Here is a 144,179-nt window from a genome sequence, read left to right on the forward strand (position 1 = left end):
TCCTTCCCTCTGGAGACAGATGTGGTCACAATAGTCATCATTCCCAAAACCCAACCACCCTCATCACCCCGCACTGACTGCCGCCCCATATCCTTAATTAATACGCGCGCCGGAGCACAGTAGATCTCCGCTCCTCAGAAGCATTTTAAAGCTTGTTTGGCAAAAATTGTCTTTTTACCGCATTTTTAAATCACAAGCCTGACAGCACCTACCTGCACTCTTGCACCCTTTGACGCTCGGCTACCAGCACCTCCCCGGTCCACCATGGGATTCTTCCCGATTGTTGTGGAGGGAGGCGTGGAACAGTAATTGATCTCCGGGTTAGAGGGGAGGAGGGCGCAGCGCTATTGGCTGACCCCACGGGCACCGCCACTAAATCCAGAGGCTCCTCACTCGCGCAGCTGACGCGCGCCGGAGCACAGCAGTTCTCCGCTCCTCAGAAGCATTTTAAATCTTGTTTGATAAAAATTGTATTTCGTCGCATTTTTAAATCACAAGCCTGACAGCACCTACCTGCACTCCTGCACCCTTTGACGCTCGGCTACCCGCACCTCCCCGGTCCACCACGGGATTCTTCTAGATTGTTGTGGAGGGAGGCGCGGAACGGTAATTGATCTCCGGGTTAGAGGGGAGGAGGGTGCAGCGCTATTGGCTGACCCCACGGGCACCGCCCCCTGCACCACCTACAAATGACACATGTCTCTCTCCGTGTGGAGCAGACGCACGCAGCGGGCGCACCGGCGGCCGCCAAAGGCAAGCCTGTCTGCGCCCGTCCGCGACCGGCCGGGGCCAGGGGCCGCAACCCCTGCCCGCCCGCGCACCATCACGAGGAGATATAGCCCCAGGCATTTACACCAACTGAGAAGTAGCTCCCTCGCCTCATGCCATTGCTCCTGGGACCTAGCAGCCCAAGACCCCATCAGTTGCCCCAAATGCGGCTTCTGCCCCCGCCCTACAGTCCCACCTAAGGCGATACAATACAACATGTATCTGCTGAACTGTAGGTCCCTCCCTATACATTCTATAGAAATCTCAATGTTGCTGGAAGAACTTAAGCCCGACATTCTATTTTTAACAGAGACATGGCTGCATGGTCAGTCGGAACCTGACGTTCTCCAAACACTTCCCCAGGGCTTCCAAATTCTCCGTAGTGACCGCAAAGGGGAAAGGGGAGGGGGACTAGCAGTCATCTATAAAAATGGGATTAAATGCCGGGGGTCCCCTCTCTCAATCCCGGATTGCGAGAGCCTTGCTTTCACCATAGAGCTTTCACACACCAGCACTTTCTAGGGGATTCTCATCTACCGCCCACCAGGTCCACTAGGATAGTTCCCCTAGTGCCCTTCCACCAATTATTGCAAATCAGGCCTTCAGCCCATCAGAAACACCCCTCCCTTTACGATGGACAGACCACTTTCTCATCCCAATATCCTGGTGCACTCCCGAACCACACCCCCTCACTCCTCCAGAAGCTCGCAGACGGCGCAACTGGTCAAAACTCCCCTTAGCGGATTGGAGGATAGGCCTTGAATCCACTAGACCTTCCAGCGTCTCCGACGCCCTGCTGGCCAATGAGAGATTTAATAATTGGATCTCGGCATCACTCGACTCTGTGCTCCCTATCGAACCCATCATACATAAACGTAGCAGTAGGACAGCGTCCTGGTACTCCCCTGAACTCAGAGACCAGAAACGCATCTGTAAAAAATTAGAAAGGAAATGGCGCCTCGATTATTCCCCCTCCAGAAAAAACGAATATAGAGCAGCAATTAAAATTTACAAAGCCAGTATTAAACGCACACAGGCAACCTTCTTTGAGGGCAAAATCGCTGATGCCGTGTGCAAGCCAAAAGAAATATACTGCATCGCAAAAACCTTACTACATCTATCAGAAAAACAGGACCCCCCAAATGCCCAAACCCACTGTGACAACCTGGCTGACTATTTCGATCAAAAAATAGGAAAAATCTATACATCCTTTCACCAGCCTCCGAACGACACCAAAACCCAGCCACAAACCGAGCCCCAACCCCTTACCACACTTGACCACTCCCCCCCCTGGATGCGAATACTCTAGAACTTATTATGCACCAGGTGAAATCTGGCTCCCCCAACGATCCAGCGCCTCCTCGTGTCCTACTCTCAGCTGATACCCACATCATTCCCACCATCTTGGAATTATTGAATAATTCCCTGTCCTCAGGCATTGTCCCACTTCCATGGAAGCAAGCCATGGTAAAGGCCCTCTTAAAAAAAACTAATTTGGACCAAGACATCCCAGCAAACTATCGTCCAATCTCCCTGCTGCCATGGATAAGCAAAATCCTTGAAAAACATATAAACACTGTGGTAACAAATTACCTGGAGACTAACAACATTCTGAACTTAACTCAGACCGGCTTCCGTCCCTTGCATGGGACCGAAACTGCCCTGGTCGCCGTAACAGAGGAGGCTAGGAAGATCTTAGATAATGGAGGCTCTGCCACCACTATCCTCCTGGACTTAAGTGCCGCCTTCGACACAGTGAACCATAACATCTTATTGCACAAACTCAGCAGCAGAGGAATAACGGGCCTGGCATTAACCTGGCTCAAATCCTTCCTGTCCAATCGATCTTTCCGGGTTTTTGAGGGCAATAACACTTCACCCAGCAAAACCCTTGGATGTGGCGTACCGCAGGGCTCCTCCTTGAGCCCTACATTGTTTAATATTTACATGAGCCCCCTAGCTGAGATCGTCCGCCCTTTTGGCGTGAAAATCATCACCTACGCAGATGATACTCAGCTAGTGGTGGCTCTCAATCCCTCCCAGGGCGTACAGAATAAACTCAAGGAATGTCTGGAAGCAGTCCAAAGCTGGATGACCTCCTCCTGCCTTAAATTGAACGGTGAAAAAAAACAGAGCTGATGCTCCTGGGTACCCACACGAATAACACCATCGACTCACTATGGCCCCCATGCCTAGGAGCTGCCCCCATACCGAAGGATAAAATGAAAAGCCTAGGAATTTGGCTTGACAAGCCCCTAAATTTTAACTGTCAGGTGGCCAACCTGTTTCGGCCTATTAAGGCTCCTGCGTAAAACCCTCCCCCTCCTACCTTATGACTCAAGACGGACTATGGTCCAGGGCCTAATTCTGTCCCGCCTTAATTTTGGAAACGCCCTGTACCTAGGTGCACCCCAGTCTACCCCATAACAAATTATAAATAATTCAAAACTGTGCCGCAAGAACCCTCCTTCAAATTCCCCGTCGCTCCTCTGTCAAAACCAGACTCAGGGACCTACACTGGCTCCCAGTCAGGGAAAGGATCCAGTTCAAAGCAACGTGTATTGCGCATCGATCCTTTTGGGGGACAGGTGCCACTATCAATCAACCCCTGATAACCACCTACCACCCAACAAGACAGCTCAGATCAAGCACGGCCTTTCTGGCCCTAATACCAAAGATAAAGAGGTCCAGATGCGGAGGTCGCTCCTTTTCTTACAATGCGGCCGGGCTCTGGAACTCCCTTCCCCTCCAACTCAGATTGGAACCCAAATTACTCGTTTTCTGCAAACTTTTGAAACCCTGGCTGTTCAATAAATCTGACTAGCTCTGACCGCTGTTAACCAGGTGTGACGTCTCAGCGCTAGCGCGAGGGTAGCTACCGCGCTATATAAATGTTCTTTTCATTTCATTTCATTCAATACAGAGGTCGAAATTGATGTCACCGTCCTGGCACAACGTCTCAGACCATACCTCAACAAACTCATCCACCCCGACCAGTTCGGCTTCATGCCGACACAGAGTATCAGACACTGTCTTAGGCGCCTCCATCTGGCCTTGGCCAACCGACAGTCGCTAACCACTTATCTGGCTCTTCTCCTAGTCGTCTTTGAGAAAGCTTTTGACTCAGTCAACTGGAGATATATGGACGATGGTTCAGGTCCTGTACTCCAAACCGACCGCAAGAATGCTTGTCAATGGAGCACTCTTGGATGCATTCACAATCAGGAGGGGGATGAGGCAGGGATGTCCTCTCTCGTCCCTCCTTTTCACCCTGCCAATGGAACCCCTGGCCAGGCTTATTCGTGCTGATGACCGGGTCCAGGGCTGGTGGCTCTCATGAGGACAAAAATCGCATTATACACAGACGACGTCTGCCTCTTCCATGCAGAGCCGGCCCAACCCGGCCCCAGATGCCAGCAGATACTCCGTATCTTCGAACGAGTCTCTGGCTTACGCTTGAACTCTGCAAAATCAACCCTGGTGCCCCTACATCTATCTAGAGAATGCTTTGATTGGCAGTCTATATGTGAACTAAAATTACCCAGGCATACACAGCAATAACTAGCGTTTCTCACATGCAAGACATAGTGTCTACAAAATCATTATGCAAATATTTCTGAGTAAAAAATAGGTTTTAATATCTCAAAAGGTTTTCCAAGGGATATACTTTGGTAAAACAGTTTGTTTAATATGGGCGGTTAATACAACCTTCATACATGATTTAACAATTAAAAAAGCTTTGGTTTTTAAACAATATAAAAATATGAAATAGGATGGTTTCCTGTTGACGCGTTTCGACACGTGGACTGTGTCTTCATCAGGACTGTACCATCAAATGCTGTTAAGATATGGCGAGAATTGTGGCCACAGTGATGATGTTCCTTTTAAAATGTATGGAGGTACACCATACACAGAACGAAGGATTATTCGCTGCCTTACTTCTCGGTCTTTAAAGGGCGCTGGTATTGTCGTACTACGTCTGCATGGTTAAATGCCAAATAAGTAGTGCTAGTCGGACGTTTATGGTCGATGGTTGTTGTGGAGCTTGAAATTTAAATGGACCTGCCGGTAGGTTGACAACAAGTGCTGCCCACGGAGATTGTAATGGGCTTTGCCGACAGTTGGGTTCAGTACGGTATATAAATTATCAAGTCAGAGACCAGATGAGTACTTCTGGGTGGTAACCGGAGCTATACGATGTCGGTAGCAGCGTTCGTGCCCGTGTGGCCTGGATATGGCGTCCTCATCTGTTTGTTAGAGATTTCATGAGGACAAAATCGCATTATACACAGACGACGTCTGCCTCTTCCATGCAGAGCCGGCCCAACCCGGCCCCAGATGCCAGCAGATACTCCGTATCTTCGAACAAGTCTCTGGCTTACGCTTGAACTCTGCAAAATCAACCCTGGTGCCCCTACATCTATCTAGAGAATGCTTTGATTGGCAGTCTACCATCCCCATCAGACGGCAATCATTGAAATACTTAAGAATCTGGGTCACTCTGCTCCCTGAACTGGCTTGGGCACTTAACATCACTCCACTGGTCAAAAAAGACCGCCAGAAGTGGCAAGCCCTATCGCTTAATCCACTAGGCAGGGTGGCACTTTTTAAAATTACCCCGATTCCTCTACATCATTCATAACACCCCATTCCATATTTCCCGGGCCTGGTTCAGGGGTTTAGACAGCTTGACCGTGCGGTTCCTCTGGAATGGTTCTCGTCCACGCATGGCCCTCTCTCGCTTCCAAATTCCACTCTTCTATGGAGGCATGGGTACGACAAACTTGTACCTATATTACCTAGCAACCCGCCTCCTAATATTGCACGACTGGTGTAATGGTGGCTGGTCCGACCCTGCCTGCAGGACCGAGTTGAAAGACCTCGGACTCTTTCTAATCCAGACTATAATGTACGGGGGACCCATTCCCAGGACCTTACCCACAGTATCCCGTGCAGGTTTGCTGGCCTGGTGTGACTCCCTACGCCATCCCAGCTGGGGGAATAGGCTGACCCAGCAAACACCCCTCTGGCAAGGCACATGGCTTTGAGAAGTGGGGAACCCAGAGGGTTTCCAGGGCTGGGATCTTATTGGTATTTTGCAACTCGGTGACGTTTGGATCGGTTACCATGTACGTTCCTTCTGGGACCCTCAAGTCAGACACTCACTCCACCGTCACAGTTTATTAGGTACTTACAACTCGGCCACGCCCTCAGCGTGCACATAGTAACAGGCACGTCGCTGCTAGAACACAGCCCCTTAGTAGCACAAATCACAGTGGGGGACTTTGGGAGGGGGTGGGGGTATCACACATTTATAGTTCCTTAACTAACAATGGCCCCACCTCCCTCGACCCGCTGAGGACTAGTTGGGAGTCCTGGCTAGGTGCTCTGGAGGACGTCGACTGGAGAGACACCTTGATGGCTCGCAAGACCATCACTGTCTCAGCCTGGCTCTGCCTGGTACAGCTATACTACCTTCATACCTCCTATCTTACCCCTGATCGCCTACATAGGGCAGGCCTAATGCAACACCCATCCTGTGCACGCTGTGGGGCAGAACCGAAGGTTTTTTCCATATGGTATGGTCTTGCCCCCTCATAGCTTTCTATTGGGAGTCACTGGTAGCGGAACTTACGGAGGTGCTGGGATGGGAGGGCCCTCACAACCCCTTGAACATACTACTGGGAGTGACAGATGGACTGGACGGCTCTAGAGCAGACAAATTATTCATAAGCACTGCCCTAGTGGTGGCCAAACAAGACATTGCAATGGCATGGAAGAATCCCGTCCCGCCAAACATAGTCAAATGGCGCAAAGGAGTAGACTGGTGCGCCACACAAGAACAACCACGGCATGAGGGCAGGGAATGCCCGGCCAAACATCGCAAAATTTGTGGCAAATGATGATGTGTTTCTGTGTCTTTATTGTCATACAGCATATTACTCTAATGTATTACAAATGGTAAAGCCGTCACCCTCAGGTCTGGGTGAGCTCAGACTGTGGTTGGGTGTTTATGATGGGCACGATTGAGAGCCCGGAGACTGAAGGCTCGACAGGTTTCTCACAGTGCTGCCAATGCATGGTGGAACTTGTGAGATAAACAAGGGGCACACTCTTGTATTCCCACATGTTAAACTGGAGCGGTGCACCTAGCTCTCGTTAGTACTGGAAACAAATATGAGAACTGCCCTGTAAACGCAAGGGGTAACAAAGATGGGAGATCTTTTTCATACAGTAAAGGTTGGGAATTGGAGGAATATCCCTGAGCAAGGCTCCCGCCATCAGCCCTGACTCGATATCACCGCCGTAGAGTCCGGTATGAATTGAGAGAACTATTAGGACAAGTCTTGCAAGAGCCACCAGACATGTCACGTTCTGCCGTGATACAGAAGAAGCCCCTGACAAGTTAGTAAGAGTGCTCTATGCTGATGTGCAGGAAGCCCGCAGACCCAGTGCGATTGAAGCAAGATCGGACTCGCAGAGAGACTTGGGTAGGGCCATAGAAGATAAGGTATGGCTGTAAATTGGAGACACCAGTTGATACACTTTAAGTACATAAACCGTGTGTATTACACGCTGGAAAGTTTGTACCGATATGCCCTACAGCAGTGGTTCCCAAACATGTGACTCCTGAGGACCCCCATTGAGTCACCCCTGGAAGCCGAGAACCCCCAAGCAATTTGTATGATTCAAATTTAATGAAAACAGTAACTTGAGAAAAATAAACACATGTGCACACTAAACAAATACTGGAATTACTAAGGATTTTAGTATTTTATATTGAAAGAATTGCAAACAGTGATATGTTTTAATAGGAAGGTTGGTGCTGCGTCTCCCCGACTGACTTTTAAATGGTTGGTTTTATTTCACAGTAAGAGGCTCCTGCCAGGGGCGGACTGGAAACCCAAAGCAGCCCTGGCAAATGTTTTCAGAGCAGTCCACATACGGCGCACAGCAGGTGCAGTGAGTGAGCCTGGCCACAACAAAGGGGACTTTGGGAGGCTCCACCCCCAAAAAATGTAGGGAACAATAGGGCATTCTAAAACACATTCATCATTATATATTGAATTGTATTAGCTTTTAAAGAATCGTAAATGATGGCCTTACTGTGCACCAGGATACGACAATCTTTATTGGGGTTCTTCAATGATCCCCTCACTATCACCCTCCAACAGCGCCTCTCATCTCTCCTTAGCCCCTCTCTCACATGTATTTCATTTGTTTTATAGCACCTCTTATACCAGTGTGGGATGTCAGAGCACTTTACATGTCACACATATAGAGACAATGAATCCTATGTGTAAATCAATGTTTAGAAAATGTTACATAAGGCAAAGGAGACTACAAGGTGTAGGATTCACACGCCATCCATATTGGTAGGCATTTTGAAAGAGTGCTTGTTCTTGAGAACCAAAACCCTAGGATGCAGAACATAAATTGGTTAGCATGGACTTTAATAAAATAAAAAAATATTTCTACACGAATAAACCTTTTTAGCAGCATGAGGATAATGAAAGACTGGGAAAAACATAAGTTACTACCTTGTACCATGCAGTTTCCAAGCAGCTCTTTAACAGTTTACAGATCACTGTGTTAGATTACGATAGTAACTTATGAACTGTGCAGTAACAAAAGAATATCAGTGAGAAAAGCAGTAACTCACTGAGCTATGCAAATAAAATAGTGTTTTAAACTGCATGGTAGACGTTCTTTGCAGTAGGCATATTAACCCTCTGTGCTACCTTAGATAACTCAAAGCTGCTACTGGACAAAACTCTAATCTCTCTCCAGCAGGTACATTAATCACTGGCGTTCTCTTGACACTTTTATTGTTGCCCAAAAACTGCTAATTATACAAGGAACTTTGCAGAGCTTCTAAAACTGCAGACTGTGGGCCCCCTGGGAATGTGTCACAGACCCCTGGGGGTCAGTGGACCCCAGTTTGGGAAACACTGGCCTACGGGAATCTACAAACTGCCTGCGATGCAATGAGCAGGAAGCAGGGGTTATACATGCTGCTTGGTACTGTCCAGCGATACTTCAATTCTAGGAGGGAGTTTCCCAGGTATTGACGGCTATAACAGCCTCGCTATACAGATGGAACCAATGCTCTCATCTTATTTCCTCCAATTTCTTCCTTTTTATCTTTGGTTAATTTCCCTGTATAATTTTCTATACTATACGCTCTATTCTTTTACAATTTTCTGCATGGATACCTTTGCTTTATTATTATTCATTTTCTCTCTACTCACATTTGCTTAAAAATTACTTTTTATCTCACCATAAGTCATTAGAGTTTTTCAATCAAATAGCTTATTGTTTTATTCACAACTCAATTCTTTTATCCTCCTTTCATCTTAATATTGTATTACATGTATTAAAATAAGATAGTCTTCATCCTCATGAATTCATATATATTTACCTTAATGTGGAGTGGTGTGGCTCACTGGTTAGAGGCGGCAGACCTGAAAGCAGAAGTCGGCCCCGGACCAGGGTTCGATTCCCGACGTGGCAGGGTCGTGGACCAGGGTCAGCGGACTCGACAATTCTTGCCTCGGTGCCTACTCTAACCAGGGGTCCCACTCGGCAACTCTGGGCATTAGCTTGCCTAATCTCCACAACGGCCCCATCAACGCCGGGGATGCCTGGCTCCACCTTGGGGATTCCCAGCAGGGACCATCCCACAGGGAAAGCCAGGACGGGTTCCCCAGCGGTATACAGCGCCAGGACGCCGGCTGGCAACAGTGCGCTTTACAAGTATACACATTACACATTACATTACATTAATGCATTACTTCAAATGTAATTTATGTTATCATACTGCACATTTCTGTATTTTATTGCTTTTATTGTATTATATTTATTAAATGCTAATAAACCATTTCAACACAAAAAAAAAGAAAGCTACTCGCTATTGGACTACTATTAGCTAAGCGCAGAATAGCAATGCGCTGGGCAAGGGGCCCTACCCCAAAATTGGGGGATTGGCACTCGGACATGGCACACTGTAATGAGTAGTTAGACACTTTTAACGAGCTTCCGTCTGTGCAGAACTGCCCTAGGGACTACTGGTCCCTTTATAAGGCATACTTAGTGGATAAAAGCGAAAATGCCGATGAGGAAGGGCATGCAGAGGGGTGATGCTGAACACAGGATACTAAAAGAGGATTGCAGGCTGCAGCGTGGGGGGCTATGGAATGGGGCTGCGGTAACACCAGACCCCTGCAAAGGACGAACGAATGTATGCAGTTGAAGAATGTACAGACGGCAGGTCCTGTGGGGCAGATGTGTGGGGAGGGGTCTATCGAATGATTGTCAGCAGCAGAAAGGTATACCGAAGAGCGCCACTTACCACTGAATGCTTTGTGCTACTTTCTGTATCATACAAGAACTATGTTGTAAAGTGGAACTAAGAGGTGGTCAAATAAGCATGTGTGATCTTTAAAATGTTAATAAAAAAGAATTAAAAAAAAAACTGCAGCAAGGGAGTTGGGCAAGAAAAGAAAGGAAGCCCCAGAGAGTGTGAAAGATGTTTCTGGACTATACAGCTGTTTCTGATATTTCAGGAATTGCCTTAAATAAATGAAAGCTCCAAACTACGTGCGCGTGGAACGGTGGAGGATGAGTGGAGCCTGCAACTGGCAACCAATTCTCAATTGCATTTTGTTTTCGGTGGACTGGTAATGGTTAGCCGAAGCACAGTGAACATGAAATGAAAAGTCCTAAAGAAAGAAAGTGCTTGTAACTACTAAACAAACAGGTTTAGGCGATCCTCTAAACCAAAAAGTTTGTTGATCCTCAGTTACAATTTACACACATATACCGTTGTTCCTGTGTCGTAGTAAGCATGTAATGTAGCGCAGATGGTTAACGCATCCACTGCGGACATCTGCAGCACGCAGAGCACAGGCTTGAAGCCTTTTAAGATGCAACACATCCTTGACCCTTCTTTTGTGAAGGCGTCCCCTCCCTATGATGGGGAATGCTATACAACACGTGAATTGGAGTATAATGGACATAAGGTGTGGATATTCTTAAAAGTGTTGATGCGTATGTGGGTCTGTTTTGTATTTCCAAAACGCTTGCAGGTATAATCCTATGTGATGTTCATCCCACTAAAATCTAACTTTGCAGTTGCATTTAGGAAGCAAACTGTGTTGTTAAATGAAACATACGGGAAACTTATTTTAGGTAGAATGAAGTCCCGCATGAACCAAGAAGAGGTAGACGAAGGGTTCCTGCTGCTCAGGCGTCGGCACTGCAGTCACTCGTAATAATGATCATTTTATCTGAGCATGGTCCTGAGAGATCTACTCTCCTTCCAAAATGTACAGCCCCCCTCTCCATCAGTGCTATCAGTGACGCCCAGCTTGGGTTTATGCATATTTGTGGAAAGACCAGGATGCCATGAACATTTTGGAAAGGCTAAATAATTTACATTTCTCACTCTATGGCAGTGCTAATATATTAAAAAGTTAAAATCTTCAAATAACATTTTGGAAAGGCTAAATAATTTACATTTCTCACTCTATGGCCGTGCTAATATATTAAAAATGTTAATTTTTCCAAAATGTTTGTATTTATTTCGAACAACACCTCTTTTGTTTTCGACTTTTTATTTTATTAAAATTGATAGAATGGCATCCAGGTTCCTTTGGGGTTATCATCGAACCAGACGGGCCCTGAAATGGTGCTCTCTTCCGAGAATGAAGGGTGGCTGGGGGATCTCCAATTTCAGGCTATATTATTGGCTTATCTCATTAAGATAAATGGGGATATTAATCTTTCCAGACGTTATCACGGAAGAACCGATCCACCCTTCAATTTATGAAATGCTATTAGGTGTGGAAGTCTCTCAATGTTTAGTAAGAATTGTAGAGCCCAGCTACTATAAAAAGACTAAGTTCAAAACTTTAATAGCAGCCTCGGTAATCTGGAGGCAGATAAAAAAGAAAATTATTCGGTGTGGTGATCTAAACTATTTCTCTCCAGTTTTGAATAATCGTATGTTACCTGAGATTTTTAATGAGCAAATTATGAAAAGATGGCATCTAGCTGGGATTCGTTTATTGGGGGACTTCTATCAAGGCACTCAAATTCTCTACAACTAGAATATAAACTGTCTAGAAATTATTTTTTCAAATACCTCCAGGTACGGAGCTTTCTGGAATCTAAGGGTCTTCTTGACCATAAATGTATGAGTAAAAATAATATTCTAGAAATCAGTAGAAAAGTAAAGAAAATAGGTTTTGTTTATCAGATTATTTATTTATTTATTTATTTATTTATTAATTAATCTTATAGAGCGCGACAGCTACCCATAAGGGTTTCCCGGCGCTGATTGACAGTAAGCACATAGTTGATCCTGAGGAGAAGAATTATTAGGCAAATAGCCAGGTCTTTAAGGCTCTTCGAAAACGGAGATGGCACTGCTCCATTCGTAAGTCCATAGGAAGAGAGTTCCACAATTTGGGTCCCAGTACAGCAAAGGAATGGCCTCCCATTCTAGAAAGTCTGAATCTAGGTACACAGAACAAATGTTGGGAAGAAGAACGGAGTGAGCGGATGGGTAAATAAGGCTTGACGAGTGCTCGAAGATAAGTAGGAGCAACATCAGTTTTAATCTTATGCATAAAGCATAGTGCCTTAAATTTTACACGATTTTCGATATTAAGCCAATGAAGTTGCTTAATTCGTTTCGTGATAGGATCATATTTCCGACATCCACACAGGAGTCGGGCAGCAACATTCTGGACCAATTGGAGACGACGCAAGACCGCCTTGGTAACCCCCAGATAGAGCACATTACTGTAGTCCAATCTAGAGGTCACCAAGGCCGTCACAACAGATCTCCGGGTGTCAGATGGCAGAATCCAGAATATCTTTCTCAGCCATCTAAGAATAGTAAAGCAGGTGGCTGAGACTTTATTAACTTGGTCTTTCATCGACAGATCTCTGTCAATAAGAACCCCGAGGTTCCTAGCACGTTCAGAAGGAGTAGGTAGAACGCCCATGGTTGATGGCCAGTGTCGCGGACTCCAAAGGTCAGGCTTGTTACCGAAGACAAGCACCTCCGTCTTTTCACTGTTAAGTTTTAAAAAATTACGGCTCATCCAGCGGGAAATGTCGCTGAGACCGGATTGCAGAGAAGAGGGTGAAGAAGGATCAGCTTGAGATAAAGAAAAAACAATCTGAGAATCATCAGCATAAGTGAAAAGATTGAGAACAGAAAGCTGTGCAACATGGGCTAACGGAACAACATACAAATTAAAGAGGAGAGGGCTAAGAATAGAACCCTGGGGGACACCGTGAGGGGAATAGTGGATGTTCGAAGTGGAAGTATTTGAAAAGATTTGAAAAGTCCTATCGGAAAGAAAGGACGAAAACCAGAGTAAGGCTTTGTCGCAAATGCCAAAGGAGGCAAGGCTATCGAGGAGGATATTGTGGGAGACAGTATCGAAAGCTGCACTGAGATCAAGCAGAATCAGTGCAGCTGTTTGACCCTGATCCAATAATTGGCGAATGTTCTCAGTAACGCCTAATAGGGTGGTTTCTGTAGAGAATCCTTGACGAAAGCCAGATTGGGATGAGTGAAGAAGATTGTTAGAAGTGACAAAACGTGAGAGATGTAGATGAATGTGTTTTTCCAAAATTTTTGAAAAAGCTGGCAACAATGAAATAGGCCGGAAGTTGGCAGCGACATTAGGATCTGCAGTAGGTTTCTTGAGGAGCGGAGTAACCATTGCATGCTTCCAGCAATGGGGGACCGTGGCAGAAGCAAGGGAAGCATTAAGCAAAGAGCAGATCACTTCAAGTTGGGGAGATTCAAGCTGGCGTAGAACCGAAATAGGTACAGGATCCATGGGTGAGCCAGATTTGATGTTGTTTAGAATTTCTAAGAGAGTGGCAGGTACGAGATCAGGCCAGGTCTGCAGAGAGGCCAGGGGGGGAACCGTGCTAACAGGGGATGGCCCAGGGTAGTCAATAGATTCCTCAAGAGATTTAATATCTCTATAGATTATGTCAATTTTAGATGTAAAATACTGAGCAAGTTCGTCGCATTTCTTACTCGAAAGAGGAGGGGGTATAGCGACTGTCTGAGAGCCAGCAAGGTCTTTTACCACTTTAAACAAAACATTCGATTTGTTCATGGCTCTGTAATCAAATTTGTGGCATAGGTGGCTCTGGTGTGAGCACAGGCCTTGTGGTATAATTTCAATTCGGCTTTATACGTAAGCCCAGCAGCAATAGAGTAATCCTTCCTCCAAGCCCGTTCTAGTCTCTTACATTGGGCTTTGTGAAGGCGAAGAATTTCATTAAACCATGGGGCAGGAGAATTATGGACAACATTTTTCTTGTCTGTGAGAGGAAGACAAATATTTATAGCATCTGAGAGCCAAGAATTCACTGAATTAGCAGCTAGGTTCATGTTATCTAAGTTGAGTTGATATTTAGGCAAAAGATCAAGCAATTTTACGTTGAGCGCTGTAATATCCAAATTCTTCCAGATTCTCCTTTTAAGATTAAAAGAGGAATTGGATGTGGCCTGAGTCTTATTGGAAACTACCGTGAATTTAACTAGATAATGATCTGACCAAGGGACAGGTAAGGCAGGAAAACTTGTTATAAAAGAGGAGTTTGAAAAGACAGGATCTAAAAGATGACCATCCCTGTGGGTGGGGCCCATGTTATGTAGAGTCAAATTCATAGCAGCAAGATCAGTAATGCAGCTATCAGCAGCCTTATCATTGGGGTTGTCCAAATGCAAGTTTAAATCCCCAATGACAAAAAAGTTACTGGACGATACGAGCACAGAAGCCATATAATCCAGGAATTGAGTGTACCAGGAATTAGTAGTGCCAGGGGGACAATACATTAAAAGTCCAGTAATAGTAAAATTGGGGTTTAAAGTGAGCTTGAAGTGGAGAGCCTCACATTTGCTCAAAGTAATGGGATCAGCATGGCATTGGTATTTTTTATTAAAAATTATTGCCACACCGCCACCTGTCCTTACAGGTCGGTCACAGCGGACAATAGCATAGCCACAGGGCAATGCTTCGGCGATATCAGGGCCAGAGTTATCGTTGAGCCAAGACTCAGTAATGAATAGTGCATCAGGCGCCTCATCAGTAAGCAAATCAAAGAGATTGCGTTTGTGTTTGGGTAGAGAGCGACAGTTGTGGCTGATGAGGGTAAAACCAGGAGGAGAAGGATTGGTAACTAAATGTTGCTGACTTTTGCATAAGTCAGGAGTATTCAATAGGAAAGGACAATCAGGGCAGTGCAGAGGAAAATTACCGAGCAAATCAAAGGAGTGCGTTATATGCGTATTGACAGATCTTAAGTCAAGTAATTGTTTTCTGGAGTATGGGCGCAAAACCGATGGAAAGGGACCAGGGGTTATGGCCCCGGGGCCCGGTTGGGCGCGGACGGGCGCAGACGGGCACGCCTTTGGCGCGCCTTTGGCGCGCCATCGGCGCGCCCGCTGCGCCCGCCCGCTGCGCGGACGGGAAATGATGCACATTTATACAGTAGGAGGGTGGGAGGGTCTGAAAGCCTAGACCGCGATCCCTGCACCTCCCTAAGATGGCGGCTGACCCCGGTTCGAGCCGCCACAGCGTTCAATCTGCTGTGCGGTCCAAGGAGGGAGCAGAAAAACAGTGTGAACAGTGTCACAATTGAGTAAGTGCAAATAGGCAAATTTTACAAAGTTTAAAAGCAGAGAACAGTTAAAAAATAAAGTCACACTATTACACGCTATTTCGATGTGCAATTAATGGTGCTTCCCGGCTTTTCGCCTCAGGAAGAATAACACGCTGGTATCAATCACCAGTCAGTGCAAGTAGATCATTTAAATACCCCGGGAGGGCGGGAGGGTCTGAAAGCCTAGACCGCGATCCCTGCACCTCCCTAAGATGGCGGCTGACCCCGGTTCGAGCCGCCACAGCGTTCAATCTGCTGTGCGGTCCAAGGAGGGAGCAGAAAAACAGTGTGAACAGTGTCACAATTGAGTAAGTGCAAATAGGCAAATTTTACAAAGTTTAAAAGCAGAGAACAGTTAAAAAATAAAGTCACACTATTACACGCTATTTCGATGTGCAATTAATGGTGCTTCCCGGCTTTTCGCCTCAGGAAGAATAACACGCTGGTATCAGATGACTGTAAATCAATTGGATGACGACTTGAGTTTGATTGAGAGTAAATGGCAGAGGAAACTTGAAATTGAAAAAGTTGATATACGTAGATCTATTGAACTATCGATTAGGATGTTATTTAATGGCTCACTTCAAAGCCAGCATTTCATGTCAATTTATGATTTATATTACTCTCCGGCTAAATTGGCTAAATGGAAAGTCAGTAATGGGGATCAATGTAAACGATGTGATGCAGTAGCTGCTGATTCTATACATGTTTTTTAACTACCCGAAACTTTCTCAATTTATCTTAGATGTCGAATTTTTCTTAAATAATAGTTTGGGGATTACTATAAGATTAACTGCCGAAATGATTATTTTTGGTCTCCAAACGGATCATATAAGAATAAGATCAGCCGCTGAAGAAGGCTTTTTATTTATCTGTATGTCAGTTTTTCGTTTTTGTATTACTTCTCGCTGGTTAGATCCTGAGCCTCCAGCTTTTAATCATTGGCAATTAAAATTGTTATCGATATATCAACTAGAAATGGCGATTTATAGATCTAAAGGTTTAAAAAGGAAGACATTTGGTCAAAAAGTTTGGGCTCCTATTTCAAAATGGATATGATTGGATTTGATCATGTTACGTTATGCCAAGTGCTCTCTGCAAATATATTGTTATTATTTGTGTATTGACTGTATAAACCATTATGCTATGTACCATGCTCAATTCACAACTGATTGCTGAATGAAATTAATAAAAAATCTTTTTAAAAAAAGACCAGGATGTCATAAGCTCAGGTGCAATCAAAAGAAATCACCAATTTGACTGTTGTTGGGCTGCTAATATACAGTAATTTACAGGGTAAACAGGCCCCTCACAGTCTTGGGCCCCGTGCCACTGCACCTGCTGCACCGTTAGTAAAGTGCACAGAAGCATATAGAGTCAGCAAGCACCAGCAGGAGTGTGTGATGAATGGACCAAGAACAGCAGGAGCATCTGCCATCCACTGGGAAAACACTAACATGGACTTCAAACAAAATATCTCCAAGCCTAAGGCTGCAAGAGATATCTTCAATCATGAGGAGCACAAATAAATGAATGCTTGCAGTGATTCATTTGTTTAAAAAAAAAAATGTGCCAGTACTCATGCCACCGCTGTTGCTGCACACATGCAAAGCTGGCGCTGCACCATTAGTTTAGTGCCCTATTGGCTAGTTCTCCTGCTGGGGGAGTAAATCATTAGGGGCCACTTGTACAAAGCATTTTTGCAGTCGGAAACATCCAACCACAAAAATGCTTTTACAAATGTACCAAATACAAATTGTGATTCGGTAACATGCTACCTACTTGCAATTAGTGTGTGTGATTTAGTATTTAAAAGGGGCGTGTTTACGGCATTTCTTCCACTTACTGAATCTGCAGGGGCTGTATGAATGTTTTGCGACTGAATCAAGGTCAAATTTTACTGACTCCCTGAAGTAGGTGGTAACCCATTTGCAAATAGGTAGGGGTCCTTTGAAGAATGGATAACAAATATTTTTAAGAGCAGGCAGCTGTCCTACGGAACCCACTGTCTACTCTTAAAAAATTAAACGAAAAAGCTCATTTTTTTTCTTTTTAAATGAATCACATTATCCTTTAAGGAAAATGGGCTGCATAAAAAAAAAACAGACTGCTTATTTTTTTATCATTTTAAATGCATCCCATTATCCTTTAAGTAAAATAGGCTGCATTAAAAAAAAACAGACTGCTTTTTTAAAAACCAAATCATAGACATGGTGGTCTGCTGACCTCAGTAGGCTCCATCTCTGTGATGGTTTTGATTCCAAATGGGTCTCAAATTGCGACCTACCTCACTAATATGCATGAGGCAGGTCTATTTGGCACTCGCTAGCAATCGCTAACGAAACTCAAAAGAGTTTCATACATTACGAATCCCGATTTCCAAATTGCGACTCAGAGTATCGCAAATAAGAAATCGGTATTCCTGATGCTAGTTCATCCTGCCCTAAGACTTGGTGTATTTTGCATTCTTCTATTGAGGAAAGCAAAAAAGGGCTGGGCTGAAAAACAGAAACTAAAAAATCAGTCTGGACACAGTACTTACTCCTTACAGGAGGTAAATCAAGTTATACCTGGCGGCACTCATAGATACAGGGCTGCTCAGTGGGTTAGCTGCTTTCCATTTGGTTGTGGCCGCACTCTTCACTACCGAAGCCTGAGTGCTGTAGAGCTTACAGAGCGACACAAAAATAAATGTGCGCCCTATAGGAGGGGATCTTAAATGCACAGAATGCGGACTCGAACCCATTGAAATGCAAGATACAGCAGGATTTATTTAGGAAAATAGGTCTACATACATCTGCAATAACCACAGTTCAACTACTAACTCTTAAACATATGTGGTAAAAGGTATGAAGGGAAGGGAAAAGAGCCCCTGTTTCTTTCTGCAGCTCCAACGGTAATCAAGCACCAAAAAGAGTGAGCAGCACCTGGGCTGAAGACGGAAGCAAGTCTGTTCCGCGAGGCGAGTACCTCTGTGCGCTGCAGAGGGGCATCGGGCTTCGATTTGTTAGCACATTGGCATCTGCAAATAGGGGGCTGTGCTGAGAGCCCTAGCTGTGAGCTCAAAGTTGTTGTGACGTGTAAGTAGTAGTTTAGTGTGTGATTTGTAAGATGGCGAGAGAGTGTTGCGGCTGTGCCCTCATGTAACGGCGTGAGTAGTAAATGAATCCTATATTTGGTTGGTGCAATAGACTCAACTAGCAGTGAGAAACGATCTGGACATTTATAAAGAAATAACACAAGGGTGTGATTGGTTACCGATCATATCTCCTTACATTCTTGTATGGCTGCTCGCAATCACGCTTCACAGGTGACCAGAGCTGCAATTACGGAGCTGGGAAAATGACTCATCTGAATGATGCTGCCTCACTGCGGGCACATATGACTAAGCATGCTTGCGGCCGGGTCAGAAATTAGTTCTCTAAATACGTTTAGCACAGGCATACCATTATGCACTGAGTGCTTGCTTTTTGAACACTTTTAGCTGGGACTTAAACATCAGTATGCCGCACATCATGCCCTTAAATACCGAACAATGCTAATTAGTGCATGGCCTTTTAAAATAAATGAATCTGAAAGGGACGGATCACCCCCGGAGAGCCACAGCTGCCTGTAAAGTCCTGCAGCCTCTCTCAGAAACTAGTGCAGCAAACGGCATGCGAAGAAGAAAGATGCTGCACAACTTGTGAACCTCGGCAACCCGATTCCTGCCGTTTAAGAGACACGCTGCAACGTTCTCCCCTCTTCCGCTGTGGTATGTTGCTAGGCCCAAGATCTGCTCTCTGTGCTCCTTCACGCAAGAGATCTTTTTTTCCACGCTGCTCGCTTTTGAAAAGCAAAAGCTGCAAATTGTGCCTCAGTGATGTGTGAAGTGTATGCGCTTCGCAACGGAGTTTGCGCACTCGTGGTTATTACACTATATGCACACTCCCTACAGGGAACACTGGCCATTAGGCATTTTTGACTATAAGCCCTCGCTAAATTACAACATTCCAGTAAAACTTACTTTGGGGTAAGCAGGACATAAGATTGTTACAGTGAAAATGGATCTATCTTGTTTGTATTAACTGGTGCTGTAGAAACTTTCGTTTTGAGTGAAGTTCCTGGCATAAACTATGCAGTGATAGGGTTCAGTTTAGTGTGTATTATTTGATGCCGTAGCATATGTGCCTTTCGAGTAAAGCTCTTCTCACACCCAGTGCAGCGATGAGGCCTCTCACTGGAGTGTAAACTTCGGAGCCGTAGAAGATGTGCCTTACCAGTAAAGCTCTTCTCACACACAGTGCAGTGATAAGGCCTCTTTCCTGTATGTGCACTTTGATGCCATACATCGCCTTTCTTTCTGAGAAAAGCGCTTGGAAGACACTTTGCAGTGATAAGGTTTCTCTCCTGTGTGTTTGGTGTTACGAGACTTGACTTTTGATTTTAGCTCTTCTCGCACACAGTGCAGTAAAAAGGCTTCTCTCATGTGTGTACGCTTTGATGCCGTACAAGGCTTCCGTTCTGGGAAAAGCGCTTTGAACACACAGAGCAATGATAAGGTCTCTCTCCAGTGTGTATTAGTTGGTGCGTTTGTAGATTTGCCTTTTGATTGAAGCTCTTCTCGCACACAGTGCAGCGAAAAGGCTTTTCTCCTGTGTGTGTTTTTTGATGATGTACAAGGCCTCCCTTATAAGCAAAGCGCTTGGAACACTCAGTGCAGTGATAAAGCTTCTTTCCTGTGTGTACGATTTGATGCAGTACAAGGGTTGCCTTCTCAGAAAAGGTTTTGGAACACATGAGGTCTCTCTGCTGTGTGTACACTTAGATGCCGTACGAGGTCTCCCTTTTGAGAAAAGCGCTTTGAACACACAGTGCAGTGATGAGGTCGCTCTCCGGTGTGTGTTCTTTGATGCAGTACAAGGGTCGACTTACGAGAAAAGCGCTTCTCACACACAGTGCAATGATGAAGTCTCTCTCCTGTGTGTACACTTTGATGCCGTACGAGGTCTCCCTTTTGAGAAAAGCGCTTTGAACACACAGTGCAGTGATGAGGTCGCGCTCCGGTGTGTATAAGTTGGTGCTTTAGTAGAGTTGCCTTTTGATTGAAGCTCTTCTCACACATGGTGCAGTGAAAAGGCTTTTCTCCTGTGTGTATGTGTTGATGCTGTACAAGGCCTTTCTTATAAGCAAAGCGCTTGGAACACACTGTGCAGTGATGCGGCTTCTCTCCAGTGTGTGTTCTTTGATGCTGTAAAAAAGTTGCCTTTTGAGTGAAACACTTTTTACACGTTTCGCATGGATATGGCCTGAGGCTGGTGTGTCCTTTTTTGTGCCTCACAAGAAGTGTCTCATTGATAAATCCTTTGTCACACACATTACAAGCAAAGCGTCTCTCGCTCATGTGCATTCTGCGCCGTTTTTTTAAGTAGATATTTTTAGTAAAATTCATCTTTCCTCCGGAACCTTTATGACTTTCTTTCACATTCATACTTTCTAGATGTGATTGTTGTTCTGCAAAATAGAAAAAACATTGAAAATTACACATGGAAAATATTTATTGAAAAAGCTGCATTGTTATAATATGGAGAAGTGAACAGTTACAATTCAGGGAAAAAAAATTATGTTCTAAGAAAAAGAGTCACAGTTCCCTTTGAGACACAAATGGTGGCTAGTCCTCCTACATAAAGTGCATTGACCTAGTCCTGCAGCAGGAGCATGCTGGGAAATCAAGTGATTCACAAGAACCACTGTTAGACATGGGGTTTCTGGTTGGCTAGGGTAGGCACCTAAGCCAGGCAGAATCCACCACTCTAGTCAGGGTGAGCCAGATACACACCTGAGATAACCTGCGCTCACCCTCTGGTAGCTTGGCGCAGAGCAGTCAGGCTAGTTTAAAGAGGCAATGTGCAAAGCATTTGTGCAACACACTAGTGCAGCAACACAGTGAGTAAATCACAAAAGGGAATCCACGCAGGATTAAGTAAAAATACATTCTATATTGTACATCCAACAAGACCAACATGACTTAAATCACACCGTTAGTGCAAATAATGCAGGTTTGATAGAGAAAAACACATAAATTACTATGAAAACATAGGTAACAGCGCACCTGCGCTCCTATTACACTTCATATGGTAACTGTAGTGAACGTGGTTGAAGTGATTGCATTTAGAAACCAAACGTACAGCGCAGGAGCACCTACTAAACACCAAACAGTAATTGAGATTGAGTCTTCCAGCAGTTCTCCTGTATGGACGGTCCTGCGCCATTCTTGAGGTCATCTCCAGAGCAGAGACAATGCTGAACAAGAAATGCCCCTCGCGCTCTTGCGAATTTGGAGCCCACCGGAGCCACTTGAATCGGGTCTCTTTGCCCAAGGGAAACCAAGCCACCCGTGAAGGAGAGCAGGGCGGCTTTACCACTCTGCTCGACGCAACCCGCCTCACAGTACCTTTGTGGGTGCAGGGTCACTGTCATCAGGGCATCTGTAACTTGCTAACAATGTTGTCATGTCTCGGGAGTGGGACCCGATGTTGAGAGCTTCGTGCAGTATACACGTTAAAACCAGAGGACAAGGCTGGCTGGAATGAGCCTCAGAATGCTGACCGCCGCATGTTACGGAACAACGTGTAATCGAAAGGCCTGCCTTGAAGGCTGTGTGCAGCTCCTGTAGCTCTGCAGCCTTGGACGCAGCACTGTATCACCTCAGAGAAAGTCTTCAGGGGGCTGTTCCTCGAGTCTCATGACCAGAGGGGACACACTAGTTTGTTCTTGGTGGCATCTGACAGTGGTGATATCTTGCCAGACTCCGGGGCGAGGTTCACAATACAATTCAGCTGCAGTGAGCACGCTGGCTCAAGGACGTGTTTGTTTCTATGGTAATGCCTCCAGGAGAAAAACGCTCACCACATGCTGGTTTGTAAAACATGGAGCACTTCCCTAGAAGGCAAAAAGGCACTCCCCTGGTCAGAGCGCTGCACTGCAGGCCCATGATGGTCAGAGGGCTGCACTGCAGGCCCATGGTGCACTCTCCTGTAATGCACAAAGTTTTACCTTGGTGCAGAAGGGTGCACTGGCGACATGCTAGCCCTTGTATAATGGGCTCACCCAGCAGAAGTCTTGGAGAAAAGAGGCAACACGTTCTTTGATGGCCCTGAGATCTCAAGAGAACAGGGGGCAGTCAAACAAACCCTTGGAGAGCACTTCAGTCAGGGCACAAAAGGAGGTGGCAGGCAGCAGACAGCACATACAGTTAGGTTGCAGATTGGCAGTCCCTCCTGCAGCCCAGCAGCAGCAGGTCAACACAACAAGGCAGTTAGTCGAAATGGTGGTTGCTCCTGGCAGCACAGTAGTTCTCATGGCAATGAGCAGTTTGTAGAGCCAACAGTGTTTGGCTTCAAGTCCCAAGCAGCGTCTAAAAACATGGGATTAGAGCTCCAGTACATATACTCAAAAATGTATTTGATGAACGGGTGACTTCAAATGAACCCTCAGAAGTGTGCAACAGTCCCTTGCAGCCCATTCCTGGCTCCAGACGATCAGTAGGGGGTAAATCAGCCCTTTGAGTGAGGGCAGAACACAACTTACTCAAATGAAAGTGTGAATCACCTCTCTCCCAGCCCAAGAAGACTATCAGCATGCAGATGAATGCAGATGAATTCCCTGTCACACCCAGCCCCTCCCATTGGAAAAGCTTTGTTGTCATGGCTCTTCCAAACAGGATAGTTGCAGGAGTTTCCTCTGTGGTTGAGTGAGGGGGTCAAACGGTAACCTCAAAGAATAGTGTTCAAAACACCTTCGAGGTCGAGCTTCCCCAATGCAGAATGCTGAACAGATTTCTTTAGAGTACTCATGAGGCGTTCTACCAGACCATTGGCCTGGGGTCAAAGGGGAGTGCTTTTTTTGATGCTTTATATTGAGATGATTTAGAAAGTTTTTGAATTCTCGACTATTAAAAGGTGGGTCGTTATCAGATTTTAAGATTGCAGGTACAAGTCATGTCGCAAAGATGCCATCTAGGTTTTGAATAACCCTGCTCATATGTAGTGGATGAAATGTCTTCTACCAATGGAAAATGGGAGTATTGATCAACAATAACTAGAAGATAATGTCCATTATCCAGAGGGCCATAAAAAAATCAATAGCAATTCTCTCCCAAGCATGATGGGGCAATTCTGACACAATCAAAGGTTGATGAAAGACAGTTTCATATGTGACAAGTCTTCAATTATTTTTTGACCATTTGGTCAAAATACGGAAACCAAACTCGATCACGGAGAGCTCTCTTAGTGGCAACTATTCCTCGATCTCCTTCTTGGGCAAATTCGACTACTTGTTGTCAGAGATTTTGATGAATAACAATCCATGTACCTCGCAGAATGAGGCCTTCCTGCATTACTGAAAGTTCATCTCTTACATTTCTGAACTTCATATACTCGCTGTCATTAGTGAGAGGTCTAGAATACTGGTTCCACAACTTTTAATCTTGACATGCCACTACCTTATCTCGTGGCAGTGAATATTTGCTCTAAAGCCAAGGCAGTTGGTGTACTCCATTTCACAATAAATTTGATGTAATCCTCCACTGTCTTAGATGGGGTACCAGGGCATAATCAGCCAGTTTCTGATCTTTCACTGGACGATGAAGAATCGTGTAGTTGTATTCTTGTGACCTCAAACCCCAACGCTCAATTCGAGGAGGCATTTTTGCTGTGGGATTGCCAAATACCATCAACAATGATTGGTGATCAGCCACTAATGTGAAGAGCTTTCCATACACAAACACGTGGAAATTATTCACAAGCCCAAACCAGTGCCAAAATTTCTTTCTCAGGGTGCCAGTATGCATGTTCAGTTTGTTGCAGGCTCTTATTGGCATGTACCACAATATGTCTCGGGAATTTGACGGTCCCTTGTGCTGTGCAAGGATTGCACCTAACCCTACAGGGCTAGAATCAACTGCAACCTCTGTATGGAGTTTGGGATCAAAGTCGGGTATTTCAATGGCATTCTCAAAGGCTTGCTTGATTTTTTGGACGCTCTGTTGGCCTTCCGCAAGCTCCGGAAAACCCATCTCTTCAAGGGATCGCTCTAACATTGCTGTTCCTCTGCCGCTCGGTCCATAAGCGCTAGGAGGCCTCAGGGGAGCTACGCGCTATATAAACTTAAATTCATTCATTCATTCTTCTCACACTCATCTGACCAATGAAAAGATACATACTTTTTGGTTAGTTCTGGTGCAATGAGCATAGCAAAGTCTTGCATGGATCTAGAACAGTAATTGACCGTTCCAAGAAATAATCGTAAGACAGAAATGCTTTGTGGGGGATTGGCAGTAGACAATGCTTGTACTCTAGATGGATCAGGTTTCATACCTCCATCACAAAAGACATGGCTGAAGAATGTCAAGCTTTTCTTGTGGAATTCACATTTGTCAGCATTCAGAGTTAAGGGCTGCATCATTCAGCAAACGACATACTTGCATGAGAGTTGTGCAATGCTCTTTCTGTGCAGCCCCACAATAACAATATATCACTATAGTTAAATACATTGACTACAGGCTATATGATATGTCAAATGACGTCTTGGAAAAGTTCTGCAGCAGAGGAAATACCAAAACTCAATCGCTTTTAGCAAAACAAACCAATATGCCTAGAAAAGGTTGCAATGTATCTGGATTTTTCTTCAAGGTCCAATTGGTAAGATCCTTTATTTAGGTTGAGTCGAGAGAAGAACTCTGCGCTATTCAATTGAGGTATTATATCAGCAATGTGCGGATTGTGAGTTTTTTCTCGCTCAGTTGCCTTATTGGCCTGACGCATGTCAACACTTATGCGTACAGGTCCTTCACTGTCTCTTTTAGGCACTGTTACAATGGGAGAAAGCCATGGTGTCGGACCAATGGAGCGTTCAATGATGCCATATATAAGTAAAAAATGAAGTTCCTTTTCAACAGCTTCTTGCAAGTGAAACACAACTCGTCTCTGTCTTTGATGAAAATTCTCATTTATGTGTAATCTTACTTTCATTGTTTGACTTTTCCCGACCAATAAAATAATGAAAGAAATCGACTTACAACTTGATGATGAGCATTCATAGTGTAGTTCACTGATATCAGTCCCATATCAGCAGCACTATGGAAATTTAGCAAACACTTGAAGCTGTTCCTTGAAGTACATGAATAGGCACATTCACCACAGTTTTCTTCTGTTTCATCGTGGCTACAAAATTTTTATTTGACTTTTGAAGGGCGTTGAGGCAGCCCATGAGTATACTTTAGTCTTTGAGTTCGTAAGTTGTGGTACCGGAGATAATTTGCGATACATCTCCAGCGGCATAATATTTATCGACGCACAGCTGTCTTCATGTTGAATTGTCTTCACTTTGGATTTTTCTCACATTCGACTAGCCCCATATGTACATGCCTTTTTGAAGTAAACATCAATATTGCACAATTATCATTGTCCCTTTCATTGTAAACAGACACAGAGGAATTCTTTCTCGATGATTTAGATGATTATCAACTTCATCTTGTGTCGATTTGCCTCAATTGGTGTGACCGTCTAGCCTTGTGGGAATACATCGAATGTCACTGATGTAGCGTTTGGTCGGACATTTTGTCTTCACGATGCAACACACTTACTTTTATCTTCACGTTGCAAGTCATCACAAAATGATTCGCTTTACCACAGTCTATGCATATCTGTCCAATTGCGAGACATTTACCTTCATTTGGAAATGACAGTCCATGTCTGTAACACGTTTGGTCGGACATTTTGTCTTCTCGCTGCAACACACTTACTTTTATCTTCACGTTGCAAGTCATCACGAAATTATTTGCTTTACCACAGTCTATGCCAGTCAGTCAGTCAATTCCTTTATTTTCGATAAATTAATATCATATAAAGACAAGAAAACAGTCATAGAAAATATACAATCAATTACAATAGATATAAAATGGATTACAAAATTTCTAAAAATAGAACAATGTTTTTCCTAAAATTCATTCCATATGATATAAAAATGTACATTTTAAATTTGTATCACATTTTTTATTTAAAAATATTCCTAAAAACCACATTTATGTACGAGTATCATGGTGTCGGCCTGCCCTTAATGGTATTTTTTCTAAACATGGGGTCTACTATTCACAAATGTTTAAGAGCGGTGGAGATGTGGCATTCTTTTTCCTGATTCGGTTGGCCGCAATTAAAAAACTAGCAACATGAAACATTATTTTAGGTGTGCTAAGTTGTTTTAAATACACGAGTGCCGGCCTGACTTGTACAAATCCTGCTTCTCTGAGAATTGGTAATAAATATTTCCTCCTACACTCGTTAAAATAATCACAAAACATAAAAAAAATGTACGGTGTTTTGAGCGGAGAAATCGTCACATGAGCAAGGATCTGCCTGTTCTGGGCTACACCATTTGTCATAAGCACCCAGAGTAAAGTGAATTAGATTTAACCGAAATCTGGTCAAGAGGAACCGATGGTAGGGATTGTTTACTATGACCAAGTATGGTTCCGGTCCTATGCAGGTGACCAATGCATAGTTTTCCCTTACCCTGGGTTTTCCCATCTCTGTTTCCTCTCGCTCTAGGGAAAAAAGGCCCAAGAGGGCTTTTTTTGTTAAAGCAATATCTTTATTGGTTATTGTTTCCGGGGAAGTAAATAAACCAATACGCCCTATTCTCTGGAACCCAGCTCTTATGTATGCCAGCCAGGAAATGTTATTTACTTTGTCCAATCTCTGGCAATCCCTAATTATTGAATGGTTTAAGGTGATCTCACCATTCAACCATATTCTTAACCAATAAATCAAAGGTGCGATTTTGATCCGATCAGATATATACCTAAGTCCCAACTCTGTGTGAGTTGAGAAAGTAGGGGTTGATTGAGGAACTGAGAGTACACTTCTTAAGAACTTGTTCTCTACTAGTTGTCAATCAATCAGTGACACTTATAAAGCGCGCTACCTACCCGAAGGGTCTCAAGGCGCTGGGGGGGGGGGGGTGCCGCTACTGCTCGAACAGCCAGGTCTTCAGCTTCTTCCTGAAGGAGAGGTGGTCTTGGGTCAGGCGCAGGTCGGTCGGGAGGGAGTTCCAGGTCTTGGCGGCCAGGTAGGAGAAGGACCTTCCTCCTGATGTCGCTCTTCGGATGCGGGGGACGGCGGCGAGGGCGTGGTTGGCTGATCGGAGGTGGCGTTTGGGAGCGTAGAAGTTGACTCGGCTGTTGAGGTAGCTCGGGCCTTGGTCGTGTAGGGCTTTGTGTGCGTGGGTGAGGAGGCGGAACGTGATTCTTTTGTTGACGGGGAGCCAGTGAAGGTCTCTCAGATGTCCGGAGATGTGGCTGGTTCGTGGGAGGTCGAGGACGAGTCTGGCTGAGGCGTTCTGGATCCGCTGGAGTCTCTTCTGGAGCTTGGCGGTGGTCCCGGCGTAGAGGGCGTTGCCGTAGTCCAGCCGGCTGGTGACGAGGGCCTGGGTGACGGTCTTCCTGGTCTCGGTGGGGATCCACCAGAAGATCTTCCGTAGCATGCGTAGGATGTTGAAGCACGCCGAGGAGACGTTGTTGACTTGCCTGGTCATGGAGAGGGAGGAGTCCAGGATGAAGCCCAGGTTGCGTGCGTGGTCCGTCGGTTTGGGTGCGGTGCCCAGGGCGGGGGGCCACCAGGAGTCGTCCCAGGCGGAGGGCGAGGAGCCCAGGATGAGGACCTCCGTCTTGTCCGAGTTCAGTTTCAGGCGGCTGGTCGTCATCCACTCGGCTACCTCTTTCATCCCTTCGTGCAGGTTGGCTCTGGCGGCGGCGGGGTTGTTGGTCAGGGAGAGGATCAGCTGGGTGTCGTCGGCGTAGGAGATTATGCTGAGGTTGTGTTTGCGTACGATGGCCGCGAGGGGGCTCATGTAGACGTTGAAGAGGGTGGGGCTCAGAGAGGATCCTTGGGGGACGCCGCAGATGACTTCGGTGGCCTCTGACTTGTACGGTGGTAGGCGGACTCTCTGTGTTCTTCCGTCGAGGAAGGAGATGATCCATTCCAGTGCCTTCCCCTGGATTCCGGCGTTGTCGAGGCGAGGCGCTGCGCTGCGAGTTGTAGTTTCTCTTCGCTTGTGTAACCCCATATTTCACACCCGTAAGTTGCAACTGACAGACACTTGGATTCATATACTTTTAAGATTGCATTGGTTGGTTTAGCTCCCAGTTTTTTACTAAACCCCATAAGCCCTGAAACTGTCCTCATAAATGCCAGCGAGCGGCTATGATTTTGTGCCCGCCAAGTGCCCTTCTGATCGAAGACCACCCCCAAATAGGGAAATGTAGGGACCCTACAAACCAATTCACCATTACAGAAGAAGGTTTTTACTTTGTTATTTGAGATACTTCTTCCTGTAATGAGAACCTGGGATTTCTTGGCATTTACTTTCAGGTCCAGGTTTTGCATGAAGGAACCAAAAACATTCAGCAGTCTTTGTAAGCCTACCCCGGTTTGCGATAAGAGAACGGCGTCATCCGCGTATAGGAGAACTGGTATAACCATTTCCCCCACACGCGGACTGTCTGCGGGGACCTCCCCCAGGGTTTGTTCTAGGGCGTTTGTATAGAGTGTAAACAGCAAGGGTGCCAAAATGCACCCCTGCCTAACGCCCCTATCCGACCTGAACTGCTTAGTACACCTTCCGTCTGTATTCACTCTGATTTTGGCCGTAAGGTTTGAGTGCAGATCTGCTATGAAGTGCACTAAGGGTGCGTCTACCCCCATTTCGAGCAGGATGTTCCAAAGTTTGAATCTATTTACAAAGTCAAATGCCGAGGAGAGGTCCATGAACCCCATGTACATGGACCCCTCCCTGGCCACAGTGTACTTGTTAATTAAAAGGTGTAAATTCAAACATTGATCTATAGTACTATGTTTTGATTTAAAACCATACTGAGCTATCGACAGGACACCTCTATCAGCCAAGCGATCGTTTAGTCTATGCAACAGAACCCGACCCAGGATTTTTACAGATGAGTCGATCAGCGAAATGGGTCTATAACAAGTGGGGTCCTGTCTAGAACCCTTCTTAAAGATTGGCACGATTATTGATGTGGCCCATGTAGAGGGGATGCTATCATGCCCTATTGAGTTAAAAACATTTGTTAGGACTTTTGCCCACAGCTTGGGTGCGGCTCTGAACAGGTCCGCAGGGACCCCACCCGGGCCGGGGGCCTTATTTTTAGTCATTTCCCCTATCAACCTTTCAATTTCTGCAGTCTCAAACCTTAACGAATGTGCGACATGATTCACTGCTTGGTTCATGATATTATCTCCACTTTGAGGAAAGCTGTATATCTGCTCAAAGTGGGCGATCCAGGCCTCATCAGTGATGTTACAATCTAACACAGTATTAACATTGTTTGCAAACAGTGGCTGATTTATTATTTCCCAAAATCTAGAGCTGTTTTTCAAAACTTCTGGTGACAGTAGATCAGTCCATGCCTCATCTCGTAATTCCCGTTTTCTAACGCATACGGCTTGTTTATAGGCTACTCTATTTTGGGCTACCAACCCCCTATCCCTTGGGATGGTCTTGAGGGATTTAAGGAGTGCTGCGTGAGCAGATGAGCACTTTTTATCGAACCATCTATTCTCCAAATTGGATTTGCGTTTATTCTTGACTGTCAACTTTTGATTTACATGTGCACAAATAATGTTAAATGCATTTATTACATTTGGACCTTGTCCCGTTTCATCTAGGCAAGTGTTTATCTCAGCCCCTGAATTCAGTAAGATTTCTGATATAAAAGTCTCAGGGACCACTTTTCCTCATTTTAGTTTCCTTCCTTGGTCCGTTGGTATAACCTCTCTTGCCTTCCTTTTGGGATCAGATCTTAAAGACAGTGCTCCCACTGCTGATAGTTCAATTATCACGGGATTGTGATCACTAAAGGTTGAGACCTCTGTAAAATACCTAAGGACTAAACCTAACAAAAAAGAAGTTAAAAAATATAATCAATGACTGTGCCCGTGTCTCTATCCCTCCCTTTAAATGTGGGGATCCCACGTTCCTCCTCAACACACCCCGATTCATAGAGATTCCGGTTAGCTAAAAAAAGTTCCAGGTACTCCCCCTGTTTGGTGTGCTCAAAGTGAGAATGTGCTGAAAACTGTGGACCTTCATACATCTTACTCCCACACTTATTTTCGCACGGATGAATATTTAGGTCCCCCATTCGGATTACTTCAAAGGAAATTGACCTGCTACTGTATAATGATAATAACTCCTCTAACATGTCAAAATTTTTATCTGTGTCTTGAGAGTTATAAAAATTTAAAAATAATATATTGTCTGAATCTGTGGGAATACATCGAATGTCCCTGATGTAGCGTTTGGTCGGACATTTTGTCTTCACGCTGCAACACACTTACTTTTATCTTCACGTTGCAAGTCATCACAAAATGATTCACTTTACCACAGTCTATGCATATCTGTCCAGTTGCAGGATATTTACCTTCGTGTGGAAATGACAGTCCATGTCTGTAACACGTTTTCTTTTTCTGTGGAGACAGGACATTGTGCCCCTCGGCCTTGAACCTTGTCTTACTTTTCGTGCTCATGACCGACGCACTTTGGGCGCCTACGGCCTCCATGTCAGTCACTTGGCAATAAGCACTCTTGTCAGCGCAAGCAGCCTTGAGGACTTGATACAAGCTCAGTTTCCATCAGCATTCGTCGTTGAAATGCATACGACAGACATCCATGGATTACTCCGAGGAGGGTTGCCTCCTCATCATAAATTAATTTAATTTACAGTGCTTTACCAAACATCCAGTCTTTGAACAAACTCATCAATGGTCGTACCTGGTCCTTGGCATTCTTGGCTGAATATGTATCTTTTATAATTCACATTTGTCACTGGCTTAAACTTGACACTAAAGGCCTTTTCCATTTGATCATATGTCTTTTCACCTTCTTGCAAATTCTTGTTCATGGCTTCTTTCACTCCTTCACCGGTCATGTTTCTCAAGATACTTTATACTCTTTTTCATCTATTGCATCTAAGAACTCTTCAAAAGTCTCTATCCATCCATCGATCGCCAATATTCTCTTTTTTTGCAATATCACACGCAGTTGGCAGTTTTAAGAATGCACCAGCCGTGTATACATTGGAGGACAGTAGTGCTCTCTCAGGCACTTCCCGTGGAACTTGATCAGACAGAGCTTTTCTAGCACCTCGTGATGTGCTGGCTTCGGGGTCAGCCTTAATGGCTTTTGGAGCTTGGATCTCGTCCTGGCTCTCCATCGGAGCTCCGTATGTTATGGCTGTCTAAGGAGTTGTTCTGAGCCCCTTAGGCCGCAGCTTTGGTGGTAGGCCGACCTATTAGTCCCCCTGGCCAACTGGCCTTCTCAGGGGCTCTAATGCCCTATGTCCCAAATGTCAGGGCTGCTGCCAATGCAGCGGAATTCGCAGTGCGCAATTGTGCTGGGCAAAGGAGTGCATCTCACTCCTACCTCATTCAGAGAAGCCCCCAAAGGAATGCTGGCCTAAACATGGCAGCTGCTCACTACGTGCTGGGCAGCTGTGCAATCTAAAAAGATGGGCACGGGGGCGTGGCCAAGATGGCGGGGTGAGCGGACGCTTCTTCCCGTAGCTCCCCCGGCCCGGCTCAGCCCGAGCCCTGTTCGCCGCGCTTCTCTCCCCCCGCGGCTGCACTGCGGGCGAGAGGACTGTGCCGGAATTCCTGGGGCACACTTTGATGCCACTTTGACTTTCGTGGCCCCGGGGGAAGTCCCCGAAAAGTTTATCCGAAGATCGCTCCGAGGAGCGGAGCCTGGGTCGTCCCGAGGAGAAGAGCCTGGAGGCGGGGCATACGACGGCGCTGTCCGCTTGCCTCGGCTGGGCCGAGTGTTGAACAGCTGCATGCCGGAGCTCCCGAGGGAGCGGGATAGACGGACTTAGCGGAGTGCCGGAGCTCCCTCGTGGTGCCCTAGTGGCGGACACCGTTGACGGGCGACGGACCTTAACCCTGCGCCGGCGGCCCTCCCCCCGCCTTGGTCTTCGAGGGGTGACGCCTTGCGAGCTCCGCGCCCGGAGTCGTTGGGTGGCGGAGTTCGAGCTGTGCCTGTGCCGGGCGAATTCACCAGTGGCGAGGGGAGCTGCCGGTTTTGCCCCTCCCGGACCCGTTGCTGTTTGTGGGACGCCCATAGACTTGCTGGCCCGGGCTGCCTCCTTGGGTCCCGCCCTCCCGCCATCTTGTCTTTGTGTGGCTGTGCCCAGTGGTCCTCGCCTGCGCCCTTCTTCTGCGAGAGCCTCGATTTGCCCTGGCACCGACTCATCTACTGCCCTCTCTGGGAACACGAGGCTGGAGGCCTCCACTTTGGACGCTGCTGCCTGCCCTGCTGGCCCGGGGGTCGTCTTGCCCAGGACCGGGCCGCCATTTTGTCGCCTGTGCCGCGCTGCCCTTGTCCCCTCCGAGGGCCTCCCATTTGGTGCTCGCGAGCGGCGGCGCTCGTCTACAGCGACTGACCCTGGGCTTCAACGGGGGCCAGGATGGCTGGGAAACGTGGCGCGGTGCGAGGAGATCGCACTTTGCCGGAAATGCTCGGCAGGTCCCAGCAGCTGCGCGACAGGACACAGCCGTCCCCGGGGACCTCCCGGACGTCAACGGACGCGGCCGTGGGCGAGCCACCAGTCACGAGGTCCTTCATGGAGGACTTATTCAGCTCCCTCAAGGAGGAATTTCAGACTCTTAAGACCGAGGTGGCTGGAGAGGTCCGGGAGGTGCGCAGGGAGGTCGAGGGCCTGGGCGAGAGGGTCGATGCTGTGGAGACGACAGCCCAGCGTTGCGATGAAGAGATAACTCATCTCCAGCAGGACGTCCTCCGCCTCCGGGAGCAATGTGTTGAGCTCCAGGCCCATTCGGAAGACCTCGAGAACAGGTCCAGGCGGAACAACATTCGGGTGCGCGGTGTTCCGTCCGCGGATGAAGGGGGGGACCTGGTGGCCTATCTGCAGGACTTGTTCCGCGACATCTTGGTGGAAGGAGCGGACTTCCCAATCCGCATTGACAGAGCGCATAGGGTGGGCCGCCAGCGCCAGTCATCGGCTCCCCCGCCTGATATCCTAGCTTTCCTGCCGGATTTCCCCCTGAAAGAGCGCATCATGACGGAGGCCCGCAGGAAGCAGCCGCTGACCTTTCGTGACAGGCCTGTGGCGCTCTACCAGGACCTGTCCGCCATCACACTGCAGAAGCGCAGGTCTTTCCGCATCGCGACGGACTTTCTGCGAGAGCATGAGACACCCTATTCCTGGGGCCACCCCTTCCGTCTTATCTTTCGATGGAATGGGGTGCTGCATCAGCTGCGCTCTTTGCAGGATGTCTGTGGAGTTTTGGGCCTTACTGCTACAGAGGAAGAGGGGGCTACACCTGCATGGCGGCGCCCCGAGCGGCGGGGCCGACGGAGATCGAGGAGGCGCCCGTCGTCAGCGCCGGCGAGTCGTCCGGACTCGCCCACCATCCGGGCGGAAATGGCGGAGGCCCTGAGGAGTGCGGCCAGGGACTTGCCTGGAGCTACTGGTGTGGCCCTAACGGCCTAACTTTTTTCCGGGGGGAGAGATTCTTAGCCTACCGGTTCTGAGCTGGGGCTGGGGGGGAGGGGGGGGGGGGTGTGTGGCTGGACGTCCACTTGACTTTTTTTCTACAGACTCGCCCATTTGGGCCAGACTGAGACTATGGGGTGTTGTTCTTTGTTCTTTCTTACTTTGGTTGGTTGCCATGGGTTGGTTCTGGGGGGGTTTTACTGTTGGTTTGGTGTGGGGGGGGTCCCGTCCGAAGTGGTCCGAACATGTGCGATGTTGCCTCTGGCCTTCCCTGCGCCCCTGCCCCGCGCGCCCCCTCCGCTGATCCCTTGGCCACTGCATGGCGCGTTGTTTCCCTGGAGGCGATGCCGCCCCTGAAGGTGGTGACCCTTAATGTTAAGGGTCTGAATAACCCCGTGAAGCGTAGGGCGATCCTTTCCCTGTTGGAGGGGTCGCAGGCGGATATCTGCCTCCTGCAGGAGACCCACTTGCTTTCCAAAGATTGCCATAGGTTGCGCTCTGCCAAGTTCCCTACGCAGCTCTTTTCCTCTGCTGCGACTAAGACTGCTGGGGTGGCCATTCTGTTAGCCAGCTCTTTCAGGGGGGAGGTGCTGCATAAACATGCTGAGCAGAAGGGGAGGCTTCTGGTGTATCGCATGCGTTTGGGAGGTGTTACCTTTACGGTTGGTTCAGTGTACAGCCCGAATGACCACCAGGATCGCTTCCTGGAATCGGTGTTAGTGGACGTTACTGCCTCGCCCGACCGCCATATCATCTTGGGGGGAGACCTGAATATGGTGTTCAACTCCGCCCTGGATAGGTCTGCCCAACGCTTTCCGCAGACGGGGGAGCTTTCTGGGGCGGTGCAGGACCAGCTTGCGGAAATGGATCTGCATGACCTCTGGCGCGTCCTGCACCCCACCGATAGGGACTACTCCTATTTCTCCCACGCGCACCGCACGTATTCACGGTTGGACTACCTCTTGGTGAGTGGACCGCTTCGCTCGGCCGCCACGGCAGCGGACATCGGGGTTTTGTCCTTGTCCGACCACGCACCGGTCTCCGGAGTCTTTGCTTGGCCGGCGGCCCCCCCCTCTAGGGGGATGTGGCGGCTCCGGGACACGCTTCTCCATAAGAAATCGGTCGTAAAGCGAGTGGAGGAGGTCATTCGGGACTACCTGACCCACAATAACAACTCTGCCACGTCCCTGGCGACGCAGTGGGCGGCTTTGAAAGCGGTTGTCAGAGGGGAGTTTATCTCCATTTCCTCGGCGGAAAACAGGGAACGTCATCGCAAGAGGGAAGAACTGACAGCGCAGGTTCGGGAGCTCGAGCAGGTTCACCGCCGGACGGGGGCTCCTCGTGTCTGGAGGCAGCTGAAGGCGGCTCGGAAACTCCTCTCCGCGTTGGATCTAGATCGGGCGGAGTATGCAGCGCTGCGCCTGAGGCATGCCTTTTACACCGGCGGAGACCGGTGCGGTAAACTCCTGGCCCATAGGCTCAGGGCTGCGCAGCAGCGCAATGTGGTGAAGGAGCTGGTGGGAATGAGCGGGGTCCCGGTTTCCGGTGACGCGGAGGTGGCAGATACCTTTCGTTCCTTTTACGAAGCACTTTACGCGGCTGAGCCTTCCCCACCGGGAGAGGCTGAGGCCTATTTGGAGTCCGTGACCCTCCCGGCCCTGGACTCCTCCCAAGCGGACCACCTGGAGAGGGACATTCACGTGGAGGAGGTCATCTCCGCGATTGCACGACTAAAGCATGGCAAAGCCCCGGGTCCGGATGGTTATACGGCCTTGTTTTACAAAACCTTCTGTCCCACTGTCGCGCCTCTACTGGCTCGCTTGTTCAACTCCTTCTCCGAGCCGGGAGCTATCCCGCCGGACCTTCTCTCAGCGACGGTGTCGGTTATCCCCAAGCCAGGGAAGGACCGGACCCTGTGCGGCTCATACCGGCCCATCTCGCTACTAAATGTGGACCTCAAGCTTTACACCGGGATCTTGGCGGCCAGATTGGGTTTACATTTACCAGGTCTGGTGGAAGCAGACCAGGCCGGTTTTGTACCCGGTAGGCAAACGGTCGACAACACAAAGAGGGTGACGCACGTGCTGGAAAAGGCCTCACGCGTTCCGGGGGAGCGGATGCTGCTATCGATAGACGCGGAGAAGGCCTTTGATAGGGTTCATTGGCCATATCTCGAGCTGGTCCTTGGGAAACTGGGGATCGGCGAGAAGTTCCGCACTATGGTCTTTAACTGTTACAGGAGACCATCAGCGTCAGTGCGTGTCAATGGACACAGCTCCAATTGCTTCGCCATTGAGCGCGGCACGAGACAGGGTTGCCCCCTCTCGCCGCTCCTCTTTGCCCTCTACATGGAGCCGTTTGCGCAGAGGATTCGTGATAATCCGGACGCTGTGGGGGTGAGGATGGGGCAATACACGCACACTGTCAGCCTGTACGCGGACGATGTCTTGTTGACCCTGGACGACCCCAGGCGGTCGCTCCCTGCCTGCGTCCGGGAGCTGGACGCCTTCGGCCGTGTGTCGGGTTTTAAGATGAACATGACTAAGTCGGCTGCACTGGACGTGTCGCTCTCTGCTTCCACCAGGCGAGACCTTCAGAATCTCTTTCCTCTGCAGTGGTCCTCCTCCACGGTGCCTTACTTAGGCGTTTTGCTTGCCCCCTCCCTGCCTGCCATGGTTACAGCTAACTACTCCTCTCTGGGCAAAAAGATCAAAGAGGAACTCGGTCGATGGAACAAGGGCCTACTCTCGTGGTTGGGCCGTATCGCGGCAGTGAAGATGACGATACTGCCTCAGATCCTGTACCTCTTCCGCGCTCTGCCCCTCCAGCCCCCTGTGGGTTGGATTCGGCAGGCGCAGGCGGACATATCCCGCTTTGTGTGGCAGGGCCGTAAGCCTCGGATGAGGCGGGTCCTCTCCATGCTGGCCCCCGAGGCGGGGGGTCTCGGAGTCCCGGACCTCCGGAGATACTTTCAGGCGGCACAGCTTCGGTATCTGGTGGAGTGGAGCCGGTGGGACTCGGATAAACACTGGCTCTTCCAGGACCAGGCAGTCGCAGGCCGTACCCTCCAGGAAGTCCCGTTCCTGCGGCGCGCTCACCGCCCGCCTAATCTCTACGCCTCTTTTATCACCCGAGTCCCGCTGAGAGTGTGGGACGCGGTGTGTGAGCAGCGTGAGCTCACGACCTTTCCGTCGCCATTCACTCCCATCGCTGGCAATCCGGACTTTACCCCGGGCTTGGAGCCGGGAGCTTTTTCCCACTGGGTGAGCGCGGGCTGCAGGGCGCTTTTTCAGATCTACGGGCCGGAGGGCGTGCTCCCCTTCCAGCAGCTCCGCCAGGAGTTTGGCCTGACGGAGGGGGACAGGCTGCGTTACATGCAGGTCCGCCACTGGGCTCTTCAACCCCCAGTGCGCGACGTCGCTGCCCGGTCGGTTACACCCTACGAGCGATGGTTGGTAACCCGGACCTCGGACGCCAAGCTCATCACTGATTTGTATAAATTTCTCCAACCCCCACCGTTTCACTACCATAACCCAGGGAGGGAGCGCTGGCACAGGGAACTGGGCAGGACCCTGAGTCACAGGGAGTGGGACAGGATTGCGTATCGGGCGAGGCACTCTGCGTACCATACTGGGCTGACGGAAACCTTCACTAAAGTGTCCACCTATTGGTATTACACCCCGGAGCGGCTCTATGAGATGCGCAGAATGGGCGATAAAGATTGCTGGCGCGGCTGCGGACAGGTGGGCACCCTCACGCACATCCTCTGGGAGTGCCCGGTGCTGTCGGCCTACTGGAAGGAAGTCTTAGATGAGGTGGATAGACATTTTGAGATCGAGCTTCCGCGCTTCCCCGCGTATGTCTTGCTAGGCCTTCCCAATGATTTGATGTACCCGCTGAAATCCCGCAGGGGCAGGCAGATTGCGATTGCGCTAGGTTCCGCCGTTCAGAACATACTGGTACTCTGGCGCACCCCTACTGCCCCACCTATCACTGGTTGGCTGCATAGACTCTGGCAGGTGCTGGGCATGGAGAGGATGTCGCTAACGGTGGCTGGGAATGTCGACCAGTTTGAGGAGCTCTGGCACCCCTTTTTGGCATTATTGTCCACGGAATTCCACGAGCTCACGTGTCCACGGTATCTGCGCCTCCTTAGGCTGACGCCGCCGGCGGCTGCGGCGGAGTGAATGTGCGGATTGGGGTCCGGGGTTGGGGGCGGGAAGAAGGGTTATATGCTTCTATTGCTGCCTTTCGGACGGGGATGTTGGGGTATTGTTTTCTTTCTTTTCTTCCTTAACTCTCCTTTCTTCTTCCTTTCTGGGGTTGGGGGGTTGGCGGTGCGGTATGTTTCTCCTTTACTGTGTTGCGGGGTGCTCTACCGGGTTGGCCCTGCTTGGGGAGTGGGGGGTCAACAGGGGGGTTGTTCACAATGCCTTATTGCCTTTTGTATTTGCTTAGTTACCCTCTGGGGCTTCCTGCCTCCCTACTTTTCTTCTGACTCGCTGCAACGTTCCGCTTCCTGTATTGTATGTATGCTTGACCTCCTGCTCCCCTCCCCGTGTTTTTGTGCTCTAATAAAATACTTTAAACCTAAAAAGATGGGCACTGGCACCCTCTGTCCCCCACTGGGATTCTAAAAAAATAAATGGGCCCAAACGTTGCAGCTTGCCTGCGCTTCGCAGGGCAGCTGAGGGAATGCACCGGCTGTCCTGGCACTCACTGTGCCTCTGGCGCCCAAAATAATGCCCCACAAGCAATGAGGACGGGCAAAGTGCACATGGGAGTCCCGCCCTGGGACTCTGAAAATAAACTCTGCCCCAAATGTTGCAGTTGCCCACTGTCACGCGGGGCAACTGTAACGAAATCTGGCCAACACGGGGAAGAGCAGGGGCCTCTAGTTGGAGATTAGACTGGAGATGGGCCCAAAACGTTGCAGCTACCCGCTTCTGCGGCGCAGATGAGAAAATGCCACAAGTACCAACAATGTGCCTCGAACGGCACCAACACGGCGGTGCATTCAGCCCCCCTCACTCACTGGGGCTGCACTGGCAGATTTCTCTGGGTTCCGGTGGGTGGGAGCAGGCACCGACAACGTGACTCGTCTCTCTCCCAACCCTGGGACCCTCCTCACCTAGTCGGGCGGTCTCTCTCTTCTTTTGGTCCAAGGAACGCGGGGTAGGCTCCCGCCCGCTTCCTTTCTCCTTTTTCCACAGGAGCGCGGGGTAGGCCCCCGTCTGCTTCCGGCTTCTTGCAGAGCGCCCCGCCCACAACCAGGCCGCTCTAGTGAGAAGTTGGCCTGATATATGATATTTCAAGATTATATTTGGTAAAAACAACAGCAAGCTCAAATCCCACCGCTGCCACCAATGTGAGAAGTTGGCCTGATATATGATGCTCACTAGTTCTAGTGATCACCTTGTATCAGTCCAAACAACCCTTATGGTGATTGGTTGTAAGTCAACCTTATAGACCAGCTATCCTAATGGTAGCATGGACAAAGCAGTCTTAGGCTAAACTCTTTTGGCATGTGAAGCCAGCTGATTTACCACATATAACCCCTTGAATACCAGATGAAAGGACACCACACAGGTCGTTATGAAAATAAACAGTATATTTATTAATAACAAACACCTCTGAACTCTTTATGAGGTCAGAGGGCTAAGCACATGACAATCTCTTAGGAAAAATACGATAAGTTGCACAAAATCACAATGGTGTCCTAGGGGCACGACAAACCATATACTAAGTAAATGGTATAAGGAAATCGATAGAAGGAATGGAGCTGTCCAGAGGCTGTAGGTTCGCTGGGACTACACTATCCTAAGCTCAGGTAAGTAATAGGAGGCCCACGGGACACGTGTGCAGAGTGTGAACTCACACGCGAGATGCGGAACAAAGACAATGGACAGTACAGTTCGAGAAAAACCCTGACTGGTTAGGACTAAAACGACTGTGAATCTGGACACTAGGAGAGTTAATCTACCCTTGAGCACCGAAATGCTCTTGTTACCTCACCCACGGGCTGCGGGTGCATAGGTGCGAAGTCGTGTCGGGTTTCCGCGTTGAAGTCTATGGAGCCTGGAAGAAAAGATGCTGCAGGCGACCAGGTGGAAGATGTCCGGTGCGATCCACGGGTGGATCGAGGAAGAAGAGGACCTGAAAGCAGAGGGGACAATGTTCAAAGTCACAAGCCAGTGAATGGAGTGGAACCAGGAAGGAACCAGATGTCGTCGTCGCGATCAGGTGAAGAGTGGACGCTTGTTTCTGCAGCCACGTGGACCAGGAGGTGTCTTCGACGACAGGATGGAGGCACGAGCTGTCCCACGCAGGCTCTCGCTGTCGGATCCGGATTTGGAGTCAACAGGCCTTGGAAAAGGCAACCCACGCGGTGAGTGGAAACGGCATCTGGAGTGGACCAGGAGGGTCCGGGGTGCACCTCTTTTGGAAGAGAGCAAGGGCCAGTCTGGAGCAACCAGACCAGCAGTGAAGATTTCAAGGATCGTCGTCTAGGAGGTCACTAGCCAGCCCGCAAGTGACCAGACAACGCGTCGAGCAGCAATCAAGCAAAAGGTCCCCATGCAGATCTCGTGGATGCTGGGGGGCTGGTCTTCGGTGCAGGAGCTGCTCGGGCTGGGGCTTCGCAATCCCCAAAGCACTTACTCGAGGATGCCTCTGAAGTTGTGCTGGAAGCGAAGTACAGTTTCTTCAAGATGGCAGGTCCCACGTGTCTCGTCGCACCCACGGTCTCAGCTGTGCTGCAGATGTGAGTTGAGGTCGGAGAGGTCCGGGAATCCGGGTCTCGTCGGGCTCTGAAGTCTGGATCCTCGAGGGAAGACGACAAAGTGAAGCCGATGGACGCTTGATGGTGCCTGCAGTTGCAGGGTGGACACTCCTTGCCCACAAGGGAGATTCTTCAGTCTTCTGTGGAGCAGAACGTCGAAGTCCAGAGTTTCTTCTTGTAAAGTTGTTCAGGATAATCTAATTTGGAATGGGACCAGCTCCTACCTTTATTCTCCTAAAGGGGGCTGTACTGTGACTAGGTCCCTCCCATCGGTGGGACCAGGAAGGGGGGTGGTTACACCCCCTATCCTTTGTCCGGTTTCGCGCCAGAGCTGGTGCAGGGATGCCCCAGCAACTGGTTTGAACCGGTGTATGTACAGGACACCTTGTGTGCCCCAGGCATGTCTCATTCCTTTCAGGCCTGTCCTACCCAATACACAAAATCCTGTCTGGGTGGTGCTAGCACCTCCCAAGGCAGGAAACCCTTTGTCCGAGCCTCCCTCGCTGGAAGGACTCCCAGCAGCAGGAGGTCAGACTTGTGTCTGTGGTGGCAGCATCCATTTTGTGATGCCAAGGCTTGAGTTAACTTTAACCGGGGTTCGCAGTTACATACATGTCATGTCCCTCTAAAAGGGTGGAATGCTACCCCCGTCGCCAGAATTGGCGAGGGGGTAGTATTCCAATTCGTTTAACACCTTACTCGACATGTTTTGATAATGCTATACCGAAGTTAGCATTCAACCGCGAGGATTATAATGCACTTAAGAGTATATGGTATAGCGTTATCATGGAACAGCTATTAGGACTTGGTTCCGCAAGCTGCAGACGGGCTCAGCTCATGCCAGAGCACCATCTCACATAATTCCAAGCACTCTGCCTTCAGGATTGATAAGGCCTGCCATAGGAGTGACTGATAGGAGTATATGTGTCCATTTTAGGGTTAGATATAGGTATACTATATCTACAGCAAAGGGTGATTACACCACCTTGCCCCAGCTGTCTTACCAGCCAGTTGTGTCTGTTTAGATGGCCAGCCAGGGGTGGCATAATACATGCTTCAGCCCCTGGTAGGCCCTGGGTACACCTATGCCCTGGGTACCTAAGGTACACTGTACAGGGACTGATAAGGTGGCCCAGTACCAATTGGTAAATGCACCTAAAGTACATGGTTGTCAATTTAGAGAGAGAACAGCTAGGCTGTGGGTCTGATTACCAGGACCACAGCCAGGGAAAGTCGTAAACCAGTGAAGCAAAAAGCAAAAATCTGGGGTGACCATAGGATTGCAGACCCTACTCTCCTACAGCTCTGCCTGGCTTCCGCGTCGCCGCGGGCAGCGTGGGGGCCCCTCCTGTAGAACCTCTGTGTTCTCGGCGGTGGCAGCCTCACGCCGGGGGGGGCAGAACCGGCGGGGTGGGCTCACACTTTGTTTTGTTTTTTTAAGTACTAATACGTGGAAATAGCGGCAATGCGGGGTGGGCACCCGCCGGCAGCACACACAATTGCGGGGTGGGCTCCCGCTTCAATAAGGAGCTCAGGGGGTATCCCACATGCTGGGATTCCCTCGCAGCCTCACGCTGAGGAAGGGCCTGCTCCTCTCCCCTTAGGTGACCCAAATACAGCGCTCACGAGACGCTAGGCCACAAAAGTCCTCAAAAAGGCAGAAATAAGAGAGACCTTGGTGCTGGGGAGACCCCAGCAAAGTGCAGCCGGGAAGGCCAGCATGCAGGGCGGTTCCTCCTGACAGAGTGTCCGCCCAAAGTAAGAACAGCACAACACTTTCATGGGGTCACAGCCCGTACATTTATAGGACAATTTCCTTTGTGTTACAGCATTGGGCTTGGGAAACCTGATGCAATTGATTTTGGAGCACTCGGTTTACCAGGCTCCTCTTCCCTATTGTTAGGTGGGGGCTCAGTGATCAAACGCACCACAGGGGGCGGAGCCAGCATTGTGGAGGGAAGGCACAGCCCTATTCAGGTCCCAGGTGCAACTCCTCTCTTCCATCTGCATGCAGATCTCTCTATTCATCACTGGGCTGACTCACCCTGTCTCCTGGAGCCACCCACACCATCCAGCCCCTGTCACTCACAAGCCAGACATTCAATTCACATTAGGCAGGCAGACACACAGCAATGCCAACTTCTAATAGTGGCATTTTTCTACCACTCACTATAAATCTGTGCACACCATTGCACAGCATTTATTGTCATAAGTCCATACATACTAAACTCGCCCCTGCACTCCTCTCATACAAGGAATTACCATGGACACACATATCCCCCCATGCATTCCTGTGGGAGGGCAGGCCAATCTCACCACAGGCACTCAGACAGCGCACACACTCTACACTGGGCAACAGAGCTAAAGTGCCCAGAGTCTAAAATCACTACCAGCATGTCAGAGCTTAAGGCAAAAAGTTCAGGGGTGAACATGCAAAAAGGGCCAAGTCCAACACAGATGAAAAGTGGGCGGAGTCTAGGGAAGAGCGAGCGCTGCACTCAGCTTTAAAGTTACAAAATAAGCCTTAAACGGCACGGCTGAAGCGGCGAAAGGAGAGGGTGTTGTTTGTAGTGTTGCTTCTGGTGTATGCAGCAGAAGGGAGGTACGGTTGATGAAGCAATAAGAAAAAAATGTGAGTAGACTGACAGCAACATACTGGTTACCTTGGACTTCTGCGCATTATATCCTAGTATCCCCAAATCTGGGGGGATTACAGCATTTTTGGGAAATCGGAGACACCATTCTACTTGATTATTCTGGAATGCTAACAGATTTCATTACTGTTGTTTTGGCGAACAATGACTTTATCCGGGGAGTAGTATGATTTTACAGCAAGTTGCAATAACTTAGCATGGCCAGATTATCAGGCACAATCTGTTTTAGGATTTCACCCGATGCACTTGGCTCTTCACAGGGTATCCTTCAGGATCACAACGGTGTTCTTCTTGTTCTATCTGGTGGTGGTGACTTAACAGCTGCATTTCTTATCCCTATGTCATTGTTACAATTGTGTGAGATACTTTGTATATCCTCTTGCAGCCTTGAAAAAGTCTCTATGACAAAACACGTGACGTCTGCCTGTCTGTAATGGATTTTACGTCTCAGGCGCAAGAAAGGTGAATAATTGTGACAACAATAAATCACAACAAACATCTCTGATCTTGCAGTACTTCTTTACTGGCCACAAGGCATAGCCATTGGACTTCGCTGAGGGCTTCAGTATTCCTCTGCTCATTTGGAAGCGAGGTGTTGGCAGGATAAGCCTCTTTGACTTAACGAGGGGGAGCAGCTGTCACTTATCACAGTTGCACATCACATAGGCTCTGCATGAGAACTCTCACAAAGGAGTTATGTTATGTTATTTTAATTTCTATTTATATAGCGCCAAATCACCGACAGGTCTCTTAGCGCTTGCTTTGGGAACCCGTCCTGGCTTTCCCTGCGAGATTACCCCTACTGGGCATCCCCAAGGTGAAGACCAGGCATCCCGCCGCGGGGGGGCCGTAGTGGAGATTAAGCAAGCTATTGCCCAGAGCTGCAGAGTGTGAACCCATGATTCAAGTAGGCACGGAGGCGAGAATTATCGACTCCGTGGACATTTGGGCTCAAGACCCTGCCGCGTCGGGAATTAAACCCTGGTCCCGGGTCTGACCTCTGCATCAGGGTCTGCCTCCTTTAACCAGTGAGCCACACTTCTCCACCAGTTATCGCTGGTCTTTTGTGACTCCAGACAAGCTGGACCCAGGGCAAGGAGGAAGCGGATGCCTGACACGTTATGGAGGTGGAAGCCTCTAGAAACACCTACTAGTGGGCGCCAGGTATAAATATTGGACTCCAGACCGCAAAAGAATAAATGAGGTCCCAGTGCCACCTACTGTCCCTTCTGATACTTCATGCCAATAAAAACAACTCTCAACAAAGTCCCACAAAATTATAATGTCAGAGACAATTTACATCAATAACACCTAGTGACCCTCCTAACATATCTCACCATTAAAATGAACTCTCAGCCAAGGTCCACAATGCTAAAGTGCAAGATGTTCTCTTGCGAGTAAACTGTGTCTTTATATCGACGCGGTTATTCTAAGCGTACATGGGGATTGTTTTGCCCATCTTCTTCCAATATTATCTCGTGCATATACTGTTATCTCAAGTTGATGCTGCTTCCTATCCTATCATGTGCCTATAGCAGTGACCCATCCTTTGTGATGTCTACTAGTCTATGCTGATATTGATATACTACCTATGATGTAGGTGTATAACTTGTATATATGCTCTCGAATATAAAGGACGTTTCTGCAGACTGACCAATAAACTCCATCACAACCTCCAGCTCAGAGATACCATGGCCACTAAGAACCCAGTGACATCAACAGGCCCTCTGGCGCTTTTCGGCATTCAAGGCCCCCTTTTCCTCAAAGGAATCCTACCAGATCGCCTTGGTGACCTTTTTCACACGCCTCTGACACTCGCATCCCACTCTTTCAAAGAAGTGCCCACCAACCGTCCACTGAAGGCCCCAATGTTACAATCAGGCGGTCATCTCAGCTGTTGGAGGCTGCCTCTTGACCACTATGCACACCTCTGAATGAGTCTCCTGAAGTCTAACTTTGGTTATCCCCAGAAACAACTTCTGAGTATCACTTCAACTTCGGGAGCGTGGAAAGATACGCCCCAACTCATTTCTGCAAAACCTCTCCAAACATTCTGCTAAAAAGTACAAACACAAAATCCTTAAAGAACACCCAGCGACACTAATAACAGACATCTTCTACAATCCAACACACGGAAGTCTTAAAATGGACTTCATCTTCTACACTACGAAACCCACCAAAAGGAGAGAAAACGTCATTCAACACCTTCATGTAACTAATGCTGCCAATGTCCCTTATGGATCTAAACAAACTATATCCCTATCCCAGAACTTTAGCGGTGATCGGTCCATAACTATATACAGAAATGGGAACATCCTAATCCAAGCCACTGAAAAAAATAATCTATTTTCCACTTTCCGCCTCTCTGTGCCGCCATGCCATTCGCTCCCACCACCACTCCTCCACCCTCTCCCATGCACGCCCTACTCTACTAGCTGAACCTTCTACTACCAAACCCCCTCGCACTGCCCCCACCTCTACCCCCCTACAGCCTCTCTGATCCCCAGACGCATTGAAGTTTCTGTTTCGATACCAAAACTACTTACCCCCTCTCCATGGCGCACCTCCACTGCCCAGCTTGACTTATCTATCCCTCTGGAGTCGTCTCAGTCCTCTAACCACAGCAGGCTGGATACTACATTAGCCCAGGAGCGGCCAGTGCAGGTAAGAGCAGTGGGGGTCCGGGGGAATGCGACAGACAACGACAAGGGAAAATTAAATAAATCATTTCCCCCTCGTTGTCATCTATTGAATCCCCCCACCCAGCCTCAGCACTCTTACCTGCACGGGTCGCTCCTGCATTAGCCTCCGCCACAAACTCTGACGAGCTCCATCACACTTCACTTCCTACCACTGACCCAAACGCCACTCAACTGATCCCTACAACAGCCCAGCTTGAACTCACAATCAACACTATTCTGGATGAAATCTCGTAAGAACGCAAAGATTACCTACTTCCTGCCCCAGCTTAACGCATCTATAGCGAACACTGATCCTGCCACAAACATACACTCTGATCCCCTATCCTTTACCCCTAGACAAACTATCCCCTATATCCATCACCAACTCAAACATAGATGCACCACGACTGAAATCACGCTACGGGAAGCTGAAATGCTGAGCAACATGTATGACAATGCCCCGAGCAAGCCCTGTCGCCGCCAGATCCCAGTCATCCTTGGCACAACTAGAACCCTGAACACCACTCACCCTCCCAGGCAGCCTACCCAAATAACAACCATCCAACCCTGTCAGCCTGGTTCAAGATCACTACCTATGCATGCTACTAAACTGTCAGTCAGCAGTCAAGCTTGCCACTCAAATAGCCTAAACCATCCTAGGACACAAAATTGACTGCTGCTTTCCAACTGAAACCCAGCTGAACGACCACTCATTCTATTTTATCAATTTCCTCAACCCACAGGGCTTCTCAATCATCCGGAGGACAGCTAAGATCGTATTGGTGGTGGATTAACCATTAAACACAAAAACTATCTGTGCTTACCTCCATTCTTCAACACGAAATACCCTACCTTTGAATATGTAGGAGTTCAACTCTTGTCCAAAGATCCCAATCTATCAAAATGTATGTAATCTATCACCCACCTGGTAAAAAATGACACATTTTTGAGGACTAAATAAACCTATTAACGCAAAACTGCCTTAAAGGCAACACAGACATTCTATTAGGAGACCTGAACCTGCACTTGAACAATGCCGATGATTCAACAGTACAAGCCCTATCCACCCTCCTGGAAGCAAACGATCTCACCCAACACTGCAATAAACAAACTCATATCAAGGACTCTACCCTTGATGCAATCATCTCTAAGCAGAACACCTTATCCCTCTGTTCTATCCTAACCACTGACTGGACTCACCACCACCTAATTCTTTTTAATCTCAATGCCATCCAACCAAAGGCCCATCCCCAAAATACCCAGCACAAGCACTGAGCGAGGAACATACATTGAATCTCCCAGGCAGAGTTAGAAGCGTTAGTCAGTTCCAAAATTCCAAGGTGATGATCTCACCGCCCACTACAACAGACAAGCATTTACAATGCAATGGTCTTGGCATTATTAAAGGTAGAGCTATTGGCATTGCTCATTACATTTTTTTTTGTTTTTAAAAAAAATCATAAATAAATGGCATTGTCATTTACAATGCCAATAGCTTAATCGCATGCAAATGAATGACCTATTGCATTTACACCCACACAGAGCCACACACACAAAGCCACACACACACTCACAATCTGCACTCTGCACTCACAATCTGCACTCTGCACTCACAATCTGCACTCTGCACTCACAATCTGCACTCTTCACTCACAATCTGCACTCTGCACTCACAATCTGCACTCTACACTCTGAATCTGCACTCTACACTCACCAAGCACCAGAATGGTTCCATAACACGAGAGAGAATCAAGCCCCACCAATTTGAAAATCACTGTAGGGTGAAGACAGTTTAGCTGTCTGTCACAATTCTTTAGGCAGTGTGATTAACTTCGAAGTAGCCCTTTTTCATTAATAAGGATCGTCGCAATCCCAAACATGTCTTCTTGGGCTGTGGGATAAAGCACATCGCCTTATACGGATCTCAAAAATGACCATACCTTCTTAGGGACTTAAACTTCCAGGCAATTGCTCTTCTCAGTAAAACTGGATTTCAGAATCAAATAGTCTCGAAGTTTATCATACGCCTCAAGCATACTCAAGTTTGAAGGTTCGTGGGGAGAGATGACATTGCTTAATTCTGAAGCATTAATAGGGGGCCTTTTATACAGGTAAAGTGCACACTCAAGTATCAACAAGATTTAACCCTCAACCATATGTGGCTTTCATGCCCAGCACCACACTGGAGTTGCACCACTCTTCAGCATGGGTGCACTTTCACCATAGAACATTAGCAATTGCAAAATAATTGTTCCTGTGTATGCAGAAATAGGCAAGACATGCCATGATTTCGATATCTGTGTTGAAGTAAACTCATTCCAAGCTTTTTTATGCAGCAAGCACACCCCTTACCATAATCTGTTGAGAGTCAAAAAACATGAAGTATATGGGCACAACAATTCCAATGTTCTCACATTTTTTCTCTCTCAGTTAAGCTTTTCCTTCCAAAGTCAGAGTAATTGTGTTAAATGTGATTAGAAGCACATGAACACATGATTTCATACACAGTATGCTTAGATTGAGCATATTACAATAATTATTATAGGAGACAGTGCACGCCTGGGGTTTTGTACAGATGACAAGTAGCTTATCGCGTCAGTATGAGGATTGCACCTTAGTATTTCATCCCAGTGCCACAGTAAATACCCCTCCTCCCTATAGTAGGTAGGAGAGGCCTTCCGGGAATCCATAAGGAAGCCATATTGGACCCACAGTGCACTTAAGGGCTGGGCCACTGAGAGTCTTCCCTTTGTTGCCTTTTTCTATGGTGAATCCCTCCCTAACACTAACCCTTAAACAACATGCCACTGATCAGTGTACGTTATATTTCTTGCTCTTGAGTTTTTGTACTAACGCTTCCGATGGTGCACAGTGTTCACAATCCACGAACTGGTCTGCAGGAAAGTGGGTGCGCGACTCACAAAGCTGGCAAGGGATAGCCACCTGTACAATATCCTGGCCTTACTCCGCTAAACAATGGTGACCAATCTATTTAAAAATCACGAGGCAGAAGAAAAAACAAGCAACAGATGCTTGTTTGACAAAGGACCTTTTTATTCTGGCTAATTAAGCAGTTGGAAGGCCACGCTATGAAAGAAGGCTAATTAACCCCTAGGAGAAGAAAGGCAATACTGCACAGGCCCAGCTGCTGAATGTGACAAAATTAGCATTTCCCTAAAGTTGATGGGCAAAACCTAGGCGCAGCAACGGCGTTACAGAGCAAGCATGCTCCACTGTGCTTCGGATGACATCTAAAAGAATGCTGGACCGGGAAACATGACAAATGCCATATACTACAAATTTCAGAATCACCTCGTATCCTGCTGCCTCTATGACATAATCCCAGTCACAAAATCCTATTCTTAGTTGAATGTCACTCTCCTGTTTTCCCTCTGCAGGCAGCGCTGCCTCCCCACACGTAAGGATCACAGGAGACCATTATCCACACAACGTACGCTACCAACACTTATGCACCCCCTTATCCCTGTGCATACAATCTCACTACTCACCGCTGTAGCCACCACTCCCAGCCCACAGCACAGTACACTCAAGGAAGCCGCCATAGCTGCCAGGCTGGCGCTTTTGCAGTGACGACACCAGTGCGCGCCGCTCGCGGGAATAATTGAATCGGAGTGAAGCGAGTGTACAGCGATCAAGTGGCAAGCATAAACTCAGGGGATCGGAGAGTAAGCATAAACGTTTCAGTCCGATGTGTGCATGCGGAGGATGATGTAAGGCGTTCTCGGAGGCTGAGCCAAATGACACATTTGCATGGCTTGCATGACACTTAGTATCCCGAGTAAAAGCAAGGCAGCAATGCCAGTGTAAATAGATACATTTTAAAAATGACTCCCTTTTAAGAATCAAATGTTTTCTAAAGTCCTTGAAATATCTGCACAAATTACTAAAGTGCTGATGCCAGAAAGGTGACAGTAAAACAGACAACGCGCATTAGGTGCACAGATCCTATCAGTGCAGCTCACGGTCAGTATCACAAGCTGGGGCAGTTAGGCACAGATCAGAACTACAGTAGGCATATGGTATTGAGCTTAGCCAAAAGGCAGCTGAGCGCTGCACAGGTTCAAAGGCAGGAATACGTTCAACGAGTCATCGGAGAGTTAGCTGGTTCTTGGAGAAAAGTGAACTTTTTCTTCATTGTGCTGTAGTGTTCGTTAAGAAGGCGAATCTTAAACTCTATCCTAAATAGGTATCCCGGTAGGCATGATCTCTGGTATCACAGCTCGCGGGTATGTATGTAGGGAGCTGACGAAAGGCATCAGACACGAAGACTACAGCCCTCCCCAATCCCCATTCCCTGAAGAAGCTCTCTCAGCCCGTTCCGATGGAGGTGGGGAAGGCGCGTCAACCGCAGAAACAAAGACGGCTCCCGGAGAGCCCGCCCGCCTTCCCCATCCCGGTGAAGGCCCGAGGTCCACTCACCAGCCAGCCGGAGGGGTGAGAATGAGAAGCGGAGTCGCACAGACGACGCGAGGGAAGGCACAGCCCCAGCTTTGTGCATGCACTCGAGGACCGGCTTCGGCGAATACCCCAGAGAGTGGACCATGGCAAAGACGGCTCCCGGAGAGCCCGCCCGCCCGCCTTCCCCATCCCAGTGAAAGCCCGAGGTCCACTCACCAGCCAGCCGGAGGGGTGAGAATGAGAGGCGGAGCCGTACAGACGACGCGGGGAAGGCACAGCCCCAGCTTTGTGCATGCACTCGAGGACCGGCTGCGGCGAATACCCCAGAGAGTGGACCATGGTCGCTGAGACTGTTGATGCAGTGGGAACCGTGTTTAATAGACTTCGCACTTAAGAACACTTTTTATTTTCCTAGAGCGGCAGCTAGGCCTTGTGTGAACGTACAGCGCAAATTAAGAACAAGGGATAGTTACCTCATGTCTGACGCTGCTCGAGCAGCAAGGGTTCTGAGTGATGGGGGACGTCATAGGGCTAAAGAACGAAAAAACCCGCCCGAATCCGATAGAGACGGGGCTTTATAGGAGTGACTCCATTCTCCTCCAATGGCTGGCCTCCGTTTAGGAAGCCAGCCAATGGAGGAGAATGGAGAAGAGAGGCGGGTTCAAAGCCCCTAACTCCAAAACATTAATTCTTCAGGACTCCTCCCCTCACTGCTTAGCAGTGAGAAGAGACATCCCTCGACCTAAAAAATGGGAGAACTACTTGACATAGAATCCCCTTTGAAACTCAAGAAATCATAAGTATTCCTTCCAGATCTTGGTTTAACAACGACCTTAACAAAGAGGCAACAACTCCGATTGGCTGAAAGAAACTGACAACAACCCTTGTTAACACATCTTGCGATACCGGGAGCTAAACGCATAAAATACAAAAAACATATCTTCAGAGAAAAATCCCCCTTCTTCTGAGTACAACTTGACCGTTCTAGGAACAGACCTAAAGACCTTCTCAACATCATCAAACAGCAAACCTCCTCTTTCCCTCAACACTCAATAAATGACTCAACCATGCACTGCAAAGAGTTAGCAACATTCTTCTCTGAAAAAATATCTAACATTGAAATCTCTCTTGACCCACCCATATCTCCGTCCTACACCAAAGATGTCCCCCCCTAACAAAGAGGGTCTACCCAAGGCCCTACCTCCAACTAATGGTCGTCTCAGCAAACTCACCCTATGCCAGTTGGACTGAATTCGACGATGTCCTTTAAGAAGAAGTGCTCAAATTATTCGCTTGCATTAAACCAACATCGCACATTTCCGATCCACTCCCTCCTGAGCGTATCAAGAATCTCAGTCACATCATATCTCGCCTGCATGGACCAAAATCATCAACTCCTCCTTTTCGAGAAGCCCCATGCCAACCTCCCTCAAACTCTGCCAAGTCACCCCCCTCATCAAACAACACATTTACCTTCAGAAGCATGTCTCATCAAAGCACAAGAGTGCCTGACGAACTTAGAAGTCCATATGCTGGTACTTTTCAGACTGGATTATTGAAACTCTTTCCTGTCTGGCCTTCCCCGAGAAAATTAGCATCACTGAGAGAAATGCTTCATACAGTTATCCTCTTTGTGACAGGTCACAAAGTGTTTAAATCACATTTCTTCTATACTTCGCATCCTACAATGGCTTCCAATTGAAGCAACAGACGAATGTAACACTGAATGCATCACCCACAAAGCCCTCCACAACTCCACACCCTACTACGTGGTTGAAAAACTCAAAATCCCTGGATCTGAAAAAGGATCGAGAATTCGTAAAGTCCTCCTGCTGGAACAAGCGACATTCAGGCAAGAACGCTTAATAAAGCTCGCCTTCTCTGCCAGCGTTACAAGGATCTGGAACTCCCTCCCACAACCACCTTGAACAACCACAAGTCTTGCCACAATTAAAAAGGAACTCAAAATCCTCCTATTTGAGAGACGCTTTGAATAATAAATCTGTGATCGCTTTTCTGCATCCACTTTTCCAATGTATCCAGATATTAACTGTTTGAACTTTCTCCCCTGACGTGATCTGTGGGATTAGTCTATTGCTTATCTGTTATTTTATGGAACATCTAATCTGCATTTTGGTGTGTCTTCTTTAGAAAAGTGCTTCAATGACCTTCAGCCAAGATTGTACTATATAAAACCACAAAAATAAACACATTTGGTATAATAAAGAGAAGCCAGAAAAAACATATTTTTGAAAAGTTTGTGCAGATATGTCAAAAGTTATTAGCAAAGACATAATTGCTTTTCAAGAGAAACTCTTATAACCACAAACAACGTGGGAGGGAAGGAAGGATGAGCGCGGAGAGAGAGAGAGAGAGAGAGAGGGTGAGAAAGAGAGAGAATCTACCACACTATATCCAATCCACCCGATCTACCCCATTCCACCCAATCTATCCCTCTCCACTCCATCCATTCCAACCCACTCCATCCAATCCACCCCACTACAATCCACCCAATCTATCCCATTCCACTCCACCCTAATCTATTCCACAACACTCTACTCCAATCTATCTAATTCCACTGCACCCCATTCTACCGAAACCTACCCCATTCTAATCTAATCCACTCCACCCTACTCCAATCTACCCTACCCCACTCCACCCCAAACGTACGTATCCCAATCTACCCCACTCAAATCTACTCCAATAAATTCCACCACCCTCTACCCCACCCCAACCAAATCTAACCTACACCACTCTATATAACTCCACTCCATTCTACTCCATTCCAATGTACCGCAATCCAAACTACCCCAATACTCTGCACTCTAATCTACTCCACTCCAGTCTTCCCCACTATACTCCAATCTCATTTCACCCCACTCTTTCCTAATCTATCCCACTCAAATCCACCCCAATCCATCCTACTCCACGTCAATCTACTTCACTCCACCCAAATCTATCCCAATTCAATCTAACCCACTTGACTCCAATCTACCGCAGTCCACTCTACCCCAATCTATCCCCCTTCTATCTACCCACCTGACCCCATGCCACTAACTTTTTGCCATGCCGAACAGCAGTCACACTGCTGTACATAATGGCTAAAACTTATTGCCAAAGTCAATAGCTTTCGGATAGGAGACACCTATTTGCTTTGACAATGCTTATTTTCACTGGCTTTCTTTTATCATATACACACGCAACAGTTCCCTCAGCCAACTCCAAGCAGGCACAGGTGTTCAACGGTGCCTGGGCACAGCAGGGGATTCCCTAAAGGGACTGGCTTATGTTTTTATATTTTTTATTTTTAAGGGTTTCCGGACACTTTCCTGGGGTTCTCGCACCCTTGAAAATGAACATCACAAATGTCCACCAGGGTACAAGGCCAATTACTGTGCCTGCGCTGACACCTGCCTAAGGTTTGCGGACCTCCAGGGTCATGATGTGGAATCCAACCTCTGTCTCAGAATCAGAAATTTCTTTCTACATTTTAACATTAGGCAGCCCCTGAGTCAGGGAGAGACAGGATGGCACCACAGCTCTTTACGGTTTCTTTAGTATTTTTACAGGATGCGGGGAACAAGTCTCTTCATCATGTAATAGTTCAAGATATAGCCAGCCAATCAGGGAGCTTCAGGTCCGCAGACCTAACTTTGGGTTTACGTATCCAAAATAGATGGGCGAAAAAGCTCCCTCAACCAATCGGATCCAATATATTTTTACATTTGGGTCCACGAGTCCAGATGCATGGACCATTCATGGGCTAAAGGTCCAGCTAGCTCTATCTTAAAGGACTAGTGGCTTAATTTGAGGACCACCAGTTATTATATGTGTATATATAATTATATTACACTTTTACACATTTACACATATAATACACTTTGATTGATTGATTGATTATATTACATAGGATTCTGTAATCCCTGTATAAATGGCAGTCTCTATTTTCTTTATATAATCAGAAATTTGTGACGCACCAAGTCAGTGATTATGAAGAAAAGACGTCAGAACTCGGCTTTTATAAGTTATTACAGTCGAGTCCTGAGGGCACAATGCCTGCTGCCAGCGCCAGCAGCTGATGTGAAAAGAAGGTCAAGTCAAGAAGCATAATTGAAGCAACTGTTTAAAGCAACAAACAGAACTTTGCTTTTATTACTTCTGCTGTATGTTACTAGTTTACTATGAGAAGCAGAGGGAATATGTTTATCAGTTTCCTTAGATGAAGGAAAGGTGGAATCTTTCTGCATGTTTCTACACGTTCCAAGCTAGTGCAGCTTTTTTAAAGGGACTTTTATTGAACTGTTTCTAATATCTTTTTGCAACAAATATCTAACAGTTTTTTAATGTTTACTTTTGCACAAGAGGTTTTATGTTCATGCTTCATGTTTGCAAACATGTTAGCTGGTGCATATGTAGGAGCTACACACCAAGCTTTGTGGGAAAGGTGATTGTGTGACCATGTATTATACGGTGTGACCATGTATTATACGGGATAAAGTATCACCTGGTGCATATTATAAGATTATTGCAAGTCACCTCAGAGTTCCATAACCTTATAAAGGAATTCTGCCTTCCTCGTTCCTCTATATGGTTATGGAACAACTTGTTGACTTGCAATATCTTAGAAGGTGCGGCAGGGGGTACTTTATCCCTAATATATTTTCACTGAATATGGTTAAAGTGAAGTTGTAGATGGCTTTGTTGAAATACCTTAATGGGTCTTTAAAAAAATCAGAAATTCACTTACAAACAAGGGTAAAGTGTATATATGGTTAAGACTTAAAGCTGAACAAACTCCTGACATGTGCAAGTTATGGTTAGAACCACAATCCGTCAGTCACACTACGGGTGTGCAAACCCCAACTCAGTATGTTACGTGTGATGATCCGATGACATTTTACACAGTTAGTGAGTTTCCTAAAGGCAGGATGCTGCTGTAGGGAGATCATGGCTACTTTTTTCTGCCCATAAAACAATGAACACTCTTTACTGAGCTAGAGGTTGGTTTGTGTATCTGTCTATCATGAGGCCGTGTGCACTTCAGGAGAACCCTGCAGTGACAACAACATCCCTGGTCGGCCCTGCTGTTGAGGCCGAATACAGACTAGGATTTTTCTATCAGGAACTGGAGATGACTGCATCTTACCCAATGTAACTGTGCAACTGGAAACACAGTTCCCTCTCTGGACTGCGCATGTCTGCTATTCTCAATGAACGGGAGGCAGCAGCCAAGAGTGCAGGTTGATTGCGGGGAGCCGAGAGTGCTGAAATAGTCACCGCGTGAAGGGGCGTGTCATCGTCTCTTGCGCAGTTTCAATGATTATTCCTGCAAATAGCAGCGAATAATAATGGATACTGTCGTGTGAATTTTCACACCTTTTTAAAAAAAAAAAAATCACATATAGAGCCTCACGGGAGGGTGCGCCTTAGCGCGCACATACCACCGGAGGACTTTTTGCTAGGTCCTGACGAATGCTGAGCAAATTGCAACTAAATACAGCAGAAACATGTTGACCATTTTTGATACTTTATAGGACTCCGGTTCCCTAATTCAGAACCTTGCGAAGTCCGTTCACTTTGTTTTTAATCCAATGCGGGTTGGCCATTATTAAAGATTTTTGTAAAGGTTACAACCTTCGCATTTTTTAATCACACTGGCACACTCACTTATAGTCACTCCTAATTTGGGCACTGTTACACTCACCACATCCCGCTCCGCTGTAACCAGGCGTTGTAGCACGCTGGGGTGACATTCGGTCACCCTAGCGGGGACCCGATGATGAAGCATGTCACCAACTAGCGGTGAGTGAGGGTCCTTCTTAAAGAGAAGAGTCTTTTCTTTCTTGCTCTTATGTTATGTGTAGGTGAGTGTTGTACCCGATGGTTACTTCCTGGTAAGGTACCTCGGTGGGTATTATCAGGGGGACAGAGATTGGACACCATGTACGTGTGATTGTGGGAGTAACGACCGCATTGACAGTACTGAGTGAACAAGCAAGTTTCTCTTTTTGAGCTAAGGTAGCACTTTTTTCTTTCTTTGCACTGAGTCACTCCTCTGTTGTTATTTGCAATTCTGTCTGGGGTACAGGAGTGCCTACTCATGCCCTCTCTCTCTTGTTGATACTTAACTATTCTCAATGAACACCACATCACTTGCATCTGACTATTAAGTGTGATTCCGGCCAGTAATTCCTCCCATGAATAGCGCTATTTCCAGTTCCTCAGCCTGGAACCGGGACGGACAAGGAAGGACGAGAGCTACTGGCCTACTTGTCTCATGCAGAGTCCCATAACCAGGCCTGTTCCTGCACAGGAAGGATGTAATCCTGTGTGGAACCAGAGGAGGAGAATGCAGGGACACATCTGCACCCTGTGTACTCGTACTCTGGTCAGTATCGCTCAGGGGGTTCCATCCAAGCCAAAATGATCCCCTTGGAGACTTTCTAAAATCTGCCCATATGCATTTTAAAGAGGTTACATGTGTTAGTGCACTCCGCGTGTCCATGTATAGCGAAACACATACCTGGGGTGGCTTTGGACGGCAATAAATGTGATTTTGTATTTCCTCTCTCCAATGAGTCTTCATCTGCAGTATTTGTATCAAGTTCTAGGAATGATGGAGGCACAGACTGACCCCGCTCCTCTGGACAGAGCCGTTCTGGCTTGCAGTTCTGATGTTGATCCTGTGATTCAGAGTGCAGTAACTTGTTGTTCTGATCTGAGCCCTGTGCATCAGTACAGGGAGTTTCTAGCTTGTAGTTCCGATTTGAATCCTGCTCCTCAGGGTGCAGTGGTTCCACCGTGTTGTTCTGATCTGGTTCCTGTGCTTCAGGAAGCACTGACTCTAGCTCTCGGTCCTGTGCTGCAGTGTGCAGTGGTTCTAGATTGTACTTCTGATCTGAACCGTGTGCATCAGTAAAGGCCGATTCTAGATTGTCATTTTTATCTGATTCCTGTGCTTCAGGACGCATTGATTCTAGCTCGTAGTTCACGTTTGAATCCTGCGCATAAGGAAGTTCCTGCTTTAAGCATAGGTGTTGCTGTAGGCGCTGGGTTTGTTGTGACCCCAAATCATCAAAGGACAACAGAACAGACTCTAAGTGTTCGTCTGGTGAAATCCCATCAGGTGACAGGGGTTGTAGGCTGCGGTTCTCCTGGGGATCTTGGAAATCAAAACACATCAATTCTTCCTCCAAGGGATCATCAGGTCCGGTCCCATCTGGTAGCGTGGGTTGTATACGGTGGTTTTGCTGTGGTTCGTGTCCTTCAGGAAATAGTGGGTGTGGGCAAAGGTTTTGTTGCTGGTCCCAGCTATTAGCAGACAATGGGGATGGTTCTTGCTTCAGGTGCCCATCTGGTTCCCTCTTTTGTGGGAACGCTGACCGTACGCTCTGGTCTTGCTCTGGTGCCTGGCCATCAACACATTCCGAGTGAAGACACCGCTTTGCCTCCAATGATCTGCCTGGAGGATCTGTCTGAGGGCAACTGGATAAAGTACAATCCTGCTGTACTCCATTTTTATCTGGAAACCCAGGATGCATGTACTCGTCCTGCTGCGACTTATGTACATCTGGAAACCCAGGTTGCACGCACTGGTCCTGCTGTGGGTCACATCGATATGGAAACATTGGCTGTACATAAAGGTTTGGCTCCTCTGGACGCCCTTGAAGATAGGTTGGCGAGGAGATCGTACAGTCCTGCTTTGGTGTATGCCCGTCAGAGAACACTGGCTGAAGACACAAGCTCGGTTCCCCTGGCCCGTCCAGTTGAGGTGTCGCAGGAGAACCGCTAACAGCACAATCTCTAATGCTCACTGGACAGACCACCTTCAAAGTCACTCCAGCATTATCGAGGGAACCTTGATCCTTTTCTATCCAGATTTTCTTTATCAGCCCAGCGACTCTAGAAGGTACGTCCTTCACAGTATTCATCAGGTTCTCCAGTTTGGCTTCCAACTCCTCCAGCATGGATAAAAGGATAATGTGGGGCAGGTTCTCCGAAAGCAGTTCCAGGTCCGGGTCCCTTTGAGCATCATTTCGGGATCTTGAAGTTGAGACGTCATGGAGAGGTAAAGACGGGACTGTGGCTCTTATGGATTCACATGAACACTGCGCTGTCACTTTCTTTCCTGGAGCCCGTCTTCTCCCCATTCCGGTATTTTTATTTTCAAGTCTCAAGTGTCTGCAGAGGAGAGTAAAAGAGAAAAGACAACACGTTATCACAGGACAACTAGGTCAAAATACTCCTTCCCGTCTCACCAACACAGTGTGATCAGAGGAAATTGCGAATTTCTAAAACCAGAAAAAAATGCAATCATTAAAATTTAACAATATCTATAACATTGCATTTTCAACACTATGTCTGTTCCTTGGTCTGCTCAAATTGCACACTTTTATGAAAAAAAATGAATACTGTAACAGCCTTGCAGCAATGAAAGGTTTATAAAACCCTAGCAGACAAGACTGCGCTATCATCCTCACTTGCACTGTACAGCTCTCTTTTGCAATATTCAGTTCAGTGACTGAAGCACGCGCCAACATACTAAACCTCTACAGGATCTACAAAATGCTTGTCATGTCATTGCATATAAAGAGAGCATGTTCAACCTGGGGGTTTCTTGGCACTGAATCAGAAATACATAAAAGAGGAGACAACCAATCAGGCCAGGGAAGAATCTAGCATGAATAGGCTTGTGGGCTGTCAGATTTCTGGGACAACACTTGAAGTTAGATTCAAAATGGATTTCGCTGGGAGAGAGATCCGAATGGAAGGAGCTTGTACCACAAAGCTGCGTCCACCTGATCTGATCCTCTGTAATTTTGGAATAGAAAGTAAATTCAAGTGAGGTGATCTCTGGTTTTGTACGGGTGTGTGCATTTCCACCTAGCGTGTAATGAAGTGAGGGGCTAGACCTCTCGACCCTTTAGAGGTGAGGCAGAGGGTCTCGGAGTGGATTTGTTATTTCAATATAGGTGTGGCGCGTGCCGACCTCTGAAGATGATGTAGTAAACAATCTGTGTCGCTGTGAATTACTTGTAGGCTATGAATGGTGATACTGGGCATTCTTACAAATACTCGGTTGGCATGATGAGATCTAGATAGGACTGCGGCCACCACTATTGCTTTTCTTGTCTAAAGCGGGAGAAGGGGGGTTATTTTCTCAAGCAGTTTCAGCACAAATCTGTATTTAGATCCTACTGCTTCAGCAGCTGGGTCTTGCTAAGATTGCTATCGATTATCACTCAGAGGCTTTTAGCTGTGGATTTAGGCTCCGGTAACAATCTAATTTTTGTTGGAGAGTAAAGTTGGTTCCAAAGATTGGTATTATTCTTTCAAATTACAATCTCAGTTTTGTCAGTATTCAGTTTTAGCTGATTCAACCTCATCAAGTAATCATTAAATTGCATCATATTTTGAAACTGGAGTGGTGAGGCGGACATTCTGCCCACACAAATCAACAACTGAGAGTAGGTATAGTTATAAAGCCTGGAAGCTCTTGAAGACAGTTCTCTGACCAATAGTTTTTGCAGGTTAAGGGAGCAGAGGTATTGCCCTATAATTCTTGGTTATATCCGGGACTTCTCCCTGGTTTTTCAGTGACCTAAGCTCTACAGCCTTTTGAAACGCGCTTGGAGCAACAGCTTGAGCTGCTGAATTGATGAAAACGCTCTGCAGGGGATTGCTCAAGACCTCGCTTTTCGACAGAGACGCAGCACCCTCAGCGCCCAGATATCCTTGGGGGTTCACTTTATAAATGCTGATTGATTGATTGATGAGCTCAGAGATTCCATGGCTGCTGGAGGGCAAGGGTCAGTTGGAGACCCGGATTTGACCTTGATCATAAATTCATGAAGCCTGTTTATTTCCTCAAACAAGGATAAGGAGACTCGACTTCAGAACTACTGCTGCTGTATTTGTTTATACTATCTTTAAAGAATGTTTTTGTTAAGTATTTAGATTGTCACAGAATGTCTCGATAGGAGTCAGGGAAGTTCTCATTTCATCTGGGGTGACTAATCATTCAGGATATCAAAAAACTATTTTTATTATTTGTCTATTAAAAGGGCTTTGCATGTGCGGTTTTGCCTTCACATTCTGCAAGTTCACTTTTAAATTAGATTTTGCTCTCTTCATCATCCCTCTCCTGCCAGTGTCGACGCAATGCAGGTTTTGCCTCCTTTAACTCTGGCTTGTACCAGGGCACTGGTCTGGTGCGGTTTATAACACGCTGTTGGATTTGAGGGGTGTGGGCCACTAGCACGTCTGAACCACAGAGTGGATTACTTTTCTTTTGAGAGAATGTCTTCAATTGATGGGAAGAGGGGGGGTTGAAAGTGTTGATAACACTGGCTCTGTATTAGTGTGTCACTATGTGCATATTGTTTTAATTTCCTGCTTGTGGATCAAGTTAGAAAAATCTACCGGAACAAAAACATTGATCAAATAATGATTGGACCATATGCAAGGATGGATCATTATTGTGGGAAGTTGGCCTGATATGCAGTGCTCACTATTCTAGTGATCACTATGTATCAGTCCAAACAACCCTTATTGATGTTTGGTTGTAAGTCAACCTTATAGACCAGCTATCCTAGTAGCATGGATACGAGCAGTCTAAGGCTAAACTCTAGAGGGCGTGTTAAGCCAGCTGTTTTACCATCACATTACCCCTTGAACACCAAGTGAAAGGACCCCACACAAGTTGTTATCAAAAATAAAGTATATTTATTTATAACAAGACTACCCTGGCTCTTTATGAGACAGGGAGCTAAGCACACAACAAAACTCTTAAAGAAATACTGAAAGTCGCACAATTTACACAAATGCCCGAGGGGCACGAAAAACCATATACACAAGAAGTGGAATGCGGAGTTACTAGCAGGTAAGTAATACTTTTCTAGACTGTAGAAACGCTAGGCCTACAATGTTGAACCCTTGGATTGTAAGCAGGAGGCCTAGGGACGCCGTGTGCAGAGTGGGAACTCTCACGCGTAATGCGGGAACAAGTCTATGAATACTAGCAATCACAAAGTTACTGTTCTCGGGCGAACCCGACTAGGTGGGTCGAAAACAAGAGTGGATCCGAACACTTAGGGTGTTGGACTATGCTGGAGCACCGGAGTACTCGGTTTACCTAGCCCAGGGGCTGCGGCTGCATAGGGTTCAAGTTTCGTCGGAAACCCTCGTTGATGAACCAGGAGCCTGAAGAAAAGAAGTTGCTGGCAGGCGGCCAGTGAAGAAGTTCGTGGAGATCCAAGCCTGGATCAGGGAAGAAGAAGACCTGTAAGCAGAGGGGACCAAGTTCTGAATCACTAGCCAGTGATTAAGTGGGCACCAGAGTGGCACTGGGCGAAGTCACCTCGACCAGGTGAGTGGGCGCTGCTGGGCTCTGCAGTCTCTCGGACCAGGAGGCGTTGTCGGCGACCAGGATGGAGGTGCGAGCTGTCCCACGAAGGTATCTGCTGTCGACGTCGCTGGACCCAGGATTGGGGCAACAAGTCTTGGCAAACGCATGCCCACGCGGTAGACTTAAAATGGAGTCTGGAGTGGACCAGGAGGGTCCGGGGTGCTCCTCTGTTGGAGGGGAGCAAGGGCCTGTCTGGAGCAACCAGACCAGCGGTGTTTGTCGTCGTGAAGCGTCGTAAGAGGGCCACTAGCCAACGGGCAAGTGACCTGGACAACGCGGTGAGCAGCAAAGAGCAGAAGGGCCCCACGCAGATCTCGTGGATGCAAGGGGGCTGTACTTCGGTGCTGGAGCTGCTCAGGGTCGGGGCTTCTCTTACCCCAAAGCACTCAGTCGAGGGTCACTCGGTGGTCGTGCTGGACAAGCATCGTGCAGTTCCGAAGATGGCCGGTCCCTCGAGGTCTCGTCACACCCACGGATCACAGCTGGGCTGATGATGCAGGTTGAGGTCAGAGGTGCCAGGGAAGCCGGTTCTCGTCGAGCTGGGCAGTCTTGATCCGGAGGAGAGACTTACAGCAAACCGCGATGCTTGGTTGGTGCCTGCTGCTGCAGGGTGACTACTCCTTAGTCACAAGGGAGAAATCTTGGGAAGAGTCTTGAGTTCCTCTCGTAGAAAGTCGGTTCAGGATTCAAAGATTGATCTAGTTTGGAAGGGGGCCTGCTCCTACCTTTATCCTGCAAAAGGGGGCTGGCACGCGACTAAGTCCTGCCCTATGGGTGGGACTAGGAAGGGGGTGGTTACACCCCTCTCCCATGCCGGGCTTTCCCCAGCTCAGGGGCTGGTGTGCCCCTGGAACTGGTTCTAGCCGGCATATGCACAGTGAGCACCGGGGTGCCACTTGCAGTCACCTTCCTCTATAGCCCTGCCTACCTGGGATACACAAAACCCTGTCTGGGATGGTGCTGGCACCGCCCCTGGCAGGAAACCCTTTGTCCTTGCCTCCCGCGCTGGGAGGACTCCCAGCAGCAGGAGGGCAGACTTGTGTCTCAGTGGCAGCATCCATCTTGTGGAGCTGAGGCTATGTTCGACTTTAACCGGGGTTACAGGTTACCAACATGTCTTCTCCCTCTAGAGGGGTGGAATGCTACCCCCGTCGCCAGAACTGGCGAGGGGGTAGTATTCCAAAGCGTATGACACCTTACAAGACATGTTTAGATAATGTCAGACCAAAGTTACCATAACCGCGAGGATTATAAGGCACTTAAGAGTATATGGTCTGACGCTATCATGAAAACGGCTAAGGGATAGATCCCGAAAGCCGCAGACAGGCTCAGCTCATGCCAGAGCACCATCTCACACGATTCCAAGCACTCTGCCTTCAGGATTGTTAAGGCCTGCCATAGGAGTGACTGATAGGAGATCTGTGTGTCCATATAGGTTTAGATATAGGTATACTATATCTAAAGCAAAGGGTGATTACACCACCTTGCCCCCAGCTGTCAAGCAGCCAGTTGTGTCTGTTTAGTTAGTCAGCCCAGGGGTGGCATAATACATGCTGCAGCCCCTGGGAGACTTCTGGGTGCACCTCAGCCCTGGGTACAGGGACTCAGAGAGGGCCCAGTGCCAATTCAGTACCTGGGTACAATTTGGAGTAGAGAGAACAGCTAGGCTGTGGGTCTGATTAGCAGGCCCACAGCCAGGGAAGTCGTAAACCAGTGAAGCAAAAAGCAAAAATCTGGGTGATCATAGGATTGCAGACCCTACTCTACAACAATTATATTAGGTCAATTTGAATTATACGCCAAGACCAGATCTAAAGGATTTCGTTTTATGTGAGCTGAGCATGTAATGCGTTGGTGTAAACTCAACACCATTAACTCAGCAAATTCATTATCTTTAGGGTCTGAGTTAAAGTCATCAATTCGACAATTGAGAAAGAGAAGTTGATCTACCCCTTCAGTTTGAGTAATTTGTTTCAGAGATGTGTGAATCCACTGGTGAATAATTGCTGCTATCTCACTCCTTTCTCTGAGCGTGTTCTCTTTTGGTTATCTTCGGGTATGGCTTCTGGAGATCTGGAGTAGATTCCTCAGACAACCAGGTTTCAGTTAAGAACAGGATATCCGGCTTAGGAGATTCTAATAATTGGAGTATTTCCACCTTATCTTTGCCTAGGGTGGGTGGGTTTAGTAAACCCGCTTTTAACGACTGCTCAATCTAAGGATGTAGAAGAGTCTTATTGTTTGTTGGTCTAAAGTGAGGGCTGTTGAGTACCAGATTACTCTATATGTGTGGCTGGCATGCACGCCATTTGCTTCTAAAGTTGAGATAAGCATGGGGGAGATACTGAAATCTGTGTACCTGAAAGACAATAGATCTTATGCTGAATATGAGAAATATTGTCTTTGGCAAACTGCTTGCAACACACACGCAAAATGTTTGCAGCACATACGCACAAATACACATTGCTCTTTAAAAACTCAATTTACTTATAGACTTACAGACGTGACACAAACTCCAACTCTCACACCTCATTTATAAATGGATTAATGTAACAAATATCTCTTAACCACAACTGCAATGCTGCACATGTACACAGGCATTGTGCTCTGTCGTGGACACACACAAGTGAAACACAATTCATCTCCAGGCACAAAGACCGACACACTGGAAATAAGTAATCAGACAGATCAGTCGCTTACACACTAATATAGATTTAATCCACCCGAGAGGCCCAAACACAAACTAGCACATACACACTGTCTCGCACACACAAATCACTTCCATACATTTTGTATTGAAAGGTTAGGCTTCGTCCAAGCCATTCACAGCCACCCCCTACACCCAGAGACCAACACACAGGGCGGGCACAGATCTGCACAATCACATGTAACACCCCAAATAATCACGGCTCACTCTTCACACAAAGTTCTTGCAGCCTCTTCAACAGAGCTGTAACATCCCAGAGTCTCTGAGGCAACGCCCAATGTGGAATGCTGTTGAGGGAGTTGGAAGGTGTCAGTATATGAGGAGGAAGCAGATCTGTGGGTGGAGCATTCTGTAAGAAATAAACTCCTCCTTTCTATCACCACCACAGACACGCGATACTTCATATATTAGCGACAGGTGGAAATATGGGAAAATGTGCAAGGCTTCAATATCGAATTGTGAGAGTACTGTGGGTATGTTAATTTTATGTCAAAAAAGCCATTGAAGTAGTTGATAACACGGAGAAACGGTGTAACTTCTTCAAACTCCACACATTGCATGTGCACTGCACTTCACACCACTAACACAACCTTTGGAGTGTTTAAGTGTTTACCGGGCCGCCACGGCAAGTGCCGGATTGAGCGGAGGGACTTAAGGCGATCTGCCAGCTGCATCTGACTGGAATTTTCACTCGGTCTGGGCGGAGAGTATCACTACATTGGCCCTGCCCCTCCTGCCATTTAAACCCGAGCAGGCATAGGGAAGGCATGGCTTGGCAGTTCGAGCTGGACTGTTCCCATGAGGCACAGGGTCAGACTGATTTGCATATGGCCATGTCTGAACTGGGGTGGCAGAGTGGGCTAAAGAACGGTGATGGATTAAACCCAGATCTGTGGACTGGGTGTGAGTGTTTGATTGGTTCAGATGCTCCGTCCATCACCACCCCCTTTTGTACCACTTTGTTCGCCATAAGTTGGCAGGGTATGCTCAGAAGTGAGTCCCTTGCTCACTTTGCCACTGGATTCAAGCAAGTCTGGCTAAAGACGGCTGTAATGCCAGAAACCGGTCCTAGGAAGCTTGAATCCGGTCCAGGGAAAGCATGGCTTGGCAGTTCGGGCTGGACTGTTCCCATGAGGCACAGGGTCAGACTGATTTGCATATGGCCATGTCTGAACTGGGGTGGCAGAGTGGGCTAAAGAACGGTGATGGATTAAACCCAGATCTGTTGACTGAGTGTGAGTGTTTGATTGGTTCAGATGCTCCGTCCATCACAATTAAGTAGAGCAGCTGAACGCCAGTGGAGAATAACTAAAACTGAGGAAAATCAGAAGACCTACAGGCATTTTCACTGTAACTACATAAAAAATATTAAATTAGCAAAAAAGTCCTACCTAACGCAAAGAATAAATAATGCTGCTCACTCAAGCAAGGAACTTTATAAAATACTACAAGAATTCACCTCTCCTTCTGTGGAACAGTCCTCCTTCTCTCCATCCCAAGTGTGGGTAGACTCCATTTAATTTTTCTTCAATAATTAAATTAAAACCATCTATTCTTCTTTCCGCCTTGACGATACAGATTCTCATTATTCAGTCAACGACTTGTCCATGTTGGCCATACCTTCGGAAACAATAAATGTCCCTGTGCTTAAGAAATTTGAATCCATAACCACTTCCGAAGTAACAGAAGGCCTGACAAAAATCCCCTGGAGACCCTTTCCCCCCTCTACCCTGTACAAAGCTCATGCCTCTAATTGCCAATGATCTAACCCTAATCTTTAACATGTCGCTACAGCAAGCTAAGGTTCCTCTGATACAGGTATAAGCTCATATCAAACCCATTCTTAAGAAACCTTCAGCAGACCCCAACCTTCCGGCCAACTATTGCCCAATCTCCCTCTTGCCTTACTTTGGGAAGGTGCTAGACCACCTTATAAATAAACGGCTAACTGTCCATCTGGAGAAACACGGTCTACTTGACCCCTCACAATGTGGCTTTCGGGCCTCCCATAGTACGGAGACTACTGTTGTCGAGATTGTTGACAATATAAAGGCTTACCCTGGAGAAAAAGGAATCGGCTGTCCTGGTTCTCTTAGAACTGTCTGCCGCCATCGATACCATCTCCCACAGCATTCTGAAACATCGGCAGTGAGAGGTGGGTATCAGAGGAAAGCCTATGCCTGGTTTGAGAGCTATTTGGCCGACAGGTCTACCATCGTGGTTGCCGATTCAATGACCTCCTGTAGTTACCCGGTAACTGTCGGGGTTCCTCAGGGTTCAACACTCAGTCCTATGTTGTTTAACCTTTACCTTACTCCTTTAGCTGGAATCATCAGAGCACACAGCTTTCAGACCGTGTCCTATGCTGACGATACCCAATTGTTGGTCACCTGTGACTCTGACCACATCGGCACCCAAGCTCGCTTCAAGAGCTGTATGGTCCAAATCAACAAATGGATGAGTACAAACAAGTTACAATTAAATAGTAGTAAATCTGAAATTATCTTGTTTGAAAGGGCTGTGGAATTTTGGTCGCCGGATTGGTGGCCCTCGGAACTAGGCATGTGCCCCCTTTCCAAGCCATCTGTACGTAATCTGGAGATTTCATAAATCGGGCTCAGCGCTTCTTTCTCCTCCTCGCACACCAACGCGCTCCAACTAATTGGTGCACTGTGTTGCACTAAAAAATAATAAATCTGCTCCGTAGTGTGCATGCGTGGTCTGCCCAGACTTAACCCTCACATTCTCTTGTGCATGTTTGGTGTGCCCAGAATTAACCCTCACATTCTCTTGTACATGCTTGGTCTGCCCAGTTTTAAACCTCACATTCTCTTGTGCACGCTTGGTCTGCCCAGTCTTAACCCTCACATTCTCCGTCAGCTGGTGGCAATTACAGTGAAATTAGTGTGTTTCATCACTCTCTCAGTACTTCACCTCACAGCCCGCTTAACCTATCACTACTTCTATATGTACCTCCACCCTCCTTTTATCTCTGATCTCTTTACCTCAACTTTGTCTACCTCACCTCTCATCCAATATACCTCACTCTGCTCCACCTTTCTATACCTCTCTCTCATGCCCTTGCCTCTCTTTCAGTGTCTGTACCTACACCTTTATCTATCACTCTTAATCCCAGCTCTCTTACTCAACTCTCTCTACCGTATCCCTATCTCTGTACCACACTTATTTTGTTTCTCTATTACATCCCTGTATCTCTCCTTCTTCCATTTCACTTCTCGCACAAACTCATCTCTAGCTGTACCTCACCTCCATCCTCTCTTCACGTGCTTCTACCTAACCTCTCTCACCATCTCTCTCCTCCCTTTCTGTGCCTCACCATTCTCCTCTCCTTTCTAGCTAATTTCTCTCTGCCTCACCTCTCTCTGCCCCACCAACCCCTCACTCACTACATACATTTTAGATTTAACTCATTATTAGTTTACTGCCTAATCTCTCCACCTCTCTTTCTCACCCTCTACCTCTGTTCTCTTTCCTTCACCTCTCTAAATATATTACTACTTTCTGGCTACCTCTATTGCTCTACCTCAACCATGAACTGTTCTCTCTTTCTTTCTGTCTCACTCGCTCTTTCACTCAAACACACATCATTCTCTGGAACTCCTTCTCCACTTCACCTCACCCCCTCCATCTCAACTATCTCTCTCAAACTTTATCTGTACGGATCGCGCTACCTAACTGTCTCTTCCTCTTTAATTTTCCCACAACTTGATATCTCCATATTAACATCACCTCTCTTTCTCTAGTTCATATAGGTTTTCAAATACCTTGTTTCGCTCTTCATCGGATTCCTCTTTCTACACTTCACCTCTCTGTACTCTCGTTACCTGAAATGTTGTGCTCTACCTCTTCCCATTTTGCACTCTCTATCGTGCATCGTCCACTTCTTGCTGCTTTTACCTCCCTCTAATTCACCTTTTATCTACATTGCCTCTCTCTCTTCACCTTCCCCCTTGGAAAACTGTCCTCTTCTGCCTCTCTACATTACCTTCTCCATAAACTCTACCTATTTCTCTACCTCTCTTTCACATCTTCCTCTATCTAAGACTCTTCATCTTTCCATCTGGCTACCTCACATTTTTCTATATACTTTTCCTCTCTCCGCCTCTCATATCTTTCTACATTATTTCGGTCTCTCCCTTCCACCTGTTCTTAATGTCTCTCGCTCTACTGTTCTCTTTAAGTCTCAGTGCATTTCCTGTATCCTGGCCGGTCCCATTATCTTACTCAGCAGGGTCACAGGTAACTGCCTAGCTGGAGAGGTTTACACACATATAGAAGTGAAGACATACAAGGCAGGAGAAGAGAAATAAAGGGGAGTTATGAAAATCTTCAGAGCAGTGCTTTGATTTTTCGTTGCTATAGAAGGAATGCCAATGGTGAAAGGGGCTATATTGACGGTAACAAATTTTCAGCAACTAAAGCTACAATTTAATGTGCTATATGCATAGGCCTTTTTCTTGTAATATTATGCACTAGTCCACTAAACGTAGCAGGTTTCTAGGAAAAAGGTATAACAAGCTGGCTGGATATCCACATAAAATGTTTTTGCAAGTAAAAGATCTAGACCCAAACTCTAAAATAAATATCTTTATCAATGTTTTTGCAATTTTCTTTTGATAGTACTTGGCTGGTGGACTATAGCCAGCTTGGACCTTTAGATGATTTTGCCGGCCCGGGTTCTGAAGGTTTAACATGATTCAGTCTTTTTTTGGCATCACAGGGACTTCAATTGAGCCTAAAAGTGGTAATACATTCCAATGTATTCCAAATAGGGAGCTCCAAATATATGTTGCTCTGGGTTCTACGAACCCTTAATATCTCAATGAACTGTAAGTTATAGTTTTATAAGCTAGTTTGAACAAGCGTCACCAACTGAATGCAAAACAACTGCCTCAAACTCAACACAGAAAAAACAGAAGAACTGATCTTCGGGAACACCGACTCTTGGTGGTTTGCCAAACTAGGATCCTCACTCACTCCTACAGGCCATGCCCGGAACCTCTACATCCTCCTGGACAAACTCACTGAAAAAAAACCCATCAACGCAGTCTCCAGCACCTGCTACGTCACTCTTTGCACGCTCCGAGAGATCTTCAAATGTCTCACAATCAGCACCAGAAGCACCATCACTCAAGCCCTCGTTACTAGCCGCCTGGACTACAGCAACACCCTATGCAGGAATTATCACACACACCCTGAAGAGACTCCAGACCATACAGAACCCAGCAGCCAAGCTCAGAGTCGACCTCCCCAGACATACCCACATTACCCCACACCTCAAGAAACTCCACTGGTTCCTCGTCCACAAAAGGTGTCAATTCAGGACGCTGACCCACAACTACAAAGCCCTGCATAACCAAGGACCAGCATGCGTCAACCACCACCTAAGGTTCCACCAACGCTTCAGACATCTGCGCTTCACCTCCCTGTTTCACACCGTTCTGCATCCGCCAAAGCAACAATAGAGGACGCTCCTTCTCCTACCTTGCAGCAAAGTCCTGGAACAGCCTCCCCCTCCCCCTCCAGCCTCAACCTCCCTTCAGGGAGGGACTCAAGACCTTGTTGTTGAACTGATTCACCGAAGCAGCATGGCTACCAGGGCCTGGATACTTCGGTGGGTAATTAGCTGGACTTTATAAATCTGCTTTAACCGCTCCCACGCTCGTGACGAGCTGAGCTCGTCATGAGCCACAGTTCTCGTGTGCTCATGACGAGCTGAGCTCGTCATGACCGTTAGAACGCTCAGACACGGGGATAATTCCCCTGCTGTGCTGGGCATTCTAAGGAATGGGCGTGGTCACACACGAGAAACATGGCTCATGACGAGAGCTCGTCATGGGCACCGGGGCGCTGTGGCGCCCCCTCCTCCCCCCAGCACAGAGGGTGAATCGGCCCGCAGCCAAGGGGTTAATAAAACACTCACAATACTTTAGGGAACAAAGTTAGGATTCAAAGAGTTCAATGTATAGAACTGTGAGCAAAAGCGCTTAAAATGTATTAAAAAGATTAAACTAATATTTCTCTGTAAAAATACGCTTTTGTTTCCTTCTAGCACAACTGTTAATCCATTAGTGTGTTAATCTAACCAAATAAAAAAAACAAGGGTGTATTTGTGAAAATGAGTAAGAACCCCAAATGGACCCATTCTGGACCCTTTCCCAATATAAAGGAGTTTAAACCCACACACTGAGACCAGATTGAATCTTTGATGTACTATAACAAGGTCACACAGTGACCCCATTGCACAGTGCACCATGAAGTCTTACATTTCAACAAGGAAACATAGCATTCTGGGACATGTAGTTTAGGTTTAAGCACTGTTAGTATGGATTCTAAAATATCATAATGCAATGTGCTGTTAATGACCCATGGCTAACTGAAGGGAGTCATATAAAACAGGGGCCATGTAGAACTGCCCCGGGCCCTCATCCCCCTCTGCCCCCTCCTCACTCCCTCGGCCCCCCTCCCTCCCTCCCACTGCCCCCCTCCCTTCCTCCTCTGCCCCCCTCCCTCTGCCCCCTCCCTCCCTCCTCTGCCCCCTTCCCTCCCTCCCTCCTTTGCCCCCCCTCCCTCCTCTGCCCCCTCCCTCCCTCCTCTGCCCCTCCTCCCTCCCTCCTCTGCCCCCCTCCCTCCCTCCTCTGCCCTCCTCCCTCCCTCCTCTGCCCCTCCTCCCTCCCTCCTCTGCCCCCCTCCCTCCCTCCCTCCTCTGCCCCCCTCCCTCCCTCCCTCCTCTGCCCCCCTCCCTCCCTCCTCTGCCCCCCTCCCTCCCTCCCTCCTCTGCCCCCCTCCCTCCCTCCTCTGCCCCCCTCCCTCCCTCCTCTGCCCCCCTCCCTCCCTCCTCTGCCCCCCTCCCTCCCTCCCTCCTCTGCCCCCTCCCTCCCTCCTCTGCCCCCTCCCTCCCTCCTCTGCCCCTTCTCAGTCTCACCCTCCCTCCCTCCTCTGCCCCCTCCCTCCCTCCCTCCCTCCCTCCCTCCCTCCTTCCCTCCTCTGCCCCTTCTCAGTCTCACCCTCTCTCCTCCTCTTCTTTCTCTTCCGTAATAAACTGAACTGTTTCACTTCCGGGTCAGCACGTGCTGCTTTCCCTGACCTGTGAGAGTAATAATAGTAGAGTCAGAGTCACTTCCGGGTTAGCGCCAGCAGCAGCAGACTGAGCCTCTCCCGGGCCTTTGTAGGTAATAACGTCCGGGTCATTGGTGGCAGAGTCAGAACAAACAGAGGAGGCTGCGGAGCTCTTCTCTTCCTGTGAGTGTGAATAGTCTCCGGGTCATTGGTGGCAGAGTCAGCACCAGCAGTGAGTCTTTCCAGGCCCAGCCTCCACTGACTCCAAAGCAGAGGTTTATAAATGTATCTTTGAATTAAATGTTTAAACATTTCACCCCAGACAAGAAAAAGAGCAAAAGAAACTAAAGAGCGTCAGTTCATTTATAAATGTAAATATGAAAGAGAAACTAAAGAGCAGCAGTTCATTTATAAATGTAAATATGAAAGAGAAACCAAAGAGCGTCAGTTCATTTATAAATGTAAATATGAAAGAGAAACTAAAGAGCGTCAGTTCATTTATAAATGTAAATGTAAATATGAAAGAGAAACCAAAGAGAGTCAGTTCATTTATAAATGTAAATATGAGGAGTGACAGCCACAGTTTTAAGACGGGATCCAACTTTCCATCCACTTAATAAACCCGTCAGTTTCCCAAGTCAGCATCAGTATTGAGGATCAGGTTTGGCGCAGCGGCCAGAGCATCTGACTCCAGAGCACAGGGCTCTGGGGATAGGTGTGGCACAGCGGCCAGAGCAGCTGACTCCAGAGCACAGGGCTCCGGGGCAGGTGTGGCACAGCAGCCAGAGCAGCTGACTCCGGAGCACAAGGCTCCGGGGACAGGTGTGGCACAGCGGCCAGAGCAGCTGACTCCGGGGCACAGGGCTCTGGGGACAGGTGTGGCGCAGCGGCCAGAGCAGCTGACCCCGGGGCAGAGGCTCTGGGGACAGGTGTGGCGTAGCCACCAGAGCAGCTGACTCTGGAGCACAGGGCTCACTGCTCGAGCCCCAGCATTGGCCGCAGCTCAGCATCATGTGACTCTGGGCAACAGCTCACTTCATCGCCCCGACGGCCCCAGCGCCTGGATACACTTAGGGGTGATGAGTCGCACTTTACAAATCTGCAATTTAGGGACATGCTTGAGTAAAGGAGGAGTTTGCTGAATTCAATCACTTTTAGGTGCTTTTATTTAATCTTGAGGGGAAACAGCTTCTGTATTTAATGTTACTGGTGTTTCTTTTTCCTAGGCTGCTGTACGTTACAGGGAGAGGGTGCTGATGGCTTCTTCCACTTATCTTCTAGGGATCAAAGAGTCTGCCTTTCTGTATTTAGACTAGGTGAAAGCTGTTCTTTGTTGATTCTGAATTTAGGTGCAAGAGTTTTCATGATGCTCTGCCTGGGCGGAGGCATTTTCCAAGTATCAGCCGTGCCAAGTGCCACGCATCAGGGGTTAGTGTAACACATTGTAGTGCATCTCACCGAATTCCTGCACTAAAGTACGTTTGTAATACTTTTTTAGGTCTCGCGCCTAGCGTTGCACTGCGCAGCTTTGCTCACGCAGCGCGAGACATTGTGGACATGAAAAACGGGGATTTTTAACACTGACCTAGGAATCGCACGCGCTCGTGCGTGTACGATTCCTTTTGTGCTACCCCATTGGCCTATGCGTGCGTCTTTTTACCAATAGGCCATGTGGTTTCCATTATTATGCCCTGACATGGGCGCGATATTTGAAAGCACGTCTCACAGTGGCGCGCGCACACACCACTCGCGGGCTTCTTTGTTTTCCAAGCTGAAGTGTAAGCAAACGCTTTCCCTGCCGCTTGTTTCATGAGTCTCTGCTCTTTAATATGTACTTTAAACCAGGAGGCAGTGGGCTGACTGTGTGTAGGGAGGTATAGGTCCATTATTTAGAACGATAACATAATGTAGAAAATCTGGTATATGACAAAGCCAGGGAAGTCGGTTCCCCAGAGGCTGTTGACTCGGTCTAGGACCGGTAGGAAAGACAGCGCATGCTCCGTGAAACAAACCTTCCCGACAGCGGCCATAAATCACTCACAAGTGCAGCGCCCCCTCTGGAGCCCTCCGCGGTGCGCCCGCGGAGACAGGTCTGACGTATGTCAGAAAACAGCCGTGTACACGCCAACCTCTGACCAGCCTGTCAGCAGTATAAATGCGTGTAAAAAAAAAAAGGACAGCTTTGTGGAGACCTCTGATATAGCTTGTGGGGGCCATCACCGAAGAATGTGTGGCCCTGAGCGGCACGCACCTGTGGAGGGCTCTGAGCCCAGCACCCTCCCAAGCCCTGCGGTGATAGACGGCATGGTTTGTACAAATGGAGGCCCTGAACTCACAGGTTAAAGGTCACCAAGGTCAAAGCGAACAGCAGCCGACCTAATAACAATAAACTCCCTTGTTTGTTCTGTGAGAAGTTGGCCTGATGTGCAGTGTTCACTATTCTAGTGATCACTATATATCAGTCCAAACAACCCTTATTGATGATTGGTTGTAAGTCAACCTTATAGACCAGCTATCCTAGTAGCATGGATACGAGCAGTCTAAGGCTAAGACTCTAGAGGGCGTGTTAAGCCAGCTGTTTTACCATCACATTACCCCTTGAACACCCAGTGAAAGGACACCACACAAGTTGTTATGAAAATAAACAGTGTATTTATTTATAACAAGACTACCCTGGCTCTTTATGAGACAGGGAGCTAAGCACACAACAAAACTCTTACGAAAATACTTTAAGTTGCACAATTTACACAAATGCCCGAGGGGCACGAAAAACCATATACTACAAAAGTGGAATGCGAATTACTAGCAGGTAAGTAACGATTCTCAGAGGCTTTAGAAACGCTAGGCCTACAATACTGAACACTCAGGTTAGGAGCAGGAGGCCTAGGGACACCACGTGCAGAGTGGGAACTCTCACGCGTAAGGCGGGAAAAAGCCTATGGAAGCTAGAATTCACAAAGTTAGTGTTCTCGGGCGAACCCGACTAGGTAGGTCAAAAACGAAAGTGGATCTGGACCCTTGGATAGTGAGGCTATGCTGAGGCACCGAAATGCCGAGTTTACCTAGCCCAGGGGCTGCGGCTGCATAGGTCTGAAAAGACGTCGGGATTCTTCGTTGACGAACCAGGAGCCTGAAGAAGAAGTTGCTGGCAGGCGGCCAGTGAAGAAAAGTTCGAAGAGATCCAAGCCTGGATCAGGGAAGAGGAAAACCTGAAAGCAGAGGGGACCAAGTTCTTGAATCACTAGCCAGTGATTAAGTGGGCACCAGGATGGCACCGGGCGAAGTCACCGCAGTCAGGTGAGTGGGCGCTGCTGGGCTCTGCAGTCTCTCGGACCAGGAGGCATTGTCGGCGACCAGGATGGAGGTGCGAGCTGTCCCACGAAGGTTCTTGCTGTCGACGTCGCTGGACCCAGGATTGGGGCAACAAGTCTTGGCAAATGCAAGGACCACGCGGTGGACCTAAAATGGCGTCTTGAGTGGACCAGGAGGGTCCAGGGTACTTCTCCGATGGAGGGAAGCAAGGGCCAGTCTGGAGCAACCAGACCAGCAGCAGTGATGTCGTTGGGCATCGTTAAGAAGGCCACAAGCCAGCGGGCTAGTAGCCAAACAACGCGGTGAGCAGCCAAAAAGCAGAAGGGCCCCTCGCAGATCGTGGAGATGCTGGGAGGCTGAACTTCGGTGCTGGGGCTGCTCAGGGTCGGGGCTTCTCGGACCCCAAGCACTCACCAGAGGATTCCTCGGCGGTCGTGCTGGAAAGAAGTCGTGCAGTCGTGAAGATGGCCGGTCCCTCGAGGTCTCGTCGCACCCACGGTTCTCAGCTTGGCTGTAGAGGTGGGTAGAGGTCAGAGGTGCCAGGGGAGCCGGTTCTCGTCGAGCTGGGCAGTCGGATTCCGGAGGAAGGACTTGCTGCAGATCGCAGTGTTCTTAAGATGGTGCCTGCGGATGCAGGGTGACTACTCCTTAGTCACAAGGGAGAATCTTGAAGAAGAAATCTTGAAGTCCTTTCGTAGAAAGTCGTGTCTTGATTCCAAAGATGATCTAATTTGGAAGGGGGCCTGCTCCTACCTTTATCTTGGAAAAGGGGGCTGGCATGCGACTAAGTCCTGCCCTATGGGTGGGACCAGGAGGGGGGTGGTTACACCCCTCTCCTTTGGCGGGCTTTCCCCAGCTCAGGGTCTGGTGTGCCCCTGGAACTGGTTCAAGCCGGCCTATGCACAGTGAGCACCGGGGTGCCACTTGCAGTCACCTTCCTCTAAAGCCCTGCCTACCTAGAATACACAAAACCCTGTCTGGGACGGTGCTGGCACCGCCCCTGGCAGGAAACCCTTTGTCCTTGCCTCCTGCTCTGGGAGGACTCCCAGCAGCAGGAGGGCAGACTTGTGTCTCGGTGGCAGCATCCATTTTGTGGAGCTAAGGCTCTGTTTGACTTTAACCGGGGTTATAGGCTACATACATGTCGTGTCCCTCTAGAAGGGTGGAATGCTAACCCCGTCGCCAGAATTGGCGAGGGGTTAGTATTCCAATTCGTATGACACCTTACTCGACATGTTTTGATAAAGCGATCCCAGAGTTGGCATATAACCGCGAGGATTATAATGCACTTAAGAGTATATGGTATGCGATATCATGGAAACGGCTAAGGGATAGATCCCGAAAGCCGCAGACAGGCTCAGATCATGCCAGAGCACCATCTCACACGATTCCAAGCACTCTGCCTTCAGGATTGTCAAGGCCTGCCATAGGAGTGACTGATAGGAGATCTGTGTGCCCATTTAGGTTTAGATATAGGTATACTATATCTAAAGCAAAGGGTGATTACACCACCTTGCCCCAGCTGTCGTGCAGCCAGTTGTGTCAGATTTGGATGGCCAGCCAGGGGTGGCATAATACATGCTGCAGCCCCTGGTAGGCCCTGGGTACACCTATGCCCTGGGTACCTAAGGTACACTGTACAGGGACTGATAAGGTGACTCAGTATCCAATTAGATATGTACCTAAGGTACATGGAATCCATTTTACAGAGAGAGCAGTAGGCCTGGGGCCCTGAATAGCAGGGTCCCAGGTCAACTAAGTCAGAAAACCAGCAAAACACCAGGCAAAAAGTTGGGGGCAACCATAGTCAGGGATCTACCTTCCTACATAACCCCCCCCCCAAACGAAAGGAGATAAGGCTAGCCTTGCCAGGTAAGCCTATATTGCCTGAGTGGCCATATAAGGAAGTACCAGCACTGGCATGGTTACCCCCTATCTCATGGTCCACTAAGCAATCCCTCACCCTGAGGGTGTCTGAGGGTCTCCACCATAGGGAATCTCTACCTGTGGTGTGTTTTGGCACAGTAAAAGGCTGGAGCTGAAATGGAGTACTGAAGTGAGGCTCCACTAATTTTGGGCTCAGCTTCCTCCAATCATTATCCACCATAGAGGCCTTTCTTTCCAAGACTGAGTTGTTTTGGGCTCTCAGGGTCAACCTCTGGCTACCTACAGCTGGAGGTTGGGTCCCTCTGTTTGGCTTACTGGAGGGACAGGTCAGGTCTGGGGCCCTCAGGTCCCAAGTTTGGCTGTGCCCAACAGTGTCCATCTGTGGGAGGTCCCTAACTAATTTTAAGGGGGATCCCTCAGGAGTGTGTTTTATTTTCACTTGGCTAGGTCTGCTAGCTTCAGTGCCCTTAATCTGCTGATTGGGGAATTCTTTTGGACAGGGGGCCCTTTGGGGTCCAACACTGGCCTCCCTGACCTCTACAGCCCTGGGCTGACTGAGGCAGGGTAGAGAGGGGCAGGTTACCTGCTCCAGACTGGGTCCCACCTTGGAAGGGTCCACTGACATCAGGGGTTCTGCCAGGCTAGGCCTGACTACCTCTGTGGCAGTTTCTTCACAAGGGGTCAGATCAGTTCCCTGAGGAGGCTGATCCTTTCCTAAAGTCTGGTGGGAGGGAGATTTCTCTTCCTCCTCAATGCTCTCTGTCTGAGTGGAGTGATCCATAGTTTCAGGCTTCACTACACTGTTATCTGTCTGAGTTTGAGCTGTGGCCATCACAACTCTCCCAACCTTTTCAGGAGGGGGCTCAGTTTGGGTGTGGGCTGTTACCATTACAGCCTTGACAACCTGTTCTGGGAAGGAAGTTGTCTGAGATTGGGTTGTGACTGGCACAACCCTCCTGACCTGTTCAGGGAGGACATCTTGGACTGGGGCTGTGGCTATCACTGCCCCACTAACCTTACCATGGATGTTTACCATTTTAGAATGGGATTCCTGTGCTTACTTGTTTGGCTGCTGCCGTCCTGTCGCTGAGTCTTCGCTGTGCTCCTGAGAACGCCTGAGAGCTTGCCCTCACTTTCAGCGCCTTCACTCACCACCACTGCTAGCGGTACCCGCTGCGCGGGTCCCGCGTCGCCTGAAGGCTCCCTCTGACAGCGCTACACCCTGAACTGAGACTTTGGGAGCTAGGACCTGCAGGGCTGCGAGCGTGTTTGTGGGCGCAGGACTCAAGGTCCCAGGAGCGCCCACAATCTACCAATCGTCAGCAGCTGGGACCCTCTCCCTGCAGGCTCCTCCCCTGGCTGGTCAGTCGCGGTATTAAGCCGCCTTTTCTCCTCTAACAGCGGATTCCTGTGCTTACTTGTTTGGCTGCTGCCGTCCTGTCGCTGAGTCTTCGCTGTGCTCCTGAGAACGCCTGAGAGCTTGCCCTCACTTTCAGCGCCTTCACTCACCACCACTGCTAGCGGAACACGCTGCGCGGGTCCCGCGTCGCCTGAAGGCTCCCTCTGACAGCGCTACACCCTGAACTGAGACTTTGGGAGCTAGGACCTGCAGGGCTGCGAGCGTGTTTGTGGGCGCAGGACTCAAAGTCCCAGGAGCGCCCACAATCTACCAATCGTCAGCAGCTGGGACGCTCTCCCTGCAGGCTCCTCCCCTGGCTGGTCAGTCGCGGTATTAAGCCGCCTTTTCTCCTCTAACAGCGGATTCCTGTGCTTACTTGTTTGGCTGCTGCCGTCCTGTCGCTGAGTCTTCGCTGTGCTCCTGAGAACGCCTGAGAGCTTGCCCTCACTTTCAGCGCCTTCACCCACCACCACTGCTAGCGGTACCCGCTGCGCGGGTCCCGCGTCGCCTGAAGGCTCCCTCTGACAGCGCTACACCCTGAACTGAGACTTTGGGAGCTAGGACCTGCAGGGCTGCGAGCGTGTTTGTGGGCGCAGGACTCAAAGTCCCAGGAGCGCCCACAATCTACCAATCGTCAGCAGCTGGGACGCTCTCCCTGCAGGCTCCTCCCCTGGCTGGTCAGTCGCGGTATTAAGCCGCCTTTTCTCCTCTAACAGCGGATTCCTGTGCTTACTTGTTTGGCTGCTGCCGTCCTGTCGCTGAGTCTTCGCTGTGCTCCTGAGAACGCCTGAGAGCTTGCCCTCACTTTCAGCGCCTTCACTCACCACCACTGCTAGCGGTACCCGCTGCGCGGGTCCCGCGTCGCCTGAAGGCTCCCTCTGACAGCGCTACACCCTGAACTGAGACTTTGGGAGCTAGGACCTGCAGGGCTGCGAGCGTGTTTGTGGGCGCAGGACTCAAAGTCCCAGGAGCGCCCACAATCTACCAATCGTCAGCAGCTGGGACGCTCTCCCTGCAGGCTCCTCCCCTGGCTGGTCAGTCGCGGTATTAAGCCGCCTTTTCTCCTCTAACAGCGGATTCCTGTGCTTACTTGTTTGGCTGCTGCCGTCCTGTCGCTGAGTCTTCGCTGTGCTCCTGAGAACGCCTGAGAGCTTGTCCTCACTTTCAGCGCCTTCACTCACCACCACTGCTAGCGGTACCCGCTGTGCGGGTCCCGCGTCGCCTGAAGGCTCCCTCTGACAGCGCTACACCCTGAACTGAGACTTTGGGAGCTAGGACCTGCAGGGCTGCGAGCGTGTTTGTGGGCGCAGGACTCAAAGTCCCAGGAGCGCCCACAATCTACCAATCGTCAGCAGCTGGGACGCTCTCCCTGCAGGCTCCTCCCCTGGCTGGTCAGTCGCGGTATTAAGCCGCCTTTTCTCCTCTAACAGCGGATTCCTGTGCTTACTTGTTTGGCTGCTGCCGTCCTGTCGCTGAGTCTTCGCTGTGCTCCTGAGAACGCCTGAGAGCTTGCCCTCACTTTCAGCGCCTTCACTCACCACCACTGCTAGCGGTACCCGCTGCGCGGGTCCCGCGTCGCCTGAAGGCTCCCTCTGACAGCGCTACACCCTGAACTGAGACTTTGGGAGCTAGGACCTGCAGGGCTGCGAGCGTGTTTGTGGGCGCAGGACTCAAAGTCCCAGGAGCGCCCACAATCTACCAATCGTCAGCAGCTGGGACGCTCTCCCTGCAGGCTCCTCCCCTGGCTGGTCAGTCGCGGTATTAAGCCGCCTTTTCTCCTCTAACAGCGGATTCCTGTGCTTACTTGTTTGGCTGCTGCCGTCCTGTCGCTGAGTCTTCGCTGTGCTCCTGAGAACGCCTGAGAGCTTGCCCTCACTTTCAGCGCCTTCACTCACCACCACTGCTAGCGGTACCCGCTGCGCGGGTCCCGCGTCGCCTGAAGGCTCCCTCTGACAGCGCTACACCCTGAACTGAGACTTTGGGAGCTAGGACCTGCAGGGCTGCGAGCGTGTTTGTGGGCGCAGGACTCAAAGTCCCAGGAGCGCCCACAATCTACCAATCGTCAGCAGCTGGGACGCTCTCCCTGCAGGCTCCTCCCCTGGCTGGTCAGTCGCGGTATTAAGCCGCCTTTTCTCCTCTAACAGCGGATTCCTGTGCTTACTTGTTTGGCTGCTGCCGTCCTGTCGCTGAGTCTTCGCTGTGCTCCTGAGAACGCCTGAGAGCTTGCCCTCACTTTCAGCGCCTTCACTCACCACCACTGCTAGCGGTACCCGCTGCGCGGGTCCCGCGTCGCCTGAAGGCTCCCTCTGACAGCGCTACACCCTGAACTGAGACTTTGGGAGCTAGGACCTGCAGGGCTGCGAGCGTGTTTGTGGGCGCAGGACTCAAAGTCCCAGGAGCGCCCACAATCTACCAATCGTCAGCAGCTGGGACGCTCTCCCTGCAGGCTCCTCCCCTGGCTGGTCAGTCGCGGTATTAAGCCGCCTTTTCTCCTCTAACAGCGGATTCCTGTGCTTACTTGTTTGGCTGCTGCCGTCCTGTCGCTGAGTCTTCGCTGTGCTCCTGAGAACGCCTGAGAGCTTGCCCTCACTTTCAGCGCCTTCACTCACCACCACTGCTAGCGGTACCCGCTGTGCGGGTCCCGCGTCGCCTGAAGGCTCCCTCTGACAGCGCTACACCCTGAACTGAGACTTTGGGAGCTAGGACCTGCAGGGCTGCGAGCGTGTTTGTGGGCGCAGGACTCAAAGTCCCAGGAGCGCCCACAATCTACCAATCGTCAGCAGCTGGGACGCTCTCCCTGCAGGCTCCTCCCCTGGCTGGTCAGTCGCGGTATTAAGCCGCCTTTTCTCCTCTAACAGCGGATTCCTGTGCTTACTTGTTTGGCTGCTGCCGTCCTGTCGCTGAGTCTTCGCTGTGCTCCTGAGAACGCCTGAGAGCTTGCCCTCACTTTCAGCGCCTTCACTCACCACCACTGCTAGCGGTACCCGCTGCGCGGGTCCCGCGTCGCCTGAAGGCTCCCTCTGACAGCGCTACACCCTGAACTGAGACTTTGGGAGCTAGGACCTGCAGGGCTGCGAGCGTGTTTGTGGGCGCAGGACTCAAAGTCCCAGGAGCGCCCACAATCTACCAATCGTCAGCAGCTGGGACGCTCTCCCTGCAGGCTCCTCCCCTGGCTGGTCAGTCGCGGTATTAAGCCGCCTTTTCTCCTCTAACAGCGGATTCCTGTGCTTACTTGTTTGGCTGCTGCCGTCCTGTCGCTGAGTCTTCGCTGTGCTCCTGAGAACGCCTGAGAGCTTGCCCTCACTTTCAGCGCCTTCACTCACCACCACTGCTAGCAGTACCCGCTGCGCGGGTCCCGCGTCGCCTGAAGGCTCCCTCTGACAGCGCTACACCCTGAACTGAGACTTTGGGAGCTAGGACCTGCAGGGCTGCGAGCGTGTTTGTGGGCGCAGGACTCAAAGTCCCAGGAGCGCCCACAATCTACCAATCGTCAGCAGCTGGGACGCTCTCCCTGCAGGCTCCTCCCCTTCTTTGTCTGATAGTATATTTTCAGTACAGAGTCCCGCTGCGCGGGAGCGCGCGGGAGGGCGCCGGGAGAAGCCGGGGACAAGGGCGGGTCCGTCTGAGGCCGTCAGAGGCCGAAGTAGGCTGGGCTGGGCCCCCTCTCTTTGATTTTAGTTTTAAATCTATATTGTTGATTTTGTTAAATTTCCAATACTTGGTTGTTTATCCTGTCAGCTCTACTGTGCTAGTTTCTTGTTTAATCTTTTTAGCATCTTCCCTAGTCTAAACATGACGGCAAAAAAACTCCGTTCAGGTCGCGTCCTAGTGGGGAGATCTGGTTCTAAAACTAAATCGAACCCTTTACGTAATAAAATTACCTCTTCAATGCTTTTGAAAGGCCAATGCCAACTTTTTAATCTTTGGGATAAAGGGAAGGAAAAGGTGGGTGAGTCTGGCCCCTTCAGTGATACCTTAGAGGATAAAGTTCCCGAGCTAGCAACAGTTATTAGTAAGGATAACCCTATTTCGGGCTCGGTTCCTGTCCAGCTTCAGTCCGTTTCTCTCTGTTCCGAGTCAGGGGGGGCTCTCCCTTCGATGCCCTCTGACTCGCAACAGAAGTTGGAGCTTCCTTATGAGACCTCGGGTTGTAATGTTAGGAGATCTGATAATGTAAGCCTCCCTCAAGTTTCTCAAATGGTAGCCCCTAAACCTTTAGCGAATAATATTTTTTCTTCAGTTTTACCAACTAATTCTGCTATCGCAGAGGGTGATTATACACTCCCAGATATTGATTTGATAGCACATAAAGGTTTGCAAAGACCCGCTCAGGACAATGCCCATGTTGTCAATAATGTAAATGAAGCTATAACAAGTTCAACTCCTTGTCTTCTTAGTAGTACTCCCTCAAATAAATTAGATTTTTCTTTAGCTCAATTAAACTTTACTTCCTGCTCTGGCCCTAATTTGAATAATTTTCCGGTGAGTCCTTCTAGTCCTCATGGGAAGTTAATTTCCAACTCATTGTCCTCTTTGGAATCTTTCATTTCTTCTATTTTGAGTTTGCTTGAAAAATTTGTGTGAGGGTCGGAATGTATCTTCGATACTGTAACTCAAATCCTAAGAGTTCTTTTGCAGACTAAGAGCGGGTCAGTTTCCGACCATCTTCCATTGCCAGCTAATCCTTTGGAGATGCCAAACAAGAAATCCCCCGATGGAAAGGTAATATTGGCCCCTGTCAAAACGCTTCCTGATCTTGAAGGTCTTAAAATAATCAATCCAGTAGTAACATCAGCAGATGCTAAGGTTTTTAAGGAGGTCTCGGCTGGAGCTAACTGTATAGTTACTGATAATGACGAGATAGAGGTGTTACCTGTTTCCCCAGTTATTTTAAATTCGGAAACTCCCTCTCTCTTCCCTATATTTTCGTTTCAGTCAAAAAAAGAGGATGAGGCTCTTATAACCTCCCCTGGAACTTCTGAAAAGATAGTTTCCCCAAAACAAAAAAAGAATAGAATAAAAAAGAGAAAACCCATTCGAAGATTTTCTAAAAAAAGACAGAGGAAACTCCTGTTTGAAAAAAATTTGGAACCAATATTAGAAAATTCCGCCCAGACGGAGCAATCCTTTGTTACTCAGGAACATAGGATTGTTTCTCCTGAGGCAGTTCTAACGTCCATAGGGTCTGGTTTCATAAGTTCTACAAACCCCTTCCTCCCTAATACTTTATTACCCCCGGGTATTCCTTTCCCCTCCTCTCTCAATCCCTTAGCAAGACCTTTTCTAGATACTCCTACAACTGCAGCTATTCCCCTGCTGCCTACTAGGGAAAAAACAAATGTAGATACATTCTTTCTTGAATTTTCGCCCTTATTTGATACTGACTTAATTTTAAACAGATCAGCTTTACTTAGCTGTTTTAAAGATATTGAAGGTTTGAAATTAATTCAAACTTCAGATCTGGCTGCGGTACTTCTCCTTAACACTCCCGAAGGGAAAACTGCAAGGGTGAAATTCCAGTCTAAAGTGGTGCTAAACCATATTTTACAGTGGGCTGAGGAGCTCCAAATTAGAGGAATTGATGTTACTCCATATTTTATGGAAAAACAAAGCCAAAATGTACCTTCCAATTTGTCTTCTTCCTTTACTTCTAATTTGAGGCCTCTTGATTTGTCCGCAGTTAGATCAGAGGACTTAAAAATATGTGTGTCTAAAAATGAAAGACAAGTTCTCTATAAAACCCCCCCCCCGCTCAAACAAACTCTGAAGGACGATCATTCTAAATGGAGTTGGTTACCAGGAATTTTGTCTAGTAAATCCTCTTCCAGTTCCAAACCGCCTTCTAATTTTTAACAGCGATTTGAGGTTTATTTCTTGGAATACAGCTGGTTTTAAAGATCATAAGGAAAAACTACGTTTCTTGCGTTCCCTAGATGCAGACATAATTTGTCTACAAGAAACGTGGGTGGAAGATAATTTAATACTAGAAAAAGAGTACTTTGTCTTAGAAGTTAGCGCAATCCACTCTAGGAGGGGTCACGCGAAGGGTGGAATAGCTTGCCTATTATCAAATAGAATTAATTGGAACTATACTCACTATCCTGATCCAGGTAAACTGTTCCAGGCAATAACTTTAAAAAATGTATTTAAGGATTGCCCTAATAGATCTCTTGTTCTGATAAATGCCTATATCCCCCCAAACTGTTGCTTCAATAATGGTTTAAAAGCACTCCTCTCCTTTATAACTAAAATAATGGACTCTTTCCCTTCCCCTTATGTATTAGTTCTTGGGGACTTGAATTGTAACATATCTAATTGCGGGCTTGACTTTTTTTTTTTTCAAATATATTTTTATTGCAGAATTAGAAACCACAGGATACAATCAATCAACCAGTGCACTCGTGACATCCCCTCGTCCACTAAGAAGTCCAAACTGTACACAGCCATTCAGCCCGCATCCCGGGGGCCGGGCGGCATGTTATTACATTCAATAGGAAAAGCACGGTGCACGTCCCACGGGGACCATGGTCGAAAAGTCGTTGTACGTATCTGCTTTTATCCCCCCCACCCACAACAACATCTCCGTCAGCCATCCCAGAGGTAAAGCAGTGACACCGCTCATATCGGGGCCTGCCCTAGGTGCTATCGTTCTATCTCGCCTGGCTGCTCCCTCCAGCCCTTTCATACTCCACACTGTGCCAACCATCCTAGTAGAGTCAAGGCACCCAGGCGGCTACCATCCAGTGGCTTCCGTCCCACCCCGAACCCCCATGAACCAGTCCCCCCCAAGGCCCCCCCCCCTGGCAACTGCTGGGCGTACGCCTCGTCCTGTCGAGTTAGATGGAACCACCACAGTGCGGAATATAGCACTTCTGTGTTCGCCCCGTGGTGTCCACCGGCTTAGTTCTCCCCATCCTCGTCGTCCACAAAAGAATCACGCAAGGCCTGCACCACTAGCTCCCATGCACGCGCCGCTTCCAAAACCTTCTCATTCCCCATCTTAACAGCCTGCCGCATCCGGAGCACACTCTCGCAGGCAGACCACCGCAGCAATTCATTCTTCCATCTACGCAGCGAGGGCCCCCCCCTGGACTTCCAATGCCACGATATCTCCCTCTGCGCCAATATCAGACCCAGATCAAGGAACTTGCTCGTCACCTTGGTGCGTTTAGTGTGCGGGAACCAGAGCAGCAGGCACGCCGCCATATCGAATTCCACCTCCCTATCTGTCACTGCATTCAGGAGTCCCCCTACCTCCGCCCAATAGGTCCCCAATTGCGGGCACTTCCAAAACAAATGATCCATGTCCGCTCCCAGAGACGAACACCGTGGGCACCGGGCATCCGGCACCTGGAAGTACCGCTGTAATTTCTCTGGAGTTAAATAGGCCCTATGAAGCACATAGAAATGCACTTGCTGAAAGCGCGCATTTCTCGTGCCCTTCCACGTGCGCCGCAGGATGTGTCCCCAAGCCGTATCCGGTATGTGCCGGCCCACACTCTCCTCCCATTTAGCCTTGAGCCCCAGGAGTGGCTCCAGTCCCTCATTCAGCATCCCATTATGGAGGCACGTCACAGCTTTGACCGTGCCTGCTGCCATCACCACATATTGGCACGCCATAGTCGTCGTGGGTTCTACGAGCCCCCCTTTCCAGTGCTTCTGTATGGCAGCCACCACTGCCGCGTGCAGGAGGAACCCCCCGTCGGGCAGCCCGAACTGGTCCCGGAGCGCCTCAAACGGTGCCAACGCCCCATCTATGTACAAGTCGCCTACCACCTGTAGTCCCGCCTCCTCCCAATCCAGCAACGGGGACCAATCTCCCCCGTGCGGCAAGGCCGTCAGCATGCCGATCGGGATCTCCGGCGCATAAGGCCGCGAAGCCCTCGCTCTCCGAAGGCTCCTCTGCCAACACAGCCGGAGCGTCCTTTCCTCCATAGTGAGGGCCCGCAACTCAAGCCTCTGCTGCATGACAATATAGGACAGCACGTGGCGTCGTATCCCTCGGTCCCGGTCCTCCTCTGGACCCCGGAACACCCTAGCTACGTTCTGTGTAAGAACCTGCAGCTGCGCCGCTAGATAATACAGCTCGAAGTCAGGCACAGCCATGCCCCCCTCAACCTTAGGGCGGAGGAGCGTGCTCAGGGCCACTCTACGGCGGCCGTGTCCCCATAAGAAGCCAATAATCATCGATCTCAGGTCTCTGAAGACCCCTTGGGGAATCCAGACAGGCAGCGTTCGGAAATAATAGAGGAAGCGGGGGAGCGCCACCATCTTCAAAAGCGCAATCCTACCCAGAACCGTCAGCGGGAGGGTCGACCAGAAAGACAAGCTGCCCCTCAGTGCCCGGACACAGCGACCAATGTTGCCCTCCAAGAGGTCCGCAGTCGCGTGGTAGATGCGAACACCCAGATAGGTGAAACAAGATGGCTCCCACACCACGCCCAAGTCGCCACCAGGAACGGGCGAGCCCGCTCGCAGCGGGAACACACAAGTCTTCGCCCAATTGACCTTAAGGCCTGACAGCCGGCCGAACTCCGACAACAGCTCCATCGCACCGGCCAATGCCCGCGAGGTGTCAGCCAGGTACAGGAGCAAGTCATCCGCATACAGCGATATATAATGCCACTGCCCGCCTCTCGCTATCCCCGCGTACCTGACACCCGACCTCGCATGGACCGCCAAAGGTTCCATCGCCAGAGCAAACAACAGGGGGGACAGAGAGCATCCTTGCCGCGTGCCCCTGCCCACCGGGTACGCCGCAGACACCAGGCCGCCCAAACGCACCCTCGCCGCCGCCGAAGCATACAAGACCCTTGTCCACCTGCGGAACCCCTCGCCCATGCCAAACCTCTCCAAAACTCCGTCCAGGAACGGCCATTCCAAGCTATCAAAGGCTTTCTCGATGTCCACGGATAGGACCGCCGGGGCTCCCTCCTCGTCCAAGATGGCGTCCATTATCCCCACCAGGCGGCGAATATTCAGCGCCGTGCTCCTCGTGGGTATGAACCCGGCCTGGTCCCTATGTACCAGGCCCGTCATATATGGGGCCAGCCTGGTGGCCAGTATTCGGCTCAGAATCTTATAATCCACCGTCAGCATGGATAGCGGGCGGTAAGACCTCACATCCGCAGCATCCCGGCCAGGCTTTAGGAGCGGCACAATCAAGGCCTCCCGCATGGACCCAGGCAATACCCCAGCCTCGAAGGCTTCAGCGTACACCGCCAGCAGCCTGGGCGCCAAACTGTCCGCATACCGCTGATAAAATTCAATCGGTAATCCGTCCACCCCGGGCGTTTTGTTGCGGGCCATATGCTTAATGGCCGCCCGCATTTCTGAGAGCGTGATCGGGCCGCCCAGTTCCTTCGCGTCCTCCTCATCTAGGACCGGAAGCTGCCTCGCCCCCAAGTATTCCGCAATGTCCTGGACCCCCACTCCCAGCTGGCCCTGATACAGTTCCTCATAGTACTCCCTAAAACATTCCAATACCGCTGCTTGGGTGTATACCATCTCTCCCTGCGCAGTACGAATGCCGAGGATCGGGGAGCCCCTAAGTTCCGGATTAGCCAGTCTGGCCAAGAGGGTACCCACCTTGTCTCTTTCCGCATGCGCCCTGATGATATATTGCCTGTGATCATAGCATCGTAAACGTTCCGTCTCGGTGGCGACCACTTCTTTCGCTTCTAAGAGCTGGGCCTGTAAGTCCGGCCTAGCTGGCCTGCGGCGCTCCAAATCCCTCAACCTTTCTTCCGCTTTCATGAGGTCAGTCAACACAGCCGTGCGAGCATTCGAAAACCTACCCAAACACACTCCTCTCACCACCACTTTCATTGCATCCCATTCAGTGGACCTACTCGTGGCCGTGCCCTCATTCACTCCGAAATAGCTATCAATGCCTTGTCGAACCGCATCAGTGAACACAGGATCTTTAAGCGTTTCCGGCCGAAGCCGCCACGTTGGAATTACTGAGCGCTCTCTCTGCCACTGAATGTGCACCAATAGGGGGTTATGATCTGAGATCGTCCTAGCCAAGTACTCCGCATGGGAGATCAGCGGGGCTAGGGATCCACTGCAGAGCACCGAATCCATCCTGACATGCAGGTCATGAAGAGCAGAGTAAAAGGAATAATCCCTGGTTTCCCTGTGCCGCTCCCTCCAGACATCCAGCAACCCCCATCTATCCTGCCAGTCCTTCCTGTGCGCGGCTAACCTGCGCACCGGGGAGTCCACCAGGGGGGGATGGGACCTATCCAGAGCCACATCCGTGATCGAGTTAAAGTCCCCCCCTAGCACTATTGGGGCCGCCAGGAAAGAGGCCAAAGACCCCGAGAGGCTATCAAAATATCGAGCTTGATCAGTGTTCGGCGCATACACACAGCAGAAAACCACATCCCGTCCATATAACCTCCCCTCCACCGCCACAAACCTGCCATCCGGATCCACAACTTGATTCAGTAATTGAAAGGGTATCCCCGCCCTCACCCAGATCAGCACCCCCCTGGCATACGCTGAGTAAGTGGTGCCAAACACCTGGCCCCTCCATCGTTTCTGCAGGGCAGTACACTCTTTCTTAGTGAGATGAGTCTCCTGGAGCATAGCAATCTGAACCCCCCTGCGTACTAGATATGCATGGACCTTATGACGTTTCACCATAGTTCGCAGCCCCCGGACATTCCACGTCAGGCATTTCAGATTAGGTAACGTCCCCATTCCAACTTCGTACAGTCCAAATCAAATAACGAATGTTCACAGCCCCCCCAATGCAGTTGCCCCCCCCCCCGAACACCCCCAAAACAGAAAAACTCCCCAAACCCCACTCCCCAGGACAGAGCACACGAACCCAATGTCCGCCCCCATCCAAACCTTGAACCAACTTCACACACTCTTACCCTGTGGTCTCCACCACAGTCGGCCTTAAGGGCCCAAGGGGGGTGAGTCGCCGCCGACCCCAGCAAGCGGAGCCCGCACCCCGCGCCTCCATCCCTCCCGAAGCACACAGCCTCCCCTCCCGGCATCCCGTCCTCCAACAGCAGGATACCACCCTACCATGAAGTCTCGAACTAGCCTAGTCCAATCTCAGCCGCAAAAGATACCATCTGAAGTCTGTGGGGTCACCGTCGGCCCCTTCGAGCTTTCCGCCTCCGAGAGTTCCTCGCCCGTCTTGCTGCCTTCCCCTCCCGAGTCCGTGTCCGCCCGTTCACTGTTCTGTTGCGACCCTGTAATGGCCGCCGTCGCTGCGAGTGCATCCCTCTTCTCCGCCGCCATTTGAGCCTCCCGTTTCTCCCGCTGGCGCCTGTTGCGGGATCTGATGCGTTGCGATTGCCTCACCCGGGGCCGCTTGGGTTCATCTCGTCTGCTTTTATGTGATCTGTCCGTCCCCGCTCTATACGACTCCAGCCAATGCCAAACCTCGTCCGGAGTCTGAAAAAAGTGCGTAGCCCCATCCATGATGATCCGCAACTTAGCCGGGTAGAGCAAGGAATACTGAACGCCTTCCTCCCTGAGTTCTTTCTTCACCGCCAAGAATGATGCCCGGTTTTTCTGGACCGCTTGAGTGTAGTCCGGGAAGATCGTAACCCTACTGTTCTCCACCTCATAAGGGCCCGACATCCTGGCCCGCTGAATGAGGAGATCTCGGTCCTTGTAGTGGAGGAGCCTCACCACCATCGGTCGGGGGGGCGGCCAATCCCCGGCGGGCGAGCAGGTACCCGGTGGGCCCGCTCCAGCGTGAAAAAAGGAGTGAGCCCCTCCGGCGCCACCACAGTGCGGAACCAGGTCTCCATATAGGCCACCGCATCCTCCCCCTCAATTCGTTCCGGAAGGCCGACGACCCGCACGTTGTTCCGCCTATTGCGGCCTTCGGCATCCTCCGCCCTCCGCTCCAGCGAGTCCAGCCGGGCCAACATGTCCGCAATCCTATGCTCCGCGGCCACCACCGATGGTTTCAGGTCCAGCAACAGTTGGTCATGGTCCTTAACCCTGTCCGCTAGCTTCGCATGATCCGCGCGGAGCAGCCCTAGGCCCGTGGCCACTTGGGCGATGTCTTGGTGCAACGCGTCCTTAGTCGAGGCGATCGCATCAAGTATGGCATCCAATCGCCGGTTCAGCCGCTGTTCTCGGTCAAGCTCCGGGGAGGGACCCTCGCCCAGCCGAGTCGATGTCGCCGAGCCCTCCTCAGTGCATCTCACGGCCATCGGCCCTCCAGTCGCCGCCATTCCAGGGTGCTGCGTCACAGGTCCTGGAGCCCGCTGTCGTCAGCGCCCGTAGGCTAGTGCCGGTCGTCGGGCACCGGGCAGAGCAATGTCTTCACTGAAACTCACAGGAGCAACGACCAGCTAGGTACACTCCGCTCCGCCGCCCCCCTCGGGAGCCTGAGGGGGAAAGGATGAGTCTCCGGGCGGCAGCCAGCCAGGGTCCCCAAGCTCCTGGCGAGTCAAGGCAGCGTCACTCGGCCCCAAGGCACAGCACCGCCGACCCCAGTGCCTCGATCAGCTGAATGCAGGATCTCCTGCCAGTATCCCTTGCCAGTCGGCGACAACTCGGCTCAGAGCTGAAGTTCGGGGCCCGCCGAACTCCACGCCGCCATTTTCTTCGCACCCTCGGCAACACCTCAGCCGCTTCTTCGACTCGGTCTCCTCGGGGCCTGCAGTCCCCCAGCGGCTCACCAATAGTGTCCAGCTGTCCCCTCACACTTCAGAGGACAGGAGCGTCGTCTCCGGGCCGCCCAGGGTTCCGAAAACAGGAGAATTAACGGGATTCTGCGCGGAGCTACGAGCTCACGCCGCCATCCCGATCGGCGTCCAAGCCACGCCCCCCATTGCGGGCTTGACTTGTTTAGAAATAAACTTAGGGAAGAGTCTTTGACTATACCTCAGGCCCAGTTCCCAGCTAATATCAAAACCAATAAAAGAGGTAAATTTCTTCTGGAAGGTCTATATAATGTGGATTGTCTAATAGTAAATGGGAGACTCCCTTCTGACACCCCGGCAGCTTTTACTCATAACTCTAATAAGGGAAACTCTATTATTGATTATGTAATTTCAGATTGTACCTTTTTCTCTTCCTTGAAAGACCTTTCGGTTTTAAAAACTAATCTCAGTGACCATAATGCGCTGATGCTCTCGGTTTCCCTCAGCCCTCCTATGTCGGATACTTGGAGCATCGATACGGAAATGGTAAATTTTGGTTTAAATTCAGGGAAATGTTTTTGGAATTCTTGTTCTTATGAGAACTTGTTAATGCTTTTAAACTCTACTATAGAGAATTTATCCTGCTGGGAGGGGAGGGAACTAGTGGGATTTGCAGATTTTTTAGAATCAGTAACTTCATTAGCCAAAAAGAGCGCCCCCGCTAAAAAACCCTTTGTAGTCCCCCAACCGCTTCGGGTATTAAATAAAGAAATAAATAAAGTATTAAGGGGGCAATATTTATCTTTTAGTCAGGAAGCTAGCCAGAAATTAGCTCTCTTAAAAAGAAGGAGATCCCGACTTAAGGCCAGTTTGAAACGAAATAAGGAGGATTCCTTATGGATCCAGCTTAGGGAAGCTTCATATAACGGCCAGGCCAAGTCATTTTGGTCATTAATTGGCAAAGGATGCGGTACTAGGGTCAGTCCTACGCCTATTGCAATTGAAGAGCATATTTGGGTCCAATTTGTTGAGAATTTGTACAGTAATAACAACTTACAATTAAATAAGGATGTTTCTTATGTTGACTCTCGAGTGTACGAGTCCCCCTCGGAAAAGGAAATTGAATTTGCCATTAAAAATATGCGCTCCTCTGGTGCGATGGGTCCCGATGAGGTTCCCATCTCTGTTTTAAAACAACAGGGGGAGCTTTGGAGCAATATACTTTTTCCTGTGTTTAAATCTTGTTTTGCTAGTGGAATAGTCCCCCCTTCCTGTAAAGGGAGTATCCTTGTCCCTCTATACAAAAAAGGGGCAAGAGACCTCCCTCAAAATTATCGTCAAATTGCCCTACTTGACGCTATCGGTAAGGTATTTGCAAAATGCATTCTCACTTTAATCAACAATTGGGTAATTGAGTTTAAAATTTTGCCCTTTGAACAAACTGGTTTCAGGCAAAAACATGGAACGTTAGATAACTTGTCTGCACTTCAGGTTATCACGGAAAAATATGTGAAAGTTCGTGGAGGGCACGTGTACGGTGCATTCATCGATTTCTCCACGGCATTTGATAAAGTGGACAGAACTTTGTTGTGGAGAAAGTTATTTGATCTAGGGATGCCCCCCTCTCTTATTTCATTAATCCGTGCTCTTTATTCAGATACCTGGTGCAGAGTGTTGCTTGGCGGTGAATGAGGTCTATCCAGAATAATACCCTCTTCCAATGGGTTAAAGCAAGGTTGCCTATTGGCTCCTTTGCTCTTTTCATTATATACAGTTGATCTTCCTCTGGCTCTCTCAGCATGCTCGGGTATTGCCCCATCCTTGGGGGGGGCCCCGATTGTATGCCTTATGTATGCTGATGATATTTTGATTCTTGATCTAACCCCGAAGGGCCTGAATAATCGCCTGCAAGCTCTCCATGAGTATGCTGGAAACCATTATTTGTTGATAAATGCTGAAAAAAGTAAAGTGATGTGCATGTCTGGAAGGAAGAAATCCAAATTTCCTAACTTTCCATGGGCAGTAGGGGGCCAAAAACTGGAAACTGTGAAATCTTATACCTTCCTTGGTAAAATTGTGATGAGTAATTTAAGTGAGAAAGCTCACATGGCCAATAATTCGCAGAAAGCTGTTTCGCAGGGAAAGAGTTTGATATCCTTGTATAAAGCTACAGGTAGAAGGCATTTCTCTATACTATTAGATGTATTTAGAGCAAAAGTTCCTGCCTCCCTTCTTTACGGAATAGAGTTAATTGACCCAAAAAATTGGAGCTTCTTAAACTCATCGGAAGGAAAAATTTTACGCAGTTTATTATCTGTTAGTACAGCGAATTCAACTTCGGCCTTAAGACAGGAACTCGGCTTACGAAGCAGCTGGGTCCAAGGGCTAGCTGGTATCGTACGCTGGGTTTCAAGTCTTGCAAGGAGTGAGCCTAACACCCTAAGACATCTTTTAAAAAGGGAGTTGTTGGGAAACTTCAATAATTATTCATCAATTGTAAAAAAATTTAGATTCGCTGTGGGTCAATTGCAATTGGATAAAGATGTTTTATTTTCTCTATCTCCTTTTCAGTTAAAATCTCTTCTGAAATCCTCTACGTGGGAATTAGGTTTCAGACTAGATAGAGAGTCTCGGATGGTGAAAAAAGGCTGTACGCCTGTTATTGAGTCCTGTCTTTTGAGGAAAGCACAACCCTATATTCAATGGAATATTCCTCACGGCGTTAGACGCCTGTTGTTTTTAGTAAGACAGGATTTGCTTCCGTTGAAATCTCTTTATTCCAAATGGTATGGCCATTCACCGATCTGTGATTTATGTCAGTTGTATGATCAAGATTTGTCCCATGTCATCTTCGTTTGTCCAGCTTTGATGCCTTTTAGGCGAAGATGGTTAAGACCAATTTGCCTCCATCTCAATATTTTGTCAGCCACTGCTTTTCGGGCGGCTATGATCTCTCCGCCAAATGAAATGTTTTGTTTCAAACTGTACAAGTTCTTTAAGTGTTTTTTGGATCTGTATTAATGTATGGTTCCTGATGCTATAATTCATTTAAAAAATTTTTTTTCTTTTTATTGTTTCTTTTGTATGTATATTTTATGTCTTTTATGTGGACCTCGTAAAGAGTTCCGTTATCATAATAAACTTAAACTTGAAACTTGAAACTTGAATGGGTTTCTTGCTCTACTTCAGCCCAGGCTGAGAGCTCTAAATCATTCCCCAGTAGGCAATCTACAGGCAAGTTCGGTGACACTGCCACTCTCTTGTGGCCAGTGACACCTCCCCAGCTGAGATTGACCACTGCCATGGGATGATCTCTCTGTACTCCATCAATATTGGTCACCTGGTATGTGGCACCAGGCAAAAGTTGCCTTGAGGGGACTAGACTCTCAGTCACCATGGTGATGCTAGCCCCTGTATCTCTATAGGCCTCAACTTTTATACCATTGATGAGGGGTTCCTGTCTGTACTTGCCCAAAGTGTTGGGACAAGTTGTGAAGTTGGCAAACCCCATGCCAGTCTCACAGATAAGAGTATCTAAGTTTGGGGACCTGGTTAGGCCAGAGTCCCCAGGAACTCCCAAAGTAAATGCACCCAAATTCTTGGGGGCACTCCCACCACCTGGGGGATTACTACTAGTAGTAACAGGAGGTTTGGGAATGTTACTTGGGGGTATGTTCTCCTTATTGTTGTTCTTTGGGCAACTGCTGTCAGTTTTTAAATGACCCACCTGCTTACAGGGATAACAATAAGGTTTCTTCTGGTTATTAGAAGGATTCTGGGACCCACCCCCCTCAGAGGATTTTTGGGGCCCTGATGTGGTTTGATCTGTAGATTTATTCCCACCCTTCTCTTGAGGCTTGGTTGATTCCTTTTTCTGGTCACCACCTTGGTTCTTGGGCCTAATCCTGGTTCTGACCCATTTGTCTGCCCTCTTACCCAATTCTTGTGGAGAGGTCAGATCAGAGTCTACCAGGTGCTGGTGTAATAACTGGTTCTGACAATTATTTAAGACTTGCTCTCTCATAATAAGATTATACAATCCTGTGAAGTCAGTAACCTTGCTACCCAGTAGCCAGCCTTCCAAAGCCTTAGTGGCACAATCAACAAAGTCAGACCAGTCCTGAGACTGAGTTTTCTGGGTGTCTCTGAACAGCAACCTGTACTGCTAAGTGGTTAAGCCAAACCCATCAACCAGTGCATTCTTCAGGACCTGGTAATTGTTAGCATCCTCCACTCTTGTAGTGAGGAGCTTATCTCTACCTTTACCATCAAAGGAGAGCCACAGTATAGCTGCCCACTGACTCTGGGGAATGCACTGCACAGTGCAGGCCCTCTCCAAAGCAGCCATCCATTTCTGGATGTCATCCACTTGCTTAAAGGGGGGCACTATTTTTGTCAGGTGTTTAGTATCTAAACCCTTCTCTCTATCTCTTGGGAGATTGCTGCCACCAGTGGGAACTATCCCACTCATCTGCTGCTCTCTAGCAAAGGCAAGCTTTTCTTTGGCCAGGGCAAGTTCTTCCCTTTCAATCCTCAGAGTAGCCTGTCTCATCCTAGCTTCATGCTCTATTCTCTGAGGGGAAGTAAATCTCCTCTGTGGAGGATTCCTTCTCCTCTGGGAAGAGGCATTAGAGTGCAGAGATCCATTGGAGTCCCTAGAAAGAGATCTATCTCTCCTAACTCCAAGGTTAGGCCCACTTCGGGTTAGTACTGGGGGTCCCCCAGATCCTAGCCCAAGTAAGTCTAAGTTGGCCCTAGTTAGCCTTCTGACTACCTCAAGACCTTTGTCTACCTCATCCCCAGAGAGTTCCTCTTGTTCCTCCTCCTCAACTGCATTGGCAGTGTTGGGGAGGTCTGGATCTCCAGAGGTACCCTCTAAGGCTGGCATATTCCCATCTAGCTGAGAAATCTTTCTCGCATCATAAGTCTCTAAGAGACCTATTAAAAAGGGAATGGTGGGGTTAGACCCCTGTTTCAGTTTCCTGGAGGTACACACTTGTCTCATCTCCTGGAAACTGAGAGCTGCATATCTTGAAGTGACCTGTGGAGGGTCAAAAACCACAAGAGGGGTCTCAGTAGACTCTCCCTGGTTAGACATGCTTTTCTAGTGAGGTGTAAGTGGTGCACTTACCTACACTATATGTTTGCCTACTGATCCCTTGCTAGAGTTGTAGTTTAGGGTGTGCTAGGCCCTAGGAGCTACAACAGCTGGTTCAGTAGAACTCAGAGTATTCTAAGCTAAGTTATATGTACCTTTAGTACTTATGTGATCTTTCACAAGATATTCTTAGGATATGTGTGGTAAAACAACAGCAAGCTCAAATTCCAACCGCTGCTCACCAATGTGAGAAGTTGGCCTGATGTGCAGTGTTCACTATTCTAGTGATCACTATATATCAGTCCAAACAACCCTTATTGATGATTGGTTGTAAGTCAACCTTATAGACCAGCTATCCTAGTAGCATGGATACGAGCAGTCTAAGGCTAAGACTCTAGAGGGCGTGTTAAGCCAGCTGTTTTACCATCACATTACCCCTTGAACACCCAGTGAAAGGACACCACACAAGTTGTTATGAAAATAAACAGTGTATTTATTTATAACAAGACTACCCTGGCTCTTTATGAGACAGGGAGCTAAGCACACAACAAAACTCTTACGAAAATACTTTAAGTTGCACAATTTACACAAATGCCCGAGGGGCACGAAAAACCATATACTACAAAAGTGGAATGCGAATTACTAGCAGGTAAGTAACGATTCTCAGAGGCTTTAGAAACGCTAGGCCTACAATACTGAACACTCAGGTTAGGAGCAGGAGGCCTAGGGACACCACGTGCAGAGTGGGAACTCTCACGCGTAAGGCGGGAAAAAGCCTATGGAAGCTAGAATTCACAAAGTTAGTGTTCTCGGGCGAACCCGACTAGGTAGGTCAAAAACGAAAGTGGATCTGGACCCTTGGATAGTGAGGCTATGCTGAGGCACCGAAATGCCGAGTTTACCTAGCCCAGGGGCTGCGGCTGCATAGGTCTGAAAAGACGTCGGGATTCTTCGTTGACGAACCAGGAGCCTGAAGAAGAAGTTGCTGGCAGGCGGCCAGTGAAGAAAAGTTCGAAGAGATCCAAGCCTGGATCAGGGAAGAGGAAAACCTGAAAGCAGAGGGGACCAAGTTCTTGAATCACTAGCCAGTGATTAAGTGGGCACCAGGATGGCACCGGGCGAAGTCACCGCAGTCAGGTGAGTGGGCGCTGCTGGGCTCTGCAGTCTCTCGGACCAGGAGGCGTTGTCGGCGACCAGGATGGAGGTGCGAGCTGTCCCACGAAGGTTCTTGCTGTCGACGTCGCTGGACCCAGGATTGGGGCAACAAGTCTTGGCAAATGCAACGCCCACGCGGTGGACCTAAAATGGCGTCTTGAGTGGACCAGGAGGGTCCAGGGTACTTCTCCGATGGAGGGAAGCAAGGGCCAGTCTGGAGCAACCAGACCAGCAGCAGTGATGTCGTCGGGCGTCGTTAAGAAGGCCACAAGCCAGCGGGCTAGTAGCCAAACAACGCGGTGAGCAGCCAAAAAGCAGAAGGGCCCCACGCAGATCGTGGAGATGCTGGGAGGCTGAACTTCGGTGCTGGGGCTGCTCAGGGTCGGGGCTTCTCGGACCCCAAAGCACTCACCAGAGGATTCCTCGGCGGTCGTGCTGGAAAGAAGTCGTGCAGTCGTGAAGATGGCCGGTCCCTCGAGGTCTCGTCGCACCCACGGTTCTCAGCTTGGCTGTAGAGGTCAGAGGTGCCAGGGGAGCCGGTTCTCGTCGAGCTGGGCAGTCGGATTCCGGAGGAAGGACTTGCATCAGACCGCAGTGTTCTTAAGATGGTGCCTGCGGATGCAGGGTGACTACTCCTTAGTCACAAGGGAGAATCTTGAAGAAGAAATCTTGAAGTCCTTTCGTAGAAAGTCGTGTCTTGATTCCAAAGATGATCTAATTTGGAAGGGGGCCTGCTCCTACCTTTATCTTGGAAAAGGGGGCTGGCACGCGACTAAGTCCTGCCCTATGGGTGGGACCAGGAGGGGGGTGGTTACACCCCTCTCCTTTGGCGGGCTTTCCCCAGCTCAGGGTCTGGTGTGCCCCTGGAACTGGTTCAAGCCGGCCTATGCACAGTGAGCACCGGGGTGCCACTTGCAGTCACCTTCCTCTAAAGCCCTGCCTACCTAGAATACACAAAACCCTGTCTGGGACGGTGCTGGCACCGCCCCTGGCAGGAAACCCTTTGTCCTTGCCTCCTGCTCTGGGAGGACTCCCAGCAGCAGGAGGGCAGACTTGTGTCTCGGTGGCAGCATCCATTTTGTGGAGCTAAGGCTCTGTTTGACTTTAACCGGGGTTATAGGCTACATACATGTCGTGTCCCTCTAGAAGGGTGGAATGCTAACCCCGTCGCCAGAATTGGCGAGGGGTTAGTATTCCAATTCGTATGACACCTTACTCGACATGTTTTGATAAAGCGATCCCAGAGTTGGCATATAACCGCGAGGATTATAATGCACTTAAGAGTATATGGTATGCGATATCATGGAAACGGCTAAGGGATAGATCCCGAAAGCCGCAGACAGGCTCAGCTCATGCCAGAGCACCATCTCACACGATTCCAAGCACTCTGCCTTCAGGATTGTCAAGGCCTGCCATAGGAGTGACTGATAGGAGATCTGTGTGCCCATTTAGGTTTAGATATAGGTATACTATATCTAAAGCAAAGGGTGATTACACCACCTTGCCCCAGCTGTCGTGCAGCCAGATGTGTCAGATTTGGATGGCCAGCCAGGGGTGGCATAATACATGCTGCAGCCCCTGGTAGGCCCTGGGTACACCTATGCCCTGGGTACCTAAGGTACACTGTACAGGGACTGATAAGGTGACTCAGTATCCAATTAGATATGTACCTAAGGTACATGGAATCCATTTTACAGAGAGAGCAGTAGGCCTGGGGCCCTGAATAGCAGGGTCCCAGGTCAACTAAGTCAGAAAACCAGCAAAACACCAGGCAAAAAGTTGGGGGCAACCATAGTCAGGGATCTACCTTCCTACATGTTCCAGAAAAGAATATTATATTTGTCCAGCAGTACCCAGGGTACAGTACACATCTTCACAATGCCTGGGGGAATGGTTGTCTTATACCGACCGGGCTCACAGTTCTGGCCTGGGAATGTCGTCTGATTGTATTTAAAGTACAGGACAGCGGATGAAGTTATGTATAACTTCTTAAAGGTGTCGGTAATATATCAGGCTTCAGAGCCTGTACAAGGCGATTTACATAATTTAATTTCCTATTTATATGTTTTATTTGAATGTTAGGATTTTCTTTGTCAAAAAGAAAAGAACAGAACATGCCTGCCTTCTATGCTATTCATAAAAGGGGGTGGTGATGGACAGAGTATCTGAATTAAGCAGAACACTCCTACCCAGTCAAAAGATCAGGGCTTGATCCATCACCGTTTTTTAGCTCACTGCACCATCCCAGTTCAGAACCTGGCTACATGCAAATTAGTCTGGCCCTGGCCCAGTGCATCATGGGAACAGGGCAGACCAAACTACCAAGCCAATTCTTTACCGGAAAGGAAACAAGCTTCCGGGGGCCGGTTTCTGGCATTACAGCCGTCTTCGGCCCGGCTTGCTTGAATCCTGATGGTGCAGTGAGCAAGGGACTCACATCTGAGTATACCCTTCCACACTTGTGGTGGCCAAAACGATTCATAAAAGGGGGGGGTGATGGACAGAGTATCTGAATTAAGCAGAACACTCCTACCCAGTCAAAAGATCAGGGCTTGATCCATCACCGTTTTTTAGCTCACTGCACCATCCCAGTTCAGAACCTGGCTATATGCAAATTAGTCTGGCCATGGCCCAGTGCATCATGGGAACAGGGCAGACCAAACTACCAAGCCAATTCGTTACCGGAAAGGAAACAAGCTTCCGGGGACCGGTTTCTGGCATTACAGCCGTCTTCGGCCCGGCTTGCTTGAATCCTGATGGTGCAGTGAGCAAGGGACTCACATCTGAGTATACCCTTCCACACTTGTGGTGGCCAAAACGATTCATAAAAGGGGGTGGTGATGGACAGAGTATCTGAATTAAGCAGAACACTCCTACCCAGTCAAAAGATCAGGGCTTGATCCATCACCGTTTTTTAGCTCACTGCACCATCCCAGTTCAGAACCTGGCTACATGCAAATTAGTCTGGCCCTGGCCCAGTGCATCATGGGAACAGGGCAGACCAACCTACCAAGCCAATTCTTTACCGGAAAAGAAACAAGCTTCCGTGGACCGGTTTCTGGCATTACAGCCGTCTTCGGCCCGGCTTGCTTGAATCCTGATGGTGCAGTGAGCAAGGGACTCACATCTGAGTATACCCTTCCACACTTGTGGTGGCCAAAACGATTCATAAAAGGGGGTGGTGATGGACAGAGTATCTGAATTAAGCAGAACACTCCTACCCAGTCAAAAGATCAGGGCTTGATCCATCACCGTTTTTTAGCTCACTGCACCATCCCAGTTCAGAACCTGGCTACATGCAAATTAGTCTGGCCCTGGCCCAGTGCATCATGGGAACAGGGCAGACCAAACTACCAAGCCAATTCTTTACCGGAAAGGAAACAAGCTTCCGGGGACCGGTTTCTGGCATTACAGCCGTCTTCGGCCCGGCTTGCTTGAATCCTGATGGTGCAGTGAGCAAGGGACTCACATCTGAGTATACCCTTCCACACTTGTGGTGGACAAAACGATTCATAAAAGGGGGTGGTGATGGACAGAGTATCTGAATTAAGCAGAACACTCCTACCCAGTCAAAAGATCAGGGCTTGATCCATCACCGTTTTTTAGCTCACTGCACCATCCCAGTTCAGAACCTGGCTACATGCAAATTAGTCTGGCCCTGGCCCAGTGCATCATGGGAACAGGGCAGACCAAACTACCAAGCCAATTCTTTACCGGAAAGGAAACAAGCTTCCGGGGGCCGGTTTCTGGCATTACAGCCGTCTTCGGCCCGGCTTGCTTGAATCCTGATGGTGCAGTGAGCAAGGGACTCACATCTGAGTATACCCTTCCACACTTGTGGTGGCCAAAACGATTCATAAAAGGGGGTGGTGATGGACAGAGTATCTGAATTAAGCAGAACACTCCTACCCAGTCAAAAGATCAGGGCTTGATCCATCACCGTTTTTTAGCTCACTGCACCATCCCAGTTCAGAACCTGGCTACATGCAAATTAGTCTGGCCCTGGCCCAGTGCATCATGGGAACAGGGCAGACCAAACTACCAAGCCAATTCTTTACCGGAAAGGAAACAAGCTTCCGGGGACCGGTTTCTGGCATTACAGCCGTCTTCGGCCCGGCTTGCTTGAATCCTGATGGTGCAGTGAGCAAGGGACTCACATCTGAGTATACCCTTCCACACTTGTGGTGGCCAAAACGATTCATAAAAGGGGGTGGTGATGGACAGAGTATCTGAATTAAGCAGAACACTCCTACCCAGTCAAAAGATCAGGGCTTGATCCATCACCGTTTTTTAGCTCACTGCACCATCCCAGTTCAGAACCTGGCTACATGCAAATTAGTCTGGCCCTGGCCCAGTGCATCATGGGAACAGGGCAGACCAAACTACCAAGCCAATTCTTTACCGGAAAAGAAACAAGCTTCCGTGGACCGGTTTCTGGCATTACAGCCGTCTTCGGCCCGGCTTGCTTGAATCCTGATGGTGCAGTGAGCAAGGGACTCACATCTGAGTATACCCTTCCACACTTGTGGTGGCCAAAACGATTCATAAAAGGGGGTGGTGATGGACAGAGTATCTGAATTAAGCAGAACACTCCTAACCAGTCAAAAGATCAGGGCTTGATCCATCACCGTTTTTTAGCTCACTGCACCATCCCAGTTCAGAACCTGGCTACATGCAAATTAGTCTGGCCCTGGCCCAGTGCATCATGGGAACAGGGCAGACCAAACTACCAAGCCAATTCTTTACCGGAAAGGAAACAAGCTTCCGGGGACCGGTTTCTGGCATTACAGCCGTCTTCGGCCCGGCTTGCTTGAATCCTGATGGTGCAGTGAGCAAGGGACTCACATCTGAGTATACCCTTCCACACTTGTGGTGGCCAAAACGATTCATAAAAGGGGGTGGTGATGGACAGAGTATCTGAATTAAGCAGAACACTCCTACCCAGTCAAAAGATCAGGGCTTGATCCATCACCGTTTCTTAGCTCACTGCACCATCCCAGTTAAGAACCTGGCTACATGCAAATTAGTCTGGCCCTGGCCCAGTGCATCATGGGAACAGGGCAGACCAAACTACCAAGCCAATTCTTTACCGGAAAGGAAACAAGCTTCCGGGGACCGGTTTCTGGCATTACAGCCGTCTTCGGCCCGGCTTGCTTGAATCCTGATGGTGCAGTGAGCAAGGGACTCACATCTGAGTATACCCTTCCACACTTGTGGTGGCCAAAACGATTCATAAAAGGGGGTGGTGATGGACAGAGTATCTGAATTAAGCAGAACACTCCTACCCAGTCAAAAGATCAGGGCTTGATCCATCACCGTTTTTTTAGCTCACTGCACCATCCCAGTTCAGAACCTGGCTACATGCAAATTAGTCTGGCCCTGGCCCAGTGCATCACGGGAACAGGGCAGACCAAACTACCAAGCCAATTCTTTACCGGAAAGGAAACAAGCTTCCGTGGACCGGTTTCTGGCATTACAGCCGTCTTCGGCCCGGCTTGCTTGAATCCTGATGGTGCAGTGAGCAAGGGACTCACATCTGAGTATACCCTTCCACACTTGTGGTGGCCAAAACGATTCATAAAAGGGGGTGGTGATGGACAGAGTATCTGAATTAAGCAGAACACTCCTACCCAGTCAAAAGATCAGGGCTTGATCCATCGCCGTTTTTTAGCTCACTGCACCATCCCAGTTCAGAACCTGGCTACATGCAAATTAGTCTGGCCCTGGCCCAGTGCATCATGGGAACAGGGCAGACCAAACTACCAAGCCAATTATTTACCGGAAAGGAAACAAGCTTCCGTGGACCGGTTTCTGGCATTACAGCCGTCTTCGGCCCGGCATGCTTGAATCCTGATGGTGCAGTGAGCAAGGGACTCACATCTGAGTATACCCTTCCACACTTGTGGTGGCCAAAACGATTCATAAAAGGGGGTGGGTGATGGACAGAGTATCTGAATTAAGCAGAACACTCCTACCCAGTCAAAAGATCAGGGCTTGATCCATCGCCGTTTTTTAGCTCACTGCACCATCCCAGTTCAGAACCTGGCTACATGCAAATTAGTCTGGCCCTGGCCCAGTGCATCATGGGAACAGGGCAGACCAAACTACCAAGCCAATTCTTTACCGGAAAGGAAACAAGCTTCCGGGGACCGGTTTCTGGCATTACAGCCGTCTTCGGCCCGGCTTGCTTGAATCCTGATGGTGCAGTGAGCAAGGGACTCACATCTGAGTATACCCTTCCACACTTGTGGTGGCCAAAACGATTCATAAAAGGGGGTGGTGATGGACAGAGTATCTGAAGTAAGCAGAACACTCCTACCCAGTCAAAATATCAGGGCTTGATCCATCACCGTTTTTTAGCTCACTGCACCATCCCAGTTCAGAACCTGGCTACATGCAAATTAGTCTGGCCCTGGCCCAGTGCATTATGGGAACAGGGCAGACCAAACTACCAAGCCAATTCTTTACCGGAAAGGAAACAAGCTTCCGGGGACCGGTTTCTGGCATTACAGCCGTCTTCGGCCCGGCTTGCTTGAATCCTGATGGTGCAGTGAGCAAGGGACTCACATCTGAGTATACCCTTCCACACTTGTGGTGGCCAAAACGATTCATAAAAGGGGGTGGTGATGGACAGAGTATCTGAATTAAGCAGAACACTCCTACCCAGTCAAAAGATCAGGGCTTGATCCATCACCGTTTTTTAGCTCACTGCACCATCCCAGTTCAGAACCTGGCTACATGCAAATTAGTCTGGCCCTGGCCCAGTGCATCATGGGAACAGGGCAGACCAAACTACCAAGCCAATTCTTTACCGGAAAGGAAACAAGCTTCCGTGGACCGGTTTCTGGCATTACAGCCGTCTTCGGCCCGGCTTGCTTGAATCCTGATGGTGCAGTGAGCAAGGGACTCACATCTGAGTATACCCTTCCACACTTGTGGTGGCCAAAACGATTCATAAAAGGGGGTGGTGATGGACAGAGTATCTGAATTAAGCAGAACACTCCTACCCAGTCAAAAGATCAGGGCTTGATCCATCACCGTTTTTTAGCTCACTGCATCATCCCAGTTCAGAACCTGGCTACATGCAAATTAGTCTGGCCCTGGCCCAGTGCATCATGGGAACAGGGCAGACCAAACTACCAAGCCAATTCTTTACCGGAAAGGAAACAAGCTTCCGGGGACCGGTTTCTGGCATTACAGCCGTCTTCGGCCCGGCTTGCTTGAATCCTGATGGTGCAGTGAGCAAGGGACTCACATCTGAGTATACCCTTCCACACTTGTGGTGGCCAAAACGATTCATAAAAGGGGGTGGTGATGGACAGAGTATCTGAATTAAGCAGAACACTCCTACCCAGTCAAAAGATCAGGGCTTGATCCATCACCGTTTTTTAGCTCACTGCACCATCCCATTTCAGAACCTGGCTACATGCAAATTAGTCTGGCCCTGGCCCAGTGCATCATGGGAACAGGGCAGACCAAACTACCAAGCCAATTCTTTACCGGAAAGGAAACAAGCTTCCGGGGACCGTTTCTGGCATTACAGCCGTCTTCGGCCCGGCTTGCTTGAATCCTGATGGTGCAGTGAGTAAGGGACTCACATCTGAGTATACCCTTCCACACTTGTGGTGGCCAAAACGATTCATAAAAGGGGGTGGTGATGGACAGAGTATCTGAATTAAGCAGAACACTCCTACCCAGTCAAAAGATCAGGGCTTGATCCATCACCGTTTTTTAGCTCACTGCACCATCCCAGTTCAGAACCTGGCTACATGCAAATTAGTCTGGCCCTGGCCCAGTGCATCATGGGAACAGGGCAGACCAAACTACCAAGCCAATTCTTTACCGGAAAGGAAACAAGCTTCCGGGGACCGGTTTCTGGCATTACAGCCGTCTTCGGCCCGGCTTGCTTGAATCCTGATGGTGCAGTGAGCAAGGGACTCACATCTGAGTATACCCTTCCACACTTGTGGTGGCCAAAACGATTCATAAAAGGGGGTGGTGATGGACAGAGTATCTGAATTAAGCAGAACACTCCTACCCAGTCAAAAGATCAGGGCTTGATCCATCACCGTTTTTTAGCTCACTGCACCATCCCAGTTCAGAACCTGGCTACATGCAAATTAGTCTGGCCCTGGCCCAGTGCATCATGGGAACAGGGCAGACCAAACTACCAAGCCAATTCTTTACCGGAAAGGAAACAAGCCTTCTATGCTAACCAGCAGTACAGGAGTTTAAGTGAGCCGGGTCTCAAGAAGTCTGAGCACCAACAGTTTCTTAAAAGGGGCCTTGAAACGGGTGTCTATCGGGCTCTGTTTTGAGGCCTGGCACAGGCGCCCTTTTTTTTCTGAAATGCAGTGACAGTAGGCTGCTGTCACTGGAGTACAGAAACAAGCATTTTTTTAACAGGCGTTTGTATATTGCTCAGTAATAACATCTGCAAACTGCATACATGGATACCAATTCACCAGCACACTCAATCTACCAGGTAATATTTTCTATAATGGTTTGTTTTCTGCAGTCACCAGCTTCAAAGCACAAACATCTCTTGCTCCTCCACCTTGTTCTTGAGGCATTTACGGTGGAAGGTGTCCTGTGTAGGCCCGTGACAGGAGGCTCGTAGCCCGCGCGCGTGCCCGTGCGCGTGACTGCGTGGGTGCTCCTATGACCACTGCACCGTGTGATGCGAGGGGGAAGCTTCTCCACCAAAGGCGCAGCTACACTCCATGCGCCCCGCGCCCCTGTTTCAGCCTTGGCCCTGTGTTGTGTGGGGAAAAGGCTGCCTGTGGTGGGTCTAAAACTCTTACCAGTGACGCAGCGTCACTACTGCCCACATTGCCGTGTGGGTAAGTTTTCCCACTGGCTAATGTTAAAAAAAGTTTATCAAAAGATGTGTGTACCAGAACAGAGCATACATCATCACTCAGTGTTCATATGCTACTTTGAATATCAAAGTCAGAATAAATATTATCTCCTCAACAAATAATTCATGTTTTATTTATGTGTTATTGACGGGATGCATGGAGAAATGTGTGTAGGGCAGAAAACAAGACAGGAGGTGGGCAGAGTATGAAGTAGTATCTTTTTCTAATTGTTGACTCCCATGGACCCCCCAGGACTTGTCCTCTTCCACTTGTTTATATTTTCTTTCTGCTCAGGGACCTGTGTAAAAAATCAGAACAATTCTTCAGAGCTCTTCACACACATTCATGCGTTTCCCTTCATCATCACGGCAACAGCTTCATAGTCGCCCCTTTCATCTTTAACCGTGGCAGGCCACGCGCCTCCCTCTTTTTCTGCAAGCGCCCACATAATACTGAAATGAGGGTAGCATTCAGACATGCTTGTCCACAGAGTGGACGCTGTTCCTGACTGGTGAGCACTGGTGCACCCGGGGGCAGGCCGGGTGCTGGGGCAGGGGGCAAGGGCTGCTCCTGTGTCAGGAGCCGTCACTGCTGTGCTGAGGCTGTGTAGCTGGTGCCATCTCTTGCTCCACTAAGCCTGGTTATACTCGGCTTCGGAAGGACGCACTATCTCTGCGGGCCACGCTGCCCAGAAGGTCACTGCTTATCATGGTTTGACCTGGGCTTAACTTGCTTGGCAGCTGGGAGGTTATCCGTTTACAACTCACTGGAGTAGAATACGTGTCGGCCTATGTGTACTATTGGTGATTCCGCCGATTTGATTTTGAGAAAAGGAGTGTTAGCTTTTACCACGGTCCAACAGATTAGAACATATTTGTTCCATCACTCATCAATTAACAGTATTTTACTGGCAAGTGTTTCATTACCAGATTGTCACTCGACTTTTGGGTTACCACTATCAGGAACACATAATTTCATTGGGAGCTTGAGAGACCGCAGTTACATGGTGGCGATCTTTAAAATTTCATTGTAGGTGTGGCCAGGCTTGGTCCCTACACAGTCCTGATCTCTGTGACACGCACCTTTCTTATGCCTTACAAGTCTTTTTGATAAGACGAAACACGTGTCGGCAAAGTCGTGTGCTGGGAGCTTTTTATGAAGAAATTGATTTTGGAATAAAGACTATCTAACAGCAAGATTACTACATGTGCTGGATTTTCTATTTTGGATTAATGTTGTTGAAAATGTCTTTATATTTGAGTTAAATGGGGTTATTCATACCCATGGATGTGATATACATGTTTTTGACTAGAAAGTAACAAGTGGTGTGCTGTCAAAGCCCTATTTTCTTTTCTTGTGTTGATGCACATTTTGTGTGCGGATAACACTGCTGGGTAGTAGGTGTTTTCAGGGCGAATCTAGCACCCATACCTAATCTTTTGTGTATGATACTTATACTTTTGTTTAGGATACTTATACTTCACGCCTATATTACATTATTACCACAGACTGGTCGGACGAATGTGCGGACATTTCCCTGTTAGGGAACACTACTACTTACCTTTTGTTGTGAAATATTTTATTGATGTGTTATTGACGGAATGCATGGAGAAATGTGTGTAGGGCAGAAAACAAGACAGGAGGTGGGCAGAGTATGAAGTAGTATCTTTTTCTCAATTGTTGACTCCCAAGGATCCACCCAGGACTTGTCCTCTTCCGCATGTTTATATTTTCTTTCTGCACAGGAACAATTCTTCAGAGCTCTTCACACACATTCATGCGTTTCCCTTCATCATCACGGCAACAGCTTCATAGTCGCCCCTTTCATCTTTAACCATGGTAGGCCACGCGCCTCCCTCTTTTTCTGCAAGCGCCCACATAATACTGAAATGAGGGTAGCATCCAGACATGTTTGTCCACAGAGTGGACGCTGATCCTGACTGGTGAGCACTGGTGCACCCGGGGGCAGGCCGGGTGCTGGGGCAGGGGCAAGGGCTGCTCCTGTGCCATCTCTTTCTCCACTAAGCCAGGCATCGGCTGCCCTCCACGACCACTCAGAGGCCACGGCTGGTGAGCATACCTCAGGAGTGGCACCAGTCTCATCTGCCCAGGCCACATCTGGATTGTGAATGGGGTCTGGGCCTGCGCTGCTGTTGGGACTCTGTCGATAATCTGCTGGGGAACCTGTGGGGGAGGAGGAGGTGAAAAGCGTGTGGGTGGGGAGTGTTTCTTAGCTGTCTTCGTGCTTTGAAGTCAAGCTGTCTGTCATTTTAGACACATTTCAGTGCTGTTTTCTCGTACCTGGTCAGCATGCACGCTCCTACCCTTGTGTCCATATTGTTACACCGTGCCTGTCTCTTCATAGCTACATCTCCATCCTGTTTCTCTGCAGTGAACACTAATGCTTTGCCAGATGGGGCCACTCTGCAGTTGGCCTGAGGCGCCCAGTGCTTGCCCTCCTCATGTACACAGCTCCCCTCTGTACAGCCCTGATCTACCCCAGCAGCCCTGGCCCCGTGTTCACCATCTTCCTGCCACCCTGCCCAGTCTTCTTGCTTCAGCTGTCTGTCCACTCTGCTTAGCTGACTGTTGTACCTTTCCGGCATCTTACTCCCAGACACATTCTGCCTAGCTGACTCTGGTGTCCCTACGTCCAGTTTCACCCGGCCCTAGTCTGCCCACCCTCCTTCTATCTATTACTACCTCTCCTGCAGGTACATTGTCCCTCAACCTTGTGTCCCCCAGAGTCAAACTGGCGCTTTAATATATCTACCTGTATGACAACTGTCCATTCAACTCATATTCCGTTCTGCTCAGTCGATTCCTGTTCCTCTCTGATTACAAACTCCATGCTAAGACACTGCCCTTTCTGTCCCCGGTGCCCGTCCCTCGCTACCAGCCCAATCTTCCCACCCTTCTGCTAATCCCGGGTCAGCCATATATCCCCAGTCATGTCACATTTCTAAACTAAGCCAATTCACAGCCCTGTGCATTTGTCTCTTTCAACACGCATTTGGATCCGTCTTCAAAAATACTACAAAGATTTTCTGTAATTGTTTCTTTCCAATATTGTCTATTTTGTATGTGCGGGTCTATCCATTTTTGGATACACTACTACCAATTTCCTCATGCTACGCATTTGGATTTGTTCTACCACAATACCTCCACATGTCCTGCCCGTCCCTCATTGCTCAGCCTAGGTACTGCCCATCTGCCTCTGCTCACACAGTCTATCCTTCAAAAATAATCTGGTTGGCTCTAACTCCCAGGCCACGGATTCCCCCAAATCAGATGCCGCCTAGCTTTGTCAGGCCACCTCATGCCTGGCATGCCAACTTCTGTTCCTTTCTTCCAAGCCATCCTGTGTTCTTCTCTAACCAGCCTCTTCATGTCAGTTCTCTGCAAACCTCTTCCTGGCCCTTCTAGCCATGTCCTGTCACACCCTCTGCCTCTGCCACACTCTTGCTAAGCCACTTCATGTTCCTCTTTGCCCAGCCACATCTTTGTACCAGTCCCGTTGTACATGTATTTATATAGCGCAAATCACCGACACGGTATCTAAGCGCTTGCTTAGGGAACCCGTCCTGGTATTCCCCAGTGAGATACCCCGGCAGGTTATCCACAAGGTGAAAGCCAGGCATCCCGCCGCGAGGGGCCATAGTGGAGATTAAGCAAGCTATTGCCCAGAGTCGCAGAGTGTGACCCCATGAGTCGAGTAGGCACCGGAGCGAGAATTGTCGAGTCCGTGGAATTTTTGAGCCCGAGACCCGCCGAGGCGGGGAATTGAACCCTGGTCCACAGCCTATCTCAGCTTCCGGGTCTGCCGCCTCTAACCACTGAGCCACGCTTCTCCACATTCTCCCGTTCTGCTCTTTCTGTCCGGGCCGTCCCTCTAGCCCCTCTCGGTCCATTAACTTCTCACTTTTCTATTTCCAGCCACCTTAATACACTCTGCGTACTTACCTTCCGCCCCTTCTGTTAATCCTCGTCTTGGTCCTGTCTTTTGCTTCTCTCCTTCTCTTGCCCCTTCCTTCTCTAGCCTCTTTACTGCGTGTGCCCAGATGGCCTTTCCTAGGCTCCTTTAAGATTCTTGGCCATACAGGGGCTGCTGCGTTATTTTCGGTTGTTCCGTGGCACTACGCTTACTTTAAGCTGCCCCTGCAGCACTGCCAATGGCCGTTACTCTCACAATGCTGCATATCTAGCCAGCCCCTGGGTAATACTCCCTCCCTCTGTTACCAGAGTGCTGCAGCTGTGGGTGCTTCTATGTTAGGCTGTCGAGGATAACTTCACTCAATGATACACAGTTCCAAACCAACACAATTTCACAACACCTACCTCCAATCCACACCACAGAATTCCACATCATGCCACAAAATTCAACAGCACACCACATAATTAAACTCCTCAACACGCCACTCCACAACACATAATACCCATCCACATAAGTGCACTTCATGACACACACTCACACTCCACATAATTCCACTACACTCAATATTACATCATTGCTATCCACATAATTCTACTGTACACCATGCCACACAATTCCGCAACTAATAATTCTAATCCAACCCACATAATTTCACACCACAAACATCCCCTCCAAACCAAAACACATGAAAAAAAGACGTTGTCATTTTAAATGCAAATAGCTCTAACTCTCACAAATGCGAGACCTATTGCACTGCAAATGCTTGTTAGTATTTCTTGAGGCGTTTTGCTTTCACTGAGGCTTGAGTGCAGCCAGCCTGTATTTGTTTAATCTTATTGCAGTCTTGGCCGCACCAAGAGAGGTGACTGGGTTGTCATGGAAACGTCTTCTGGGCCCAGCTTATTACAATATATGGGCATTGTTTCTGGTGCACACGTCCGGAAACAATAATCAAAGTATCTCTGACCCTGAGAACATGCTCTGTTCCCACCTCCAGTCGAGGGAAGGACCGGCCTTTAGGACAGTGTGACTGTGCCAGGACTCGTCCCACAGGTCAGTATGAGGGCCTTTGTGTTGGCCACTTGTGGGGCTGTTTCATGGACTGGTGGGACCTTTATTTACTGTAGATTTTCCTGATATTATCACATGGACAGTAATTTGTATAGCAACCAAAACCCTGATCCCCAGCACAATACCTGTATCCATTGGGGTGTTTCAGCACCCCCAGCGTGCCTTAATGATTGTGCACCCCTCCAATTTGAAGACTGTGAAGAAGACCTACATTGGTCGATTCCCGAGGCTAACATTTCACCAACCAGGTCCTAGACACCGCTGGTGCTCCAGATTAAATCCCCCACCATAAACCACTCCCTAAGAGTTTGTAACAGTCAAACTAAATCAGACACACCCGGGAAGCACACTTTTAATCAACCAGGACACTCTTCTATCATAGACTACATCCTGACATCTGTCAGCATGTGGCACCGGGTGGTGGACGTTGCTGTTCTGACCCGACACAACAGCGACCACAATCCTCTAATCTTGGACTTGGAACTGCCATTTAATGAGGAAGTCTCTGGTCTAAACATACTGAAAGATGACAGAGTAACCTAGACCAACAATAGAAGAAGAGTCCGGTGGTCAACCATACAGAAATCCCGTGATAGGATGGCTTCCCTATAGGTCTTAGTGATTCTGTATCTAGTGGCAGCAGAACAGTCCATTCCCAGTGATGGTACATTCATCTCCTTCACTCGAGTTGCAGAGACCCATGAGGTGTTGATTTCCACTCTGGCTGATATATTTTTCCCCCGTCATACTGAAGTGCATGTAAAATTACCAAACACCCCTCGTTTAAGGACAGTTGTCGGATGGCCAAGTGAGCATTGATAGAGGCAATCAAAACCAGAGATAGACCCCTAATCAGAGAAAAGAGGGCGCTGTACAGAGCTAGCATCACCAAAGCAGAAAAAGCATTGGCATAGCCAATAGGTCTCGCCTTTGGGACTTTATAAGTGTTTAGTTATCCAGCACAATATCCTTGGTCCAACAACATCAACTGTTGCATGGCTAAACACTTATAAGATCCCAAAGGCGAGACCTATTGGCTATGCCAATGCTTGTTGATAATAAGGGGCAGGCTGAGGAGTAGTGCAGCATCTCATGACTCTGACTTCTAGTTTACACTTGAAGTGCTGAAGAGTACGTTGTATTTTTGCTGCTAAAAAGCTGTAATGGCAGGGACGTTTGTCATCCTGAGATCTGACCCACCGCCTGACGAGGAAGGGGTGATCCATAGCACCCCGCCCTTGTCATGTCTCTTTACCTGGCTGCCGCTGCATTACAAAGCCTTTCCGCAACAGCAGGGAAAGGAGATCAAATGAACATATGCATAGCCAGAGCCAAGGACCCCCTCCCCCAACCCTCCAGGCGTTTGCTTTAGGTATTCAAGAAAGACGACTTTACGTAGCAGTCACCGCGCCATGAGCCGGCAACGTGAGGTCAGTTGAATCGCATCAGTAAAATGGAACACACTGTTTGAAAATGTAAAAGTGGTTGTGTTTCTTTTTACAACTCAGTTGTGATAGTAAGCGCTATATAAATGCAATTCAAACAAATTTAAACAACACGGATTGTTATAACCTGAACTTTCTCAGTCTATTAAAACTATTTTCAAAGTGACATTGTGCAGAAAGGTTTCACTTTTCCCCATAAGGCTGGCATAAAAGATTTTTAAAAATGAGTTTTCAAAAACTGAGATAACACATGATGTGACTAAACCTGAAATGGAAGTCACGAGCTTTTAAAAACTCTCACTGTATTCCAATACGATGCTGCAAAACGGAATACCGTTCAATCATTTCCCAAACAACCTCCTTACATTTCGTCGATGCTTCCAATTCAGTGTTTACTGTGAGCTGAAACTATTGTCCCACTCACAGCAGAGAAACAGAAACAGAAAAAAGATTGACAAAGAGAATAGAGAGAGCAGAATAGATCTCTAGACAGATGAGAGTGGGATACATAATGAAAGCGAGAGAGAGCGGAGCCATACAGTCCTACATAGATATGGAGGCAGATAAGGATGGACAGAGGGTCAGAGACAGAGGCAGGCAGATATGGTTACAGATAGAAACAGACCTAGATAGTGAACTATGTATAGAGATTGGTGTGTAGAGAGAGATGGAGAGATACATAGGCATTGCTACTAAGAGACATGGATATGTGCAGATAGATATCTAGCCAAAACCAACCTCCACGAGGGAATGAAGGCCGCCGCCAACTGGATGAGGAGCAGCCGTCTGAAGCTGAACTCAGACAAGATGGAGGTCCTCATCCTCGGACCCACCCCTCAGCCTGGGACGACTCCTGGTGGCCGACCACACTGGGAACAGCACCAACACCCACCGACCATGCACGCAACCTAGCATTCATCCTCGACTCCTCCCTCTCCATGTCTAAACAGGTCAACGCCGTCTCCTCCTCCTGCTACTACACCCTCCGCATGCTCTACAGGATCTACAAGTGGAAAAAAGGTGACACAGGCTCTCGTCAGCAGCAGACTGGACTACGGCAACCGACTCCACAGGAATCCCAGCCAAACACCTATGATGACTACAACGCATCCAAAACGCCTCCGCCTAACTGATCCTCAATGTTCCCTGCCGCAGCCACATCACTCCCCATCTGAGAGACCTACACTTGCTCCCCATCGACAAGAGAATCACCTTCAAGCTCCTCACCCAAGCACACAAAGCACTCCACAACGCTGGACCAGCCTACCTGAACAGCAGACTCAGCTTCTACACCCCCACCCGCCAGCTCCACTCCGCCAACCTCGCCCTCGCCGCCATTCCATGCTGATCTTAAGTCCTGGGTGCTTATGTCCTTGACATTATACAGCAGATCAGCAATTTTCAAGATGGTGGAGCTTCCTCGGCTGCTTTACCAGCTACAGAATCACCCATACCTGATCCCGCCCAGATGGTACGGGCGGGTGAATTCTGTGCTTGGGCAGTTTCTGTGGGAGGGGGGCAAAGTGTGTGTGGCTCTACGAGCATGCTTTCTATCCACCTATTGTGGAGGACTCGCGTCCTCAGACAATCTCTCGTATTACCAGGCCTCACACCTCCTTGTCCTCAATAATTGGTGGTACGGCGACAGGAGAGACCTGGCATATCCGCTGGAACGATGACTCATGGGGTCCAATACACTGCATACTATCTTATACTCGGCGCAGCTGTGAGGTGGGATGCCATCAGCCACGCATGTGGTATTCCTGATCTGGAGGCAGGCGCTGCGCCGCATGGGTTGGTGGGATACCCTGACTAGGGAGACCCCCTTTGGAACAATGGGTGCCTGCCCGAGCTGGCGGCCTTGCAGGGCTTCCGGGGATGGGATGATATTGGTATTTCAACTCTGGGGGATGTTGTGAGGGGCACGACACTCAGGTCTTTACGGGACCTATAGAGTGAATTTCTTATGCCCCAGTCACAATTCTACTGATACCTCAAGTTTTGCCATGCTCTGTCCCCTAGTCTGGAAGGTTTGGAATCTCTCCCTGAAATCAGCCCACTGGAGGCGAGAGACTTTATGGGGGATCTGGAAACCAAAAAGATCTCCTGGATCTATCAATCTCTAGTTACGCATTGCTCCACCACACTTCAGAAGCTGCGGGGGGACTGGGAGAAAGATGTGGGCACACTGGAGGAGGAGGATTGGAGGGAGGCCCTGGCGGCCCCATGGGGAGCGGCCATAGCGATACGCCTTCACCTCATCCAGTTTAAATATTTGCACAGGGTCTATTTGACCCGGGCGCGTCTGTGCCGAGCGGGTCTGTTTGCCTCCTCGGAGTGTCTTAGATGTGGTCGGGAGGAGGGCACGTTCATACATACTATCTGGCAGTGCCTTTCCCTGGATCGTTTCTTGAGGGGGGTGTTCTCCTGCCTGCTGGAGGTCCTGGGGTGGAAACTCCCACGTACGCCGAGACTAGCTCTGCTCCACTTAATGAAAGGAATAGAGGGTAACATTTACAAACGACATCTCATGCAACTAGGCTTCACATTGGCAAAGCGAGATATCGCCAAGGCGTGGAAGGCGCCGCAGGCCCCATCGGTGGCCGCTTGGAAGAACGGCTTGGACTTTTGCATGGGGATAGAACAGCCTGTTTTTGTAGCCAGGGGATGTCCACGTTAACATTACAAGATATGGAAAAGATGGGCAGATTATCGGGGTCTGTGGCTGGAGCCGCCAACTGTTGTAGAGGCTCATCCATTGGGATAATTTCTGATGTACATGGGTGTTGACCCGGCCTCCTGGCGTGGTCCTACCCCTCCCGCATGACGGGCCCAGAACGACATCGGCCCTCCACCGAGCCTCGGGCAGCCCCTTCTGCCCGACCCTGCACGCCCCAACACTGCCGGTCCGGTTACCATCCCGGACCACCACTACCAGCCTGGCTCCATCTTGGGCCCATCATGTCCTGAGCACGAGGCCTCGCCCGACTCCATCTTGGGCCCACCACGTCACGAACACGTGGCCTCGGCCCCGGCCCAGGCCCCAGCGAAGCCCCGACATCGAGGCACCAAGATCCACCCAGGGGGTCGAGTGGCCACTCGACAGATCCCGGAGGAAGGGGAGTTTCGATGGCCCTCCAGCCGTCCCCGGACGCCTGGTATCGATTGCCCTCTGGCCTCCCTGGGCGCTGGCTCCACCCCCCTGCTGGGTGTCTGCACACCATCATCCCGGCCCCTCTGGCCCCCAGGCGCGAGGGTCCGGACATCAAAGGACCCCAGTCCTATATCTGGGCCAGCCCCGGAGTAGGACGCCAGTTGTATCCTGGACTGGAAAGCCCTGCTGACGCTGTCACGGCCGACACGAGAAGAACTCATTTCCTGTAACCTGAAGATACCCTGAGAGCCTGCTGGCGCTGCCGCGGCCCACCTTTGCTGAACCATCTTGAGAGCCTGCTGGCGCTGCCGTGGCCCACCTTTGCTGAACCATCTTGAGAGCCTGCTGGCGCTGCCGCGGCCCACCTTTGCTTAACCATCTTGAGAGCCTGCTGGCGCTGCCGCGGCCCATCCTCACCGAAACCACCTCGAGCCTCCTCTCCGTTACCGACCACCTGTCGAGTCCTGCTGGCGCTGCCACAGCTCGGCCTCTCGGAACCCCCGGCTCGAGGATTGAGAGCTGTGCGCAGGGTATCCCTTCCTGCACCCATATTGAGACTGTCCCGCTACCACGTCCCTTTTACGAGACTCTACAGATCCCTCGATCTGCCTGTACACACCGCTGAGAACCAGCAACCTTTATTCCTGATAAAGCTTAAGAACTTAACCTCTTGTGTGGTGTCCGTTTGTAGTGTTGTGGTTACTAATATGAAGAACCTACATATATCTAACATTCAACCAATGCCCTGGACCGACCACTATGTGATATTTAGTAGACTTAACATTGGAGGAAAACTGAAGAAAATGAGTAACAATCAGACCCCACGACTGGTCAAAATCTGGAAAAACATTAACCAGACTGAATTAAAAAATCTTTTGGACAGTACTTGCCCGCTGCCGTTCATAGACCCTAAAACTGCTACCCAACAATATCATGATTGGATTGCCCATGCCACTAATCTGCTGGTACCAACCAAGACATTATCAAGCAATAGAAATACTCCAACCGCACGATGGTACACAGAAGAAATTAGGAGACAAAAACAGCAGAATAGAAATAGGGAAAGGCAGTGGCGAAAAAAGTACAACCCGGAGGACAAAGCAAAGTATAAAGAATCTTTGAGCATTTATAAAACCATGATAACAGAAGCTAAGAAAACTTTCTTCGCAGCTCAAATTGAAAACGCCAAAAATTCTTCTAGGCAGCTGTATGACATTACCAGATCCCTGTCAGGCAACACCCCTGATCTAATCCCACACCCCTCCCAATTCCTCTGTGATGAATTGGCAAAATTCTTCTTTTCGAAAGTGGCCGATATCTATCAGGCCTTCTCCTCGCGGCCCATAATATCTGACTCATTGGCCTCTCTTATGGCCAACGCCTTGATAAAGTTCAACCCACTCAATACAGACCAAATAAAGGCGCTGGTCTCCAACATCAAATCAGGATCGTCATTAGACCCCTGTCCTCTATCAGCACTTTCCCCGGTGATGGACACCCTCATCCCGGTCATCACCATTGTTTGTAATTCGATACTTACTTCCGGCATCTACCCAGATTCCTTAAAGAACGCTTTGGTGAAGCCCCTGCTGAAAAAAGAAAACCTTGATAAATCAGATCTAAAGAACTATAGGCCTATTGCAAGCCTTCCATTCTTAGCTAAGGTGATAGAAAAGGCCATGAATAACCAGTTAGTTGAACATCTAGAGAAACATTCCCTTCTGGATGATTCGCAATTTGGTTTCCGGAAACATCACGGCACGGAAATGGCGTTAATTAAAGCTGCCGATGATATAAGGAACATCAGGGATCAGGGAGCGACGGCAATCCTAGTAATGCTGGATCTATCCGCGGCTTTCGACACGGTCGACCATAAGATCTTACTCGACCGTGTCGGAAAGTGTGCCATCCTCCTCACTGCAAGGGACCTAATCGCATCCTTTCTGGCTGACAGAACCCAGAGAGTCACCCTGGGTCCATATCAATCAGCTGAGATGTCGCTCCCATGTGGGGTTCCACAGGGCTCATCCCTAAGTCCGACCTTATTTAATATATACGTGTCGGACCTTGCCAATGTCATCAGAGCATATGGGATGAGCATAACCTCATACGCCGATGACACTCAACTGGTCCTAGCTATTAAAAACAATGGACCAGAGGTGGCAGAGCGCTTTCAATGTGGAATGCTAGCCATTGAAGAATGGATGGCAGCAAACTGCCTTAAGTTGAACGCCGGAAAAACGGAGGTGCTCATTTTTGGACCGCTCTCTCCTGACTGGTCAGCAACTTGGTGGCCTGCAGCGATGGGTGACCCCCCCACGCCGGCTGCTAAAGTTAGGAATCTGGGCATAATCTTTGATGAGGACCTCAACTTTTTAGCTCATGCAAACAAGGTAGCAGCAACAGCCCACCACAAGCTAAGGCTGATCAGGAAAATTCTCCCATTTCTACCGGACTCCGCTGCCAAAACCCTGGTCACTACCCTAGTATTATCGTCCTTAGATTACTGCAATGGTCTGTTTTTAAATGCTCAGGTAAGGGTGACCACCAAGCTTCAGACTATTCAGAATGCAGCTGCACGTCTGCTCTCTGGGACCCCTAAGTTCACCTCCATAGCGAGCACCATCAGGAAATATCATTGGTTGACCATCTCCAACCGAATAAAATTTAAATCCCTATGTATTGTATATAAATCATTGAACGATGCAGGGCCTCGGTACTTTTCGGATCAGTTTAGTTTCTATAAACCAAACAGACAGCTTCGATCGGCTAATTTAAATTTACTAGCCACCCCTCGAACAAAAACTGTCTCTTGGGGAGACCGACGCTTTTCGGTTGCAGCTTCCAAGCTGTGGAACTCCCTACCCCTGCATATTAGGATGTGCCCTTCCTTGCTACTGTTCCGTAAGGGCCTTAAGACGTGGTTGTTTGACCAATAATCTGTCAGCACTTGGTGAGCTTTCAGGATGATTAAGGGAAAACTAGCGCCAAGACGCCTAAGGGTAATCGTGCGCTTAACAAATGGCAAATAAATAAATAAATAAATACTCTGCTGTACAATCCTAGGAGAGGACCCTCACCCAGGAGGCCTCTCGATAACGCTCGGCTGCTTCTCGACGGGGAGGTGGACCTAGGGGTGGTCAGTCAGACATCTTCTGCCTCCCCCGGGATCGCCTTTCTAACAATGGGGATGTGGTGGTGCAGGGCAGGGGGGGGGATCCGGGGAGGTGTTTGCTATTGTGCCAAGACTCTGTTGTTCTGTATAAAGGCTGTGGCCAGGACTATGCGGTCACCAGTTCCCCGGGGGTAGCCTGGCACGAGCAGGTAGGCACCCGAAAGCTTAGGTGTTATGTGACTACACAGCACACGCATACACTGAGACAATAAAACGCACGCAAAGACTGAGACCACACCAGTGAGTTTGATTTAAAAGAATATGCTTTTATATAAGATCAAGGTTAGGGTAATCAAAAATCACAGTATCAATTACTCATCAAAACATTTAATCAGAGGGGAGTAAAGGTGAGGCTGCTCTGCTTTTAAAACTCCCGTTTTTTATTTTTGTTAGTTTTTGTTCTCTTGACCCTGCTTTTAAAATAGAGGTATTTACTGGGCTCTCCCCTCACCTGCACACTAATTGTGAAGCACCGCTGTTCGAGCGGACCCGGTTCTGGGGTGGTTGGGGGTCTCCCGAGTTTATTTAACGGCCGCCATTTTGGGAAGGGCATTGACGCTCTTTGAGCGCCATCTTGAGTGTCCTGGTGGTGCGCTTTGCCCCTCACCTGGAAGCACTATTTAAGGTGGTCCTTCTAGTGTCAGACCTTGATAGGTCTCAGCGTTCAGGTGCTGGCAGCTCATTATAGTCTACTGAGCTGCGCGGTGAGGCTGTTCTGCTTTTAAAACTCCCGTTTTTTATTTTTGTTCGTTTTTGTTCTCTTGACCCTGCTTTTAAAATAGAGGTATTTACTGGGCTCTCCCCTCACCTGCACACTAATTGTGAAGCACCGCTGTTCGAGCGGACCCGGTTCTGGGGTGGTTGGGGGTCTCCCGAGTTTGTTTAACGGCCGCCATTTTGGGAAGGGCATTGACGCTCTTTGAGCGCCATCTTGAGTGTCCTGGTGGTGCGCTTTGCTCCTCACCTGGAGGCACTATTTAAACCAGTCCCCAGAGTGTAGCGGGATCGCGTAGCGGGTCGGCCTTCGCTTTGCCTGAGTCTTGCCAGAGTCTTGCCAGAGTCTTGCAGAGTCTTGCCAGAGTCTTGCCAGAGTCTTGCCAGAGTCTTGCCAGAGTCTTGCCAGAGTCTTGCCAGAGTCTTGCAGAGTCTTGCCAGAGTCTTGCCAGAGTCTTGCCAGAGTCTTGCCAGAGTCTTGCCAGAGTCTTGCCAGAGTCCTGCCCGTCTGCGCCCGTCAGCGTCCTGGAGGCGGCGGAGCGGCGGTAGATTCTGGTGGTATACTGTTCTTGGGCAAGATGATTTGTTATTCTGCTAGGGAACTTTGCGCATTGCAAAAACATCCCTGTGCATGCCGATCCGTGTTCCCGGGCCGTTATAGGGGTAAGCGGCTTTGCCCGGGTTGCGGTTGGGTGCCTAATTATGCCCCCGTCTCCTCACAAGGGAGAGGTGAGGATCGAGTGAGACATCTTTTCCTACTGCTCAATACTAGATCGGTAGGCAAGCATGCTCTGGAGATCTTTGATCTCCTTGTGAGAGAAAAGCCACTCTGCCTGCTGCTGACCGAAACCTGGTTGGGGGAGCTGTCCAATCCGGACATCATGGCAGCGATTCCCCCGGATTATAATATCTTCCGGCAAGATAGAGCCAAAGGCAGGGGGGGTGGGGTAGCGGTGGTAGTGAATAAAGCAGTTTCCTGCTCTATTCTCACTTTTTTTTTTTTTTTTTTTTTTTTTTTTTGGTAAGACTTTATTAGCATTTGCCAAACAGACAGTAATTGTGCATCACAGTGAAAGGAAGTAATTCTTGATCAGTCATGGCATCATATTGTGACACAGCTATTCAGCCGACAACCCTCCGGTCCGGCAGCGAACGTTTGATACATTATAGAAGGCAATCAGGATACATCAATAGGTGATAAGACGTCTTACTGTTTTTTACTTTTCATAACAAACAACCTAAACTTTAGACTCATGCCAATAAGGACAGTCACATTGAATCCTCCCACGCATCCCCAATGTCACTTGTTAGAACCAGGTTCCTATGGTACCACCTCTCCCCCTCCCCACGCCCGCTAAACTGGTGTCCCTGGCACTCAACCCCCAACTTCCCCAGTCCGCCCACCCTTTCCCTCTAATCTAGTCTTCCAGGTCTTCTTCCTCGTCCGAGCTATCGCCCTCATCTTCAGGAAGCGGCTCGCATAGATCCCCCCTATACTTATTCCATGCCACCCAAATTGCATTCCACTTGCGCGGGTTAGCTCTCATTTTGTACACAGCACGTTCAACAATCATCAGTTTGTCCATCGTTCTGCACCACAATGTCAGCGTAGGTATTTCTGCTACACCCCACCTCTGCGCAATATCGCGCTTGGCCACCATAGTCCCAATAGTGACCCACTGCTGGCTCCGGTGTGTCAGGTCAACCCCCTCCCACACATTCAGAAGGCACAGACGGGGGTCTGGCGGTATTGAAGTATCAAGGGTCTGAGAAATAGTGCGCATGATTTGCCGCCAGTAATTCAAGATAAGGGGACATTCCCAAAGCGTGTGTAGCAATGTACCTTCCTCCCCACATTCTCTAAGGCAGTACGGGGTTTCCGCCCTATGCATTTTGTGTAGTGAGGTCCTGGTGTAATATACCCTGTGCAGTATTTTGAGCTGTATCAGCCTGAACCGGGCTGACACACCCGCCTCCCGCGGCGATGCCAGTGCGGCATTCCATTCCGTCTCATCCATGGACCCCAATTCAGATTCCCACCTTTCCTTCAACTTCTGCAAGGGATCAGGCAAATTATTCAACAACTTACGGTATGTGAGTGAGGTGGCACGTGTTTGCATGAATTCTGTGAGAAGTCGGTCCTCCAGAGGTGAGGATTCCGGGAGTTTAGCGCCCGGTTCAATGACCGCCATGAGTGCATGCCGTATCTGTACATATCTGTAAGTCTCATTAGGGCCTAATTCATATTGTCGTTGCAGGTGCGGAAAAGGGACCATTCCCGTAGAAGTCCATAGGTCTCCCACTGTCGAAATGCCGATGGTGTCCCACTGAGTAAAGCCTTTACTTGACCTAAGACAGCCCAATTGTTTAGTGTCCCACAGTGGAGTAAGTTTGGTTATGACTCCCTTCCACTTAAGCCGTGCCAGTGCTTTGTGCCATATAGCGACTGTGTGTTTGGTTGGACCGAGTAGTGTTTTCGCAAGGCTAGGAGTGTAAAGCGGGGCCAGCAAACTGTGTGTTCCCAGCTGTGCTCTATCTGAGAAGTACGCCGGGTCATTCTGGGGGATGTGTAACCAGTGATTAATAACTTTGAGTTGTGATGCCCAGTAGTAGAGCTCAATATTCGGCAAGGCTATCCCTCCGTCGTACCATCCACGGTTAAGCTTCGCGTGTGCAATTCTGGGTGGACGTTCTCCCCACAGCAACTCGGTTATCAGCGCCGTCACTTTACGGAAATAGGATGGCGGAACCAGGGTCGGGGTGTTTTCTAGCACATACAGGAGGCGCGGCAATGCCATCATTTTAAACAGCGCCGCGCGTCCCAGCAGCGTGAGGGGCAAGGTTTTCCAGTGTCGCACATCCGCCCGCAGACGGGCAAGAGGGGGCGCCAAGTTTAAATCATAGAACGCGGTCGGGTCACCAGTGACCTGGACGCCCAAGTATTTAAACGAGGTATCAGCTACAACCAGCGGGCAGTTGATGGGAAGGAGTGGCGCCGGACCTTTCAGTACATAAACAACTGACTTCGTCCAGTTAATCATGTATCCTGAGTGTTTTCCATGCGCATCGCAGATTGCCAGCAGATTCGGGATGCCCGTTTCCAGCTGAGAAAGGTAAATCAGCATGTCGTCGGCATACAGGGACACCCTGTCCTCCCAGGCGTCCCCCCACGTTAGACCCTTTAGCAGTGGAGTGGTCCTAATGACAGTAGCCAGTGGTTCCAGCACCAGGGCGAACAGCAAGGGGGACAGTGGACACCCCTGACGCGTCCCTCTAGCCAGGGGGATCGCTCGAGAGATGTGACCATTAGCCGCCACGTGAGCCACCGGATCCGTGTATAGCAGTTGGACCCACGAAACAAACTTTGGACCAAAGCCCATACGAGTCAAGACCGCGAATAAGTATTGCCATTCCACCATATCAAAAGCCATTCTGGCATCTAGTGACAGAATGGCCGCCGGTTCCAACAGTAAGTGGGCTCGCGCCAGCACCCCGTGTACACGTCGGAGGTTTAGTGCCGTACTTCTGTGTGGCATGAAGCCCGATTGATCCGGGTGGACCAGACATTGCAGGTGCGGGGTCAGTCTGTTCGCAATGAGTTTCGCCAGAATTTTAGCTTCAGCATTAAGCAGCGAAATCGGGCGGTACGACGCACATTCCGTGGGTGATTTACCAGGTTTTGGGACAGTCACTATGGTCGCAACCCGTTGGTCCAGGGGCAGAATCCCTGTTTCTCGGCACTCGCGAACATGGCCAGAAGTGGCGAGCTCAGGGTGTCAGAGACTGTCTGATACCACTCAACTGGAATCCCGTTGGGGCCGAGCGCCTTGCCCGTACGTAATGCACCAATGGCCGCTCGGAGCTCTTCCTCCGTCAGATCCGCCTCCAATTCAGTCATCGCTTCCGAAGGCAAAGTTGCGACCGGTATGGCTTGCAGCGTTGCTGCCGCTGCTTCTGCTGTGACTACCTCCAGTGGGGTGTAGACCGCCTGATAGTGGTCAGCCAGGATCTCGATGATCTCGGAGGGACGCGTATGGGACGCTCCCTGCGGATCCTTTAATTGTAGAATGTGTCTGCTGCCCTCGTTCTTCCTATCCAGCCAAGCCAGTAGTTTGTTGGCTTTGTCTCCCACATCATAGACTCTTTGCGCAGTCGTTTCAATGTTTTCCACTGTTCGCTTTCTGAGGAGATCGGTATGTAACTGTTGGCGGAGGTAGAGTGTGTGGCGTGTGTCTTCCGACGGGAGCGCCATATGGGCCGCATTAGCTTGCTCCATTTGTAGCTCCAGAGCCAGCAGTTCTGCTTTCTGCGCACGTTTATGTCGCGTTATCGCTGCAATCGCCTGGCCCCTGAACACTGTTTTATAGGCTTCCCACAAAGTCGTTGGGGAGGACACCGTACCCAAGTTTTCCGCGAAGTACAGCTTGGTTGTTTTCTTCAAGTCTTTACGGACTTGAGGTATCTTGAGATATCCGGGGTAAATGGGGTAGAGTCTCCTACGAGCGATCTCTGCGCAGGACAGGGACATAGTCAAGGGGGAGTGATCAGAAATACCTCGAGGTCTAATGCAGACATCCTCCACCGTGAGTCGACCACTCCCCAGTGTAAGGAAGTAATCAATGCGGGATAGGCAGTCATGTGTGGCAGAATAATAAGAGTACTGGTGATCATCGGGGTGCAGGTGTCGCCATATGTCTACCAACCCTTGTGCCTCAATAAATTCACTAAATCTGGACAGGCCAGGAGTTTGCGTCCGGGTCGGGAACCTATCTTTCGTAGCATGGGCCAACGCGTTAAAATCCCCCCCCACCACTAGGTCTCCGTCCGGGAGTTCTAGAAGGAACTTTCCCAGGTCCGGAAGTGTAGCTGCACACAATGCCGGGGGGATATATACAGACACCACATTAAGGGAGACTCCCTCCCACTGCCCACAGGCTGCTGCAAAGCGCCCAGAACCATCAATCTTGGTAGCCTGTACAATAAATCTAGATGCTTTCTTCAGTAAGATGCCCGTCCCACGGGACCCGGTAGTGAAGTCCGAGTGTGCGATCATGCGGTATCCCCGCCTGTCCAGAGCCCTACCAGCTGCACCCACTAAGTGTGTCTCTTGAAGGAGGACCAGGTCGCAGTGGAACCGCCTAAGATGTTGAAGAACCAACCCTCTCTTAACCTTATCTCCCAGACCTCTCACATTCCAGGACATAATCTGTAGCGGAGGCACAGGCCCCACTCCAGGAGCATCGATCACGTTACTTGGTTGGGACACCCCTGCCATTGTAAATCTGTATGCATAAACCCAGGACCTGTAGGGCCTGGCAGTATCGTGTCTGATGTGTACCTATTCCCAGGGCGTTCCTCCTGTGCGAGCAGTGGCCGGCCCGGTGTCTTCGAGGCAACATCAGGCCATTCTGTGTGCGTAGTCAGGCCCAGCGCGACAAATGTGGAGACCAATGTAACCAGCAGAGTCAAACAATATAAACCAGTAAACTGCAACAACCCTCCCTTACCCAAAACTACCCTCCTCCCTGCTTCCCTGCCACACGGACTCAAAACTGCCCGCCACCCCAACTCAGCAGAGTGCTTGAACCCACCCAAGTAAAAGTACAAAGTTACTTGCTCGTCGGGGGTGAGGAGTACTCCAAAGTCAGCGACCCCTCATACCCTCTGCGGGGGCCCTCAGTCCAGCGCTCACGGCAGCACAGGCAGCAGCTCTAATGTCAAAACAGTCTCGTACCTGCCAGGGCACTAAACATCGGCCTCCAGATCAGCATCAGCATTTTCTCTCAGCGGCGAACCACTTCCGGCTTCCAAGCCGTCACCTCGATCCTCGCCCTGATCCACCAGAAGTCGGCCCTTTCTACTTCGCCCCTGACGGCGGGGTTGAGAGGCTGGCCTCCATCCGTCCAGCCAGTCCCTGGCAATCTCCGGATTGTCAAAAAACCAAGTTCTGTTTTCTGCCACCACCCGCAGTTTAGCCGGAAAGATCATGGAGTATTGGACCTCCCTCCTCCTAAGCTCTTTTTTCACGTCCATGAACGTTTTCCTCCTCCTGGCCACCTCTGCAGTATAGTCCGGGAAAAACGCCACGGTGGAGTTCTGGACCTTCACGGGCGGGGACACCCGCGCAGCTTGTAGGACGGCATCTCTATCTCGGAAGTTGAACAGTCGTGCCAGGATTGGTCTAGGGGACGCTCCCGGTTTAGGCTGACCGCCCGGTACTCTATGCGCCCTCTCGACCGAAAAGAACGTTGACAATCCCTTCGGCTGGAGCTGCGATTTGATGAGGTCTTCCACATAAAGGTCAGTCGCTCTAGTACCTTCCGACTCTGGAACTCCAAGAATGCGGATGTTGTTCCGCCTGGAGCGTCCTTCCTGGTCGTCCAGCTTGTCCTTCAGCACTTTATTCTCAGCCACGACTGCCTCCATTGCCGTCTGGAGCTCTGAGACATCCTCCACCAGTGATTTTGTGACTATCTCCAGTGATCCCACTTTTTCTGCCATTTTGTGGAGGTCTGCTCGGATGAGGGTAATCTCCGTCGAGATCGAACCCACCGTAGCCTGGACTTGCGTGAGAGCTCGCATTACGTCATCCAGGGTTGCCTTCTTCGATCCCGCAATGTCCGCCGTTCTCGTAGATACATTCCGCCCTTCCGCTGGAGGGGAGGCCGTTTTTTCACTGGTGTATCTCTCGATACGTGTCTGGGTCGTGCCGCCCCTGGCGCCTTTTCCCGCCATGATGTCCACAGTAGAGCGCAGCAGGTCAGTTAGTGGGACGGACCAGGAGAGAGGAGGTCAGCCACGGGCCCGGCCCCACCTGCAACACAGCTCGGGCAGACAGTCGGACGCAGAAGGGGACCGGGTTCGCGTCCCCAATGATGGTGGAGATTCAGCCACAGTTCGCTTGTCCCGCCAGGCGTTCCGCCCCCCCTGGTCGCCTCAACCCGCTCACGTTTTGTAGGGTCACAGCCGTGCGGGGCCCTATTACGGCTCCGGAGTGTCACTGAGAGCGCCTCGTGTGTATTGCGGCCCCAGACACTACCATGGGCCCATGTTACGTAATGTGGTAGGCACGAGTCCACCTTTCGTGTCCCTCAGTATTGGAGCTGCGCAGCCTCACGTCTCAGGCGCAGTGTTAGGTGCTGCTGCAGGGCGAAATGCACGTGGGCGGCGGAGATGGGGGGGGGGGGGGGGGGGGAGAGCTCCCAGGCACTCCGCAACCCTCGCGGATCTCGCCCGCTCCGGCGGCGGTAACAGATGGCTCCTCACCGTAGCGTCACTGCTCCCTCCTCAAGGCGCCTCGGTCCTCGGCAGTGTCTTCGTCCCTCCAGCAGCGCAGAAGGACGTGTGCGCTGCACCGGTAGAGCCAGGGCAGGTAAGGAAGGTCGCAGGGCCGTTCATGGGTTCCCCTTCCAGGCCCGGCCACTTCCGGTCCGCCACCGCCGGGTCTGGCACATTTCCGGCCGGGTGCGTTGGCGACTGGTTTCCCCGGTCTCAGGCCTGCGTCCTGGGCTCGCTGATCCTCGGCTGTAAATCAGCCGCCCGGCATCCGATTTCTGCCCGGTTGCTTGCCGCCTGCACCGCCCGGCCCCGGGCCTTCGGCGCCCCCGCCTGAGGCAAAATTCAGCAACGGATTGTCATTCGGATAGCTAGAGAGGCCGCTTCGCGTTCGGAGCTAGTCCTCTACGCTGCCGCCATGTCCGGCCGCTAGCCACGCCCCCCTCTATTCTCACTTTTAACGCCATCGCAGGATCTGAATCTCTTGCTTTTACCATCAGACTGTCCCCGCAACAAGCCCTGAAAGGGCTGCTGGTGTATAGATCCCCTGGCCCAGTTGGATCCTTTTTCGACGACCTCCAGGCTGCCACTGTTGGGTTGGTCTTGAGTGCGCAGCATTGTCTTCTGGCAGGAGACTTTAACTTCCATATGGATGTCGCCGGTGATTCGGAAGCCAACAAACTGCAGGATATCACGGCTTCCTGGGCCTTGTCCCTTGTCTCACAGGTCCCACTCATGATAAAGGACACACCTTGGAACAGGTCTTCTCTTCAATCCCTCTCTTTGATACCGAGCTCCTTCTGGTGCTTTGGACTGACCATAGGCTGGCCAGATTCTCGATATTAGCCAGCAAGAAACCCCCTTGTAGTGTGCCGAGACAGCATGGCACGGCGCGGAGGGCTCTGCATAGAGTCACGCCTGAGATGTTAAATCAGGCGGCTGTGGACCATCCGTGCTCTCTATCAGGTAACTTGGAGCAGGACGTTGAGTCCCTACAGGGGTGGTTGACGGAGAGGCTGAATGATCTGGCCCCCGTTATGGCCCCGAGAAATAAGATCAAGAGGGTTTCGGCCCCCTGGTTCACCGAGGCACTGTTGGCCACTCGCCGCCAATGTAAGGTGGCAGATAGGGCGTGGCGCCTCCATTATGATCTGGAGGCCAGAGTGGCTTATAGGTCAATGGTTAAAGCCTACCACTGCGACATTCTCCGTGAAAAAAAGGTTTTCTTGGCCAGGAGGATTGAGGCCGCCTCAAACTCATGTAAGGAGATCTTTGCTGTAGTTAGGGAGTTTATGGCCCCCAGATCCAACTTGCCCCAAGGGGTTCCATCTGAGTTGTGGGTCTGTGACCTGGCCAGATTTTTCACGGATAAGATTAAGTCCATTCAGGACTCTTTCGCAGTGGGTTCAGCCGAGGTGCATGCTAGTGTGGTGGCGGGACCGGTGTGGCGGCCTTCGCAGGCTGTGGTCCTCGCAGAGTTCCCACCTATTTCCATCGATGCTTCCTTGGCGCTTCTGGCCAATCTTAAGTCGGGTTCGCCATTAGATCCCTGCCCGGCTAAATTTTTGGCTAAGATGGCGACTGTGGTCAACCCTGTGGTCAATCCACTTGTGAATTTGTCTCTGAGGGAGGGGCAGGTTCCATCGCCCTGGAAAAGGGCGATGGTGATCCCCCTCCTCAAGAAGCCTGGGCTGGATCCGGAGGTTCTGGCCAATTATAGGCCGATCTCCCTCCTCCCGGCGTTGGCCAAGATCACGGAGAAGCATGTGCACGGCGTTCTTTCCAGCTTTCTTGAGTCCAGTGATCTGCTACACCCTTCACAGTCCGGTTTCCGCCCTAATTTAAGTACGGAGACGGCACTGTTGGAGGTGTCAGAGATCATTAGGGAGACACTGGACTCTGGAGGTCGTGCCATGCTTGTCATGCTCGATCTGTCGGCGGCCTTTGACACCGTCCCCCATGAGATGCTTCTCGCCAGACTTTATGACATCGGTCTGAGGGGGACGGTGTTGGATTGGTTTTCATCTTTCCTGGAGGGCCGCCGACAAACGGTCTGGGCCTCTCCGAGCTCCGCCGAGATGCCGCCATTGGGAGTCGGTGTTCCGCAGGGATCTGTGTTGAGCCCGACTCTCTTTAACATCTTTATGACACCTTTGGCGGCACTGGTGGAGTCTTCTGGGGCCCGGATCGTTTCCTACGCCGATGACACGCAGTTGCTTTTCACGTGTGGGAAAGATCAGGCTTTTGATGGGGAGAACATCCGGGGCTGCTTGGAGTCGGTCTTCAGTTGGTTCCAGTTGAACGGCCTCAAGGCCAATTCAGATAAATCGGAGGTGTTGTTCTTCGGCTGCTCCCTCGACCCCGATTGGCGGGCCTGGTGGCCCACAGATATGTGTCCCCCTGCCCTGGCATCGCTGGTGGCAAAGAATCTGGGTGTAAAGATGGACAACAGCCTGACACTGGTGCCACATGTTCGTGGCCTAACGGGCACTTGTTTTGGGCTACTCAAGATGCTCCAGAAGTTTTTGCCTCTGCTCTCAGAAGAGCACAGAAAGATCACTGTGCAGGCCTTAGTTGGTTCCCGATTGGACTACGCTAATGTCCTGTACAGTGGTCTGCCGGACTATCTTGTTCAGCGGCTGCAGGTTGTGCATCAGGAATAATAAAATCCCTACAAATCGGCCTAACATTTCATGAGGAAAAACGATAACATTCATTAGGCTTGAAGAAATCACCATTTCATGGTAAACCCCTGCAGTCTTCTGGAGAATGCAGGCAGGAACATTCCCTGTGGAGATAACCAGTTCAACATTTAAGCAAACATGTCATTAAAGCACTGTAGGCATTTCATCCCAGCCCCTAATCAGGGGTTAACTTTTTATGAATTGAGGCCTATGAGCTGTGGGCCTTGGGACCTCTAACACAGCCTAATACCAGGGTGAACATCTCCTTAATCAAGGAGGAACATTTCATGGAAGTGGGGGCCATAATTCACTAGGCAATACTCACCAAGGCATTGGGTGAGGAAGAACATTTCCCTGGGCAGAAATAAACAGTCCCCTAGTCAGGGATGAACATCGCAATAAGTAGGCCTAAACCGTCACTAACTAACACTAAACATGGGCAATGCTGGAATGAGCAGTTCACTTTATCCCCCCCCCCCCAGGCAGGGGTCCACCTCAGGGGCCCAGCCGTCACTGAATCTTCCTTGTGGGATTTTCCACTAATATCGGGCCCCTGCCCAGTCCTCTAAGCCCAGCGGGCACTACGGAAGTCTCCTGCAGGTATGGGTTATCTCGGGGCCTCTCCGGGGGTTACCTCTTTATCTTCGGCCCTCTCGGGGCCCTTGCGTGGTCTTAGGGAGCCGCAGGAGGGCTCCGGTTTCTCCAACCCTCCAGTAGGTCTGCGCTGCTCGGGGGGACCGGTCCCGGGCCTTACTCAGGCTCCTCCAGCCTCGGGACCAGTCGGGGGGCAAAGCGGTGGCTTGCGGAGGGCTCTCGGGACTCTCCGAGCCCTCCGGTGAAAAGGTATCCTGTTCCCGGACCCTGGATGACGTTCGCGGCCCGGGAACCAATTGGCAGGCGACTCAAGAAGGCGCGGCAGCGTCGACCAATTGCTGCGTGGTGCTGGGGGGGGGCGTGGCCAGGGACGCCGCGTCCCCTGTCACGAGACGCTGGGTGAAGGCTTCAGGGCCTAGCACGGCCCCCTACGTCCATAGGGCGGCCCTCTCCTCACACCGGGGGCCGCCGTGACAACGCTGGTCAAGGCCCTCCAAAGATCCTGGCCCACGGCGATGGCAGCGGTGCTGGGGCAGCCGGGGGCGCTCTACGGGGCTGTGGCGGTGAGTTCAGCAGCGCACTCGGACTTTGCGGCGCTGCGGGGGCAGCCACAGCCCCTTGGGGCACCGACCTAGGGACGGAGGCAGCTTCAGCCAAAGCGCTCCGTAGGCGGCAAATGTCTTTAACACCTTGACTGCTACAGCAATTCCCGCTGGGTGCTGAACTAGTCAGATTTACCATTGTTCATGACGAGCTCAGCTCGTCATAAGCACACAACCAGTGTACTGCATGACGAGCTGAGCTCGTCATGAGCATCGAAGGGGTTAAAGACCCCGCGCTTCACATTGGCATACAGCGCGCTTGTAGGCCACTACAATTCCGGCAGTCTGCAGCTTCCTCGTGGACATAACACTGCACTGCAGGGCCACAGCTTGTCGCAGGCAGGGAGGCGCTCACGGGGGATAGCGTCTCTGGGGGCCCAACTGTGGGGCGGCACAGCGCTGAGGATGACAGCAATTTTCAGGCAGATTTGGCAGAACAGATGAGGCAGGACAGGCCACACGTCAGTGGCAGATCAGCAAAGGGGGCCCAGGTGGAGTCAGGGAGCGCAGGGGGTGACACAGCGCCAATACCTGGTTGTTCCCCCTGGGGAAGTTAGACTTCTTTTTGGCGCTTGATGGATTTGGCACCCTTCTGGATAGTTCCTTGTTTCTTGAATAGGGGTTGGTTGAGTTGAGGGCTGCTGACAGGATTCCTCAGCAGGTCACTTCAGGTGGTCCCTGGGTTCCCCTCCCGCCGGGCCAGATCAGTGGGCTAGTTCAGGGTTCCTCACTCAACTGTCACTCCCAGTGGCATAGGTCACTGACTAGGCCCTACCACCTAAGTCTCCTGCGTAGGGTCCCCCAGGTCAGTGATGCCCCAACTGACTGGAAAGTTTCCCTCCCTTTCTTTATATAGGCCCAGGTCAGGTGACCACCCTCTAAGGCGGCAAAAATAGGCTCCACCCCTATTCTAGAAGGTGCCAGAAGCTTCCCTACTCTAACTGTGGGCAGGCAAGGCAGGCTGGAATGGCAACAGTGTTTGGGGTCCCAGCCAGCTCCTGGCAACTAGAATGCGCCTGAAAAGATCACGCTGCAGTGGCAGGGGCCTATGGCAGCCATGTTGGGGTTAGAGAGCACCTGCACCTAGCATTGATTTTTAATATTACACAGGGCATCTCAACCCCACAGGGCCTATACAACTTTATTACGAGGGGGGACATCCAGAATTAGGGGAGCGAAAAACGAAACATTTCAGGAAAAAGGGCCAAGTCCAACAGAGGGGGAAGTTGGGGGGGGGGGCTTTGTTGTATTACTTTGTTTATTTTCATTATGTATCTTGATGTCACTCACAAAAGTCGGTTGCTTCTGTGGTGATGTATGCTTTGATTCTGCAGATGTCTCTGGAGTGCAGAGCCCTGCGACGTATGTGCAATTGACAACTAAAATATGTTTACAGGGGTGCGCAGCAACAGGTACACTAACAGTTGCGTTTCTGAGAATAAAAGACCAGTACATCTTAGAGTCTGCCCTGGATGAGATACAACCTGCGCTAGAGAGGAAACTGTGTATTCAGTTTAGACATGAGGTTCTCCCGCTGCGCGCTTTCTCTACAAATGGTCATGTACACTCTCTCCAGGTTGTCCGTCCTGTAACAATGCAGTGGAGTCAGAGCTGCATGTATTCTTTTTCTGCCATGCCTTAAGAAAATCCAGAAGCCGTTGGCTGATCCAAATATGCAGAAACCTTGGGACCAAACACTATGTAGAGGCTTTTAGATTGCTGAAATACAAAACTCTATCCCCAATTGTATTTGCGGTGTCACGGTTCCTACTATCTATGTTGTGTATGCGCAAGTCACTTCTGAAAATTAATGCACAGGATTGAGCTGACAAGACTCTTTCTATTTTTAATTGGGCTCCCTCTATCCTTCTTAAAGTAATTTTTATTTGTGATTTTAAAGAGTGTTTTTTAATGTTTTATTTATTTATGGGCTTATTATGGGCTTATTACGCGCCGGCATCACACCCGAAGGTGTATCTCCGCGCGGTGCTGTGAGGTGAACAGGTCGAAGAAACTCCTACTAGAATAGTACAGTCTTTAGGCGTTTCCTGAAAGCTGAGTGACTCGGGCATTCTCTGAGGGAGAGGGGGAGGTTGTTCCATAGACGCGGACCCATGATGGAGAGGGCGCGGCCTCCCTGTCTGGTCTTATAATGTCTGGGAACCTGAAGCAACTGTTGGTTGGTGGACCTGAGGATGCGGGATGGACGGTGATAAACAAATTTATCCGCCAAGTAATGGGGTCCCAGATTGTGTAAACTCTTGTGTATCACACAGCAGATCTTGAATTCTACCCGTTTCCGGATAGGAAGCCAGTGAAGGGCTTTGAGGAGGGGGAGGGACGGAGTTCTGGGGGGGGTGTTATTAATCTGAGATGTATCAGATCTATTTATGTGTATTAACTGTATATTTTATTAATAATGCACTACGTCCCCCCCCTTGCCCCATACTGACCAGACTCCTGAACTATAGAGACAGAGACCTAATTTTGCAAAAGGCCAGGGTGGCACCTCCAATACTGCTTGAAAACTCAGAGGTCAGCTTCTTTCCGGACTTTACCCAAGTGGTACAAAGACAGCGTAGATCATTTCTTGAGATCAAGAAGCGCCTGAGGGACAGAGGCCTAAAGTATGCCATGTTGTTCCCGGCGCAGCTTCAAGTGGAGCCCGAGGGAAAGACCAGGTTTTTTTGGCACTCCGGACTACGCTGCTGGACGGATGGAGGAATCCGGCGGAACAGGGCTCCCAACGTGATTAGGAGGTACAGAGGCTCTGCAGATTGACTTTGGGATCATTGGGTTCCGTCCGGGGTGTCTCCCAGTTGTACTCCATATGTAGAACGGAACATACAGGGAACAAAATTTAACCAAATGGTACAGGGTATCCATTTTATAATCACCATGGGAGGGGGGGAGAGATAAAACAGAGTGTACCCCCGATTTTGTTCAGTTAGTCTACGTTAAAGGGCGACAGGCACTCTGCATAGTTGGTAACATGGGCAGTTTGGACCCCTGGGTGCAGGGGAGCAGGGAGAGGGCAGTTGGGCGGGCTTCATGTTTAGTTTTTTTTTTTTTAAGTAATCATCCAGGCACCGCAATCCAGTGACTTAAACACATAGGTGATACATGAATGTCAGGAATGGCGCAATGGGATAAAGGGTTCAGTATGATGAGCTGGAATGTCAACAGCTTAGGGGACAAAGTCAAGAGAACGGTGGTGCTACAACACAAAGGGCACGCCCCTGACATAGTACTCCTACAGGAGACACACTCAGTGGGTAATTCCTGCAAGGCCCTCAGCAGGTGGGGGTATAACCTGGCAGCACACCAAGGCTTCACCTCAGGATCAAGAGGCACGGGCATACTATTGAGAAACTCCTTTCCCCTCATGATCAAATCGACATGGGTGGGCACGGGGGAGATACGCGGGCATCACGGGCCAATGGGAGGGGAAAGTACTCACTCTCATGTCGGTCTACGTACCGCCAGCCCTCCAGGAACTAGCATTCAAGGACCTAGGATCTATCCTGATGACGATCCCGGAGGGACTGTTGAGAGTGGGAGGGGACCTGAACGCAGTGGTAGATGGCACACAAGACAGACACCCGCCTAGAAGACTTCGCCCATCTAACACCTGATCACCTAACTTTTTGGGGGCGCTGGGGCTACAGGATGCATGGCGCTCACTTCACCCAAGCACCACCCAGTACACTTTTCATTCAGGTGCCCACAACTCAATCCAGATTGGACTACTTGTTGGTCCCCCCTGACCAGATACAATATGTCCAAGAGGTCAAACACATGGCGAGAGGCATATCGGGCCATTCCCTGTTGTGGATGCAACTAGTGGTGGGCCAACAGAGAGTGGGTAGAGTGGCACCCATCAACCCCTGGCAGCTCCGTAACCCAGTGGTTCATGAAGCGGTCCATGCCTCCATCAAACACTACTTCCTAGAGAATGAGGGATCGGTAAGTTTACACCAGACACTGCGGGAGGCGTTTAAGACTGTGGTCAGGGCTCAGGCCCTCTCCCAAAAAGCCGGAGTGAGGAAGGAAAAGGTCAAGGAGGTGGAAGCACTAGAGACGGAAATCTGTAGACTGGAGGAAGAACAGGCGGATCGACCTAACCCAGACACCTTACACACCTTGCAATACAAACAGGATAGCTACAGGGCCCTGGTAACTGATAAGGCCAAAGAGCTGGGGAGAAACACGTTGTGCAGAATCTACGATTAAGGAGACAAAGCCGGGAAACTGCTTGCTTGGCTCGACAAACAAAAACTGGTAAATAGACTGATTCCAGAGCTAATAGATAAAGATGAACACATAATTACAGACCCCCAAGACATAGCAAACACATTTGCCCTACACTTCCAGGAGATATATGCTTCCCACAACCCATACTAAACACCAGACTCTATTGCCCTTCTACGAGACGTAACAATTCCAAAACTCTCGGAGTCAGAGCTTGAGTATCTGGAGGGGGCACTCACACCAGAGGGTCGCGTTAGCAACCAGAGGTCTCAACTCAGGGAAAGCGTTGGGGCCCAACGGGCTACCGATGGAACTCTATAAACTTAGGACAGATATTGTCGCCCCCCACCTCTGCTATATGTTCAAGGAGAGTAGGGAAATAGGGGAACGGCCAAGGGACCAATGACTAGCCACTCTGGTGATTATCCACAAAGAAGGTAAAAGCTGGACAGATTGCTCCTACTTTTAGGCCAATCTCCCTATTGAACGTCGAACCAAAGATCCTAGCAAAACTCCTTGCTAGTAGGTTAATTAAGGTCATCAATAACCTCGTTCACCCAGCTCAATCGGGCTTCATGCCTCAGCGCAACATGGTGCTGAATTTGAGCAGGGTACACGGAGCAATGGGGAGGGCGACTACAATCCAAGAAGGGGCGGTCCTGGTCTTGCTGGACGCCTCTATGGTGTACGACATGCTTGAATGGAAATACCTATTTGCAGTGCTAGAGAAAATGGGTTTTGGACCCCAATTCATCCAGTGGGTACGACTCCTTTACACGAAACCACTAGCCCAGATAGTGGTAAACATTAAAAAATCTGACGTGTTTGAACTAGGCAGAGGCACGAGGCAGGGATGCCCGCTCTCCCCCCTCCTGTTCGACTGAGCCCTGGAGCCCCTGGCGTCCTGGATACGGGGGGATCCACGGATTCAGATGGGCAGAATCCTGGGAGGACTGCATCTCCCTCTATGCGGACGACATACTGCTGTTCCTAACTTCTCCGAAGGTCTCGCTCCCGGCAGTACTTGACATCTTTGCCACCTTTGGCAGATACTCATGGTACACCATAAACTGGCTCAAGTCAGTTCTATATGTCATCAAGGGGCCCCTCACATGCTTACCCTGGGCCTACCCAATACAAATCACCACTCAAGGCTTCAAATATCTTAGCATCTATATCACCGCCAACCCAGCGGAAAGATTCACGAGGAATCTGCTCCTACCTCTGCTGCGACTTAAAAGAGACTCTGAGCGCTGGCTACAACTCCCACTCTCACTGCTAGGTAGAGCAGCCCTGTTCAAAATTATGTCCCTGCCCCGATTCCTATATGTCCTACAAAACTCGCTAGATTTGGTTCCCACCAGCTATTTCAAGGAGATCGAATCCCTACAACGCTGTCTGCTATGGAATGGGAAACCGCGCATTGCGCTATCCAAACGCAATCTCACCTGATACAACGGAGGGATCACTCTCCCTGATATCAAAAAGTATTATTGGGCTGCCCATCTGTCAGCTATCAACCATGGCACATATAGGCAAGTTGGCGACCCCGGCTATTCAATGGATCGCTGGATACTACCGGGAGGGAACTATACCCGGGCGCTTTATTCAAAGACCAGGGGGCACCTTCTAACCGGGCTGACTAAACAATCAGTACAGGTTTGGAGGGAAGCCTCCAGGAGAATGGGATGGGACAATAAAGTAACCCTTGCAACGCCACTGTGGGACTCCGAAAGACTGGGGAACCTATGGTCCACTAAAGACTTTGACAAATGTGACCTCATAGGCATATCGAAAGTAGGCGACCTATGTGTGAAAGGGGAGGTCAAGTCAATTTCCACGTTACAACGAGAGTATGAGCTTGCTTCCACAGAACATTTTAGGTACATGCAAGTCCGCCATGCCCTGTACTCCTGTCTTCAGAGGGGAGATGCCCCTCCTGACGCGACACCCCTCGAAGATAGGCTCCTTGGTGGATACTTAACGACAAAGGCAATCTCGCTCACATACAAAAAGCTTGTGAATCACACAGGAGACCGCTTAGTGAAATTGCAAGAGAAATGGGAAGGGAACGGCATGATTCTAGATGATGAGGACTGGGTGGCGGCAGTGTCTTTGCCACGAGAGGTAGCCATCGCAGAAAAGTTGAGGCTAGTACAACTTAAAATATTGCACCGCATCTATATCACGGGACCTGGGCTGGTGCTCATGGGTAGGGCAGCTGATGGTAAATGCAGAAGGGGTTGTGGAGGCGAAGGTACGTTCCTTCATATACTATGGGACTGCCTGTATGTCCAGAGGTACTAGAAGTCAATACAGGAGACTCTGAGTGAAGTGTTAGATCAGACAGTGGAGGCCAAGAGATGTCTCCTGAACCTCTGGGAACCGACAGACTTGAACAACTCTTGTGTCACATGGGTTACATTGGGGCTTAGGATCGCTAAACGTAACATAGCCCAGAAGTGGGGGGGCAGCGCGGCCACCGGCTGTGGGTGATTAGAAAAAGGATATTGGCTGGTGCATGTTTCGTGAGAAATATGTCTATGTGGCCAGGGGATGTCCCAGGAAGTGGTCCAGAATCTGGGAGGGCTGGAATGAATATAGGGGGAATCTCTGTACCCCGCCTCTGGTGCCAGCTCAAGATGAACCGTTGTAGATATGACATGTATCACCAATAACTACATTGGGTCTTTGTATACTGCCTTGTGATTGATTCCTATGGTTAATAAAAAGATTTTTTTTAAAAATGCTCTACGTATGTGTTGTTATGTACCTTGCGTATTAATTGGGGTGCGGGATAATAACTTGCATTAGTAATATAGGACCCTGGGGCATTGAGTTTAGACCCTGGTGGATGCTTGTTTGTATTATCATTTTTATGCACTTGCATTTTTATGGTCTAATGACCGCAAAAAAGTATTTGAATGGAATTGAATATTAAGTTTCTACTAATTCGCCAAATGTTTCACCAACATTCTGTTTTTCTTGCCTGAAAATTTATTGCTCATAATAAAAAAATATGGCATTGGATTGAATTTTATATTGAGCCCCTCTTTGATTTGATGGTAAGAAGCCTCGTTCGCTTGTAATATTTTCTTTATCAGTTGCTTCACTATTTCACCTGCAAGGTTCTTGAGGTATTGAATTATCTTTTTGTTATCTACTTCTTCCAGTGCATCAATGAAATCATCAAACGTTAAAAGCAGGCAGTCCACAATGCGTCAATATTTTGTTTCTTGGCTGTATGAAATGGAATCGGTGGTTATAGGAATGTATTTGCTGTTCAGTGTAACCTGGGACTGCCGGATAAACTAATAATAAACATTGAGGTTGGAGGTAGACGGATATGGAACCAAGATGATGAAGTACCAGTCAAAATGACAATGTATGGTCGTGGTTACTGTTGTACCTTGATTCATCTTCCCCTTAGCTGCTCAGCCAGTATGAATGTGATGTCTGCGTGGAATGTGATGAAGGGTGAATTGAAGCCCTCAGGGGTGTGGTCACGAGTTACAAACCATAAACCACCCTGCCCTGTGGTTTCGAGCCGTGGGCACATGTCACCGATGCAATACTTCACTGAGGAATAAGGAACAAGCAACAAAGATTACAGTTGGGTGACATTTTATTGCACAAAACACATGTATTTCGATAAAACGCATTTCTAGTGAATATTCTTTAAGACAATCTGGCTTCACTCTGCCAGGAGTATATGCTAAATAGAACTTGCCTTTAAAGTGCTGTGAGGCAAGCTGGAATGATCCATTGAAATCACATTTAAATCAGTTAGAGCTAGAATTTAAGAAGGACACAGAATACATTCTATGAACATATAGAGAACTTGAAACCAGCCTTCATGAAGAGAATGATTCCTGCAGATTGAATAGTTTAATGTGAGGGGCCAGCATTATTAAAAAGGCACAGGATACATTCTATGATACATTCTATGAAAACATAGCGCCTAGAAATGTGCCTTACTGAGGAGAATTACCCATGCATGTTTGACATTCCAAAGAGATCCAAGGTGCAAAAGGACTGGGATCTTTCAAAAAGGGCACAATTGAAATTAGTTGGGGTAAGCAGGACACTCTATAAAGTCTAGTGCCCAGACGCCCCTTAGCCTATGGAGACTATCCCAGCAGGACCTAATAGCCTAAGTGAACCTAAAATGCAAGGGATTGGGTGTGAACGGAAAGTACAGAGCAAGGACAGACACTTAAAAGACAAAAGTATTATCTGGCTTAGGGTGCCCACCACCTGAGAGAGAGAGGAATTGACACCCCAAGTCAGACAATCGGCTAGCCGGAGAGCCTGCATGCAAGAAGTTGCATTAGCAGAACCCCGCCTTCAGATTTGACGGGCTGAATCTCATATACCTGAAAAATGCAGAACCAACACTGTGCTGACGCCTTTTCTGACGCACTTTCTGATGCAGGTCATTTGGCCACATGTGTTCTAGGACACCGGAAGCTCACCCCCAAAGAACACTCTGTTCTCTAAAAGAGGACATCTTGTACATTTCTAAAAATATATGTGTTAGAGCGGAACTTACAACAGGTGCTGAGGTGCTGTGACATTCATTTCATGCAAGCTATCTTTCAGAACAACATTTCTGCAAGATTCCAAGATGTGCCAACTTGTAATGGCTGAGTCTGTGTACGTGTGTGTGTGGGGTGTCTTGCAATGGGGCTTGTGAAAGGCTACTGTAACTTTCAGGTTTGTTCAATTGCCTCGCTGTGTTTAGCACATCAGAAATGCACGTTTAAAACTATTTAGGCTCAGTGGATTCTGTTAACATAAGCCGGTGGCTTTGGGCCTTTGGCTTGGGCCTACAACCCCGGGATTCAGGGGATCCATGGGATTTCATTTGCTGATTTTATATGGTGAAAATTGGTCATTTTAGCATATTTTCAGATTTTGTCAAGTAGGGCTCACATTGGACCTTCATCCTACCAAGGTCGATAAAAAGGCCCCTCTATCAAATGTTGGAATGCTTGATCAACCATGCAGCTCCTGGTGGGACCTTCCATATGATCTTCTTAAGACCTACTAAGACTTCTATGGAACCTGTAACAAATTACCAATAAACCTCTCACATGGATATACCTCCTGGCTACCTGTGATTATCATTACAATTCATCTACAACATTTTGGCGACGTTCTGAGGAAAAGACCCTGTCTGCTGGCTTACTGAGGTAAAATATTTGAATTTATTAAGAGACTCTTTATACTGGAAACTGAATTAAGAAAAGAAACAAGTAACAGTGAGATGAACGCCCGTTTAGTCCCACCAGTGTCCTCCACCATCAGGACAGTCTGCTCCGGGCGCTTCACACTCCTTAATTTTATTTATTTCAAGTAAAAAGAAAAGTGAAGATGTGGTTGTGTCGCTTGAAGACAACCTGTCATCTGTTTGAAGCTTCCTGCTTTCCATCAAGCGTATGAGAAGATCGTTTGTGATGAGAAGATCATTTGTGTATATTCAGTGAATTAAGAAGAAATCATTTATCCATGTTTAAACAGTGGATTACAACGTGAGAAGCAAGTGCCAATCTTCTCAATGAAACTTCATGTCTTCTAACAAGCAATAGAAGAGTTCGTTTATCTATAGTTGAATTGTGATTTACACTGTTTCACAATGTGAGTGACTAGCGCCATCTACTGAGGCTTCCCGGGTACCTCATCTGTTTTGTCACCCTTTGAAGCTTTTGTGAGGAAACATTTGTGACGCTCGTAAATTTGATTTATGGAGGCATAAACTCGGTCAGTTTAAGACTCTCTTAATGCCATCTGCGCATTTTTAATGGGGATAATTTAAACCTATTTAAAGCTATCACCGGAGGCTATTTAGACTATTTTTGTTCATTTGCGCAGAGTTTTCATCGTTTCTATTTGGCGAGTCTTTGTCTTTTATTTTATGACCGTTTTTGATGCTGTTACTCTATGTGGCATGTCACGAGCACACTGATTTGAATGAGTGTCTCGAGCACAGATTGAATACAAGTGCATACACATCTTACCCGAGCCTCCAGTATTCGGTGATGCATGAGGTCTGAGGATGCGTCATAGCGATGGCCTGCCTGGCATAATTGAGGAGCACGTACGCTCTGTGAGCCATCCGGCCCAGATTATTCTGACGTGCCGCCATCTTGTGTTTCCATTGCAGTTCTGCACTTCAGTGATGCTGTCCTCTGTTGTTCTTCCGAGGGTGTGACATTGGTACAATAAAGTTTATCTTCAATGGTGCTCCTACGCAACATCAATTCATCATGCCGGTTTCCTGTCAACCTTCGTGGCTTTTCAGAGAAAGTTCTTTGTTTTGAGAAACACTGCAATTTACTCATCATCCCGACTTTGGACATTACATTGGTATGATTTCAGAGTGCAATTTCGAAGTATGACTGCCGGAAATTATTTCAGTTCAGCTTATGCAACACTTTTGCTTATTTTAAATAACTGAATGGGAAGCTTATCAGTCAAGTGGGAGAGTTCGCTCACGGAAAAAAAAAAGAATGTTTTCTTACAATTGTGATATGTAAATGTTTAAGTTTTATCATTTAATATACTTTATATGGTTTATACAGTAATTTAAACAATGCTATGACATGTTGGCAATAGGCAAGTATTAGGAAGTGCACTACTGTATTTATTGCAAGTCATGTGTTATATACACTGAGTTTTACACTACTCTATATTTTTCTCATGCTGTGAGTGGGTGTTTAGCTTATATGGTATGTTTTAGATTTGGCCGATCTAGACATTTTAGGGGTACTTAGTTTTATCTTTTAGGGTAGGAGTGTATAGGAGCAGGTCTCCATACACGTGTTCTTTCCTTCAGTGTAGGTGTCAGCACACCTTTTCACTGTTCCTACCCTATATATTTTTGCTGTGCCTAACATTGCACCACCCTTTACGCGAGTTTATTTAGCCTTATGCCTTTGGTGAGGAGTTATGTATTCACACTTTTGAGCCTTTGTGCCATTATGCTATTATAAGTTGTGATAAGTGTATCCCGTTTCATTCTTGATATTTACACGGATTAGGGTAACCCTGTAATTTACACAGATGAGTGTATCCCGTTCCGTTTGTGTTGTTTTCACGGGTGAGGGTATTCCTATAATTTACACAGATGAGTCTATTCTGTATTATTCTTGTTGTTTACATGGGTGAGGACATTCCTGTAATTATCACGGGTGAGTGTATCCCATTACTTGTAATTTACACGGATGAGTGTCTGTATTATTCTTGTTGTTTACATGGGTGAGGACATTCCTGTAATTATCACGAGTGAGTGTATCGCATTACTTGTTATTTACACGGGTGTCTGTATCCCATTTCATTCCTGTTCTTGAGCTATGAGTTATAAGTTATGTATTCATACCATTGAGCCTTTGTGCAATTATCAATTATATATTATGTTTTTGTGCCTGGTGCGATGGGCGATTTGCCTTACATTGGGTTGTCTATCCCATATAGTTGGGTGTTTTACCATCTCAGCTTTAGTCACGCTATTTGCCTACAGTTTTGTTTTTTCCTGAGGGAAGGGTATGTGCTATCCTGTGAATGTTTGCACTGTTTCGTCCTCCCTCCATTCTAGTCACTCTCTACTACCTATTCATTTATTTCTTCCTTATCACTGTACTTTTATGATTTCTCTTATATGAACTGTGCGCAATATTGCAAGTATCATCATTTTTATTTTCAAGTTGCAATGTTGCAAATTATTGTGTTTTATTGCTGTCGAAGGAAAGGGGATATGTTGTACCTTGATTCATCTACCCCTTAGCTGCTCAGCCAGAATGAATGTGATGTCTGCGTGGAATGTTGGAATGCTTGATCAACCATGTAGCTCCTGGTGGGACCTTCCATATGATCTTCTTAAGACCTACTAAGACTTCTATGGAACCTGTAACAAATTACCAATAAACCTCTTACATGGATATACCTCCTGGCTACCTGTGATTATCATTACAATTCATCTACAACAGTTAACAGACAACTTAAATGGGCACACATATGAAAAGTTTGCCTAGCTTCCTTTTTAGCAACAGCTCCACTATCGTCTTGTAGAACATAGCAGGTTTAAACCTTGATAAAATATCTCGGTTCCTAGGTATCCAACCTTCAATAGTATGCCTACAGGAAACTTAGTTTGTCGATAATTTTGACCGAAACAATTACTTTGTCTTCAAAACTCCAGCCACAAGGACCAGACGAGGACATGCAAAGGGAGGCCTGGCTATCCTGTTATCAGATGAATTAAGCTGGGACCTTGAAATAATTCACCTAACTAGCCCACAATGTCTTAACCTAAAGCACTTAGATAAAAATGCTCGTACTAAGTCAATATTTCTGTTTAACATTTTTGTTCCTCCTGGGTTTGAACATGATACAATACTCAAACATATTCAACCAAATAAATATCACCCTAGATTCAAATGAGAATACAAAGATACTCCTAACGGGTGATTTTAATGCAAAGATATCTAATTCTCGACTACATGCATTTCGGAATTTGGTCCTGCTCTATCCCAGCGGCAGTTTTCCCAGACCATGTTAAACCGAATAAAAGAGGGCAAATCATATTGGAACAAATCAATGAAATCAACAGGATAATTTTAAACGAAAGAACGAAAGGAGATGTGCCAGGTTCATATATGCGGAAGGGTCCATCAGGGCTATCTAGACTGGACTATATTATCATCAGTTACGACTTATTCAATACATTTTGCAGTTTATCTACACAATTTGTCCAAAGCAGTGACCACGCAATACTTCGTCTGGAAATAGACCTCCGTCTTCAGCCAGTTTCTATATGGTCTCTATAACATGGTAGAGGAGAGGTATTAGTCAAAGTCAGCCCGAATATTTTGGAGCAGCTACAATTTTAACCAAATTAACAAAGAAATTAATAGGATAATTGAGTTCCTGTCGCTTGAGCAAACCAACGAGAGAGACAATCCAATCTCCTAGTTTGAAAGTACTAAAATCTTGATAATAATAATAATTATAATAATAATAATAATAATCCACATTTTGTAAAGCGTGTACCTTCACCCGTAAGGGTCTCTAGGCGCTGGGGGCCGCCGGGAAGATTAGCAAGCTATTGCCCAGAGTCACATGGTGCTGGGCTAATCTGCCGCCAGTCCCGGGGATCGAACCGTGATCCCCAGATTCCGG

The 144,179-nt window shown here is 49.0% G+C and overlaps 1 protein-coding gene across 1 annotated transcript; it reads right to left on the reverse strand.

The window, feature by feature from the left end:
• Positions 1–17,960: 17,960 nt before the first annotated feature.
• On the reverse strand, positions 17,961–71,824 carry LOC144768025 (uncharacterized). Its single transcript, XM_078651423.1, has 3 exons — positions 71,711–71,824; positions 57,092–58,749; positions 17,961–20,964 (listed from the first exon to the last, which is right to left on the reverse strand). The coding sequence occupies exons 2-3, from the start codon at positions 58,716–58,718 to the stop codon at positions 20,228–20,230; spliced, it is 2,364 nt and encodes a 787-aa protein (XP_078507549.1). The 5' UTR covers positions 58,719–58,749; positions 71,711–71,824; the 3' UTR covers positions 17,961–20,227.
• Between the last annotated feature and the right edge of the window lie 72,355 nt (positions 71,825–144,179).

Source organism: Lissotriton helveticus, chromosome 1_1 (genome assembly GCF_964261635.1).
Source record: "Lissotriton helveticus chromosome 1_1, aLisHel1.1, whole genome shotgun sequence".
NCBI classification, from domain to species: Eukaryota; Metazoa; Chordata; class Amphibia; order Caudata; family Salamandridae; genus Lissotriton; species Lissotriton helveticus.

What these genes read in the sequence shown, in the direction of transcription:
- LOC144768025 (XM_078651423.1), bottom strand. Translation starts at nt 58,718, where the DNA reads ATGGGGAGAAGACGGGCTCCAGGAAAGAAAGTGACAGCGCAGTGTTCA. An exon ending in GCCGTCCAAAGCCACCCCAG is followed by an intron (nt 20,965 to 57,091) that starts GTATGTGTTTCG and finishes TCTATTTTGCAG; the next exon opens with AACAACAATCACATCTAGAA.